The 111,616-nt window shown below is 41.6% G+C and overlaps 3 protein-coding genes across 6 annotated transcripts; 1 reads left to right on the plus strand and 2 right to left on the minus strand.

Moving 5' to 3' along the window:
- Window positions 1–205: 205 nt before the first annotated feature.
- Window positions 206–10,954, minus strand: ca4a (carbonic anhydrase IV a). Its single transcript, XM_049592127.1, has 8 exons — window positions 10,712–10,954; window positions 5,864–5,908; window positions 4,018–4,182; window positions 3,787–3,932; window positions 2,876–2,968; window positions 2,702–2,768; window positions 2,082–2,245; window positions 206–1,964 (listed from the first exon to the last, which is right to left on the minus strand). Exons 1-8 carry the CDS (start codon window positions 10,776–10,778, stop codon window positions 1,785–1,787), a joined length of 927 nt encoding a protein of 308 aa, XP_049448084.1. The 5' UTR covers window positions 10,779–10,954; the 3' UTR covers window positions 206–1,784.
- A 10,569-nt stretch (window positions 10,955–21,523) lies between these two features.
- On the minus strand, window positions 21,524–88,954 carry mtmr4 (myotubularin related protein 4). Of its 4 annotated transcripts, none has more exons than XM_049592139.1 (20): window positions 88,901–88,954; window positions 78,234–78,334; window positions 54,790–54,879; window positions 47,048–47,164; window positions 45,505–45,534; window positions 43,642–43,724; window positions 40,917–41,083; window positions 39,970–40,066; window positions 35,949–36,062; window positions 35,642–35,841; window positions 34,331–34,459; window positions 32,181–32,292; window positions 30,194–30,389; window positions 29,702–29,887; window positions 28,974–29,144; window positions 28,339–28,493; window positions 26,655–28,128; window positions 26,383–26,493; window positions 26,124–26,212; window positions 21,524–23,310 (listed from the first exon to the last, which is right to left on the minus strand). In XM_049592139.1, exons 2-20 carry the CDS (start codon window positions 78,234–78,236, stop codon window positions 23,133–23,135), a joined length of 3,702 nt encoding a protein of 1,233 aa, XP_049448096.1. In that variant the 5' UTR covers window positions 78,237–78,334; window positions 88,901–88,954; the 3' UTR covers window positions 21,524–23,132. The 4 variants fall into 4 exon arrangements, with proteins under 4 accessions (XP_049448096.1, XP_049448095.1, XP_049448093.1 ...); XM_049592138.1 differs by lacking the exon at window positions 88,901–88,954 and adding an exon at window positions 79,336–79,476; XM_049592136.1 differs by lacking the exons at window positions 78,234–78,334; window positions 88,901–88,954 and adding an exon at window positions 67,765–67,947.
- Window positions 88,955–94,956: 6,002 nt separating this feature from the next.
- Window positions 94,957–107,064, plus strand: hpda (4-hydroxyphenylpyruvate dioxygenase a). The gene is made up of 14 exons (XM_049592145.1): window positions 94,957–95,080; window positions 95,236–95,262; window positions 97,019–97,081; window positions 99,524–99,628; window positions 99,716–99,758; window positions 99,860–99,942; window positions 102,797–102,886; window positions 102,971–103,077; window positions 103,187–103,264; window positions 103,520–103,682; window positions 105,568–105,639; window positions 105,765–105,887; window positions 105,983–106,099; window positions 106,760–107,064. The coding sequence occupies exons 1-14, from the start codon at window positions 95,078–95,080 to the stop codon at window positions 106,871–106,873; spliced, it is 1,188 nt and encodes a 395-aa protein (XP_049448102.1). The 5' UTR covers window positions 94,957–95,077; the 3' UTR covers window positions 106,874–107,064.
- Window positions 107,065–111,616: the final 4,552 nt, after the last annotated feature.

Below are 111,616 nucleotides of genomic sequence, written 5' to 3' on the forward strand. Positions count from 1 at the left end.
AGACTCTCCCGAAAGAGCGAAGGGGAATCGCACGGGAAATTGAGAAGCTCATCTGAGCTCGTAGCAGACAAACGACAGAGCCAACAGAGTGTATTCTAATATCACTTTTCATAGTGCAGAGATGCCGGGAGCAGGGCCGACACTGAAGCTAAACACTGCGTTTAATCACTGGTTCAGATAGCTTGAATTGTGCCCAAGCAAGCAGAAGAGATCATTAAAAAGGCATGTAAGTCGTTTATTCTTTTGGAACACATTCTCCATATTATTTATGACACTTTCAAGCATTACAGCCAGACAATCTCATACATTTGAACATCATAAGTAAACTTGATTGATCATGAACTACTTGATGCTTCATATATGGGTTTGCATTCAGTACTATATATCTATATAAACTTTGCAATACATAAATAACAATAACTGTGCGTCTCATATCAATATACACATTCAGTACATAAATACATGTGTACAATGACACAGCATAGAAATATAACTTGATGCCTTTTATGAAACAATGGAAAATATACAGATTCCTTGCTCGCTCATTACAATAAATCTTGCTGGAAAATTGCACAAATCTCTCACTAGAATACATGACGAGTCCTCCTGAATAAATGAGTGAGGACTCAGTGGGGTGTAATTCACAGTCAATAACATTCAGTGCATCCGAGACCCTGTAATACAAGCCATGAACACAGTCACATGTTGTCAAGATGAGCTCACTGAACTTCACGGGTCAAAAATGGGAAATGGAGTGCCTGAGGTGTGGGTATGAATTTTGGCAAGCACGTTTTTTGTGTGTGTGTTTGTGTAGCTTCACTCCGGCAGCTCATTATACACATCTGGGACACAGAGACATGCGGATTCATGCGAGTGTTTGAGATGCATGAAAATAATGACGTCGGTTTGAGAAGTGACATTTCAGAAGTGTTGCTGTCTCCTCACACTGCAGAGAAATCAGGCTGTTGCTCACTTTGTTAGCATCCCTGCGTCTTCATCTCTGTCTCAGGTGTCAGCAGCCTCTGACTCTGGGAGGAGATAGACTGCAGCTCTGCTCTCAGAACAGCATGCACTTGTTGTGGATTCAAGGCGAGACCTTACCCCCTCCCCCCTTCCCCGGACCATCTGCTGACTGAGTGGCTGTGTGGGGTTCACCTGACGGCCGCGCTGTGTGCTCCTGGACTTTGACTGAAAAGCCAAACTGCTGACTCCTTTGACCGCTGGCTTTGAAATGGAGCATGTTTTTGTGACTCAGTTCTGCTATTATTAGCTCCACGCCGTTCACATGCCCCATTGAGAACAGCACATCATGTGCCAGTTCATGGGGCTGACTTTGGCACTCGACCATCGGCAACTCACACTGACATAAAGCATAGACTAAATTTACCTGACATTGAGCAAGGAGTACGAGGTCTAAAGTATGTGAGAGTTTGTGCTGGTGTTTATAGGATGATGCTGTGCTGTGAAAAATTAGGGCATGACTAAAGGATGTGAAGTCTGAATTCAGTTGTCACTTGGTAACCTGCTTCTTTATGGCACATTCATAATGCTGAAATAAGACCTACTGCTTTACTACGCATGCATGAATGTTGATCGAACCCTTACAGCACCTTTCGTAAGGCGTCCCTTGAACACCTTTGTCATTTGTGTTGTAAGAGAGGAATACCAGGGGAGTCATGCCTGCACTACGACGTTGTCCATCATCTTAGCGACCATGCGACTGAGGAGTGATACAGAACTTAATGTGTTCATGGATGTCGCAGTGCAGCACAGGACACGTCGCTCTAGTTGGGGTGGGAAAGTCCCAATGCTGTGGCGATGGCGGCCATTAGGAGGGCGGAGCTGGCCAGGATCACTGCACCTCCGGACCGGTACACCTGTCGGCCATTCAGGGGCTGGACCGGCCTGAAGGTCCCCACCATCGGCTGTCCGTCATGAAACTTGAGCTCAGAGAAGACCCGCAGCTGGAGTATCAGATGATAAACACAGTTGTTAGGTTACAGTTTATGGAAAGAGATGATCAAGATGACTGAATCTAAATTCACTTGCATTTTTCTACATTTTGTGGTTTTAATCCTAACCTGATCAATGCTCAGATGGATGGGATTCTCAAACACGGTCCACACCACAGCCTCAGTGCAGCCCGGAGTGGTCAGGGAGCCCTTGTAGCGGTAATAGGTGGTCAGATTCTGCTCTGGCGGGATCAGTTGTGCGAGAGAGATGGCAGGCAGAGAAGTATTGGCATCTGAAAACAGAGAATCCACAGAGGAAACATTAGCAACGCTGCTGTGCATCCAGGGCTATTAACACCTATTCAGCTGTTTTTATTTATTTATTTATTTATTTTGACTTACTATACTATGACTTTTTTTAAACCATTTTAATGACATACTATACTGTGACTTTTTTTTTACATACTACACTATGACTTTTTTTTAACATATTATACTATGACTTTTTAAAAACTTTATAATGACATACTATATGACTTGACTTTTTTAAACAACATTTTTATGGCATGTTATTTTTGTCATACTATACTGTGATTTTTTTTTTAAATAATATTTTCTAAAGCATACTATACTATGACTTTTTTTCATAAAATCTTAATTGTTTTTGATGACCTACTATACTATGAGTTTTTATGATATTACATATGTGCAGCCATGTCTAGTTGCTTATATTGCACTTCAGAACTTACCTGTAGTTTTGATGCTTCGCAGAGCGTTGATGATGGGATCGTACTTTCTGTTTGCACCACTGGACCTCTAAAAAATATACACGTTTAATCAGCATTGTGTCATTCAGACTTGAGGTTTATAATAGCAGTTTGATCTCAGTAGTAGATCATTAATTAATTAATTAAAATAGTTACATCGTAGAAGAACCCAAGGACTGCAACTCCCTCTGGATCCGATAGTGCTGTTTTCAGATCAGTGTAATGGTGCTTCATGTGAACGATGTGCAGCTGTAGAGAAAATATTACTGATGTTAAACCTTTTTTTGCAAAGTCATGTTTTACAGTATGTGTAGAACCTTATTGTAAATGGGACAAAATAAAATCAGTTTGCAGACATTGCAACATTTGTTGAGTACATTCCATGCTCTAACAAAAACCAATGATAGACTATCAGTTCAAGTTTATCAGCTCTTAATCAAAAACGTGTCTTAAAGGACTTAAATGACATGATCCTACTAACAAGTCTGTGTATCCAAAGCCTGCTATGTCATATTCATCTGTTCCATTGAGCTCCATTGTTTCAGAAATACAAGTCAGTGAGCCACATCATCGTTCCTTCAATGCCATGTGTCAACCCTTCATACCCCATCCTGCTGCTTTAAACAGTTTCCAACAAATCAACTATTTATTCCTGCTTGAGTAGCGTTTGAGCCTTTAGAAAAACAACAGCCATATATTTATGGCCTGTTTTAAAGATTAATGTCTTGAGTAGGAATGAATGGGCTGGAGGCTGGGAGCCACAGACAGGGTACAGAGGTAGGGAGGTACTGAAAGGTGGACTGATGCACAGTTAGTCTTGGTCTTTTAATGAGAAAAATTACACTATGCTTTAGCCTTAGACTATAAATGTACAGTAAGTTTACAGACATTTTTAAAAAGTTTAATTTATAGAGTAAATCTGCTTTTTTAAAAAAACATAATTCAAATTATTTTTCTGTTGTACTCCTGAGTTTCCAGCCTTAATGTGTGAGCGAACCTTTAACAGCTTCAGTTTATAACTTGACTTAAGACAGGCTATGTGTGTTTTGTTTGTCAGGTTAAGGTACCTCCATGGGATACTGCTCCCCGTCGATGGTGTGTTCAGAGCCAGGCCCTCCATTGTTGCCCCAGTGCAGGTGGAACTGCACAGCCTTGTAGGTGGATGGCAGGCCTCCTTCTGAGATGGTGCTCAGGTGAGGAATTCCAACCTGAACTGCAGTGTACACACATCAAGCATTTAGACGTCACATGACAGCTTCAAAGATGGGTATCTGATGTTTAATGGAAAATATGCTTACCTGAGTGGCCGTTGTTTTTGATGGTGCCTCTGAAGAGCTGCTGGTAGTTGTCGAACTGGAAAGGTTTCAGTCGCTCGTCTGGCAGAGTCTTTCTGGTGACAATGTTGATGGGTGACTGGTATCTTCCATCACAGTTTCCGTCGGCGTGGTTCCACTTCTCTGGTCCTAAAACAAGAAAAACACAAGTTACACAAGTCTGGTTTTGGAGTGGGTCATAACACAGAGAGAATTTTTCATTTGTGTTTTATTGCTTTGAAGTCTCACTTTAGACGATCACTTGATTTTAATAATCATCATTAATCATCATTCTGCGGGCATATTGGGTAACATTTTAGATTGTTTTTTTCGTCCCGTCTCTCTGACAGGACAGTTTGCGTGACTGGTGGACTGTAAATCCTTCACTACCCAATTCATGCATGGAGTACCTCAGGGATCAATCCTCGGTCCTTTACTACTCTCCAGCTACGTTACCTTTAGGTCAAATTTCAAAGTCATCGTATGGATTTTAAATCTAACTGCTGCTTTTGAAACAGATGACCACTTGACATTAATTGAACATCTTAAGCATTCTGTTGGCATATCTGGTAATATTTTACATTGTTTTTTTCTTCCTGTCTCTCCGACAGGACATCTTGCGTGACTATAGTGGACTGTAAATCCTCCACTACCCAATTCATGCATGGAGTACCTCAGGGATCAATCCTCGGTCCTTTACTACTCTCCATCTACATGTTGCCTTCAGGTTAAACATCTCAAAATCATCGTATCGAGGTTTCATTTTTATGCAGGTGGTTCTCAGTTTTACTATTTTTGTTTTACAAACAGTTTTACAACTGCAGTTTAATGAAAAACTTGTTATCTCAGAGCCTCCTTCAGTAAAGTGCTAATAAATCCGATTAGTATCATAGATTTAATATTCTTGTCTTCATCCCCGCATTGCAGAAATCCTAGTGTCACATTTGATTACAGGCTTAATTTTGATTGACAGGTGAACCATGTTGTCCAATCCTGCTTCAGCTGCCCCAGCAAGACTACAAACAAGACCAAATACAAGATTGCAAATTACACCAGTATTAGTATCTCTACATTGGTTGCCTGTACATTTTAGAATAGATTTAAAGACTTAAGTGATCACCTTCAATATAAAGGCATGCATGGGATTAGCACCGGTCTATATTTCTGACTTGCCAACCCCATACGAGCCTGAGATCCTTGGCTAGGTCTCTATTAGTAATTAAACTGAAAACCAGAGCCTGGCCTTTTGAAGTCAGGGCCCTACGAGTCTGGAACAGCTCTTTATCTCAACTCAATCACCGGAAAAAATGTTGGCAAAACTGCAAGCCACAGATTTGTTTCATTTGTACATTATTATGAAGTGTATACACTGAGAGTTAACGGTTCTTGATGTTTCAAAAATGCCAAAGGTAACGTGGAGTTAGGTTTAGACACAAACACCACTTGCTTATTATTTGGAAAAGATCATGTTTGGGCTTACAAACAACTGCTTTTTATGGTGCTATCCATGGGGAAACATAGCAACAGGTTGCTAAAAAACACCCGTGTTTGGTGACTAATAAGCTCCTGGAAACACAGCAATGACGCGCTGAAAACAATTGGTATTGTTTGTTGGTCTTCAACAGTGGTGTACAGTGTGGCGCTCGTCTCGCCTAGGTGACACACCGTCTAACATCCCCTCCACCTCCTGGTGTCAGCTCATGTAGAGATGTTGATATAGCATGTATGAAATGTATAAATGGAACATATTCATGGTTTGCTTTTGAAATGTGGTTTTGAAAAGTTATTTTCTATTTAACAATGTTACACTTTTGTATTTAAATAAGCTTACCATTGCACGGGTGATCACAGGAGAACTGGGACTGATAGCACCAATCTGAAACACAGGAAATGAAACCAGTTTTATCGAGAACAAGGTTTTCATTGACGAGACATCTCCATCTTGAAATTTTCTGTCAAAGCAAATGATGTAAAGAACATGAACACACACTGTATCAGTCAGCCTGCACCGTTAACCTCTGAGTAACACCACCAAGCCTCGGCCTATTGTGAGAGCAGAATGGGATGTTTCTTCTCAACGTATACACTGACAACTGTCCAGCTACATTTTATGTGTATTTATAAATGTGTCCTTTTTTAAAACAGTTTATTTTTTTCCTTTACTGCAATCAGTGAATTGTTCTCCTATTGGTTTAAGTCAGCTGTTATTCCCGGCTATACAAATCCCCCTAATACACAGGAATTGTCTTCCTATTCAGAAAAAAAGTCAGCATTTGTGCTTTATCTTTCCGTGCTATCAGAATACACACAGAGCTAATCTTTTGCATCAGCGAGGGCCCATTCTCACATGTTTGTCTGGGGGTTTATTAATAATTCACAATTGGTTTGCATGTTTCCACCCCGTACTCGGAGACAAATATCTGCAGCTATCTCACACATCAAATATTTATGAAAAACACACATGCCATTGAAAAAATACGGGGAGGGTCTCCCGCTCTGTTATTAGACTGGTGCGAGGGCTTCTCCTGGTGTTTGTGAAGGAAGTCAGTGTTTGGTTTCTTTGCCATGTTGGTAAGCTGTTTCCGCCTGCTCTGGCATGATAATGGGGACTGAAAATAAATGTAGCACGGGGGCAAACATTTGGGTGGGGGGTTCAGATTATATTCACTGGTGCCATCATTCACTGTACTGGCCACAGTAAATAGAGAGATGCTCATGTCTTTGATTCATTTTGAAATTAATATTCTTGTTGCAGGATTTGCATATGTGTGAGCGGAGCATGAATACTGCAGAGGAAGAAAATCTTCCAACTCAGAAAATTCCTAATTACTCTGTGACTACCGCTTGGGTGCTGAGGGTATTAAAAGATTATGATGAATTTCAAACCTTGACTCACATTTGCCTACTACATGGTCTAACAGCACGGGCGGTAGCTGTGAAAATGTCTCCTCAGAAATCTACATTAAAGGGTAACTTCAGTGTTTTTTGACTGGGATCCTACTTTCTCATGATTTTGTGTCTAAGTGACTAATGGGAAAAACCGTTTTTAAAACTGGTCCAATACTCAGCGAGTGCTGCAGCCAGCAGCCATGAAACAGGCTGTAGTGTAACCATTTGGGGCATTTGTGCACCATCAATTTACATCCACTAAAATTTGGTTTTTGTCACTGACAGGCTCAGATTGTTTTTCTAAGTGTCTGACAACATTATGGAAAGGATCCTTACAGAGACAGAGCTTCTTGTTAAGGAGTAAGATCTTTTTTGTTTAAGCATAAACAGCCCCAGAATCGCTTTCATCAAACTCACTAGAAATTCATCGTAAAACACACTTCATTCAAAGTCGACAGAAACAAATAAAGTTAAAAAAAAAAAATTGGTTCATCTTTCCACTTTTCAAACAATCACCAACTCTGGTTGGTTGAAATAAACCCTTAACTCACCCAGTTAGATGTGAAAATATGCTGCATCTTTACACACTGAAATTATCATTATTTTTTTTTTTAACCTTTTGAAACCTGGAGCAACGTCACTTTTCTTGTACTGTTTTCAGACGCCTTTTGTGAGTATTTAAACCTTTGCACCCTGAGCAAATTGGTGTGATTTCTTTCAAAAACAAAGGCAAAAAGGCAATGAGCAACTAAGAAATGTCCCACAAATTGTAAAAAACAAACAAACAAAAAACAACAACACAGATTTGGAAAAAAAAAACACCAGGGGAAAAAAACTATATTTATAAATATTATTCTAACATTTTAAAATTATGTTACAGAATTATTATAATTTTTTTAAGCAATTTTTCCAGGTGATTTCCTTGTTTGTTTTATTACAACATAACTTTATTTTTTCTTGTTTTTAATTTTCTCTTTTTCCTAATTTCTTTTTAATTTTCTGGGTCACTTCTTTTTTCGTTGCTCATTGCCTTCTTCCCACGTTTTAACAAGAAATCAAGCCAATTTGCTCAGGTTTTAAAGGGTTAGATGGAGTCTTGTGGGTTTGGAGAAAGCGATTTCTGTTTCGGGGGGCTGTTTCTGGTTAAACAAAGAGGATCTTATTCTTTAACAAAAAGCTCTATTTCTGTTGGGATCCTTCCCATAATGTTATCAGACATTAAAAACAATCTGAGCCTGTCAGTGGCAAAAAAACAAACACTCTTAGTGGACAGAAACTAATAGTACACAAATGCAGCGCTCTCATTTAATACTGGACTAGTTTCAAAAACAGCTGTTCCCATTAGTCACTAAGACACAAACTCATGGGAGTTAAGGGTCCAGCTGTAAAATACTGAAGTCACCCTTTAAGGCCCCAGCTAACATCATTTCTAACATTAGTTTTATCACAGCTGTGTGAGTCCTACAGAGTAAAATGTAGGCTACAGATTACATCTGATGACTGGGATAATAAAGCCTCTCCTTCATCAGTCATGATGCTTTTTATAAAACATGACAGCGGCTGACTGACAAAACTGCAGTTAAAGTTTATCCACCTCCACCAATTATACAAACACATAATAATCCGGTTATATAACAGGGTCACTGAGTATTTTTGCTTTTCCTTCTTTTTAAAATAGGTATAGTATTTTCACGTCTTCACTGTGACTGCGTGGGTGGTATCGATGGTTTTAATTAAGTACTGACTGAATACTTCATCATTGTCCGTGAGTACACATATCTATTTTTATGGCTCACAATCGCTCGTTTTTATCTCAGCCAATCAGGTTTCTGTCCGCACAATTCTTGACCAATCGGAGCTCGGCTTTGATCTCTGCGCGGCGCAGGGGCGAATGAACAATATGAGGTTCAATGGATCTGAGAGCGCTGCCAAACTAAGGAAACTGTCAAAAAGGACAAAATAAAACAAAGGGCAGAGAAAGGAAAACAAATATAGGCCACGTCTGCGAGCTCGTCGGCCACGGTGAAAAGCTGATGTGAATAATGTGAGTGCGTGCCGCGGAGACGGATCGTTTCATGCCATTGTGTTGGGTGGGCCAGACATAAACTGTGCGCTGCAGACGCTGCGCGGAGCACACAAACACGTCCCAAAATAAAGGGACAGATTGAAACTTTATATCCTGTCAACCTCGCACAACCTTTTGCAAACGAGATGTTCAGGAGTGGTCTTGTGTCATTGTTTTTTGTCTGATGCATTCATGTCCCGGTTTAACACCTCAAACACACAGCGCGTTCCTCTCATGCACACAACTTGTTTTGCACCTGCGGGTCTGTGGTGATGAAATGTACCCACAATAATTGAGACAAGGAGCTCTCTCGTGGTGCGTGTGACCGACATTAGCTCCTCCTCGCTGCCTGAATGAGCGCGCATCAAATCCCCCAAATGAGCCACACTGAGCGTGTCTAATAGTTTGGAGTATCTACATGGACAGGTGCTTTATCTCATGGCACAAAGAGATACTCTAAAACAGTAAGTCTGGCTCTATACGCGCTCAAATAACGGCAATTTCTGTTTTAGGGGGGGCTGTGTCTGGTTTAACAAAAAGGATTTTAATTTTTCACAAAAGACCTATCTCTGTGGGGATCCTTTCCATGATGGTGTCAGTCACTAACAACAATCTGAGCCGGTCAGTGGCAACAACAAGTTTAGTCGCACCGTTACCAAACAGTTGTTGGCTGCAGGAAACCATTTACTCTCTTCTCTGTTCACACTATGTGACTGCTTTTGTCTCTTTAAGGACTTAATTGGACTTCTGAGCCTCCTGAAACTAATTATACATCCTGATTTTAGCACATTTTCAAGAACAGATGCCCGCACAGTACAAGACGGATATGAATTCAGGAGGAAACGCAGCAGGGGCGCGTTGGTGATATTTCCCTCCAGATGTGTTTATTTGTTAACTGATGACTAATCGCACCGCTTGAAAAGCCTCCAAGTCACCAGCCAGTCATTTCTGATCATTCACTCCATTAGAGACCTTGTGCCAAACCGCCACTGACATTAACGCCTCACAATCCCCCCGCTGTGAATTTGGAGACATTGGCTGCTCGCAGCTCGACGCGTCTCTCTGCGGCAGCGAGGACGCAAACGTCTGTCATTGGCTCAGCGTGGATGTGAGCAGGTGCACGAGAGGCAGAGGGAGAGATAGAGACACAGAGATGTGTCCGGACACAGAGGGAGTCTCAGCTCGGTCAGATCTGCCTGCTCGTGTCTCACACAGGATCCTATCATGCCCTTGAACAGGGAACAGTGATGTCGGACGCGCGGAGGAGCTGCCCGGTGCCACATCAGTGTGATGGAAAGGGCAAGTGTGTGTGCGAGGGAGCTGTGGCTCTTTTTCCCCCCCTGCGGAGCATTTTTATCAATCTGTCTTTTTAGATTTTTGGGATTCCGCGGCATATTAAGTTTATAATTGAATAAAGTGACCGGCGTGGTTGGAAAAATGGTAAAAAGCAACTTCACCTTGCTGCACATCACTCCATATTTAATGTTCAGTGTTTCTATCAATTAAATTGCTTATATTAAGTCAGATATTTATAATCTAAGATGCTCTGGTGTAAAATAACCTCACATTTGATCAGATATATACAAAAATACACTTTAAAAGACTGAAATTCAGCAGAATAAAAAAAACCTACGATTCACTCAATTAACCAACCCCCCTGGCAGTATCTGTATACATATAAGCAGTACAGTGTCAAGATAAATCTAAATCATAATTTCCACTCACCTCCGGCTCCTGTGCAGATTGTCCAGGATGATGCCAGGAGAGCGAACAGGATGAGCTGCTGCTGCATGTTGGAGCTGAGTCGAGCGACAGAAGGCAACACAATGACTTGTTTTCCAATGTGATCGCATTCTTGCAGGGGGTCTTATACTTATCTATCACCATACCCCGACAGGAAAGAAAGAGTGGCCCCTCCCCCTTCGGGCATCGCCTCTAATAAAGAGGTAGTGATAAGAGGGGGGCCCCCGTCAATGGGCTCCCGGTGCGCAGGAGCCAGATCCAATGCAATCATTGCTGATAGAGACACTTCCGGCCGGTTTGATTGGGAATCAGAGGGAGTTAATCATCAATGTGGGGCGGCTCTCAGAGGAGTCACTGTGGAGAGAGAGAAGAATATTCTTGTTATTATTCAACTCTCATGTTCCTTTGCACTAAAGGTTAGAGAGCTCATTGGATTTCACACAGTCAGCACCACATATGCTCTGTATCAGCAGCTTACTGTATTGAAACTATATCATTCACACTATGAAAAATACTCCATTACAATTAAAATTCAAAATACTACTCAGTAAATATACAAGTATTAGCACCAAAATACCAAAAATAAAAGCACTCATGATGCAGAATGGCCCCTGTCTGTGATATATTGTTATTTTATTGCATCATTATTATTGATTTTGAAATTTTTGAGGTACATTACTCAAGTATTTACTTTGAGTATCTACATCTCACTTTTTACAGCACTACATTTATTTGAACGTTAGTTACTTCACAGGTTCTGATTATTTATTCAAAATATAATCAGTTAATAATGTTTTTTTAATGTGATATTACAGATTAAACTACCCAAAAGTATATAAAGTGATTAATATGAGCTCCAGCTTTACCAGCTGCAACACTAAGGAGATGACAGGATTAATATATCAGTAATTATAATCCAATACTTTTACTTTTGGTACTTTAAGTATATTTTAATACTAATACTTTGTACGTTTACTTCAGTAAGATTTTGAATGCAGGACGTCTACTTATAACAACATTTTTTACACTAAAGAGGTGGGACCAAGTCATTGCATTGCAAGTCCCAAGTCATAAACTTTGAGTATTGAGTCCTAAACAAGTCACAATGTGATCTTCAATAAATGCAACGGCATTTTAAGAGCAGAGTAATAATATATTAAATTTACAAAAATCCTTGCTTTTTAAAATCTGTTTATTTGTTAAAACAAGTTTGTTTGAAGTTGTTGCATCTTTGTCTGCAATTTTTGGCCCACATGTTTTACATATTGCAATTTTCATGTATTAAATTATATATTTGACCACTGCATAGTTTACTAAATGATCTTTGGTATAATTTTTTCAAACTGGCGCTCAGTAATGTAACTTTAGTTCCTCATGGTTCTCTCCTGACATTTGTTTGGATGCTGTCAGATTGGCTGAAACAAAGTGGATCAACTGGGGAATTCAGTGTTGAGGTACTGCGAATGAATTGTGTTAATGTGAGCTGATTTAGGCGATGAACTAATTTGTGGCACACTTTTTAAATAACACATTTTATAATCTTTGGTCATGGAGGAAGGTCTGAGAGAAGTGAAGAGTCAAAGTTGAGTTGCAAGTGTTTTTTGATTTTGACACAGATTTGTGACTCGAGTCCAGACCTCTGCTGAAGCATTAATACTTTTACTTTAGTAAAATATCTGAATATTTCCTCCACCTCTGTGCTTTATGTTTTCTGTAGCAGCTGATTCCACATCTGTATTGAAGCTTATATGATGTTTAAAGTAGCATACTATAAAAATATTCCATTACAGTTGAAAGTTTTGCATTTAAAATTTTACCCAGTAAATATACAAGTATTAGCACCAAAATGTGCACATCATAAATGAAAGTACTCATCATGTCAGTGTCATTATTGTGGATGTGTTAAAAAGCAGCAGTGGAATGTAACTAAGTAAATCTACTCAAGTACCATGCTTAAGTATGAATTGGAGCTACTTGTACTTTACTTGAGTATTTCCATTTTCTCTTTTCGATAGTCGAATAAGTAAATTTTAGTGCAAAAATGACTAAATGAATAAATAAAGGTTCCAGCATCTCAAATGTTAAGATTTTCTTCTTTTAATAATTTAAATATTTTTTTTAAATTTTTTTTAAGGTTTTCTTTTTCTTTAGATTTTTCTGCAGAGTTATTTTAAATATTAGATTTGTCTGATTATACATTTACCTAAAGAACATTGTCAATGCAGGACTTTAACTTGTAGCAGAGTATTTTTACCATGTGATGTATTTTTACTTAAGTCAAAGGATTTGAATACTTCCTCCACCACTGCTGATATGTATTGGTGAGTCAGGCTAATTATAACTAGTTTGTAATAATGCATCATACTTTATAAAATGGTCATATATTTTCATCCAAAAAGTAACGAAAGATGTCAGATAAATGTAGCTGAATAAACAGTACAGTATTTACCACTGAAATGTTGTGGAGTAGAACTGTTAAGTAGAAATACTCACGTACAAGCACCCCAAATTATACTTAAGTACAGTGCTTCAGTAAAAGTACTTTCTACCTTTTAAAAGATCAATGCTGGAATTTAAATTAAAGTTCAGTGGTTTTAAACATGTGATTGTAACGACTGTGAGGATTAAAGAGTTAAACTCTGAGTGATACACACACACACACACACACACTCACCTGAGATATGCACATCTAAAAGATGATATCAGGTGAACTCTTTAAAAAGGTTTATTTTCTGGCTCAGTTCACCCCATCAGGAAAACTTGTCCAGTCAGTGCAACGCTGTGCAAAAAAACCTCGACATCTCTCGTCAACTTTTCCACAGAAAAGTTAAAGCTGTCACCTTTATTTTCTTTCACTGAGTGGAAACCTAAAATACCCTCACAATGAATTATTGATCATGCTGAGTGAGGACAGTGAGGGACACCGGCACAAGTCCCCCCCCCCCCTCAACCACCCAAAAAAAATAACAGGAATTAGCTGGCGTTGCTTTTCTTCAAGACTTTTGCCAGCAATGGGAATGGACGGATGTGTGTGTGTGTGTGTGTGTGTTTTACTTTGATGCCCTTATTCTGCCCTTTATTAACTTCACTTTCAACACTTGTTCACAGTAAAGGAAACGACTGCTGATTCATACGAGGAAGAACTTTAGAGCCTTTACAGAGAAAAGTGAGAACTCAATCATCCACACTTCTATGAAATTACACAAAGACCTCTTGATGATGATTTGCTGAAAGTAGTGTTGGAATGTAACTAAATACATATACTCAAGTACTTTACTCAGGTACAAATCTGAGATACATGTACTTGTGTATTTCCATGTCATGCAGCTTCACACAACTCCACTACAAAGAACTAAATATAGTACATTTTACTGCACGTTATTTATCTGACAGCTTTTCAGATCACATTTTCAGTCCAGTAAAAACCATGTTTTTTCTAAGTAGTAATAGTTTACATAAGGACAACCTTAAACATCTACACCAGTTAATGCAACATACACATCAATGCAGCAGCAATATGAATCCAAAAATGTCAGATGGAACAGGAAAACACTGACGGGGAAGATTTCACTGCACAATACATACTTTTCAAACTTTAAGTATATCTTGTGCTTTTAAATACTTTTACTTCAGTAAGGTTTTGAATGCAGGACTCTTAGTAGTGGAGTATTTTCACAGTGTGGTATTAGTACTTATACTTCAATGAAGGACCTGAGGACTTCTTCCACCACTGTCTGAGAGTGCTGGGTTTTGTTGCAACACCACAACCTTGTGTTACTCCTGATAGAAAAGCTCCATCTGGTGGACAGTTGGAAGCAAAACATAGTCATTAATATGTTTTTACAGTGCTGGAGGGAGTTTTAAAACTATTTCTGTGCCACTTTTCACATAAAAAAAATCATTTAACTATTCATGGATTCTTTAACAAGGGAGACAAGGAAACTTTTTCTGTATTTCAAAGTAGAGCGTTTTTTAAATATCTTCTGATGTCTAGTGTAAAAACAGTAAACAGTGTAAAAATATCACTAGTAAAAAGTATAAGTAAAGATACTTATGATGCAGAATGTCCACTGTTATTGTAATATAACTGTGTCATAGTATTATTGTTACCAGTGTATTTCCAATGAATGAAAACAGCAGTTTAAAGTGGAAATCAGTTTGACTTTATTGATCCCTGAGAGGAAGTTGTGATTTATTACAGATGCTCTGATGTAAAAAATAGATAATTATAATTATTAAGAGTAAGAGTATGAAATAGAAGGATGAAAATATAAAGCAATTAAATTAGATAAGATAAAATAAAATAAGATACAACAAATTAAAATAAAATAAAAACAGATAAGATAAAATAAATTAAAAAGATAAGATAAAAAGATAGAAATGAAAATGTACATTAAACTTAGTATAAAATTAGTATATGCATTATGCTGTGTTTAACACTAGTACTTAAGATATAAAAATATTAAAGAACAAAGTATATATAGTCACTGTGCTGGGTCTTAAGTGTGAAATTTCACCACAGTATACATCAAAATAATAAACATGAATCATCATCATGCAGTACCTTTGAAGTGATACTGATAGCAACAGAGTACTTCATCTGATAGATGTGAAGTTGATGGAGTGGTGTGCAGTACTTTCCAATGTCTAAGTGGTACCTTCACACACTGAACTGCTCACATGTGGCATTAAATGGAAGAAAGCTTGATAATCAAGTGGTCGGGAAACTGAGGGCTTAATTTACAACACAAAGGAAGTGCGTCAACTGCTGTGCAACCTGGTCGCCATCAGTAGCTCCCCAGTAGCTGAAGAGTATCAATAGCCTTGTGTCCTTTCTACTTTCAAGCACGTTTTAAACATGCATATTGGAGGTGCTTTGAGTCGCTGGTTTGAAGCAAATAAATTTGGCTCTGCAAAGCATAGTTTTGGCAGAAGTTGGTGGTGTAGGCTACGCTTTACACATGGCTGTAACCTGCCAGTAAACAGAGAAGAAGAAGTAGGGGTTGCAAACTTGACACAAATTAAGTTGCCTTGGCCGTCGAACCATCTACGAGAGAACAACGGAGAGAGGATTCATTCATTCATTCATTTTCTGTCACTGCTTATCCTGTTAGGGGTTGTGGGGAGACTGGAGCCTATCCCAGCTGACATCGAGCGAGATTCTAATGCATAGATAGACATGGACAGAGGAAGCAGATGATCAGTCATGCAAGTTAAATGTTTGCTACATTGGGACTGGACAGCGAAGGTGTTTCCATATCCCATTAGCACATCAACTCTTTGTCACCAAAGGCAAAAAATCTCACCTCAAGTGAGCATAAAAGTTTTTTTCTTGCAATTGAGTTTTGCTGTTTCCATACAGCTTTTTGACTGTAGTACTTCAAACTTGTGGGTAAAAACATTTCTAGAAACATGTCTAATGTAAATTCTTTGCGGTTATGACCCCCAGTTGTGTAAATGGTGGACGGGGGAACAACTGAAGTAACTGGGGAAAACAAAACGCAGTGTACGCTGTGTTGTTGATAGGTACAGCTCTGACAAAAAGCAATACGGTTTTCTTTGCGCAAACAATAACACCACTTGGAAATGCTTAGGGGGGAATGTGAAAAAGTTCTTTGCTTCCACATTTATGTTGTATCTGGTTTACTCCAGGTACTCCAGCTTCCTCCCACAGTCCAAAGACACGCAGATTAATCACTGACTTTAAATTGCCTGTAGGTGTGAACGACTGTTTTTGATACTCTTTGGTAACTGGGGATGGTTACTGATGGCTACTCGGGAAAACAAAAGCTCTGTCCTCTAGAGCTGGGTATCAGTACTCAGTGCCTAAGGTATCAACTGAGATAACTCAGGTAAAATCGTCACCAGTCAGACAATACCTGCATTTGATCCTTTTGTGTCCAGATCTGGAAAAAACAGACTATTTGTATGGTTTTGCTCACAGCCAATCACCACAAACTTTCTTTGATTTAATGCCACAGCTGATTGTCCCACTACTGCAGCAGCGACAGCACATTTAGTCCTGAATGAGGTACAGTCGAGCTTATTGCAGCGTATTTGATGGAGTCAGCGTGCTGAAATGTTAGAAAGTACAACACGCCACTCCGTTCACATTATGGGTATTGAATGATGTACTCTCTTGGGATTGTATCACTTTAATGGAACTTGTATTATAATTTTATAAAACAATATCCAGTTGGACGACTTCCTGTTTACTTCCTGTTTTGGTTCACAATGGTTGACGCGCTTCCTTTGTGCTGTAAATGGAGCCTTCAATTTCCTGTTTCCACCATTTCTACTTTATTTCCTCTTTAATTACACTGCTTAAATAATTAAGGGAACACTTAATGGTCACTGTATAACACCAAGTCAGTTCAACTTCAGGGATATCAATCTGTCCAATTAGGAAGTACAAGTGATTGTGAATCAGTTTCAGCCGCTTTGGTGCAAATCAAAGCGACAACAGGTACAATGGAGAGGCAAAAACAAGACAACTCCCAAAAAGGGAATGGTTTCACATGTGGTGGCCACAGACAGTTGCTCTCTCCTTATCCTGCCTGACTGATTCTTCTCTAGTTTTGTCTTCTGCTAGTGTCTTTGTCTCTGCTAGTAGCTCGAGGTGGTACCTGCAGCCCACAGTCTCAAAAGCAGGGAGGAGATACCAAGAGACCAGCTGTTACATGAGGAGAGCTGGAAAGGGCCGTAGAAGGGCATCAACCCAGCAGCAGGACCAGTATCTGCTCCTTTGTGCACTTTGAGCACTGTCAGAGCCTTACAAAATGACCTCCAGCAGGCTACTGGTGTGCATGTTTCTGACCACACCATCAGAAACAGGCTCAATGAGGGTGGCATGAGGGCCCAACGTCTTCTTGTGGAACCTGTGCTCACAGCCCAGCACTGTGCAGCTCGATTGGCATTCGCCAGAGAACACCAGAACTGGCAGGGCCGCCACTGGTGCCCTGTTCTTTCACAGATGAGAGCAGGTTCACACTGAGCACATCTGACAAGAGTCTGGAGATGCCGTGGTGAACATTATGCTGCCTGTAACATCATTCAGCATGACCAGTTTGGTGGTGGATCAGTGATGGTCTGAGGAGGCATTTCCTTGAAGGGTCACACAGACCTCCATGTCAGAGCCAACAGTACCCTGACTGCTGTTAGGTACCGGGATGAAATCTTCAGAGCGATTGTCAGACCCTTACGCTGGTGCAGTGGACCCTGGGTTCCTACTGGTGCAGGACAGCGCCCGGCCTCACGTGGCCAAAGTGTGTCAGCAGTTCCTGGATAACGTAGGCATTGATACCACTGACTGGCCTTCTCGTTCCCTGACCTAAATCCAACTGAGCACCTATGGGACGTTATGTACTGGTGCATACGACACCACCAAGTACCACCACAGACTGTCCAGGAGCTCGCTGATGACCTGATCCAGGTCTGGGAGGAGATCCCCCAGGAGGGAGGTCATACAGGCAGGCGGGGGCCATACACACTACTGAGTCACATTATGAGTTGGATCAGCCTGTGATTTCAATTTTTTACTCTGATTTTCGGTGTGATTTTGAATCCAGCCCTCAGTGGGTTGATGATTTTGATTTCCACTGACCATTGTTACGTCATTTTATTCATACAACATACATCAGCAAAGATCTTCAACTTAAATAATGCGTTCATCAACATCTGATGTGTGATATAAGTGTTCCCTGAAGTGTTTTGAGCAGTGTATTTCCACTATTTCCATTTTAACTGATACAACAAACTGTATTCTACCAGAGTGAAAGAAACGTGAAACCGTATAAAAATGTCACAGTATAATAGCAATCTGATGTGGGTGTAAACACTCCCATTGCCCCCCATGACTCTAAAGGATAAGCGCTTACAGATAATGGATGGATAGACACGTTCTGTTTGATCATTTAATTTACTCCAAATCAGTGTTTTATATGCTCATTAAAATCTTATTTTAAAAACCTATAATGAATGGGAGAAGAAGAAGAGTGAACAGAATAAAATAGCATACAAAGGAAATACAACAGTAAAGGACAAGTGCTTCAGAATTTGATTCAGTAAAGTGTTTGGTGCTTTCCATGTCTAATTTTAGAAACCTCAGCAAACTGATGTACAGACATTCAGTTTTGGACAGCATTGATTAGGCTCCATATGAAGTGCTGAATTTCAATGTTAATTTGAGTGTGTTTACATGCTTATCAAATTAATAGACTCTTTGTAATTTTTCACACAGTTTCACCTTTTTGTCTCTCTGGTTATGAACAGGTTGTTCTACCAGTTTAGTTCAGATGATCCATGTCATCTCTGTTTGTTGTCTCCATCTGTTGTGAATCATTACCAGACATTTACAGTGTGTTCCAGCCTCTTCGCAATGTATTAGTTGATTTCATCACATGTGTGTCTACGATTGATTCATTCTGTAGCCCTTCTCCATACACAAGTGCTGGCCTGGCCTGACCTGACGCATCAGAGCAGTGCAGCAGGGATTTACAGCTACCTCATGGATATATAAAGAGAACTGGATACAGGGACAGAGCAGGGCTTTGTAGCTAATTTGACAAAGTGGCCAAACTTTTAGGTCTGTCATGTGACACCACTGGACCTACAGACATTTTCCCATAGACGTTCATTGTGAAAGAGATTTGTAAGCAAGCTCATCGATTTTTGAGACACATCAACTCCAAGTGCAAACGCTAAAATAGCTCTTCTTTAAATCATTCTGTCCAAAAAGGTGTAAAATTTAGGAGGTTAGGAGGTGGGGTTAAAGGATGTGGAAGATCCAGGTAATTTTATACCCGGAGGTCAAACTGCTTAGACTTCATGCGTCACCAAGCAACTTTCATAGGAATGGGTATGGCCCTGCCTCCAACGCTGTATCCAGTTCTCTCTATACATCAGTGGTTAACCGTTAATCAGTTAGTCATGAGAATATTTTTGACAGATAATGAGCATCGGTCTATAAATTAATTTTGCTACTCTTCAGGTTACTTCACTGCACACCACCTGGATCTGCTGGGACCTAGCTAGCGGCCCCACCCATACAGCGATGACCACCAGTGTTGCTGCAGAAACAACATGCCCACTCTGCGGTCTCCAAGGTGAGCAAGCGGCTTAGTTTTGAACCTTAACTCCCCTCTAGCATCGTGAACTAAGTTATGCTGCTACTGCTAGCACTGTTAGTGCCATTAGCAGTGTCAGCACAGCTATTGGTGCTACCATAGTTAACAATGCTACAGGGGTTTTGGGGCTCAACTCCATAGATGGTCCATCTCGGTGTGACTCGACGTGTTTAAACTGCTAATGGAAATGCAAATCAACATGATATGGTTTGACTCGACCCAGCCTAAAGTGCCAAATGGAAAAACGCGATGCGTTAGCCTCATGATCATCTGATCCAAAACCATATATCTAATAGACCCAAGCCCTTCGGCACAGTGCCAGACTTTGAAGCCAGTTTGACATAGTGGCAAAATGTGGAATTACAACTTCCAGGTCCATCACATGATGCCATTGGGCCTAAAAATACTTTTCCCTATTGACTTACATTGTGGAAGAGATGTCTGTAAATTGGTGGATACATTTTTTGAGCATCACAACACCCACGAAATGACTCGTTCCAATATCAGATTTTGATCCATTTGGTCAGACAATATTTCTCAAGTCTAGAAGAGCTGAACGATTAACTCATTTTCTTCTCCATTTAAGTTAGCAGAGCGCTAAACTGGAACTCTCTAGTGCACCTGCTCTAAAGGGCCCAACGATGCAGGATATCCAGGTAATTTCATACCGCAGCTATTGAGCAACTGTCATAAAATATTCAGACGGTCTCCTCATATTTTTTTAAACATATATATATTTACAGCGATCAGCCAAAACATTCAAACCACTGACAGGTGAAGTGAATAACTTTGATTATTTTGTTCCAATGCATTGTTCTGCTGGGAAACCTTTGGTTCTGGTATTCATGTGGATACCACCTGACATGTTCCACCCACTCAAACACTGTTGCAGTACCAAGTACCCCCCCTCATGGCAACAGTACTCCCCAGTGGTAGTGCCCCCCCTCCCAGCAGGACAATGCACCATGCCACACTACAAAAACTGTTCATAAATGGCCTGTGGGGCGTGAGAAAAAGCTCAAGGTGTTGACCTGGCTTCTAAATTTCCCAGGTCCCAATCTGTTCAAGGATTCATGTGATGTGCCAGTACCCCAGATGTACCCCTAATCCAAGGTGGGGCCTCCTTGGATCAGACTCATCTGACCTGTCGAGGCATGGACACAGGATCTCTGGGAGTGTCCTGCGGTGTCTGGCACCAGTGCGTTGGCGGCAGATCCATTTAGTCCAGTGGGTTGTGAGGTGGGTTAATGGCACGTGCCACAGATGCTCATTCAGATTGGGATCTGGGGAATTTGGAGGCCAGGTGGACACTTTGAGGTCTTTGTCACATTCCTTGGGTCATTCCTGAGCAATGTCTGCAGTGTGACATGGTGCATTGTCCTGCTGGGAGGCCACTGCCATTGGGGAGTACTGTTGCCATGAGGGGGGGTACTTGGTCTGCAATGATGCTTGAGTGGGTGGAGCATGTCAGGTGGTATCCACATGAATGCCAGAACCAAAGGTCTCCCAGCAGAACAATGCATTGGAACAAAATAATATTCACTTCACCTGTCAGTGGTTTTAATGTTTTGGCTGATTGGTGTAAATATATATGTATAAAAAATGAGTAGACCTTGTGAATATTTTTTTTCCAGAGCGACATGCAAATAAGGAACCTTGATAACAGATCCATGATATAATGTTTTATTTTAACCCATGGGATTTAACTTTTACAGTGCATTTCTTTACAACAATTATTCATTAAGTGACAGGTTTTAGCCACCACTACGGATCAGATAACTATGTATGTTACATGTCTGAGTTCCTCTCAAAGATTTTGACTTCATGAACACCGTGTGAAAAAATCCCAAATATTAGACCACGGATAACCACACAGGTTAACTAATTCAGTGACATCCGATCATCCGTTGAAACGGTTAGCCTCGTTATTGAACCGAGCCATCTGTTAATCTTCAGTTGTCTCAATGTTATTAAGCAGCTAACTATCTGTACCAGTTAAACATACAGAGAGGTGGCCAATTAGAAACCTGCTGCCATCCAGAAGAAAGAAAAAGGCTTTAAAAATAGACAAAAACAAAATATGGCACTATTGTCTCAAGGAACAACCAGTAGACACAAACATAGATATTTTTTTAAAGGGGGCTGTGGCCAAACTCCCCTGAACAGAACGAGAAACTCCAAGCACTTTGTTCAGTCTTTACTACCTGTTAACAATCCGAGGAGGACGCATCAGTCAGATGGACATTCATTCTCAAATATCTCAGCAGAAAAACCTTCCCTCTGCGACGTTACTAAATACCCACAGTACCTTCAAATGACATTGTCTCGCATCAGAAGTAGACATTACAGAAAACTGCTGTCTCCACACGTTACTGTGTTCTCTTCCTCTTAACACATCGAGCACACATTCCACAAAACAAACAGCATGGCATCGATCCGTCCACTCACACATCCCTCAGAACGCATAATGTTGCAACATGGCTATACTGGAGAAAAGCATTGATAAAGACAGAACCACATTGACTGTGCATATACATAATTTTTGAAAACACATTGCAGCAATGAACACATATATACGACCCACCGAATGCACGTGAACATAAACTCGATCCAGTTATCCATTACATATTACATTCAGGCTCCAAGAAAAAAGATGCAATGACAAAGTAAACAGCAGATTTCTCCCTTTTGCTCAAGTTTGGTCTCAAATTCCCTCAAATACACAACAGCTAGTAGTGCACAAAATAAGAATACAAAATTAGACTTTTAAATACTGTAGCAGCAATTCTTTTCTTTTAAAGTTGAAAGCCTCCAGTAGTACAGGCAAAGGCTTTGGAGTCCCCGACACATGGAAGGGTGAGCGATTGTCCTCTGAAGTGCGAGACAGTGTCTGTAAGGAGGGTGCAGGTGTTTGGTACTAAAGGTGGGTGGACAGGTTGGAGAAGTGACTCGGACAGGGCGCCGCTAGAGGACTGAGCCGCGTGGAGGCAGCCGGACGCTGCAGTGCTCCAGGCTGAAAATGTCTTTGAACAGAAGGGGGTTTGTTCTGCAGGAAAACCTCCCCTGCTGACACACCTCCATCTCAGACGTTCCTCTTCTCCGCCTCTCAGACAGTCTCACAGTGCATCTCCACTCCGAAACCGAGCCTCCCAAAGAGTAACAATTCCTCCTCATCTTCCCAAAACCGCAGCAGGTTGGGGTCACAACGGGGCGCTCGGCTCATCAGTCCAAAACGAGCAGGACAGAGCCGAGGCGGGCCATGCTACACGACGCTTCTCTCAGCTGGAGGCTGTGGCGATGGCCTTCTTGAGCTGCTGGCTGCGGATCTCGCGGGTGCGGGACTCCAGGAGCAGGTCGTGGCAGGCGTTGCAGACCAACACCGGGTCATACAGCTGCTGGTCTGGGATGGGCAGCTTCAGATGACAACAGTCTTTACAGAACACGTTGCCACAGTTCCTGAAGATGGAGACCACACAGAGAGTTAGGAGGGAGCACACAACAAAGGCTTCGCTCAGACTGCAGAGTGATCAGATTTGTTTCTCAAATCAGATCTTTGCAAGTGATCAGATCGTGTGTGTTCAGACAACACTGACCTATCTGTGTGGGTCACTGTGGTAATGCGTGTCGGCAACTACGTTCCTAAGCTGTTGATGAAGCTTTTCAGCTCGGAAGCATGAGAAATGGAGGTCCATCATTTCGTCCTCCAAACAAGTCGCGGTGCAGAACTCCTCCATCGCACCAACTGAACTCCTCCATAGAGCTCTGCTAGTAGCAGCATGGATTCTGTTCAGCATTTCCGTCACTTTGGATTTGACGCCATCATGTCGTGTTGGGAGTGTCGCAGAAGAGACTTTTGAAATACAATTTGAGCGTCCAGAGCGTCTGGACTGACGCGCATCTGAAGAAATCCGATTGCCATCACATTTTAAACCAAATCCAACTGTGGTTTGGATCCAATTTGCAAAAATCACATCTGATGTGGTTTTTGCAGTCCAGACTTTCTACAGGTATCAGAAACTTTAATTCTTTTAAATTTTTCTTTGAAGGTTAAGTATTCCTTTAACTTCCATGACTTTATAGGATGAACATGTTTAAATAGTGACATATGCAGAATGTATCTGATAGTCAGCTACTTCTACTGCAGCAAACATTTTGTCCATCCTCTGTATTTTCACTGTATTTTAGTGCTCTGTCCGTTATAAATTTCTCTCAGTTTGGGACGACTGTCTCAGCGGAGCATATAAATAATTCTCTGGCGAACTGAGAGCCTTTCATTCTGAAAGCATGGGCTGAAACTAAAGCTTGGTTTATTGCTTTGAAAATACAAAGCAAAGTCTGTGTTTGAATCGCAGGCTGCTGCTTTGGCAGAACTGTGCTGCAGCAACATAGTGCCAGGAGATATGTGTATATAAAAAACTCCAAAAAAGCTCTGCTGAACAAATGTTTATTATATCTGATGCTTTGAATGAGTGAATACACAAATCAGGAGGCTGTTAAACCTGATCCTAAAGCAGCTACTGTTAGAGACAAGGCCCAGAAGTTTGAAGGAATAGTTTGATGAAAGTTAAACTGACTCTCATGTCTGTACATTAAATATGAAGCTAGAGGCAGCAGCCATTAGTTTAGCTCAGCACAAAGACTGGAAGCATGGAGAAACAGCTGACTTCCAGCACCTCTGAAGCTTACTGCACCCCAGTTAACCCAGTATACATCTCCCTCGTAACAACATGATGTTTTTACAGTGCAACCAGCTCGCCAGGCCGGCCACGTCATCCTGTTTCCACTCTTTATAGCTTTCTAAAGTCAAGCTAACCTGCTGTTGGCTGTAGCTTCATATTTATGTACAGACATGAGAGTGATATCAGTGTTTTTATTTGACTCTCAAGAAAGCGAATAGCGAGAGATCTTCATAATGAATGAGAACAACTTTAGCTGATCGGTCAATGAAGAGAATTTTTTTAGACAATTCTGATGATTGACAGGATTCATTAGAAACTGTGCCGATTACAGATTCTTGAATGTTTCTTGCTTTTCTGTATTTAAGTCATTAAAAGAATGGGTTTCAGAAATTTCACTTCATACTGAGATAGTGGTAACTGGGGGCTGGGTAACTGGACCAATATAGCTATATCTATCAGCTATCTGCGATTGATTGAGTTGTTTTTCTGGGTGATTCTTATCATTTTATTTTGGTAATTTTGATGGTCTGCCTCAGGACAATGATTGAGAGCTGCTGCTGCTCAGACACAGTGGTAAAAATCAGTGTGTAGATGAGCAGGTTTTCACATCTAACTCTGGTTTGGTTGAAATAAACCCTTAATTCACAGAGTTGGTGATTATTGGAACACTAGAAACACGAACCAAGATATGAGTGGGTGAGTTTTATTTTGTTTCTGTTGAGTTTAAATGAAGTGTGTTTGATGATAAGTTACAGTTCACAGTACACACTAACAAGAATCAAGCTGATTTTGTGCCAGATTCCCCTCTTCTGACCATCGTCAGCACTGCTTTGTTTGATGTTGTCGATGTATGTTAAGTGTGATTTTTACATTCCCCATCTGCCCGGAAGTCTGTTCTGCCCGAAATGATTTCAAATCGCAAGTATTAAACATGTTCAGTATTAGATACGATCCAGTGTCCTATTGTGAAGGGCTCAGGCTTTAACATGTACAGTACATGTTCACGCCATCTCCACAACTTAATCCATGTTTTTAAATGTTTTCTTAGTAATTTTTCTGTAAAACGTAGTGCAAAAACTAAAGGCTACATCCTCCTGCTTGTCATCCGCCATGTATGTTTTCTCTAAAGTCATGTTTGATCACGAGAGATTTGCGAGATTTGAGAGTCAGGACTTTGGTTGTTCGTGAATGGAATCTGTTAGTGTGCGGTGTGACGTTAAGGCCAAATCGTTGCTCTCCACGAACTATAGGAACAAGACTGTTACATTTATCTTGACATGTTGTGATGTTTAGGGTCTGTTTTCAACATTGGCTAAGATTTGAAAAATCTTTTAGTGGGGGCCGTTCTCAAGCTAGCTCAGTAAAAGAGCGATACAACGACACAATCTAAATTTCATTAAGTGTTTATTGATAAATAGAAAAACTTTTTTTTGACGGTTATTGATAGTGAAAGTGTCTGTTCAATGGGCTTTTATATACAGTATATGTTTATACTTAACACCCATGATTTTTTCTCTTCTACCTTTACATGTGTGACTAAATGTGATATTTTTGTGTTCTTGTATTTATTTAGGTAAGAAGGACACCCACCTGCAGTGGTGACGTCTCTTGGCTATCCAGAACTCACAGTCACAGTTGAAACAATGGGAGGCCATGTGGTCGGGCACCCACCTCGTGACCTACACACACACACACACACACACACACACACACACACACACACACACAGACATCTCTATCAGAACAGTGTGCTGTTATCAGAGGTGCTCCTCGTCACACAGGTGAGGGGGAGGAAGGAAGGTGATGAAGCGGAGTTATTTTAGACAATGAAGCAGTGAAAGATGCTGACCTCTGTGTCCTTGGGCTCCACTCGGTCCCAGCTACCCTCAGACAGACGGTCCTCGCTGTGGGTTGACAGAGAGTCCTCCTCATTACTGTTGTCTGACTCCCGCAGACACGTCTGAAAACAGAGAGAAAAGGGCGAGATCAGAAAACAGATGGGACTGATAGAGGAGAGAACACTTCCTGGGGATTATCAAAAGTAAACATTTACGAACACTGCAGACAGAAATAAGCTTCTAGCACTGGGCATTAACGTCATCACTGGGAAAAGCTACTCACGATGTCATCCTCGTAGTCGATGTCTGGCTCCGAGGGAGGGGTGCCATACTGTTTACTCTCCAGCCTCATCTGCAGCTGTCGCACCTGCTGCCTCAGCACCTCCACCTCCTGCTTGTAGCCCGCCTCGATCTGACGCAGTCTCTGCTGCACGGCGTCCATGGGCACCGGCAGCCCGTCGTCATCCAGGTAAGCTGGGGCCTGGGGTGGGGGAGGGGAGCTGGAAGCAGAGGGTGAGGAGTATGACACTGGCAGGAGCTGATGGCCAGCCAGGGAGTAGCTGTTGAGGGTGGCGGCAGCAGCAGGCCCACACATACCAGCATAGCCTGAACTCCTGGCAGCAGACAGCCACCCAGCCTGCACAGGGCTGCTGGGACAACACAGAGCCTCTCTGCGGCAGCACTGGGACCCATTGGCGATGGCAAAGCCCTGGGAGCGGAGCAGCTTACTGGCAAGTCGACGACTCTGGTAAGTGTTGTGCTGCAAGGCCCGGCTGACGCCAGAGTGGCTGCCACTGCTGCAGGCGGACTGCACCAGACCCTGGACGCTCTCCCAGTGGGCGCCGAGCAGGGACAGGTCTGTGATCTGGCTCTGGGAGATCAGATGGCGAGCTGCTTCCTGGGTGCAGTCTGCAGGAGCTGCTGCAGCTGTGAACACACGCTCTCTTCCTTTCACTATGTCTGTACTCATGTCCTCTCTCTCCTTCTGGGGTTGGGGTGACTCAGGCTCATCATTCAAATGATTCTGGGTCAGATGCTGGCTCACAGTGGGAGGCAGGGCGGGGGGAAGCTCTCCCTCATCTGTGAGAGTCTCTGTGGAGTCCTCCATGGGAAGGAGTGGTGTGAGCTGCTTCAGAGCCAGCAGCTCTGCAGATGCTGGGAGGCCATTTGTTTGGCTGTCACTGTGGCCGTTCAGCAGCGAGGTGGGTGTGGCAGCTGCAGGCTGAGTGCCGTTGCAGGGGAGAGGTAAGCACGGCTCTGATTTATGAGTGGGTGACGTGGTGCTCTCAGCAGTCCTACAGGGGCTCTCAGCCTCCAGCGGAGGTGGAGGTGGAGGGAGTGGAGGGTTAGTGATCTGAGGCAGAGCCTGTTGAAGGACAGGAGTGGGGAAGGGAGTGTGAGTGAGTGTGATGTCCTTACTGAGAGGGACAGGGGGAAGGGGCAGAGAGGGCAGGGGCTGTGTGGTGAGACAGGGCTCCTCCTCTGTGTCTTCACAGCTCTCTGAAACTGGGACACCCTCTGGGGTCTTGGCAGGACTCTGGTGTAGAGGTTGCCCCTCACTGCTGTCCAGTCCAGTGTCGGGCATGACCTCATCAGAGACGTCTGCAGAGGTTTCCTCCGTGCTTGGCGAGGGCTCCAGGGCAGAGCGATCCTCCTGGCAGTGCTTATTGAGATTTGGGTCGCTGGATGTACGTGTCAAGGGCACCCCGTTCTCAAAAGCTGACAGCAGGTTGTCCATGGAGCGAGTCTTGGGAAGTCTGGAAATCAGAAATACATAAAAAGGTTTATTTTTTCCCCACAGGTGCTGAAATGGCAATGATGCAATTCTCTGTTTGGGACTCTAGAGGGCGGTGTTGCTCTCTAACATAAGGGAATTTTGAACCAATGTATATCTCTGTACATGGACAGCTACAAACATTAAGCACAGATGCTGAGTAGCTGATCAGATTTGCATCAAACAAACACACCTGTCCAGGGAACGGGAGGTGAGTTCGTCTCCGGTGACATTCGGGGGGAGGTAGAGCTCCATAGAGTCATCCACAGCGGTGCAGGGGGAGGAGGTGGGCAGGTACACAGCCGTCCACAGCTGTAATGCTCGTGTGTGGCAGACTGGCTGCAGCACCTGGCAGACAAACAAGACACGAGGATCCCAGACGATCAATATACAGTAATGGTGGTGCCTGTCGGTGCTGTTCTACCACTGCTGTGGAGGGTTTACTATGACCTTTTCCATACTTGTCTTAGAGGTCAAACACAGACTATCAGGGTTTAATCTTCAAGTTAGAGTCATGCTTTAAAGCTCTGATAGAAAAAATAGTTTGGGGATGAAAGTGAAAGTTAAGTCATATTAATCATTGATAAAGCAGCTTACTTAGAGTCTGGGAGGTTGAGTCTGAGAGAAATAAAACCAGCAATCTGCTGAGTCACTGTTCCTTTAAAGGGACAGTTCATCCCAAAATCAATAATACATATTATACATATACAAGTCAGTCTCCTCAATGACTAAAAGGCTCGGTGGCTAAAAGTAGGAGGCAACCCCCTGTTATTTCTGTATTTAACTTGTGGCGGTTAATAACAGTATAATAGTAACAGCATTATATACCATATCATGACTGGGGATGTAGAGAAAGTTCTGGAAGTTCTTGTTTCCGTTGCGAAGCAGGGACCACACAGAGCAGGTGCGCTTGTAGATGTTCCTCGTCTCCCTCTCGCGAGCGTTGTTGCACAGGAAGGTGCCATAAAGACACGAGTACGTATGCTGCACCAGCTTGACCTGGACACACGAGGGAGATGGAAGATGAAGTCAGGCAGTGATTCAGATTCTTTATGGTTTGATAGTGCTCTGCTAATTCGGTGTAACAGCTCAATGATGTGAAACACCACCTGACAACAAGATTAGTTGTGGTTGTAAAATGACAGTGTATATCAAGTTCAGTTATAAATGAAAGTTTTGAAAGAATATGGGGTGCAGTAGGATCATCTCGCTCGGAGCAAAATCTCAAAAAATGATGAGATGGATGAAACGCACGGCAGCATGTGCGAAGAAACATTTTTTCTGTCTTTCAACACTTACAGACAGTATCCCATCAAACAACCCAGGGGACTGATTTCATAATTAAAGGTTAATGTGAACGATAATTTTTGCATTTTGTTACGCAGAGCTTTGATATTATAACGAGGGAATAAAGTCAGTAAATTCGAGGGGGGGTAATTTCTAAATCTCGTAAGATCCCTTGGTAATATTAGTCCCAGGTGAATATAGTGACAAAAAACGTATATAATATTATTAAAAGAACAGAGAGAAGTAAAGAGTGCTGTACGACCACCCACCAGGAAGGCCTCGTTGAACTCAAACAGGCAGGGGAACTGTTTGAGCAGCTGGTGAACACAGTCCAGCCACTGCAGGAAGACGGGACACTGCTCGCTCACATCGTCAGCGTTCTCCTGGTGGCCGCAGCGGTCCCCAAACTTATGACCGTAGTCCAGCCACTCAGTCTCTACAAGCACCTGGAAACCCTGTGGACCACAAGGTAGTCAGTTATGGAAGTGCTAATATGACAGTGCAACAAAAACTGATTCAGCAGTACAGTCTGATAACATTGTCACCATTGACAGTAGAATAATTCAGCAGAGCAAGAGATATCTACTTTATTCCACTAGTTATTCTTCCTTGGCACCTATGTACCCACAATGCAACTCGACTGCTGACAATTCAGTTTCCTGTAAACAGACTTTAATGTGTGAAATTATTTCAGTTACAACAAGTGTATCTAAAATCCTACTGTATGCAACATTCTGTGGTCCAACTGTGCAGACTCTCACCTCTAGTGTCCTGTAGTAGGGGTCCAGCAGGACCTTGGAGAGGGCTACAATCTGGGGGGTGCGGTCCCACCCGTCCGAACAGTGCACCAGGACAGGACGGCCCTCCCTCTCCACCGCCGAACACACCAGAGTGGCTGCCTTCAGCATGACGGACAGGTGCTGCAGCCAACGGGTGCTCTCAAGTGCCGAAAGCCAGCTGGAGACACCAGAGGTGACTGATCAGATACGAATAAATCAACACAGAGCCTGTCCCAACTGATGATGTGGTCTGGAGCCTAGATTTGGGGTGCTTCTCAAAGTCAAGGATGCTTCCCTGGTATTTCCAAGTTGGGTACTACAAAGGCTTGGCAAGACTCCTGCCAAGCATTTGAAGGACACATAATGGAACAGTCTAAAGTGGGTTCGGGTGTGCGTCACTGACACTGTCCCGTCTTAACCTCCAGTTTTTGAAACAGCAAAAGAAATGTGCTTTACACATTCATGGTGATAACATATTTACAAGGACACTGAAGATACTTGCATTCAAATGCATTTTGCACCGTCATCTCTTCGCTCTTGTCCTGTGCCATTTTTTAAAGACAAGCACAGTCAAGAACTGGCGATGCATTAGAGCCCTCGCCTTACGAAAGTCAGAATAAACTTTAAGTTAGGCCTTGTATATCAAGTTCAAGTGAAGATACAGTGACAGGATTTCATGCCTTTTTTCCCAGGAGATTAGATTACAAAATAGTCTGTTCACAGGGCTCTCAAAAAAAGCTTTTTGGCGACTACAACTTATTCAGACATATGACCACATAACACCAATTCTAAAATACCTACACTGGCTACCAGCCACTCTGAGAATTTACTTCAAAGTCTTGCTGCTTGTCTACAAATCACTTTGTGGCTCTGGGCCCACATACATCTCTGATATGTTTGTGCAATATGAAACTCCCAAGAACCCTGAGGACCTCTGGGGCGGGCCTACTGCTTGTTAGAGTTAGAACAAAATATGATGAAGCAGCATTTTGTTATTGTGCAACGTAGACCTTAAACAACCTCCCTGAGACATTACACAAACCTGACTCTGACCACTTTAAGGTCAGACCTAAAAGCTTTCCTGTTTTTACACTGCATACTCTACCTTTTAATTTATTTCACTTGACTTGTTGTACCTCTTGTATCACTGGCTTGTACTTTGTAAATGAATCCTTTACGTTTGTTGTATCTTTATTACTCTGTAAAGCACGTTGAATTGCCCTAGTGTATGAAATGTGCTGTGCAAATAAAGTTGTCTTGACATTTCTTGCCTCAAATTTGATCATAAACAGATTTTGGTAAAAGTGACTGAAAGTTCACTTGCATCTTCTTTAGAAATCGCCGGACAGGACTGATGCATCGTGTGCATAGGATTGAAAATCCTTGAAAATTCTCTGAACAAATTATCCTAGACATTGACATAATCCTTCGGCGAGATTTCGATGACATAGCATGCAGCCATTTCAGGATCCCTCCTTGACTTTGCGAAGCACCCGTTGCAACATCAACAACCTCTGGTCACTCTGGGTTATCTTAGGTTGACAGGGTTGAGAGGAGGAAGCCTCTGACCTATATCTATGGAGGCCTCCCTGTGTCAGTACACACCTCCATCAGAGTAACAACAAGCATCAAAAATAACACGGTGTGACGTCATAGCTGGGTTAACCTATGCACTGTACATACAACTGCACATGTAATACATATACAGTCACAGATGTAAACACACTCGTAAAGCATACACAGCTGGTAAAAACACACAGAACAAACGGAAACACACGTCTCTGCTGTCGCTGTGTACAGACAAGACAGCTGGCCGGCCCAGCACGAACAGGAATGGACTGTGGCAGCGTTCCCATCTCTGTGCGGTGTTGCTTACTGTGGCCATTAAAACGGGGGGGAGGGAAAGGGAGAGGGCGGCACCGATGAAGGCAGAGCTGCACGGAGAGAAAGGTCAAACAGATCGACTTACTTTCCCGGATCGGGGATCTGACTGCAGACGGTCCTCAGGGCCTGAAAGCTGTTCCGGATGGCATGGATATTAGCCATTCCCATGAACATCACCTCACAGTTGGGGTAGTACTCTGAAAACAAACATAAACAACACTGATGAAGGTCATCAGACATAAACAACACCTAGCTCGTGTGATACAGTAGCATCATGTGTTCAGATGTTGGTGTTTGCTTTTATTATCTCAGACAAACAGAACATTCATGGTTTTGAGCAGTGAGACAGTCACTGGTGGCACGTATCATTTGCTTACTGAATATCATATGTCAAAGTGGACAGTGACATTAGATTTGACCTCTGCAGAGTGAGGCCCCTGAGACTGCACGCAGAGCAGCACCTTCTTAAATAGATGTGTGGAAAAGCAGAACTGACCCACTTAATACTAGAGATGCAACGACTGCAATTTACTTGGCTGTTTCCGATGGCTGTTGGCTGTTTTCTGGGTAACCCTAACCCTAACCCTTTCCTTCTCTCTAAGACAGCATACATTTATTTTTGTAACTTTTCTTCAATGGGAAATCCAATTGTATGTTCATAATAAAATATTGACTATTGAATAACTTTTACAGTTCCTCAAAAACTGCCCCAGGTGTCCATCAAATCAACAAATCATTCAGTGCTCATAATCTTGCAGCTTTGGACTATTAAAAGCAGAGATGGGAGGAGGAATTTGGAGAGCAGATATCGGAGGAGATGTGGCATAAAGCTATTCAAAATATTTATTCATCCTCTATTTGTCTGAGACACACTGTTTAAGATTGTACACCGACTCCACTGGTCCAGAGCAGTGCTACTGATCCAGTCTTCAGCCACTTTATGTCACATGTTCTGGTCATGTCCCAAACTATTTCATTTCTGGGATTTAGTATTTAAAATTTTTTCAACAATGTTTGGATGGCTGGTGGCCCCATCTATGTCCATGGCAATATTTGGAGTAACTCGCTCCAGTAACTTGGAGTGCTCACTTCTGGCCTGAAGGCTCATACTGTGTAATTGGACGGACTCTTCACCTCCAACATACGGACATTGGATTAAGGATGTTATGTATCATTTACAGTTGGAGAATATCTGTTGTTTTATTTAAGGATCCACGTGGCAACCATTTTTAACTTTTGTGACAAATATGGCAGCTGAAAAATTGTAATGAAACACACTATACTCCCCTTCTTATGTCACACAGGTTAACTGATTTGTCGTTGTTTCCCCCTTTTATTTTTCCTTTCTTTCTTCTGTATTGGATTTTACTTTGACTGGTCTGTTTGCTCCTGTGCTGATGGGTGGATGGGGTGGTCTTTTTGTCCTTACTGGCTCTGTGTTTATTAATACTCTGTATAACTTTATTTAAGTGCCAATAAAAATACCTTGTTTAAAAAAAAAAAAACTGCAGCAGGTTCTAGGACCTTATCTCACTCTTGTCTTTGTTCAGCCATAGTAACCATTAACTCACAACTCTAAGAGAGACCGGGAATAAAACAGTACGCCGTTTCACACACAAGGGAGTTAAAGAGCGAGTTTGGTGTGTGTAGCTTCGCCTACCCTCTTTGGTGGACCAGCCACTACTGGGTGATGGAAAACACATCGCTTACTGTGCAATGCTTGTTTTTTTTTCCCCTGGAACACCCAGTTCATAATACAGCAAATATAAGGGCTTTCATCACCATTGTGTTACCTTGTTCTAATACCTCGTTAATATATTTACATTTTATGCAAATATTATATTAGACTGTTCTGAATACTCTGTTTCTAGCTGTTTATTTCTAGTTTGGCTACAACCTGACAGATTTCTTCACACTGCTATATGTAGCTACATGCTAACATCAGGGAAACATGAAATCCTTCCAAATTTTTCATATGGAAGACCCACAAACACTGAACAATCAGAGCAGACTGGGCTTTTTCGGGAGGGGGGCTTGAAAAGACAGATGCTAAAATAGAGCGTCTCAGACAGAAGGTGAATACAGGTGTTCCAGCATAGACACTGTGAGGAAAATAAAGTGTTTATGTTACAGCCTGTCGATGTGTTCTGGTAGGCACTTAAAATACATGTATGAATCTGAAAATGAAAGCATTAGGTCCCCTTTAAGACTTCTCAAATGTTTGGTCGCACTAACCTTCACACTCACAGCCTCCGCCCTTGGCTCGGTTGGCCACTGCAGCGGTGTATGAGCGAGCATCCAGAATCAGCAGCTTCTGTGGCACAGTGTTGTCATCGCAGCCAGAGCCGCCCGTCAGAGAGGAGTCTAGAGAGACAGGCAAGAGGACAGAGAGATGATATTTTACTGTTGTGAGTGGACAGTGCTATGTGAATCAAAATGGCGCAGAGAGGAAGAGAGAGAAAGTGTGAAAGCAGAAGGAGGCAATCAGAGAAGCGCCACAGACATGATAAACAGAAACTGACTCGATTTGTAACTTACTGAAAATCAATATCTCCTCCTGATGACACTGCCACAGTGTTGCTACGAGTAACGATCACAAGTCAAGAGACCTGCTTTCAACCGAGGAGACAGACGAGTAATTACTCCGAGGCTGCAACTAAACTATTTCTCTCTGCACTCAGTCAGTTCATGTACGTTGCAAATTGACATATTAGGCCCCATTTAGATGATCTATAGCACATAGTCTAAAGTGTATTTAGGACAAGTCCAAGTTCACTTTGACACTAGACGAGCCGACATAAACCTCAAATTGTTTTAGTGCTAAAACAAGCATGAGAGCCTCTTTCTCAGAGTTGTTCTTAATGGGGTGTCACACAGCAGCTCTTTAGCTCTGCTCTGCTCTCTGCTACATTCACATTTTACATAATGTCAAATAGCAATACGCCAACAATTCGACTGACAACACCTCACTTTAAGACCTACACATCCTTGGGTGCACAGATTGGCATAAGGACATTTGCTGCTTTCACAATGTGGTGCTGGCCGCGAAAATGACAAATGCCTCAGTCTGAAACTAACAATTACCACCCAGCATCGTGTGTAAGATAGGGCTCATCAGAGTTGTTTTTCTCTGTAAGTTGCACTGACAGGTGTCCCACTTAAAGATTTATATAACTAAGCCTGATTAAAATGCATATTAGATACTGCATGCACTTGATTTTAATTTTTGGAGCATGTAACCAGTCAGAAAGAGGCGCATAAATGTAATTTATTGCTAGGGTGTTAATTAATTTTAAATTGTTGACAGTGTATTTGCTGATGAAGCTCAATGTATGCAGGCATAATTGAAAATAGTGTATCACTTGGCACTTATGTTAAACATCATTATTTGTTGGTCGTCCACTTTGGAAGTAAGGAAAATTAATGAGATATATAAATAATGGAAATTCATTTCACATTATCAGCCTGAATTCAAATGTATTCTCGAGAGCTACATTGCTCCAACAGTCTACGCAAAATGTAAATCAATAAAAAGGAATGCTTTACCAAAATCACTGTCGGAGGAGTCGGGAGCTTCCCCGCGTTGTCGGCAGGCTGGTGTTCCACAGGTACCCTTGGCTCCCGAGTCCATCTGACAAGCCTTAGCGATGGACGTCACCAAGTACTCATCGTCCGTGTTTCTCCAGCCCCACCAGCTAATCTCCGGCTGGCTGCAACGGGAGATCACCGCCCCGTTCTTCTGGTGCCTGGAATTCAAGGTCACAGAGTCAGTAATCCCAAGTGCAGATCTTATCAGAAAGGAAATGCTGTTGTGCATGTTGGTGAAACGTGTGATAGTGTGTATGTGATCCACCTGTAGACCACCACGGGGATCCTCTTCCAGGACCTGAAGGAAGCCACACTCTCCAGCTCCTTGTCTGTGATCCAGATTGGAACCAGAAGCTTCTGCGGGTAGCTGGAGCAAAGCCTGTGGACAGGAAGGACAAAACACATTACTTTTATAGAGGAAGGTTAAATGCAGTTTTTATTGCTGGAAACATTATATGGCCATTAAGGTTTATTCCAGGGAAATGGAAATCCTTGGAATACACATTCAATTTACTTCCCATTTCTCGAGAAATACAATTAACAGTAAGACGGGAAAAACTAGTGACATTCTGGCCGTAAACTAAATAGATTGATACATACAAAATGCATATCACTACAGAAATACAGAAGATCTTTACATCTTCCCATGTAGATGCAAATCTTGGAGCTGGCAGGGATGCAAAACTCAACAGCACATGGTAACTTCCTTTTGGCCCACCAAATTGAGGGCTCTGCCAAAGTTTTAGTCTTTTGAAAGTCTTTTCTAAGTCTTCTAGTGTATGGTAGGCACCTGGCTAATACAACCCGATGTCTGCCTCCAGCTTTGTGCGGAAAGTCTTCAGATGATTGAACAGTGACGAACAGAAAATAGAATCCATCTCAACTTAATAGAATGACTTTGAATACACCAAATAACTTGGTTTAACAAATTGCATATGTACTGACAATAAAACACTGTCAATTACTTCCATGTTCTCAGCAGCCAGCTAACTGATAAAATAAATGGTGTTCTTTTGCCTTAACAATTATTAATACCACCAAATAATACAAAAATGAAGTCAGGTTAGGAACCCATACATTTAAACATGTTTCTCTGTGTTGCATTTAGTGTTGCTAGAAGTATGGCCGATGCGTTCTTACTGTAGCTGAAGATATGCCTTAAAGGGCCAGTGTGTAAAATGGGTTGAAAACAGTGACATCAGTGGTCAAATTCTAGATTGCAGGGCTCACTCGCTCACCCCTCCTCTCGGGTAAATGACGGTGGCCTCGTAGGGACAAAAAGCCTTGCGCACAAGTTTTTCAGGAGTAGGTCTATCTAGCGACGAGGTGAATGTTTAATTAGAAATCTAAGCCATGTTACGATATTGTAATGAATCCCTCACGAGCAGGAGACCAGAGGAGCGTTTGGGAAAAAGGCCCGTTTATTTGAGCACTCCAGAAACTAACACTCCGCTCCACTCCACTCCGTCCCAAACTCTGACTCTTCTAGCGTAATAGACACACTTCATAACTTTACACACATACTCGTTTACCATACTGAGTGGGGACCCCACTCCCCTCTCTGTTCCACCAATCTCCAGCCCGCACACTGACTGACAGCGTAGCCTGTAAACAGAGCTCAGCTGTTTATTTAGCCTAGCAGTATCTCCGGACTATAGTTGCTGCAATGGACGACTTTGAACGCGATTTTGAAGAGTTTCTTGTAGCAGACACAGATCCAGAGCCATACCTGTTTGAGCCGGAGCATACAGATGAAGAACTCCATGTGTTTGATGCTGAGCGGGTGAGAAGAGAGGCTGAATGCACAGAATGGGATTGGGTGCTACTGCTGCCATTGTTGGGGAGATATATCATCAGGAGGAAAAGTGCTGCAGAGAGTGCATCACAAGGAGTGAAGTTACGTCTTCTTTTCCTCGCAGATGACAGTTCGGGTTCATTCTCTCCTGTTGCGTGGTAAGTGTGGTCCATTTGCAAACTTTATGACTAAAAAAACTTTTCACTACTCTCTATCGACGAACTACTAACACTCTCTGCTGTTTCCTCCTCCTTCTTCCTTCCTTCTGCTGTCTTCGTTGGTTCATTTATACACGCGAAACGCGTTCTCTGGCTGGCTGGATTCTCTGCTTGGTCTGCCGTACAGCGCAAGATGGCGATCTCTCTAAAGCAAGGCCCTTGCTATATATATATATATATATATATATATATATAAAAGCATAATTATAAGGCTACGAAAACCAAACGAATTTTATTTTATAGCGATTATACACTTGTATAAACATATTAATGGGTAGAATATTCAGATTCAGATTCAGATTGACAATAACCCTTGCCAAATATTACACACTGGCCCTTTAAAAAGAAAGAGCCAATTTCCCAGGATTTCTGGGATAGCGCGTTCCTGCTCTGGGGACAGAAAATGTCTAATTTTGAGGGGGGAAAAAAAAACCATTTACATTTCATTAAGGCTTTGAGTGACAGGATGTATGCGGATAGTGTCTTCAGCTTCTCAGTCAGAGCCACTACTTGCTAATCCACTGTGCCAGCCTCTCAGCCTACCTCTCTAGCTCCAAATAAAGGCAGCGACAACCAAAAGGCTGAACCTGAGGCTTCAAAATTCACAAACCAGTGGATGACGTCATGGTAGCTACATCCATTATGTTTACAGTCTATATGTGTTCCCAGCCAGTGCACTCGGACTGACTTAACACAGAGTCTATCAGTGAAAAAAAAAAATACAAGACCCAAACAAAATAATACTCTGAGCTGCAGCAACATTTTTAGACAACACAAATGTTCTGGTTTTCAGGGTCACACTACTTCATCAAGAACGCTCAGCTCTGAGACAGAACAAATCACACAGTGCTACAGCCTGACTCCATCTGCTCTCCTCCTCCCTCATGATACTTCCCTCAATGTCTGTTCACCTGCTGACTGTCTGAGGAGTGAAGGGGAGACGGAGACAGTGTGTGCGTGTGCGTATGTGTGTGTGTGTGTGTGTGTGTGTGCGAAATACTGTGCTGAGTCATGGGCCTCAGCAGGCTGCAGCGCGTTTAATTAGCCAGTTGTCCTGTGTGTCTTTCTCCCTCAGCAGGATGTGCTCTCTTGGGCCCTCCGAGCAGACTGACCTTTTTTTTTTTTGGAGTATTTATTTGTCCAGACAGCAAAGGAGACAAAAGAGTCGGACACACAGGTACACATACACACACATGGTATACCGCATTATTTCTGCTTGAGTGAGTGCTACAGTGTTGTTTATTTGTCCATGTGTTAAAGGTTAACTTCAGTATTTTACAACCCAGACCCTATTTTCCCATGTTTTCGTGTCCAAGGGACTAATTGGTTTTTGAAATTGGTCCAATATTGAGTAAATCACTGGCCAAACAGCCCACAATGCAAACACTCGGGGCAAGTTGCAACGTCAATGTACGTCCACTAAAAGTGCTTGTTTTTGCCACTGGCAGGCTTAGATCGTTATTTTAAGTGTCTGACAACATTATGGAAAGGAGCCCTACAGAAATAGACCTTTTTGTTAATGAATAAGATAAGATAAGATTTGTTTAACCAGAGACAGCCCCAAAAATGCCAGTTCCTTTTTGCATTGTACCCATGGATGTACGAACAGCTTTTAGCGGATTACTTGGAATAAAACTTAAACGTAATAATTCTCAGGTAGGTGATGGCAGGTTTTATTCCTATGATTTCTAAATGGAGTTACTGGTGTTTTTTTGTGATGGACATCCGAGACTATGATTCCCCTTGAAGTGTAAGTCACACTGAATCTAAAACTGATTACATAAAGACTATATGTGTAATATCTGTGTATTCAGTGTACTCTTGCAGTTTAATCCAGCCTGACAACTATCCTCCCCAAATGCAACCGTCATTTAAGACAAATTCAAAACTCCCATTTCCTGGCAGAGTTCTTTTTTAAGATTATTTTCTTGGCCTTTTTAAATGAGAGGACAGCCAGGGGCATAAAGGGGGAGAGAGAGGGGATGACATGCAGGAAAGGGCTGTGGGCTGGAGTCAAACCTGTGGCCGCTGCAGCAAGGATATTGCCTCTGTATATGGGGTGCCTGCGGCACCCACTGATCGACACTGTGGTTAGGGCGTCCCTACTCCGGCCTGATTCAAGCCCTACTGTCTGTCGCAGCTCTCACAAAACTTTTTCTAACTTTGTCACTCACTATTCACTCTCTTATCGACTATCATGACTAGTACAGTAGTACAGCTATCTGCAGAGACAGAGGTGTCATGCTATTTATGGTAATTTATCTCCAACATACTTGAAGTTGCAGTTTATGTCCGACACTCTCCAGACGTTCTGTGTGTCAAAGCTCATCCTCTTCACCTCCATCTCCATTCTCTGACGCACGTGATCACCTGCACACACACAGAGCACACAGGGAGGAAATTATTTTAGAAGTATTAGCATTTTAACAAAATATGAAAGCTGTTGTGTAAAGGGGACCTTTATGCTTATTTTCAGGATCATACTTGCATTTTGGAAATCTATTAATAATATCATTACATGCTTTAATGTTCAAAAAACTTTATTTTCCTCATACTGTGTGCTGGAACACCTGTATTCACCCTCTGTATCGCTAAGCCCCCTAGTCTGCTCTGATTGGTCAGTGTTTCCAGGTCTTCCTTATTTTGTATCCACAAACTTTCTGTTGCTGCCATTACACAGAACAGCCAGTTCAACATCTGCCTGGTTAGCACAAGTTACCACAGCAGCCGTAGCTGACATCCGACACCGCTGCTGTTAAACGCTCCCAACAAACTCACACCAACATCACAAAGGCTCGACTGCTGTTAAATCCCTTACATTAGCCTTGGGATGCTAAAAGTTAGCACTGTCACTGTGTGTGTGCGGGGCAGGCGGACTCTAAACGTCCCTGGGGCAGATCTCACACTCCTGCAACAGTTGTCTCATGATAAACAAAAAGAGAGCAGGCCGAGGAGGTGCTTAGCAAAGCAACATGCTATGTGCAGGTCCAGAATAAAATAACTTGAACAATGTCCAAACTTAATGATTAACAGTTATTGATCGATTACTGAGTGTCGGCTATTGGTCACAAAAAATTAGCATCCCTAAAACAGAGTATCCAGAACGGTGTGAAGTATGAAGTTTAATTTTGTCAGTGTTTACTTCAGTATTTGAAACTTAAGTTGAGAGTAATATGACATCCGAAATTGTAACAGTACTGATTTTTGTATGTGCGCGGACCTGGGCGACAGAGATGAACATGCTGGTCTTCATCATCAGCGCTGCCTCCCAGACACCAGGCATGATAGGCCAGGGCGAACAGGTCCTCCAGTCGGGACGGGTGAGCGATGGCCCGGTTCAGACGCTTAACCCACTCCTGGCATTGCTTGAACGTTGCAAAGTGGCATCTGTGGAGAACCCAACACGAAGATTAGAAAGATGAGTGAGATCCAACAACAAAACATCACGTTACAGCTTCATGCACTGGGGACTGGAAGGAAGACACAACAAGGAAAACTCATTCTTCAGATGCTCTGTGATTCTCCACCCTTGAAGCAGGAGTAATAATGTAGCTGCTTAATGATGAGGAACCGAGACGCCGCTGGCACATCTGCTGCTGAGAATCTGAAGGCTCCGCTGGTTCTGAACTTTACAGATGTCCATGCACACATGAGGGTATCAGTCTGCTGTGAAATTAAAGCAGGCCTCCGTCTTTTTTTTACTTGAAACTGTTTCTAAGCAAGTGTCCGCATGCTAAGTGCTAATTCACCAGCTGTTTGATCTTATTAACAATGAAGCAATCACAAATTAAATGAAATCACCAGATACAACAGTTCTGAATGTGACAGAGCAGCACACTCTGATCACTTTAAAATGCAATACAACAATAAATGTGCTTATGATTTAATTAGCTTTTCAGAACAATTTACAAAACAGCAACTGATTCCTAATCTAGAATCTTTCACTTTGAGATCTTCTGCAAAAATGACTGCTACTAAAAAACAACTTAACATGTTTGACACTAAAAAAAACATCATTATGTAGATTCTGTTGCATTTGTTGTTCTATGTCCATATGCTGCAAGTTTGTGGACCAATATCCAAAACTGGCTGAGGCCACTCAACATTTATTTCAAAGGGTGGCTCTATTATTCATTATTTATTTTTTTGAGGTTTTCATATCCTTTTCATATCCTCTAAAAACATTTTCAGCGTTACCCGACATACGTGTCAGCATGATGTCATTGCTACACATAAACCCACATACTGCTGTGGACGCCATGTTTGTTCAGTACTGAAAATCACACATGATTGAGTTGGCGGTAGATCAACAACTCCTATGTACTATGAGGTAAAATTACTCTTTCTGTCAAAGGAGTCTGGTGGCTTTGAAGAGAGCAATATACCTATTTCAGTTCCCTGTCGGAAAGGGCTGTCTGAAGACAAGGTAAAGTGGTAAAATAATCTAAATATGGACACTCAAAGTGATATTGATTTGTTTTTTTAAGGGGGGCTTTTCTTAGCCGGCTGAAATAGATTTTTTGGAGCACCCATCCACAGCCACCAGACCGAAACAGTTGTTTTATCTTGCAGACCATAACAAGTTGCTGTTCAAATGCTGCTTTGACTGGTTAGGTTGTTTGTGTTATTGTGGCAATCACAGCAGTACATTGCTTAGCTTCTGTGGCGGTACTCTGGACTGCTTCTCTGAATTGGGGGGCGTGCCGATCACCATCTACTGCAGGTAATACACTGATTATGAATCTCAAGGTGTCTTCACTTGGTTTAATAAAGGTGTAATAATGATAAAACAGCGCTGTCTTCTACCTCCAAGCTCAAATCTTTCAAGCTAACACTTTCCTCACTCTCCATGCTTACACCATCAGCGAATGGTGTTTGGGGCAGGGGTGAGGTAGGGGGGCATCAGTGCTGTACCCAGCATCACTACTTTTGGCAAACGGCTGAGAAGGAGTTAACACAGCAGAACGCATGTGAGAGCCACTTAGGCACAAAGTAATATTTGATAAAGTGTTTCTGTTGTCCAGTATATGCAATATGTTCTGCCTATATTTAAGTTCATGCAACAGTTAAACAACAGTATATGGACAGGTTATGTGTATTTTAAGATTTATAAGTTAAAGGTTTGCAATTTTTGTGTTCTGATGCTAAATGCAGTAAAGTATACTGTTTTGTTGCTTTACGACAGTTAATTGGGCTTTAGGGCAACTTGCCGCACGTGTGCAGTGAGGACAACCATGTGTGCAGCTAGGATGTAAAGGAATCTGCATAAACGTGGATTGAAATAAGTTTTTGACCGTGTATAACGTGCATAACGTGTGTAGTAGCGTGTGCAGTAAGCAGGTGACAATGTGTACAGTTTGGGACTGCTTTATACTGGTATTGGACCAGGTTTTTTGTGCATCTTCAAATAAAGCGACATCAACGTTTTCCCTGCCTCCTGTGGACTACTTGTGAGTAACACTGGGTTTCTCAAGAAGAATGGATTACTTAATTGAACACGGGTCAGAACTAAAACAACTTACTGCAGATTAAGTGGCCTCCAGTAGCAACTTGGACCTTAGTAAAAACAGGCCACTACAGCGCACATGGACCAGCCCTTAAACTGTGAGGACACAAGATATGATCTCCATAATCAGTGATGTCAGTAATTCAGTAGGAGAAGAAAGGATGGAGAAGCTAGAATGGCACTAGAATTAAATGAATATCATTTTATTACTGCTGTAAGAGTTGTAACCTTTTACACCTGGGAATACTGATTAGCAGTTGAGTGTGGTCGTGTGTGTAGAGTGTATAAATTGTCTCCTCACAGCCAGCCAAACTATTATATTATTCAACACGTACCAGATCACTGCACTGTATTTACTCTTGTTAATAACTGCATCAATCTGCCTGTAGGGTTAATATGACGGGTTTAGTGTGTGAGTGAGCTGCTCTGATTACTGTACCTGACAACTTTGGAGTCTTTGCAGATGATGTGCAGCTGGAACATATCTCTGCTCTCCACACTCTCTATGAGCCTCAGAGGCACCTGTAGGGGGAGACAGAGCGCATGTGTGATCAGCCTGATGGCCCGCTGTCAAAGCAGGCGGCACATCTGCAAAGAGGTTACCACCCTCTGGTCTAGTACATACTGATCCCAGACTAGATACACACATTACAGCTTTTAACCCACTGCAGAGGAGAAGAAGGCCTGTGCGGTATTTTAACTTTGTCTGTTAACATCTGTTATGATACCAAACAGCAGCTACGTGGCTCTTTCCACAGAATTGTCCCCTCTGCTTTCTAAGCTTTCAAGTTATCCTGTTGACTAAGGTGTTAACGATGCTGCTGCTAAGATTTACAAAATCACCCACGCAACTTCACCTCTGGTCAAACATTTGTGCAACAGCACTTTGTGCACCCTGTATGAATAAGAAAATATGATTTCATTTCACTACCTCTTCTCTACTGATGGTAACAGCACATGTGGTTTAATACTACAGGTCACAAAGTTCGGTTGTCATTTTAATAACAAAGTCAGGCAATGATTGGCATTTTTCCATCATTCTGAGAACAACTGTGATCTGATTTTACGCTGCATGCAGCATGAGTCTGCAGACAGCAGTGAAAGAAGTTCGTTACCTCACTAAGTTGAAGGTGTGCAGCCTGCCGCCTGCAGCTGCTAGAGCGCACCATGGCTGCTCCGTCTTATTGCAGCAGTAGTTTGGCTTTTATAAGCAGTAACTTAAAGGCAAAGTTCACTATTTTCCAAACTGGACCCTATTTTAGCAGGTTTTTGAGATTTGCTCAGTATTGAGCGAGAGGGCTGCAGACAGCATCAGCAAAACAGACTGCAATGAAACCACTCAGTGCATGTCCACACCTTCGATTGACATCCACTAAAAGTGCTTGTTTTTGCCACTGATAGGCTCAGACTGTTTTTCTAAGTGTCCGGCAATTAATTGAAAGGATCCCTACAGAGATAGACCTTTTTGTGTAATTACAATAAGCCCCGAAAGAGACATCAAAACCAAACCAAACCAAACCAGGGTTGGTGATAACTGGAGCAGTAAAAAGATGAACCAAGATGATTGTTTAAGTTTTATTTTGTTTCTGTGGACTGTAAAGTTTTACAATAATAAAATTACTGTTTATTTAAATAGAGTCTGGTGGGTTTGATGATAGTGATCATCGGACTGTTCCTTGTTAAACAAAAAGGATCTTACTATTGAACAAAAAGATTTATCTCTGTAGGGATCATTTCCATACAGTGGAAATGATCCCTACAGAGATCATTTCCATACAGTGGTCAGGCACTCAGAATAACAATCTGAGTCCATCAGTGGCAAAAATCACAATCACTTTTAGTGGACATACATTGACAACGCAAACATTGACCCATTTTCCATCATTGTCATGGGACAATGATGGAAAATGGGAAAATTGGGTTCAGGCTGTAAAATAGCAAACTTAACCTTTAATACAGCATCATTTTTGCAAATGTCGCCCTAGACATCTAGTTTATCATACTGCAAATATATAACTATTCCGACACTTTAATCAGTGGGCCATAGGCTTAATCACCATTAACAGTGACTAAACAGACATGTATTTAAATTATAATCTTTGAGATTATTACTTTAAGTCTGGAGGTCAGCCAACACCGCACCACAATTATTTTGCCCCAGATAATCCCATTAAATCAAGCGTTACCACTAAGTTGAATGTTTGTCTTCAGTGCACTGTAATCGTTTAACATGAAGAGGAGATGGATGACTTAAGCTGTCTAGACTGTGGCAGAGGGTGGTGTTTTATCATATGGTACTCACAGATATCTCATTGTCCACACCTGGGTAGGTCTAAAACACAGTGACACCATGGAGCGCACACACAGAGAGAGACAGGGAGAGAGGGAGGGAGGGAAGACACAAGACAGGAGGAAATGGAAAAACTATTAAACCAAAATAATTCAAGAGACAAAAGGAAATGAAGAGTTAAAAAAGGAAAGAAAACATCAAAGAGGTTGAAAGATGAAAGATAACTGAGTGGATCACAGAGTGTGCTACTTGCAGGATCACATGACCATGCCAAATGGAAATCATGGAGAGAAAGACAAACATGGACAGGAGCAAAGGGCAAGAAAACAGCTTAGAAGTAGGGGGATGAGTTGTGAAGGGGGGTGTGGGGGGGAGGTTGCTTGTTGGCATTCATACAGAGTTCATCTGTGCTGCTAAGGTCAAGGCAGGACTCTGGCAAGCGGTTCAATAGCGATTCTCATCTCACCTGGTGAACTCTGCTTTCATCTGACTGTCCTCTGCCAAAGTAAGTCAAGGTGAAGCAGCACCCTAAACATCCTCTGCACTCACCTCGTCCTGCTTTTTCAAATCACAGTCATCTTCCAGAATTCTTCTGGAAAAGATGACTGGGATTTGGAAAGGAGGAGGAAATTCGCTGCCAGTGAACGCAAACAATTGGCCCGTTTGTGTTTGAGCAAGGTTTGACGTCAACAGGAGCGAGCTGGTGGACATCAGTGCCAGTGGGGGCCGGGCCTCCGGAGCCTAGATGTCACATTAAACCTCCGCTGCCTGGAGATCAGAGGGACCGCCACTCCTGTGGTAACAACCCTGGTACACACAACTTCACGCCAGCTACGCTGGGATATGACGAGCATTGCTTTACGGGTACCCCATGTTTAACACTTGTAGGTTTATTTGCCTGATTAGCACAATTACGTGCTAATAAAATTTATATGGGAAAAGGGGGAAAAGCCTATGTGCGTCCAAACTACACATTATAGTCTCCTCTCTCCTGCTATTTGCTTCTGGGATGACATTGTTGCAGCAGTATAGATCACAAAGATACTTTGGACTCAAGCGGTTCTGCATAGGCATGTCATGATACCAGTAATGACACCAAAACCAGTGAAATTCCATGATTCTCGCTACCGAGTTTAATAACACAGTAAAAAACAAAAGCAAAAGTTTCTATTTCCTTAAACCAATCACAATCGTCTTGGGCGGCGTTAAGCCCAGGGTCTAGCAATGGTGCTCTTGCAAAATAATGTTGGGAAGAAACTTGTTTTGGTGGAAAATTTGCACGCATGGAGTCAAGATTTGGCATTAAAATGGCTAAGTCCCTACAAAAGAAAACGGCACACTAAACACTAAAAGACGTCTAAGCATGTGGGTTGGTAGCTCGAAGGTTGATGTTGTTTCATGCACAGCACTAAAACAAAGATAGATAGCGGAACGGGAGGAGAATTCCATCTAAAATAGATGGCAGACTCATACACATAGTCTACATCCTGTGAGTCAGACTTGGGACTATTTTTGTGGTTCTTCTGTGTGTTTATTGTGTGTGACATGAACTCACGTTGATGACAGAGTCTTTGAACTTGATGTGGAGTCTGTAGTTAGAAATGGCAATGATGGCTTCATCTGCGCAGCCAAGATATTCCACCCCTTCCCCCTGAAGAACTGCGAATGGCACCTGTAGAGACACAAAACAACCAGATTGTTGAAGTTTAAGCAGCAAAGACATGACACCACCACATGTTTACAGTCAGACTTTATTATATCTACTGGGAGTATAATCACAGCATCCAAATTTCAGTTTTTAAAGCTGTACTTTTAGTGCTCTCAAAGCCTAGGAGTCTACAGTCATGCTAGCTGCTCAGTGAGGACGGATTTAGCTAACACTAATGCTAACAAATTGATGTTTAGCAGGTATAATACAAGTTAAAGGAATACCACCCAAAATATCATTTGTATATCATATACTCAACCTGTGTTATGTTGAATTCATGAAGAAAACACTGTGCTTTATACACGGTGGTTCCATGGTAAACGAAGAATCCAAAAATGGAGAAAATTCTAGATGAATTGAAGTCATAGGGCACCATGTTTACCAACAGTAAAACTATACCAAAGCATCTTTTTACAAACTCTCACACAGTATAATCCAAGTCTCATTTATCCAGTCCTACGCCTAGTAATTCCCAAACAGACAGCCCTTTCCGACAGGGAACTAAATTGAAAATGGAAGATGGAACATCTATCCTCTCTTCAAAACCAGACTCCATTAACAAAAACATCAATTTTACCTTGCTGAACATGGGAACTGCTGGTGTACCACTTCCTCGATCAGTTAGTTTGTGTGTGTTATTGTGCGAGTTTGGTGAATCCAAACTAACCCGTTAAACCCCAAAGTCACACAATAATATAAACTACCTGATCAAGGCAGTGGTAGATAAGCAGCTCCCATGTTCAGAGCTACAAAGATTTTTGATTTATCAAAAATTGAGTCTACAGTGCATCAAAATGTTTTACTGTAAACGGTACTGTAAACATATACATGCAAATTCTTGCTAAATAAATCTTCAATGTTCATGAAAAAATGACACAATTCTAGAGTCATGGTAGATGATGTGTGGCAAATTTCAGAATTTTTATCTCAAAAACTGAATTTTTGACAGCATTTTGAATTTTGCTCTAATGTGAACAATTGGAGTCAATGTAAAAATGGCAATGGCAATTTTAAACATCAGTTTTTCACTAATGGAGCAAATCAATCATTGTTACAAACAAATTACCAACATCTCCATGCGGTCTAGATGCAATATGTGTATTTTCAGATTTTTGTTTCGATAACTGAATTTTTTTACAGTGGTTTGAAATCTGTTTTTCCATGCATGGACGGCTGCTAAACCTGCACGTCTGGCTTAGTCAATTTGTGAAGCTACACATGAATTGTCACTGACTAATTAGCTCAGTGAGATTGATTCTTAGTCTCAGAGGTTGTGAGTTCAAGCCTCAGCAGATACAAAAGGCAGATTGTGTTGCTAAATTCCTAAATGTCTTCCAATTCTTCTGCTTGTTGCTCAGAATTGCCTAAAAATGCCCGGACCCGACCCATTGCTGCGCAGCAGCTATAATTATTATAATTTTTGAGTTGCACATTTCTTATTTATTGTTTTTTAGTTTTGCTATTTTGTTTTAATGTTACTACGTGAAGCACTCTGGACTCCACGCTTGTATGAAAGGTATAATATAAATAAATAATGTCGAAGTTGAAAGTTAAAGTTTTGTAGAATAACCTTTAGATTCCTAAAAGGGAAGTATTGAATTTATCATTCTGGTATTGTTACTGAATCTCATATTGGCACCAGTATTGACATTTTGCAAACAATCACTAAGCACAACCACCAGCCAGAGTTCGTGCTGCTCACTAGAAGCTGACTGTGGACAGAGTGACATTACAGATATGACAAAAAGGGGGACACAGTGTGCATGTGTAGCTGTCCAATTAGCACATAGTAGTTTCACAGAAGGACCTTTGTGAGCACAGAGGGCTTGTCGGTGAACCTGAATGAGCAGGCAGACAAAAGGGCAAGACTGGGAGGGAGACTGTCTGTACCAGCCCTGATGGTACAGTGACGGACCCCAAACTGTCCATTAACATTCTTACTTCTACCCATTTTATCACAGTCAGGCCAAGCCTGGGCTCTGGCAGCATCGAGACCCAAACATTAAGATAACTGGTTCCCAACAGAGGTAAATAGAAAACATTCTTCATTTCACTGTGACGCAGGGCATTAGGTTTAATAGCTGACCATATGGAAGAAACACACAGCTACAGATGCCAACTAAGGATGTCTCAGTTCATATAGAGATGGAGACTGTAATAATGTTTAAATTTTTACTGTGAAAATTCACAACTAAAGGCTTCTCTAACAAAATCTTCACAACCAGACATGTTCGAACAGGAATCTGATCAGAAATCGGGGAGAAATTAACAACACTGGTGAACAAGATTACATGTTTCCCTGACGTTAGCATGTAGCTACATGTAGCAGTGTATGTAATATAAACATGTAGGGATGTCAACAATTAGTTGTTACTCTGTAAGGTATTTTAATCTATAGGTTAATTTTGTTACTCTTCAGTTAACTACACTACGTACTACCTAGGTCGGGTGGCGAGCTAGCTTGCAGTATGGCTCGCTGTCCCGACTCAGAGTGGTGGGACAGTGGCGCTGTGAAAATATGGCGGCTGCACTCCAGGCTTCCCTCAGGTCATCCTGGTGATTAAGCGGCATAATTATGAGCCACAAAACCCCTTAAGCATTGTTAACTATGTTATCACTTTTAGCTCTGTTAGCTCCATTAACAGTGTCAGTATGGCTAGTGGTGCTAACTTAGTTGACAATGCTAAATGGGTACAAAATGAAGCAGCTTCCTCACCAGAGCTACCTGGGGGGGAGACCAGAGGGTGGCCACCATTTTTCCACAACAAAGCCATCTTGCTACCATGGGTCAGGACATTACAGCAGTAACTGTCATAACAGTGACACTGTATGCTAGCTCCTATCTGACCAAGGTGGTGCGCAGTGCAGAGCTGCAGCTAGGTAACCAGTGGAGACCGGAGAGTGGGCACCATGTTTCTGCGTGCTTATGTGGCTATTCAGCTGTCTCGCAGCAAAACCAAAACAGAAAATAAAATAAAAGGCAAAACATTTGCACACAAAACATTAAAATTTCACCACCTCTAAATTGATAGCACTTTTAAATGCAGTGCTAAAGCTCACTGACTCAATGGAGTGCTGGATTAAAAGGAAAGCACCACCTGGATTTCACGTCATTTTTTACTGGTTAATGGGTGTCGGGCCGTGAAAAGCAAAATTTACCACAACTGACATCTCTAGTTAAGTGCCTGGAGCAGGAGACCATGTGAAGAAAACCGTCACAAGCTGACGTCAGCTTGCCTCAAAGGTAGAAAAAAACCTTGGAAACAGAGTTTTCATTTACCTCATGATTTGAAAATTTGGCCCAGTTAATATGAGCATCCGACATTGTAACAGAAAATGTGGAAAGGCATCACAGGTTCCCTTTGAATCATTTTCAATCACATTCCATCTGGCTGATGTAAAACAGTTACTGCTGGGATGGATCATTCTCTCCCATCTGACAAATTAAGGATTGTGTTACGTCCATTCATGACTCATTTCCATAAACCTCTTCACACAAGTTTCTTAGTCATTGCTTCTGTGTGACGATCGGCTGCATGTACCGATGTCGGTTCTGACTGCTTCAACATAATCATGGTCACTGGGGACCACAAATTGTGACCCAGGTCTCGTTGTTTAGTTGTTGGTAGTGAGGATAACAGTGTTGCTTGGAGACAACATTACCTCATCCTGCATTAGCATGCATTGCTGAGTCACGCAGGGGAGGACCCACTGGTGCATGTAAAAAGAGGACATGTAGCAGGGCAGATGGAGGATTATGGTAAGATGTCAGAAAATCGGGCTTACTTGAAATAACATTAGCCAGCACGGTTAAAAGCACAGCCTTAGTTAGTGCTGGATGTGAAGGACAGACCCATAAACACAAGTCAACATCAACTCAGTCTGCTTATGTTTCAACACTCATGACAAAAAAGAAACAATATGTATGATAAATCTAAAATAAAACAACTGGTTTTGTCCTTTTAAAAGACTGACTGTCAATTGGCAAAGGATCAGCGCTGTCTCTGCATCAGATTGTTGATTACTGTTGGTCCACGGAGCTTACATCCAAAAAACAAACAACAACAAAAACAATCAAACCTCTGACATTAATCACTGCACCTGCTGTTGCTTATCTCTAACTGAAAATATGTGCATGAGCCAGGACAGAAAGCATGATGAGGGAAAGAGCACAGCTTAACCTGGGAAATGGAGCACGTAGTACTCTGCACGCAGACACCAAATGAGCCAAATATAGGCAGCACGTCCCCCGACACTCTGCACTGGGACTTCTAAAAAATGGAATATCTAAAATCCGACATTAAAATTTTTCATGCATTTAGAAATGCTTAACTCTGTAGCACAACTGACTTTAAAGTGACAGGCGCAAAAACGCAGCTGGCAGCCAAACAAAGCTGAACTCTCTAAAGTTGTTTACTGTGACAGAAAAATGCTACAGATACAGTTTTACTATACACAAAGGAGAGAAAAGAGAATCTAAAGCAGTTTTGCATTCCTCATGAGTCAGGGGATGCAGCAAATTTGCATTAAATATTGCCTCAACAGCAGCAGAAAGGGCTGAAATGAGAACGTGCAGCTACAGGGCTGCTCCGCTGTGGAAGAGACCGAACATGCCCTGCTGAGAGTGCCATAGTTAACATGCTGTACGGGCCGGGAGCTGCATTAAACAAGCTGTGCTCCAAAAGTAGGTGCATGAGTCACCAGCAGCCAGCAAGTGCAGCAGAAGATACTGTGTCACGTTTCCTCTACGAGCCTTCAGCTGCAGAAATATTGAGGAGAGAGAGGGAAAGGGAGAGAGCTGAAAGACCCGTGAATAACACTCTCTGACTTGTGAGTCGTGACTTCCGGTTTAAGCAGCCTGCCTGTGAGAACATGCACGTGTGCATACACAACTGCAAGCATGCAACACGGCTTGCACACACACAGGAGGAAAGGCAGCAGGGTATTAAATATGGTGGGGTAGGGAATGCCTATAATTTGCCTGCGGGAGGGCTGTGGTTAGAGACATCAGCTGTCAGAGAAACTCTCATGGGATCGCCTGCATAGAGAAGAAAAAAACATCAAAGCTATCACAATGAGGAACTGCATGTGTGAACGCAGGGGGAGGGGAGGCAAAGTGTAAGAGTGTAGAAACAGAAAACGGGAACAGTATTTATTATGGAAACATCTATTATTTCTGGCTCCTTGCAGGCTTCTCTCAATGCTTAGCAGGAATTAAAAAATGATAATGATGTTAATAATCAAAAAACAACACCTTTGAAAAGGTTGATACTCCCTCCCTGCAGTCCACTTGCAACCCAAGTGGGAACAATCCTCAGTTAAAACCATAAAAACAAAAACCACAAGTAGTAACCAGAGGCTTGGCAAACCTCTCCACCTTAACTTTGCCCAGCTCTCCAGACACATGATGCTCGGCTCCATTGAGCACCAGACAGCCAGAGAGCACAAACTCAACACCATGGAAGGCACAGCGCAAGTTATCCATCACAATTTTGCTACTGGCACCCTCACCGTGGAATAGACTTACAAATCCCTCTCACTTCAGTGACCTGAATGTTTTTTAGCTGCCCGTCTCTGTCCTCTGCAGTGACTTTACTCTTCTGGGGAGCAGTAGAGGACACAGCAGTATAATAGAGACAGACCAGTTGAAGACAAATCTTAAGGGGGATTTATACTTGTGCGGAAGGCCCTATGCTGTAGCCTATGCACATGGCCTATGCTGTTGTGAGCATTTATACTTGTGCAGTTACACCTCCAAAACACTAGTCAGTGGTGGGAGTTCTGTGAAGTGCTGTAAAGTTTAATTGATTGAAAACACACCCAAAACACACATTAAACATGTCTAAATAGAGACAATTTCAAACACAAATAAACAAATCACCTTCACTGTTACTCACTGCACTCACAGACAAAGCACTTGTCTTTATCTAGACACATTTTCCCCACCAATACGACATGCTAATATTTTAAGCACAAACCTATGGCATTTTTCCTTGTATAAATTAGCCTAGCAGCTAGCAGACTTCTCCCTACTCATATGAAGCCAGGGACAACAGCAACATTTAACAAAGTTAACGTTAAACATTTCGGCTCTATTACAACTCACAAGAGTCAAAGACAAAACAACTGTCTTATACTAAACACATTTTCCAAACAAATATAACATGCTAACGTTATTAGCACAACCTTATGGCATTTTACATTGTATAAATTAGCCTAGCGACTAGCGGAGGTTTCCTCTGCTCATATGAAGCCAGGATAAATCACACACAAGATCTAAAATGCTATTTTGTGGAGGCTTTATTTTCTTCACAATTTATTGTTTCTTATCTGTGAAATTAAAGTAAATAAAAGCTTCATTTCCACTTAGGGAAATGGTTTCAGCTTACAAAAATAGACAGGAGGTCTGCGTTGCCATGTGTATCTAAATGTCTGGGGAGGCGCACCTCAGGCTATGGCGTAGGGCACCTCAGGCTATGGCGTAGGGTGGGGCGTCGATTCGACACAGACGTATAAATTCCACCTTAGTTGAACGTAAATGTTTCATTCAACATGAGGGTTATTTTTGAGGTGCCTAACATGAAATAATGACATTTATTTTCATAAAACAAAAACTGGAAAAAAAACAAACAAAAAAACTAAACAATAACAATGGCATTAACGCGGCAATAACGATCATTTACCATCTCTGTTACATGGCAGTCAATCTCTCCCTCTGATAAGAGGGTAAGGAGCTTCTGAATCTCATTGTTTTCCCAATTTGTGGACATTTCCAGCCACTGTTCTTCTTTGAGTTAGCCACTAACGGGTAACAGCTACTTTTTAAATCTCCTGCAGCGGGCTGCATGCATAACATGTCATCAAAACGTCATACCCGTCCTGCCAGCTGTCGTGTTAATACAGACTCCATATCAGTGCTGTTACTACCTCCCATGACTACTTTAAGGCAAGATCACTCTGTCCTCCCATTACGCAATCATACCTTGTATAAAGCATGGCGAGGCGGCATTACAGAATTATATTACCACCTTGAACAGGCAGTCTTTCCTTATGTTCTTGTTAAAGCCTTGTATAAATATATTCCTAATCTCGACACAGAGGAGTAATTCAAAATGTCTTTTCTAAATAAATACTGGGGAAAATTTGTGTTTTTTATTAGTATGACTCCTTATCTATAGAGAGCATAAGCAGCAGCTGCATTCATATGCAAATACTTTATCCTCCAAGTTGCCTAATTAACTTTTTCCCGTGTTGATAAAGGACAGCAGAGTAATGACAAAAAGAACTGCTCTTCTAGACCAGAGTCATCCGTCTCTCCTCCAGTGTCTGGCCTCAAGCCTGCTGAGTTGTGACTCCTGCAGTAATATCTTGGCAATCACACTCTCACACAGTGGCGACCCAAGCTTCATCAGGGTGTTTCGGAGGCACACTCTGGTGACACACCAGGAGCCGGGGCTGAAGATGAGATCATAATCTAAAAAGTGCCGCACTTGAGCAGCTCCTGGTGGTCTACACCACAGACAGCTGTCAGCTGGTTGTCAGAGCAGACGGGACTGTGTTCTGGAGCGGTAGACAACTGTTCAGCTCACCTGAAGGCTTTCATCCTCCTTCACCAGCTCCTTCTGGGGGAACAGGTCCTTGGCCTTGATATACTCCAGACTGGGAGGCCCCTCTTCACCCTGTGAGACACATACACAATGCAGGGGTGGTCAGACAAATACTTCTGTCATCATTCAGGTCAACACAGCAGGGTTGGACACCACATAGAGATACATATCTTAAAAAAGGAACACAGAACCCCCCCGGCTCAATACAGTTTAATAATAGCACTGTCAAACTACAAGAAAGAACACTGGAAGACCTACTGCAAAAAACTCTCTAACGTTAAGCCCAAATTTAAAGTGAAACTTAGGTTTTTTTCAACCTGGAGCCTATTTTCCCATGTGTCTCTATGTTTATATGACTAACGGAGGCATCTATTTTTGAAATTGTCCACTACTGAGCGAGAGCACTGCAGGCGCAAAACAGGCTGCACTGGAACCACTCGAAGCATGTTCGCACCATCAATGTGCGTCCACTAAAAGTGCTTATTTTTGTCACTGACAGGCTCAGATTGCTATTTTAAGTGACTGATAAAATTATGTAAACGATCCCAACAGAGAAATAATATAAGAAGTGCTGTTCTGGAGTCTTGTGAAGGTCGATCAGGCAAAAGGTGAATAGTTTTCTTTTTCTCTAGGGATCCTTTCCTTAACTTTGTCAGACACATAATAACAACCCGAGCCTGTCAGTGGCAAAGACAAGCACTCCTAGTGAACACTTGCCCCGAAGGATGAGGTTCAATCAATGCATTTGTCAGATGAAATCATATCAATACATTTCAGTGAAATGTAATTTGTCAGTTCCTTCAATTTGTACATTTAAAACAGTGTAATAATAATAAATGCATGTTTATGGGGGGTGTGGGGGCTTTGGGCGGTATCCTCATTTAGGATCCTTATGGCCTGAGGGTATCAGTGCTGGCCTGGTGTAACTGGAACCTTCCTCATAACCTCAGTAGGGAGAAGAGGCAGTTATCCAGGTGGTTTGGATCTTTAATGATTCTCCTGGCCTCATTTTCGCAACACCTCATGTAAACATCATTTAGGTAGGGTAGTGCAGCCCGTTTCACAGCTGCTGGCTGCAGCGCTCTTGCCAAATTTGAAAAACTGTTGTCTAAATTCGTCACTTAGAAACAAAAAAATGTGAAAATAGGGTCCAGGTTGAAAAAAACTGAAGATACCCCTTAATATTCTCAGTGTTCTTGTATTCAACATTTGTCAGGGCGGATAGCCTTTGATGTTAGATCCATGCCAGGTGAAATTTCACAATGCAAACCAGCTCACAGTCATGAGTCACGTAGGAGATTAAATATTGACTATGGGAGCTACAAAACTCCTTCTGAATGGGGGCACATGACTTTGTTTAAGGTCAGTGAGGAAAGCTATTTTAAAATGCTTACCACTTGATTCTAAAAACATCTTCCTGATTGATTGATTGATTTATAATAATGCTGAAGGATGAATGCACCTTTTATACATTTATATTGTGTTTGCTCTGGCACTGTGCAGGCAGTTAATGCATGTGCAAATGACAGACGGGACTGGATCTTGTGACAGTCGTGTGCAAACAAACATAGTTGAACTTTGTGAGGTATTTCACACACTTGACTAGTTTTTCATGAGTCATACACTTATTACAGAGTTTATACAGTGTTTTGCTCAGGGAACTTTTGATACCAAGTAATCAAATGTGTCTATGACTGTGTAAAAGACCATGTAAACTAATTCAGTGTTGCATCACTGAGGCTGCTGCTTATAAAAGGACACATCCAGGTGTAGTCTTATCAAGTGCACACCTGTTATGGTCGGCTAAAATTAGACTGCAACACCTCAAGAAGCAGAAGAGATGGGAACAAGAGGGGAACAATGAGAGCAGTCAACCCTGTCTTTGCAGCTCAGAGTGCCAGTGCCTCGTTCAGACTGTCAGGTCATACTTCAATCATTTGAGAGAAAGGGGTAAAAAATAACCAAAATTATGAAACTGAAAAAAATATGAAAATCCCCTGTAAAGGTTATGCCCTCTAAAATTCTCACTTAATGACTAAATATACACATGAAGTGCATTTAAATGTATGTTAGGGTGGAAATCTCCAGGCACCTTATGATTCAGTTCCCATTTCGAGGGCTAAAGATAAAAAAGTGCATCTCAATGCATCAAAATGTTTGATTTCAATACATGATTTACATAAACAAATGAATTTACGTCCATTATCTTTTATTAATACAATAGAAGAAACAAAAAGAAGATATGTGTACACTAGAACGTTACATTTGCCAACATGTTTCCAACATGGTCACTTGTTCAATTGCAAACATGCAGGTCAAAAATTGTAGATGAAGACGCAACAACTTCAAACTTAGTTCGACATCAGAAGTCGCACAAAGTACAGTAAGTCGAAGCTAATATTAACATATAGCAAGCTAGTGTGGGTGTTATGTATGAGGTATTTGTGGTACTGGTTAATAGTGCTATGCTATGAAAGTGCAATGTCAGCACTGCAGTTTTTAAGAATAAGTTATTCTTTATTCTTTATTCGGATCCCCAATTAAACAAATAAGTAAAAAATTTAAAAAGCAATCATGACTTTTTAAAATGTAATATACTATTACTCTGTTGTGGCATATCATTTGGACTGGTTTTGTGTTTATGACACAGAACTCAAAGTTTAAGACTTGGGACTTGTGTGCAAGGACTTCAGACTCCCCACCTCTGCTAGTATCTTGATTTTGAGCCTTATCCTGGATCATATTTGTGATGTGATGTTTACATGTATACAGGACTCTAACATTATCCAGGTTTATGCTGTCTGCTATGACGTGCATCCAGCTGCTCTGTCATTTCTGCAGCGACTCAGTTACCTCAGTGTTTGTGGGTGATCCCAGTCTGGTTTCTGGCTGCCTGAACACTGCTGCCTTTACTACTCTGCTGGACTTGGCTTCTCCTTCTGAGTACAACCTTATGTTGATGCTATTCCTTAATGAAAACAGCAATGGAGTCCTGGAGGGGGGACCAGAGGGAGGCAGAATGTACCGTAGTAGTACTGGCTCAGGTTGGTCTCTTGCTGTATAATATCACAGGAAAAATGCCATACATTACAGCAGGAAAGCACTCGATGTCTCCCCATCCAGACCTCCTGCCATGTTTACAATCATTTCATCTGTAATCCAAAGGTTCAAGTCGGTGATTAAACCACATGATAAGCATACCACCCATCAGGCCTTCTGGTAACAGATGGGGTTAAAGCTCCTACAGTGACAACCCCTCCTCTACAAGTCACCAACTTGTCACCATCTGATTTCAGAATGCAAAGAGACATTGAGAATGAGCCTCTGTGATATGACAGCTATGTTGACAGAGGACAAACAGTCTATAGGCTGCCTACAGACTGAGTCTATAGACAATCTATAGGCTCGGCATTAAGGAAATATCTTACTGCTGACGTGACATACACACCTTTGAATGTGCTTTTCAAAAAAGTGTCAGGAACTAGCCTTCTGATAAAAACGTGTTGAAAATGTACCAATTTCAAATCATACAATACTGACAAACAAATGGGTTCAGATCCCTTAGAAATCTTCTTATTGCAATCAAGTCAAATAATTCAATCTGTTTAAACCCAACTGAAGAAGTCAAGAAAGAATGTAAGCTGAGCTGAAATGATTAATCGATATGGGAAAATATGACTAACTATAATCAATTACTTGTTTCAGCCAGTTCAAGCACAAAATTGATTTTTAATTTGTGAGGATCTGATGCTTTTTAAAAATTTAATATCTTTGGATTTTGGAACGTTGGTCCAATAAAACAAGGAATTTGAAGATGCCACCTTGTTATTAAAGACATTTCAGTCAGGACCATTTTAGTCAAAGAAAACTTTATTTCCATTTGCAGTATGGCTCTGTTTTGGGGCCTCTCTGCTTTTCCTTGGGCCTACGCAGAAAGCTTCTTCCAAGCGCCTACATGGAAAGCCTAAGGTGGAGAGAGCACACCTCTGCGCCCTTCCACGCACTTATGTGGAAAGCCTTAAGGCAGAGAGAGCAAACCTCTCTGCCCTTCCATGCGCCTACATGCAAAGCCTAAGGCAGGAAGAGCAGCAGCAAAGACCCCCTGGGAACAGAACAGAGCAGCATCAATGATAAACAGAAATGACACTGATAAGTCAGACACAGCATAAAAAAGAGGAGCTGGGTGGAGGCAGGTTTGCAAAATGGCTTGCAGAGGAAGCAGCAACAGAAGGCAGGCCAGAGCAGTGGTACCCTGTACAGTATGAGATTTGGCAGTTGGTTGTATAGAAAGGAATCATGTGATCTATCAGCTGACTCCCTTCTGTCAATCAGCTGCTCCATCAGTTGATTGGGCTGTTTGAGATCAGCTGATGTAGCTGGGATGTGAGCTGGGCTTGACATCGTGTCATGCCTGAACTAAAGCTATGCTCAATTTTTAAGTTCTCTGCCATTTTAAAGGCAAAACCAATAATCAACATAATCAATCAGAAATTTTAAACAAAAATAATGTGTAGTTCCAGCCCTAAATCTCATGCTGCATTTTTACTGAATGGTTCGCCTCGACTTGACTCAACTCGCTTTTGGTACCAGGTCCTTTTTTTCTAATTCGTTTACACTGTAGATAGTACCCATTCTGTGTAGGCGGGATTCTCAGCTGATCAGACATTACCACGACATCATCTTCAATGCCACACTTGCTGAATCCTTTTGTCGGCAACCAAGAAAAGAGAAACGTCTGCAACGTCTGTTAATTGTACCATTAATTGTATTTGTATTGTTATTGTTTTGCTAGCTGCCATTTTTTTTAAAAAAGTCTGGGTCAAGTGAATAAAACTGTCGTTACTATTGATGGTAGCCTGGCTATTTAAAAAGGCAGGTTTGTATGGGATATATCATGTCAAACAAGTGACAGTTCTCTCTGACTAATCAGTGGTCTGCAGTGTTTTAGCTCCACCTTCCTGTATTGGCTCAGCTTGCTTTTAACCTTAACAAAGGTGGTACCAAAAAAAGTACCAGGTACTCTCCACAACTTTTGCTAATGGAAAATCAAAAAGGAGTGAGTCGAGTTTAGTAGAGCCGTGCCGTTCCATGCAGTGGAAATGTGCCGTAAATCCAGCTTGGACACAAAGTGCAGGTCTCAGGTGGAGAATGCTTTGCTGCAGGTGAGTCTGTATTGAAGGCTTACTATTGGCATGGGGAGTCTCTGTGAAGGAGAGATTAAAGGGATAGCTTCTAATTGTACACCATAAATTGTAATAAATGGCGGCACTGATGGCCGCCATAGAGGTGGCTGTCAAGGCTGTGCCAACTGAGAAAAAGATGCTCCAGTTTTAAGTGCTGTCTGAGTATGACACAGTATTACTGTGGGCTCCATTTCCTGCAAATGATGTCTTTATGTTCATGGTAATGCTGTGATTCCATCACCATGTGAGAGACACTCAAGGTAAAGAGGAGGTGGACATTTCTTTCCAGCTTAATGCTTCATTAACACAATATTACCAAAATGAGAAGAAAACTTCCCATCATCCCTACTTGGGAGTACTCACAGAAGAGCAGGCAGCTCTGCCTCGATTTGTTGAAACGAAAAGCATTTTTTTCCTAAAAACTTCAAATTTTTAAAATTCTTTGCAATGGGAGAACCACGCATTTACAAGCTGCTACAAACACCAGCAATGTGATGAGGGCCTGAGCGTCTATTCAGCGCTGAGTGCTGAATAGTTGGCATTTTCTTCTGGTCACTGACAGCTGAAAAATGTTTAACTTTGGGTAAAACACTGTGTTCATCACTGTTACTTTTTACCCTGCTGTCCAATCACAGTGGGACAAATAGCTTACCACAAGGTCCAACTATCACATCTTACATGTACAAGAGCTGAACAACAACAGCAATGGAGGAGAAATATGTTAATATACTGTAGGCTTTGTATTAATATATGTTTCCCCACCCACAAAACCTCATGAACTCACATAGACTGTTTGGTCTATAGTTTAAAAATGAGTGTATAGGTGAGTACATGGGATTTATTGTTTTGTTTTTGTTCCTTACTGTGGTATCAAACTGGTTATCTAGAATCATGGAATGTCACTGGTTTTGGTATCGACTACGAAATTTCCAGTATTGTGAAAACTGCATTCTAAACTCAAACTGTGGTGTCTCTCTGAGAAAAACATACTCCAGTCAACACTCAGAGCCTCACTTTCGGACTGATAAACTTGTCAGAACTCATCCAAATCCCTTTGCTATGCAACCCCACTAATCTCTTGACCTTTGAACTGAGTCAGCCTTCGGCATCAGACTGATGAGGCAGCTGTGCGTCATCAATTTTACTTATTTTCACCTGAGAATAGCTGAACCATGGCAGTGGCCATCAGTCAGAGGTATCCTTCGAGGGTCATGTCATTACAGGTTGGTCTCACACACTGTTGCTGGGCAGTCTGAACCACCAGCTTGCCATCCAGGCACAGACTGCTCTGCTTTTTTTTAAACATCCAGTGTGTATACTGGCATCAATGGAATGTAATATGATAAGTATGTTATCTTTAGTGTATTATCACTTGAAAATAAGAAGTGCTGCATTTTTGTTACCTTAGAATGAGCTCTTTATATCTAGACTGGGAGCCAGTCTTCGTCTATGGAGATTGCCATGTTTCACTGTCATGTTTCTACAGTAACCCGGAATGAACAAACCAAAAACTGGCTCCAAATAGGGCCATTCAGGTTTTTGCGTAGTTAGCAGACCCTCCTCAAAGAGAGCATCAGAAAACACTGATTTCTTTTCTTTTTTGAGAAACTGCTTTCTTCAGTGTCTTTACCACTTTAAATCACTGCTTCCGTTTGTTTTGCAAAGGCAAGGGGACCGTTGCAGATAATTTGGCTCCCCGTAAAAACTCCTAAATGTCTGGATTAGAAATAAGGTGTGCACTCGTTAGCAGGTGCTGGGCTAGCGGCCTGTCGCTGACATGCCAAACAGCATTGGAGAGATGCTGATTTATAACGTGAAACTGCTTTATTCAGTGTTTTTAATTGGTTTTAATCACTGTGTCTGTTTGTTTTGGAGAGGAAGAAACCTCTGCTGATAATTTGTCTCCCGGTAAAAACCTCCTGAACAGTGAACTCTGAAGGAATTCTAACCGGGAGAAGTTTCGTCTGGTTGCAATCTGCAATCCTCACCCCTAAATCTTATACACTGTTCCTTTAAGGAAATAAAATTTACAGTGGCATGCTGGACAGCCAACACAAATTACTGGGGAAGCTATTCCCACAGAACTTTTACCGCATTAGGAAATTCAATGAAAATTAGTTAAGAGGAACATGCATTCAATCTTTACACACACCCTACGTCAATAATCCATCCACTCCCTTGGATCCAATATGTCTTGTGCTGCACTACCTGGTAGATACTTGGCACCATTTACTTAATTCTCTCATGGAGCAGCCCTGACATCGCACTCCTCTGAGAGGCCTGCGAGAACACAGTGTACTTTAAAAGGCAAAAAAATCTGCTGACGTAAAGTTTAGATGTGGTATTGCTCCATAAATCCATGGCTATATAAACAGACCGGCTTATACTGATGCATTGGCACTAAACACACCTTATAAACATTAGAATCAAGGAACTACACTTCAGATTGTTTGCCTGACTATTATGGCAGTTAAAAGAACAGAAAGTGTCAAGGTGAGTAAAATATAGACTGAGCTGCATTAGAGCACAGACACCAGTGTAGCAGTGTTTGGAGGAATACTTGAAGCAACCCTGCAGATAACCTTGGAATCTCAGCTTCATAAGTCCCTTCATGTGGCAGACAGAGCTTCAAACTCTGTCATTACATTTACATACAAACACAAACAGTGAGGCACGTCTATTTTCTCATTTTTGGTCCATCGCATTGTGACCACGACCAGACAATCAGCTTAGGGAAGATTAAAAGCAAAAGAGAGAGATGCTCTCACTTCCATCCGACTCGCAAAGATGGAGAACAGCTTGTCCTGTGCCCAACACGTTTTTGCTTCGTCACTGCTGTGAGCCTGCGCACCCTCCCCCACCTTTGTCCACCCAGCAATCAAAAAGCTGGAGCTGACAGGCATGCGCGCATACACACATACGCCTCCATGCATTTCTCAAATATTAATGTCAGAGTGTACAACACATGTAATGTCTCAATGACATGTATTGCCATAACAGTGACAGTATCAGCAAGCAGCTGGCTAGACAGCCCTGATGTAGCAGGTTAACAGTGTGTACGTGGAGGTAAGAGCGTGCAGGCCTAGTTTCTTAAGCACTAAAATAAGGTTTTAATCGTCTGGGGAGAGTATGACTAAAAAACTTCCTTCCAGAGATTTCTGCAAGTGAATGAATGAAAAAGTAGAATAGGTAGAGAAAAATACACAGGCACACTCTTCATGAATAAGTGTCTGGTTGCCATGGATACAACAACCTCTTTTTAGAGTCCCCTTCTCTCTAAAGCTTTTGGAAACAATTTGCTGTCTTCACTCACCAGATTATTTATTTAATCTGACCAGAGCTTTGTCCTAGAGATGTGCAGATTAGAGATCCACTACATGATGCAGAGGTGACCTCCCGGAGATGTGCAAAACATGTGTCTGCTTTGAAGTGTCCAGTTACTTGCTGTTTTGGACGTATCAAATGAGGCAAAACACAGTTTGGCACAGTGTCTGAAATGTGAAGAATGTCACGTAGTAAGAAAAGGACGAGGGAGGGTGAAAACAGAGACAGTAATGATGGGGCAGAATGAAAAGCAGCAAATATGTAATGAAAAACAATCAAGTTGTGTTAGGCAGTGCAGTCTCAGTAATGGGTCAAGGTCAAAGATGGCAGAGTGTGACAAATCTTTTCAAATGCACTTCCTTTCTCCCTGTCCTCTCTCTCTCAGACTATGTTAATATTTCATAGACCACCATGTTCTAAATGATCACTCCCATTTTAGTCTTGGGCTGTACTCGAGGAGCTGAGGAATCTAGGCGAGGGGCGCATTTTTGACAAGTATTCAAAAATTCATCAAAACCTACAGTCTGTAGCATACAGAAACGTGAACAGATATCTCTTTATAGGCATGTTTAAGATATTGATTCCTCTTAAAGGAATGCTTCACCTGCCAAATGGTCATTTGTATATGAATTATTCACCCAGTGTTACTTTGAATTCATGAAGAAAAACTTTCTTCGCATGCCACCACAGTGAACGCAGAATCCAAAAACAGCCAACAGCCAAACTATATCAAAACAATTGTTTACAAACTGTTGGTGCAGGATAATTTAAGTCTCATTTATCCAAGTGTATGCTCTGAACCTCCCAAACAGGCAACTCTTTCTGACAGGGAAATTAACTGAAAGTGGAACTTAATATATGCTCTCTTCAAAGCCAGACTCCACTGACAAAAATAGTAATTTCACCTCACAGAACATGGGAGTTGCTGGTCTACCACTGCCTCGATTAGTTGGGTTGTTTGTGTTGTTGTGTGACTTTGGTGAATCCAAACAAACCCTTTAAAACACCAAAGTCACACAATAACACAAACTAACTAATCAAGGCAAAGTTAAATTGCTGTTTTAATCAGTGGACTTTGGCTTTGAAGAGAGCATGGATAAGCTTCACTTTCAGTTCAGTTTCCCATCATAAGGACTGTCTGTTTGGGAAGTACTGAGCATACAACTGGATAAATGAGACTTTGATTATACTGCAGGAGTTGTTTCACACAGAAAACAGCTTAAACTGGAGTATGATTCAAAGGCAACATATCTTCAAACAAGAAAATCTTGATCTGTGTGCAGGTACGTACAGACAAAGATTTTGGAGCACAAAAAATGCCAGCTATCCTTTTGTTTAAATGCCAAAATACAACCTGCTCTTTCTAACAGTGTTGCATTTTGTACTCTATCAGGACACTGTGGTCATGAGATCTCCCTCAGTGTCAAAACATACTAACTGTGTCACTTCCTGTGAAGTTTTCAGGGTGTTACTGCCTTGATGTCAGGCAGACCCCCATCACATGTACCGAAGAGAGTGTAAGAAGTTATATAGCCTAAAGCATATCCCAAAAGCTTTTGGCTGTACTTACACTCTTTATTCATTTAGCTAGTGGGTGTAATAGAATCTGAGTCATGGAAAAATCTTAACCAATTCAATTAGGCTTTTTATAGTTCCATTTGGTGCAGACAACATATCACAGAGGGAGATAAACATGATATATTGGAGATAAAAGGAACAGTAACTGAAGACGTTTTTTCCAATCACAACAATAGCCACAATGATGGGAACGTAGCACAACACTGCAGCCTTCTACCACAGAAGAAGACTGACAGCGTTGTGATCCACAGAAGTAACAGAGGATACTAAATTATAGAGACACTGACGCAGAAGAGGAACTGCCGACTCAGCTGCACCACAGACATATTAAAAGCGAGATCATAAATAGTGTAAAGCCTGACCATGTATGGTCTCTAAGGACCAGAAGAGGAACTCGCAGCTGTGTTCTTACTGATCTACTTGATAAGTTCTTTCTCTGGAAGAAACAGTGATGGAAATTAAAGTAGGGGTAGGGTTTTCCCAATATCAACGTCAATTGTGGTTGAAAATGCTGTGATGTTAGCATTACACTGTGCACTGCTAAAATGCTTTATTGTTGGTCTGTTGGTTGGTTGGTCCACCTTTTCGGTCCAGACTAAAATATCTCCACAACTACTGAATAGATAACCATGATTATTCTAGACTTTAGTTGCCAGATGATGAATCGTAAAGACTTTGGTGATCACTTGACTTTTCCTCCAGCGTCACACATTGAATTAGATTAATAATACTGAGTGAAATGTCTCAAGAACTAGTGGATAGATTGCTGTAATATTTGGTATTACCATTTATGTTCTTCTCAGGATGAACTGTAATGACTTTGGTGATGCCTTAACTTTACATCTAGCTCATTCATCAGGCTAAAATCTTGTCAAATACTTTGGTTTAAGACCAAATACCTGCTAAACTAATAACATTCCCATCAGCCTCAGCTTTCTGTTTAGTGCTAATTAGAAAATATTAGCAGGGTTTCCCTCATATTAATTTATTTCTGGCAGCCCACCACAATTGAAACATCTGCCGCCATGTTTTGATTTCCCATTTTTGAAGGCAGACTGTTCATTAGGTGCACTGTTGGAATATACATACCCTCCAGTTATTCATTGTACCAACCCTCGCAGTGCAGAGCATAGTCTGGGCAAAGGCGGAGCAGCAGAACGTCAGGCACAGTGAAACTGAAACTAAACGGTTCATTGTTTATGTTTAACTCACAAATAGCTTCTCCTCTTATCACTCAATCAGATCTGATCAGCTCTGATCGGATTCAAAACTCCACACACTGCTGCTGAGGTAAAAAAGAACTCAATAAGAGTTTCGACTGTGCTACGCTCATGGACCCTACAAATTTGTTTTGAGAGGGGATACAGACTAATACGCAAGGACACACCGTGCAAGAAAAAAAAAACACTGGTTAGCATGCTAACATGCTAAACTAGATGGTGAACATGGTGAACATTATATCTGCTAAACATCAGCATGTTAGCATTGCCATTGTAGGCATGTTAGCATGCTGATGCTTGATTCATCACAAAGCACCGCTGTGCTCGGGTATAGACTCTTAAGGCCTTTACACACCGGGGGCGTGATGAGTAAACCACATGAAAGTTCAAAATACTCACCTGCTGATATTACACATCCAAACTATTCCTATTAGCGATATGAATTTGTAACAGTTGCAACACTTGTTCAATAAAAGTTTTTGATGCAAATAGATTTGTCAGCTGTGATGCTAACTAATATTGCCAGGATGGTATTGACCCACAGCAGCACCTGTCTGGGGTTAGCTTTTGCATTGTCTACATTGCTGTTAGCTATTTTATTAAGTTTCCTCTTCGTGAACTGCTCTGAATGAATTTAAGTTTCCTCTGGTAAAGACTTACAAAATGTATATGTCTAGGGCTTTTATTGTGAAAGGTAAGAATGGAAAGAGTGGATTATTTCAAGACTGAAAGGTGAAACAAGTTTGCGTTTTCGGTGCAGACTACAGAGCCTCTATGTTGGTATTAATCCTCAAAAGCAACGTAATTAGTTAATGCTTTTATTTATGGTGCTAAACCTCAGAAAAATCAACCTTGTTCCAAAGAAAAATTATGCCTCTTTTTCGCAGCATAATATTTACATTTTGCATCAATAATATGGGATGGCTGGCAGGTGAATGTCAAAGTATTTAGTATTTACTTGAGAGGCTTGGCCAAAGTTAATAAATAGCCTATTAATCAGGCAATTAAAAGCTCAAACAGTGGACTGTGGACATCACTCATAGGTCGGAAGCTAACTTGTGCATCATCAGCTAATTTAGGCTCAGGGACAGGAGGCAAAGGCCACTCTGTTGTTCCTAAACCGCCAACCTTTTGACCTCTCTGTCTCAAGATGCAAACTTAGAGAAACACCTGTTCTACATCAGTCATCGGCCCCTGTACATCCCAGTACCACAAAATCCTCAATGCAGGTTCTCCACTGCAGTGAACATACTTCACCGCTCTAAGGCAGCATTGAGGAGCGCACAGTGTGCTCCTCACAGCAGAACATGCATCTTACACATCTTACTCCTCTCCTCGCTGCCAATCAACACACTGGCAGCTCAAGGCCTTCAATACAACAGAGCTGAGTGATGAGAGTAATAAAGTAGCTTTTCATTGTCACACGCACGAGAAGACCCAGAGGTAATTCAATTATTTGTATGTGGAGTGTGGAGAGAGTGTGGGCTTCTCACTAATAACTGCAGCGCTCACGTGTGTCGACCAACACGCCCACCCCCCCATCCCCCACAGATTGTCCGGCAGGCACACACATGCAGGCGAGTTAGCTAAGGCAGGGTTTTAATACACACCCATCACAAACAAAACACCCAAATAAAAGCCTGTGGACTTACAAAGCAGTTGAGCATGGAGCAGGACACCCTTCCTGCGAGGCTCATGTCGAGGAGAGGCAGGGCTGTGCCTGGATGACACGCAGCCTACAGAGCAGCAGCACGACCAGAGCACGAGGAGCCGGCATAACCATTCTTCTCCCAGCCGGAGCCCGTCCACCCCTCGTCCGCTCCAAACCCCTCTGCCTGCCGCCCCTCTCCCCCCCCCCACACCTTTTCCCCCTTCTCAAGAGGTGCTGTGGTCTGACACGCCAGTCCCGACTCTCATTTAGGAACCCACCCCACCCCCCCACCACTCCCAGAGTGGGGAGAGAGAGCACGCTGGTGTTTGAACACAGCCCTTGTTGCACTGCTGAGAGAGGGAGGATAGTCCATAAACACAAAGAAGAGCGGCGGTCCACACGATCAGCTGAGTCACAACTGAGGAGAACACAAAAGTGATAAAATCACTGCAGATGTGCAATCTCAAATGTAGCAAACAGATGGGGGGGGAACTGCTAGAAGAGAGAGCAGGAGAGAAAGGAAGACAGAGGGAACTGCCTGATGCTAAGCTCCACCCTCTGCATGCGCATCTACCTCTCTCTCTCACATTCACGTGCCCACATTTCTCCCCTTGTCTCCCTCTCATCTTTTACTCCTCCCCCACTCCCTCCTTGTTCACCCTTCACCGATATCTCCTCATTAATTCGCTTCTCCCTCAGCAACAAGGCGGTAAAGCTCAGAGGATGCCGCCGGCAACCAGAAGATGCTCCGACTGCCATGCATGCACCATATGATCAGCCGCAGTATTCTGTACGCTGGCAGCTGTGTGCACACAAAACACTACCTGAAGCAAACTCATACACACAGACGGAGCACGAAGAGACACCCCATCCAGTGGTAGGACACTATCCCATCACAAAACCGTTGCATTGGCTGCGACTGATGTAGTGCAGGAGGCAAGGACAGAGGAGGGAGGGTGTGTGTATGCGGAGATCTCCAGTGACACAGCATTCTACAGACACAAATTCTCCCTCACCTGTCTCTCAGTGTCTTTTTGGCACTGTCCTACACAAGTGCGGTGCATCTTTGCAGTAACGTAGCTGCAGCACATTACTGTACTAATAAGAGAAGGTCAGTGGATGAACATAGTGTACACATACAGTCTCCAGCATACTACAGGGGGGACATGCAGCCCTTCCCCCTCTTACCCGAGCCTCCTCCCTGGCAGAGTCGTGACAGCCACTTGCCTTCAACTGTATGACCCCACATTATGTAACATGTATAGCGTAGTATAGCCTGGATGCACAAAGCAGCACTATTGAAATGGGATTTATATTACTGAGAAGGTGCTGTAATGTCATTCTGACATGGTGGAGCCTCATTTCAACAGGATGAATTTCCATAGGCGGTGTGGTTATTGTAATGATTTATTGTGGTAATGTATAATCCATGTAAAGAAACTATTCAACCCAAGTATATGTTTCCACTTCACCCCAGAATCAGGTTTTAGGGGTCTTACAATTCAATTCTCACTCGAAAAGACACAGAATCTGTTGCCGTTCATACGTCTCCATTAGCCCTTTTCCATGCACACGTGCTGGCTTGGTTTGACTTTGTGCGTCAGCCAAGCGCTGCAGGGATCTCCATCTCTATACAACAGGGGTACCCGCTTGAAGGTGTGTCTTGAACCGATGACGCGCTTGTGACCCAACGAAACGTTCCTGTGTTTTCCTGTCTGCCCCATCGGTGTAACCCCATGTCTAGACTGCCAGCATATTTTCACTCGCCCGAACAGATAGCCTAGGCTCTCGTTTTTTAGAGGTGATTTGAGATGAGCTTTCCTGCTCTCTCTTATTGTTAGTGTTTACCAAAGTCCTTCTGCTGTTCTCTGCTACTTACCAAGACAGAAAAGTCATTGCTGTCATGTTATAGCCTGTTTCTATGTATCCTTTAATGCAACATTTAAACTTTATGCCCTCAATGTCAAATATTTTATTGTGTTATTGAAAATGATATAAAAAAAAACAGTTTTTAAAGTATTCTAGTTTGAAATTCCAGTATCGTGACAACCCTTTGGCCTGACCCTAGAGATGGTCCATCTCAGGCAAAAAAAGCATGTTTAAACGGATAGTGGAAACACAAACCAAGCAGCATAGTTTGACTTGGCGCAGCTAAAAGTGCCAAAGAAAAAGTCTTGCAAGTAACCACTCAAAGCACTTTACAACACAAACCAGCATTCACCCTTTCACACACACACATTCAGTCACTGGTGGCAGAGGCTACCGTGCAAGGTGCCACCTGCTCATCAGAAGTGATAACCAGACACAGATGGCATAGCCATCAGGAGCATTCGGGGTTCAGTATCTTGCCCAAGGACACCTCGACATCTAAACTGCAGGGGATCGAACTACAACTGCTCTACCTCCTGAGCCACAGTCACCCAGTGAAGACAGAAATTAAAGTCCATTGGTGAGTATTGTACATGGAAGCTGACTCTATCTGTAAGTGCTTCAATTTCTGATTAGAATATTATTTGGCTGTTTGGTTTTCTCATTTGAGACGTACTCATTTTTCCCCAAGATAGACTGCAAAACATTCTTTGCTCATCTTCAATTCTGCGTCAGTTTTAGAAATCATGGGTCCAGCTGCAAGCAGAACATGTATATAACTGTCCAGTGGGAAAATTAGCTTATTCTATAACATCTATCAACATGTTGGACTCAGAATAATTACGTTATATTAGGTTATTATATTCTATTTAGCACATCCAAATTAAATTTAAAAACAATGCCCATTGTATGACAGCTTGGTGAGACGCCTGCCAAGCTGCAGACCACTGTTCAAGACAGAACCACATTTTTAATTTCTTTTTAAGTGAGTGATCGCTGTTTCCATGGCTTTTTATGCACCAAACATGGGTGTTTCTTTGGGAACCAGTGACTGTGCTTCAAGCGGCTTTTTAGGCATGAAAAGCAGTTGTTTTTTCAGAGACATCAATGGCATTTCTAGCAGGGATTGTGTCTCCCAAACTGCGTATTTTAGAGCAAAAAGTCAACCACAGCACTAAATTTTCAACGAATCTGCTACATAATAACAAGCAAATGTGATATATCCTTGGTTTGGAGAAATGTACAATGCCAACCCTTTTCTGGTGATTCGGTTGCATCATTTTTTACTGCCTAGTCAAATCATCTTTAATCATACTTTAGTATGGCAATATATTAGAAGGGAGAGCCTCATTGCTGCAGGAGGCATGACGCATTGCACTCGTGTGCAGTATGACTTCAATCTCATCAGGTAAATGGACTCTGAACTATTAAACGCACTTCCACAAATCAAGCAGAACCTTGCCAAGAATCACTTTCATGTCATGTGGAAAACCTGTGACCCGTTACATTTATTATGCTCAAGCGGAATGGAGAAGTGAAATAAAGTATTATGCATTACACTTAAGCTCGAATGCACCAGCTTTACGAGAAAGAAAAATGCACTCTGTAGAAGCCATGCCAGCTCCTCTGTCTTGTGATGTGTGACAGAGAAATCGCTCAGCAACTAACTTAGTGTGATGTGTTTATTTCTTTGGCAAAATCCCAGTGATTGAGACTTCATATCCTGGACAAGTGCAGCCTCATCAGGCTTGGAAGTGAGAGAGGCTCTCTCTTGATGAGATTACCGAGACTATAAAACAAGATTCTTGAAGTCTTTATTCAGACTGTTAGTATAAACTCAGCAGGCATGTCATTCAAAATTCAACTATACTAAGATGAAAGAGTGTTGTTGTTTTCTTTTTAACACTAAATCTTTGAAAGTGTACAGCTTTCAAATAATTTCCCAGTGTATCCACATTCATCCAGGAAAAAAAAGCTGGATAGATGGACATTTGAAGATTGCAGCTTTAGTCATGACAAGTGGGCCCACAGTCCGAACACTGGGCTTCAAATGCCCCCCTCTCTCTGTCCGCCCAGCTCCACCCAAGCTGCCCACAAAAGTGAGCGCCAGATTTGGCCTCTTGTGTCTCAGGTTTTATTTTAGGAAAGGAGGGCAGCGAGTCACAAACACAGAGTGTCAGCCCACATGTTGACACACTGCTATTGAAGTAGGATATGAATAATACATGAGGCATTAGGCGTCTATATGGAGCTATTCAAACTCCAGAAAATATTTGCACATTTGTGTTTTAGGTGTCTTTAAATGCAGTTATTTTATTGGACTTTAACAAAGCCATACAAGCAATAACCTGTAACTATTCAGCAAACTGCAGTCTACAACACATGTTTTCAAACCAATTCCAGTCTTTTTGTGGGTAAAATGATTGCAGTTTTCTGTGTTGTGTCCTCTATGTAAGAAGTGTTTTGTTGCAGTTAGCTGTGACAACTCTGGCCTTTTATCCTAAAGCAGGATTAAGCTTAGAGGGATAGTTCAGATTTTTCAAATTGGAGTTGAATGAGTAGATGGCGGTCGGCACGCCACCAGTTTGGAGAAGCATGCAGAAGCGTCGACACAGGGCCTAAGCAATGTACTGCTGTGGACGTGGGCAGCAATGAAACATATTTTATCTACCTTAACAAAAAAAAAAATCAATATCAGATTAAGTGTAAGTGTGCTTTATTGAGAGTGTTTTCACTGCTTTACCTTGCCATCAGACACCCTGTTCCAATGGGGAATCTGTGAAAAGCTTAGTTCCCCATCTATGCTCTCATCAAAGCCAGACTCCATTGAGAAGAACAGTAATTATGGCTCGCTGAACAGAGGAGCTGCTGGTCTACTCCTGCCTCAATCATTTAGCTAGTGTAATTGTGTGACTTTGGTGAATCTGAACTAACTCTTTTCACTGCCAAAGTCACACAAAAACACCCAAGAAATAACTGACTGAGGGTGCAGTAGACCAGAAGCTCCTGTGTAAAACAATGTTAAAATCACTGTTTTTCTCAATGGAGTCTGGCTTTAAAGAGAGCTACATCACAGTTTTATTTCCCCATTGGAAATCAATGTCTGACAGCAAGGTGAAGCAGTGAAAATATTCCAAATTAAGCATATGCTGAAAGTGATATTGATTATTTTTTTAGGTGACTAAAATCAGTTTTGCTGCTCCCCCCTCCACAGCTGTACATTACCTAGTTTCTATGACGCACTCCAGCCTGCTGCTTCAAACTGCGGTTGTGTCGACTGACATCTACTGCAGGTAATTCATTGACTATAGATAAGTACTTCATACAACTCCACTTCAAAAAATCCAAACTATCCCTTCAATATGATGCATTACAAGCAAACATAGGGTGTCCAATATGCAGACCACAAGTGTCACCCCCCAAAACTGTGTATCAGAACACTCCTAACATACAGTTCCGGGTAACAGGCTGTATTAAAAAAACACATTCAGCACTGAACAAAACATTAAAGTTACTACGATTTGAACTGAATGAAAAAAAAGAAAAGGAAACCAAACACTGACGGCCAGACGTCAGGAACCAGAGCAGGGTCAAACGGTGCTAGAAGCCAAAGTCCCTCAAGGAGCACGGCAGTCAAATCATTAACAACAACAACCTGGAATGAACCCTCTGACTCCAACTACAACCCTCGCTGCAAGCTACTGGTGTCCAGTCAGTGCGTTTAAAAACAAGCACACACACAGGTGATGTAATCCTTATGTAAGCAGGTAACATCATATGGGGCAGTGACACAGGAACACCCATCTTTGCATGGTGTTCCCCACAACCCCACCAAGGTAGCATTACAATGCATCCTGGGTACTGAGGACAGGGTAAAACAACCCCATTGTCCTCGTTTCCATGCTTGCATTATCCGGTGAACAATACGGCAGCGTGAGTGGACAACAGTATGAACTCAATACTTCCCGTTTTGTTTCAGTGAAAAAGCCGGAGGCTGGGAAGCAATTAAACGCGGCTTCACAAGAAGGATTAAAGGGATCATATTACCTGTGGAACAAACTGCTGGAACAAATGTCTCACATCCCACCTGAGAAAACAACCCTTAGATTAACAACAACTGAGGACAGACGGAAATATCATTAGCTGTGGCCACACAGCAACTTACAAATGACCTACTATTATAGTTTTACACCATACTCCTAAAAATAACAACCGCTTATTCATGTTGCACAAATATTACGAATGTCTGTGTATCAGCTCATCATAGAGTAACTTAAATGAACACTTCACCCCCAAATCACCATTTGTATATCAATTACTCACCCTGTGTTAAGACTCCACATTGAACGAAGAATCCAAAAATGGAGAAAAGTAATGCAGAATTTAAGTCATGTCAAAGGGGACCTGGTTTAACATCAGCAAACTATATCAAAACATCTGTTGACAAACTCACACACAACTTGTGCAGCATAATCCAAGTCTCATTTATCCAGTCACATGCTCAGCACTTCCCAAAAAGGCAGCCCTTTCTGACAGGGAGATGAGAAACTGAAAATAAAACTTACCTATGCTCTCTTCAAAGCCAGACTCCACTGACAAAAATGGAAATTTTACCTTGCTGGATACGGGAGCTGCTGGTCTACCACTCCCTCGATCAGCTAGTTTATTTGAGTTATTGTGTTTCTTTGGAGTTTTAAAGGGTTAGTTTGGATTCATCAAAGTCAAACAAAAACAAACACTGACTAACTGATCGAGGCAGCAGTAGACCAGCACCTCCCATGTTCAGTGAGCTAAAATTACTGTTTTTGTCAATGGAGTCTGGCTTTGAAAAGAGCATAGAAATTTCAGCTTCAATTCTGTTTCCCATCTGATAGCACTGTCTGTTTGGGAGATATACAACTGAATAAATGAGACTTAGATTATACTGCACGAGTTGTGGGAGTTTGTAAACTGATGTTTTGGTATAGTTTTGCTGTTATAAAACATGGTTCCCTATGACTTCAGTACAGGAAGAACTTTTTCAGTTTTTGGACGCTTCATTCATCGTGGAGACGTGGGAAAAACAAAGTTTGCGTCACAAAATCAACGTAAAGTGGGATGAATAACTAACATACAAATGATCCTTTCGGGGGTGAAATATTCTTCTAAGTTCAAATATGGGTTTTGCTGATCTCCAGTGATTGAACTGTTGCTGTTGCAGTGATGTAGAAGAGTACTCTAAGGTGTCTTAAAAGGTGGGTCTAGGACAGCACCTTAGATATATGTTGGTCTCGAGATTCTCTGTGAGCTCCAATCTCATGTCAGTTTCTTCCGTTAGTTACCTCTTCAGTACTTAGGCAGTTGTGCTGTCATCATCACGCAGCAACAAGTGCCATCTCTTCACAGTGATTACCATGGGCAGCATGACATCGACAAGTCTCAGCTCCTGAATGGAGTTTGAGGTTTGGTAAGACTCATTGGTTTGGTCAACTATTAGGAGTAGCCCCAGGTCAATGAAAAGATGCCTTTCAGAATTGTATGAAACTGAACTTTAACACAGGACTAGCCCAGGACTAACAGGGGTCTGCATCCTCATTTTACGCGCCTCGGTGGGCACATTATTTGTTCATCAGCTCCGCCATCAATTAAGCCCAGAGCTCGACTGTGTGTCCCATAAAAAGGCTGAGAGCTGGGCAGCTGGCCACGGTGGCATTCTGTGGACCCAGTTGACCAGAACCTCGGGACACACATCCTCCTGTTACACTTCCTATTTCTGTCCCATAAAAGCTGCGCCCATTAGTTTCAAGAGGACTTTGTCACTCATGTGGTCACTGCTTACCCTCTCTTAAAGCACTGTCTATCCCGGCTGAGGGACAATTACTCTGCATTCACTGAGAAACAGCAAAGTGACAGGTCCTAATGTGCAATTATAAAGTATAACGGTGCTATTAATTCTAAAGAAGTATATTATAACATACATTATTTACCATATTCTATGCTAAAATTTCTGATGAATAGACATATAATATCCACAGTACAATGATTAGACCTATATGATGATGCAATTATTTTAAAGGGACAGTTCAAATTAAAATTTAAGCTCTGAGAAATGGAACGCTTCAGTCAAATAAACTGGAAACACTGGTTAAGTCATCGCAGCACATACACTTCATAATTAGCTAAAAATAAAGTGCACAGCTTGCATTGCTCTTCTAAAATGTAAGTAGAGTTGTGACCTATAAATAGTCTTGCATCGTGTACGTCCTATTTGCTACGCTAGCTTTAGTGTAATTACAACCCTACGGACCCCGACTTCAGCATGATTAGACAAACAACTGCTTGTCTCATGTAGAGAAAAACCTGAGACTCAGCATTCCAAAAGAAACACTCTGAATCAGACACAAGTGCATGAAACAACTTGAAGCAGCACAATTACTCCTCCATCTACCTGCAGCAATTACTTTCATGATAATGTTATATAATACAAAAAACATTTAGTCTTAGTTTTGCTTCAGAGCTGAACAGACAGCAGCATCCACTAGAGGGCGAGATCCAAATTTAGTACTTACTCTAACAGAGGAATACCTTGGTCATCTTGAGGTGGACACCTTCGCCACTCAACCACAGCCCAAACATTTTATTTCACATTTTGGTGATTAAGCCAAGGTTCACATTCAGTACAAATGTCACTGAATATGCATGTTGCGGTTCAGTGCGGTGCTTTAGGACATGCACATTCAATACTTTGAAATGTCACATATGAGCTTCTCCGTGCGATCTTAAGGTCAAAAGGTTGTGGATGTGCTCCAAAACAGAGAACTAAACATGAGACACGTGGCAGGCAGTTACATCAAAGACTGGTAACATCTGCAACACTTTAACAGGGGCACGTTCCTGAATGAAACAAACAATGCAATAAAGTCGTAACCCTGCTGAGGAAACTGCTACTGCGGAGAAGAGGGATGCTGCCTGAGGACAGTCTACTTTCATTCACTCAAATTGCTGTTCCAAAAATCCTTGTTGAGTGCTGACTATGGCTGAATTGTTATTATTTATTTGCATACTTGTTGATTCATCTGTGCAGGGACCATGAAGAACCAGCAGGAGTCAGAGTAAGGTCCCGATCAGAGAGAGCGCCTTCAAGCAGCCTGGGTTGGCTTTTTAAAAATTATTTATTTTTTGGCTTTTTGACCTGTATTTGACAGGACAGGTAGTATGAAAGGGGGGTAGAGAGGAGGACATGCAGCAAAGGGCTGCACTCGTACTCGACCCTGGACCTCTGCTAAGGACTCAGCCTATATGGGGTGCAGGCTCTACCAGGTGAGCTACCAGGGCATCCCGTGCAATTGTTCTCAAAAAAAGCATCTTGCTCGCTGCTTTTGTCTTGCTAAGCACCTCACTTTTTTTGCCAGAGCGCTTTGAACATCTAGAGCTGAAAAAAAACTTCCACTCAGAGTGAAATGAAGTGCCCAGTGTTATTGCCCTTTTCCCTCCATTGTCCAATCAGATGAAATGAGAAGCGGGCCTTCTTTAGTGGCAATGACAACACATGGTAGCATAACTAACGTTAGCCCCCTTTCCTCGAGGACCTAGGCAAGCTGCAAGACACACTAAACAAATTACAGCCTTTTTGGCTTTTAGCCTTCATTTTGACAGGATTGGGTTGGATTCAAAACCCGCTGCCATTACGGCAAAGATGTAGCCTTAGTGCACGGGGTGCCCACTCTATCAGGTAAGCTACAGGGCGGCCCAGCCTCAACTACTTTCTAACATTTTATCATCTGTAGTTAAGCCCGACAGTTGACAGCAGATTGTCAAACTCGTCCAAAAATACGCCTTCAACCGACCATCATCCAGGCAAAGCTCCTGGACAGCTCCTGGACCAGCTGGTGGTACTCCCTGTGATTTCTCCTCTGACTGAGAGTCTCATGTACACACACAGATCTCCATTCTCCAAGTTCCCTCCACCTGTCTATTTTTAAACAGATTTTAAGGTACAGATCTGTGAGTTTAGTTCACAGCAAAATAGCAGTTAAGATAAAGATGGGTGCACAAAATGCGCTCTGTCTGATTGGGGTCTAAGGCAGCGACGATAATATGATCCCTCACAGGCTCCCCACTCCAGGAGTCTTACCCGATGTCTCTGTGATGCTACATTTGTCCTTTTTTTAAAGCAATGCTAATCAATATTTGTCTATTATATCATGATCTCATAAACACTTTTTTTATTGCACATACATTTTATAAACAAGAGCAGACTACCGTACTTCATTACTGAAGTCGAAGTTTCTGATTTCTGATGGGCCAATATTATAAAGTATCATATATGGTAACTGCTGTGTGACAACAAAAAATTGCGCAATCATTTGTACAGCCCTAAGGCACATCTGGCAAGTTTATAAAGTGGCAAAAGTTTGAGCTGCGCATTTTGTCATTAAACATGTTGCGCCACATTGTGCTCTGTTCAGGCCTGAAGGTGTTAGGTGCCATTTCCTGTGTCAGGGAGAAAAAGTCTTGCTATTTTACCCTCAGAAAGCATGTTGGGAGTTCAGAGCAGCACTCGTTTAAGAGTAGTCAGGACTCTACAGCAGATATAAACAGTACACAGTGTGATTGGCTCACCATGCTGCCAGCCAGTGCTGTAGACAGTCGGTCTGGGCACTCCTCTTCAGATCCCTCCCTCTCCTACTGTCTACTGGGCTCTGCCGTGCCAGCGATGGTTCCTGCCAACATAAAACACACTACCTTCAGACACTGGGTGTGTGTGGGCGGTTGCGGAGTGTGTGTGATTGCGTAAACGGCTGAATTCCAAAAACCAAAGCTTCCTTGGTTTAAAGTACAGCAAGCAGAATGAAAGCTAAAACATCTTATTTTTGAAAAGCCTGGATTTACTTTACATTTTTATCATTCACCACAAAATACCACAAAATCCACCACAAAATCCCCACAATGCAACACCTCTCGCAAGACTGTGTTGCACAAAGAGCAATGGTTAACTTGGGACAAGGAGTACTCTCTATAAATCAGCTCCAATGAACGTAAACACACTGCTGCAGACAGGCGTGCAGGCACACGTGAGAAGTCTGGAAACCTTGGAGCAGATTGACCCGACCTGACCTGTGGGAGAGACTCTGATTTACAGGAAATGCAAACTCAACATTCCTCATCAGATTGTGAGCAGCCAAACAGATAACTGGAGGTGTGGATGGCAAATTAGGACAAACTCCACAACTCTACCACACACACCTAACACACAGAAAGGTGCTCCAGAAGTGGCACACTGAGGTGGACCTCTGAAACTGAAATCAACTCTAACACTGGATATCTGAACCATGGCTGCACACAATAAAGCAAGACAATGAAGTGAAACATTGTGCAAACACTTAAATGACTGTCATGAAAAGTAACACTCTGATATTGCACTGCCTGCTCTTCCTGTGTATATACAAGCAGAGTCAGGAAGCTCGGTTTAATAAGAGAGTAACACACACAGGCAGCAAGACAAAACAGGCACATAGTGTTCACTTCCTTCTGTTTAGACTTAAACACAGTGGACACAAGGACACAACTTTAAACTGGATCAAAGTTCTTGCTGTTCAGTGCTCACTTCCCTACACTTCTTTTTTTTTTCCAGACACACCCCCTTTTGCACACAGCCCCACAAAAAGAAAAAATTACTACTCTCAACTCACAAAACACTGTTCCCAAAGTTGACTTCTCTTACCTGTACAAAGTGCTGAATCTGTTCACTGCAAACTTTCCCTTGAAACTACTTTGAAAGGTTGAGTTAAAGCTCAATACCCAACAGAGTAGCAGTAGTCTTCGTCTCCCAAACACACACTGGTTGTAATCCAGTGCATGACATACCTCCCTCCCTCCCTCCCTCCCTCGCTCTGTCTCTATTGCTTACTCTCTTTCCCTCCCACTCTCTTAGTGCCAGGCTTCTCAAAGTGAAAGAAGCCGTACTACAGAGGACGGACTGTCTACATTTCACTCACCTCCACTTGTGACTCATTGTATCAAAAGTGATGGCTTTCATCACTAATTGGACGTGAATGCTGAAACCACCACACGTAGGCAATCCGTCATAATTGCTTTCAATAAAGCACAATACCACACTCTGAGCAACATGAGTCACCTACTGACTCAACAAAAAGTATAGTGTCAGATAATTCAACTACAGAAAAAGAACTGACAAAGTAAATGTAACGAGGTGCAAGTTAACAAACACACTAATTAAGCAGAGAAACGATCAAGTAAAGGACGTCGAGAGATCAAACTAATAAAGCTGCGTTAACTGATGATTTGGCCACTTGGTGGCAGAAGAACTTCAGCGCAACCTGCTATATCATTGTCTTATATTGTGATGGCTAACATGTTCACTTGCAATTGACTGTGGTTGTGTTTCTTGCCATCTGATGAATGTAGGTCCAATATTGACTTTACTCGTTTGCCGGATTTGGACTCAACCAACCCCTGAGAAACCGATCTGGGGCCATACTCACAAAGCTTCCTACTACTAAGAGTTGCTCCTAGTGACAAAATTCTACGAACATTCTTAAAATTGAGACGCTGTCTTAGAATTTCACCTCAAAGTTAAAGGCGCTGTATGTAAGAATGTGGCCAAAACGGTTACTGCACTCAAATTCAAAATACTGCCGCGAGTCATGTCCACCCCCCTCCCCTACAGATTCGAGGTTGCTGGACAGCAGCACGCTGGAGACTGATTTGTTTGCCCACGGGATCTTCGGTTTTCCAGCGGACCGTTCAAGCAAGTCCGGCTTCTCTGCTGCTAATGCTGCTGCCGGGATACAGCTGAGGAGGAGCCGGCTACCAGTGTTATGTACCGGGACACTGCTAATGCTGCTTGCCGTGCTGCTGTAGCTCAGTCGTAACTGTAACTGATGGTGAGACTCTACTGACTGTGTGACTGGTAGACGGCGGTGGGTGGCGCAACAGGCCAAAACACAAATTCAAAACATAAACATGATTTGCGGACTGTTAAAATGTTTTTTAAATGCGAATATTCTGGCTGTACTATTGTTGTCAGTGAGATCAGTATGTTATATGAACATTATTCCTTAGTCTCTGTGACATATTGGGATGATTTTACGACTATTTGCTTTAGATTTCTTACATATAGCTCCTTTAAGACTAGGTCCCTGTAAAGAAAAAGTTATTCACCAAGCAGCTTTGGTAGCTCTAACTGCCTCTCTGTGCACCGCGCTCACGTGTGCGCACTTGGGCACGAGACCAGCAAAAGCACGTGAACACACACGAACGTGGTGCCCATGTCTCATGGTGTCGCGCAAGCGCGCACACATGAACGTGGTGCACAGAGAGGCAGTTAGAGCTACAGGCTACAATGAGGCTACGTTCACAGTCAGCAGTTCATTTTATTTCCACTGGGTGTCCACATCTTGCAGGCTCACAAAAGGCTGTGACAACCAATCACACCTGTTAAATAAGTACATCATACCTAGCCTCGCGTCACCAGGCTCACGTAAAGTGAAGAGCCTGGTTCCATTCACTCTGAATTTTGTCTGGATTCTGGTTCCGGTCTAGAGAGTGGATCCAGAATTCACCAAATTCACCAAAGTAAAAGTGTTCACCAAAGTAAAACTTTAAATTCTGGCGCACCATCGATTTACAATAAAAGAAAAAGGTTAACTTAATGGCTTAGAGCTTTTCTTGTAAATTATATTCTTTAAATTAAAAAGTTTCACCGCATTTTTATTAGCTTGGTGCTTTTATTTTGACGGAAAGGCGCATCCATCGAATTCTGGATCCTGTCTCTCTCGCCCTGGTTCCAGTTCCTTACCAAAACGGCCACTAAACGGTCCCAGACTACATCATACCTAGCAACAGGGTCAACCACACCTCCTCACTAAGGTAAAAGTTTCTGTCCCTTCCTTACTCAGAGTTGCACTGAGAACATTCCTAAATCACTCCTAGGCTAGGACTCCTTACTAAAAATGTTTAGGCTAAGTTAGGCGCTCTGTGAATATGGCCCCTGGATCTTAAGCTAGATGTTCACATGCTAGTTGCTCACTTTGTATGCAGGTTGGTTCTGGGCAGGTAGTGTAAAACAGGTGCCTGATGCTATCTGAACCAGGGCTGTAGCAATCAAGTCTGGTTTGGTCTGGCGTCCAGTCTCAAGACCCCTTTTTGGGGTGTCTTGCATTTGTTTTGGTCTCATACTTTGTTGGACTGTGAATTGTCTTGGTGTCAGGTTGCTCTGTTTGCAGTCTCTCAACCAACACTGCTGTGTTTTACACAAGCACAGCATGCTAGCTTGGCTAACAGCAAATACAAATGCATATTGGAGCGACAGGCTGAAGCACTGTACTGCAGCATCTATGTACAGTACAGGCCAAAAGTTTGGACACACCTTCTCATTCAATGCGTTTTCTTTATTGTCATGACTATTTACATTGTAGATTCTCACTGAAGGCATCAAAACTATGAATGAACACATGTGGAGTTATGTACTTAACAAAAAAAGGTGAAATAACCAAAAACATGTTTTATATTCTAGTTTCTTCAAAATAGCCACCCTTTGCTCTGATTACTGCTTTGCACACTCTTGGCATTCTCTCAATGAGCTTCAAGAGGTAGTCACCTGAAATGGTTTCCACTTCACAGGTGTGCCTTATCAGGGTTAATTAGTGGAATTTCTTGCTTTATCAATGGGGTTGGGACCATCAGTTGTGTTGTGCAGAAGTCAGGTTAATACACAGCCGACAGCCCTATTGGACAACTGTTAAAATTCATATTATGGCAAGAACCAATCAGCTAACTAAAGAAAAACGAGTGGCCATCATTACTTTAAGAAATGAAGGTCAGTCAGTCCGGAAAATTGCAAAACCTTTAAATGTGTCGCCAAGTGGAGTCGCAAAACCATCAAGCGCTACAACGAAACTGGCACACATGAGGACCGACCCAGGAAAGGAAGACCAAGAGTCACCTCTGCTTCTGAGGATAAGTTCATCCGAGTCACCAGCCTCAGAAATCGCAAGTTAACAGCAGCTCAGATCAGAGACCAGATGAATGCCACACAGAGTTCTAGCAGCAGACCCATCTCTAGAACAACTGTTAAGAGGAGACTGCGCGAATCAGGCCTTCATGGTCAAATAGCTGCTAGGAAACCACTGCTAAGGAGAGGCAACAAGCAGAAGAGATTTGTTTGGGCCAAGAAACACAAGGAATGGACATTAGACCAGTGGAAATCTGTGCTTTGGTCTGATGAGTCCAAATTTGACATCTTTGGTTCCAACCGCCGTGTCTTTGTGAGACGCAGAAAAGGTGAACGGATGGATTCCACATGCCTGGTTCCCACTGTGAAGCATGGAGGAGGAGGTGTGATGGTGTGGGGGTGTTTTGCTGGTGACACTGTTGGGGATTTATTCAAAATTGAAGGCACACTGAACCAGCATGGCTACCACAGCATCCTGCAGCGACATGCCATCCCATCCAGTTTGCGTTTAGTTGGACGATCATTTATTTTTCAACAGGACAATGACCCCAAACACACCTCCAGGCTGTGTAAGGGCTATTTGACCAAGAAGGAGAGTGATGGAGTGCTGCGGCAGATGACCTGGCCTCCACAGTCACCGGACCTGAACCCAATCGAGATGGTTTGGGGTGAGCTGGACCGCAGAGTGAAGGCAAGTGCTAAACACCTCTGGGAACTCCTTCAAGACTGTTGGAAAACCATTTCAGGTGACTACCTCTTGAAGCTCATCGAGAGAATGCCAAGAGTGTGCAAAGCAGTAATCAGAGCAAAGGGTGGCTATTTTGAAGAAACTAGAATATAAAACATGTTTTCGGTTATTTCACCTTTTTTTGTTAAGTACATAACTCCACATGTATTCATTCATAGTTTTGATGCCTTCAGTGAGAATCTACAATGTAAATAGTCATGAAAATAAAGAAAACGCATTGAATGAGAAGGTGTGTCCAAACTTTTGGCCTGTACTGTATAAGTCTAGGGTTTAACTGTTTCGCTTAGTTTTAGGGATGCACCGAATATTCAGTAACCAACTATATTCGGCCAAATATTGCAAAAAAAACCCCCACACATTCGGTATTTGGTGGAATAAGTGAAAAGCAAGGCCGAATAATAGCGGCGTGTTTTGATAACGCAATCAAACAGCGTGCCGTGACGCGCGGAATAAAATGTCGTCAGTGTGGCGATGTTTTACTCCGTCCGTCACCGCACTCGCATTTGCAACTAAAAATAGTTTTGTGCGAGCAAAATAAATCATTCAGCATGCTGTGTGAGTACAGATTTCAACCAGCAGCAGAAACAAAAGGTGAATCCCACCAGTTGTGGGTTGAACGGGGGTCACAGACACAGACAGGAATGTATTCCTGTCAAATACGGCGGCCATAGTACTTCGCGGCACAAGATAAGGCTTACCGGCGACTGAGAAGTCCGGCTCCAATAATGTCCTCTTCTTGGCGTCACGACTGCCCAAAAGTACCTGGACAGCCGAGCCGTGGCGGCACACAGGTATATGACATGTCAGAGGAGAAACGAGCCGTTCACATTTCTCACTCTGTGACAGGTAACGGACCACAAACCTCTTTACTTCTTTACTTATGGAGGGACTGCTCTTTACTTGTCAGGGGAGGAGGGTGGCTGGTTGATTTTTATTTTACTTATTTATTTTATTTTGATTCCCCCCTATGTTAATCATTTATTGATGCTGTTTTTGAAGTATGAATAAGTCAATAAGTAATTTATTCCATTGAAATATCATTGATGTATTATAGAAAAGTGATTTATCTTTTTATAAATGACAAAAGGCACATCTGCCTCATTTTCGCTGTGGTATCCTGATACTACTCAGAACCATGATATTTTCACTGGTATCGTACCGTGGGTCCCAATTTAGGTACCGTGACAACACTAATCTGGAGGGGGTTCATCTGCAAAAACTAATGAAAAACTAAACAACGGTATTTGGTATTTGGTACTCGGTATTCGGCCAAGCGTTTAATTTTATTCGGCTTCGGCCACAAATTTTCATTTTGGTGCATCCCTACTTAGTTTGCCATGTATTATGAAATTTGTCTAATTCTTGTTAACTCAACTACCTTTGGACTTGGTCTTGAGTTGCACTCCAGATCTGGGGGGTGTGCCACAAAATCATATTAGTGGGTTAGTGAGGTAAACTGAGTCTAAAACCAGAGTTTTCAATCCTACAAAGTTGGCTCTCTTTTAACCTTGCTAGATCGCCATGGCAAATCATGCTGCAGATCTAACCTGGTCGGGGCCTCACCGCTCCTTCGAGTAATGTCACGATAGTGAACATTTAGCATATGAGCGATACAATGTGAAATGTACCTTATTTTACTTGTTAAGCAGTAACGTTACATGCAACCTAACAAAGCCATGCGATTACAGTGGTGCATACTATGTATCACGTTGCTTTTTTTTTCTTTTCTTTTTAAACACCAGAACCTACAGTACACCAATGCAGCAGAAAATCTGAGTAAGAATACTGATTTATTTTCTTTGCAAGATTGTCGTTGCTTTCAGTGAACTACTGAATGTGTTTGTAGTGTTCTCTGGATCATCTGCCCACACTGGCTCTAAAATAAGCTTTGAATAAAACCACAGGAAGCATACATCACTAGTTCACTAGTATTAATTAGGATGACATTTACTTGCATATGACGTGGTAAAAAAACACCATAACATTACCTTACAATGGATTACGCTTTTATATTTGGTCCTGATTTGGTGAAGTTTTATACTGCTGGTATATTTCAACTAATAGAACACCAATTAGAAAACCTATTAGCCTATTGGTACTTATCACAGTTACAGCTGCCACAGTTTTTTGATCTTCAGGTGGTGTTGCTCTTCCGTCCTCTTGTATGCTCTCCCCATGTGCTACAACAGCTACTACAGCATTTTGTTTTGATACGTTGGCATAATGTTTTATTTTCCCGGTTTTAACAATAGCCAGATTGGAAGAACTTCCTGTGATTGGTCCATTTTACACTAGAAACAACCTGACCCATGGCTCAGTTTGACTTGGACTGAGACCACCCCTTTTTGTCTGACCAAAGTTTGGCTGTTTGGTCCAAGGGAGGTTTCACATCTGTAATTTTGGTTTGGATTAAACTGAAAAGTCCGAAAGTCCAGACCAAACAAGTTACGCATGACAAGGCCCTTAAAGCTGAGCAGCTCTAGAGAGGTATCAATGCGCAGCGCTGCATGTTAGCCATGCAATTAGTGCTTTTGAATAATATTCATCTGTATTTTTACAGTATGTGCAAACTTTTATTTCTCAAATAACTCCCCTGGAACTGTTAATCACTGTGGTTATCAAGGTGTGTGAGCAAAATTGCTATTTTCTCCATCACGGCACATTTGGTGGATGAACTCATGGAAGAGGGTACATTGTCTAATATATAATCCAAAATTCTTTCATCTTGTTTAGTCTCTCTCCCCAGAAACAAAACAGTAATGACACACACACACACACACACACACACACACACACACACACACACACACACACACACAGACAGTCTGTCAGTCTGTTTTGCCAAAGTTTTAGGGACTTTTTATCAGCTGAAAAAAAACAGGTTGTAATTCAAAACACTAATCACATTATGCTATGACTTCTCCCTTATCAATCTAACACCAGTTATAGGAATTTCCTGTGAAAATAAATAACACACTGGAGGCCGCAGCCTGGGCGGTGTCACTATGACTTTTTTTTTTTTTTTTTTTTTTTTTAAACACAATTAAATGTCTTGTCAAGGAAACAACGCTCAGATTCCAAACCCATAGTAGACAGGAGGGTGTGTACCTCTATATAAAAGGTGAAGTGTTACTATTAATTCCAGGTGCCACACCATCCTCAGCATTAGGCATACTTATGCATGTCAAATCCTGCCTTCAGATACGCTGCCAGTGCTGCTGCTGTGCACTGTACATATCACTCATTCATTAAACTAACAATACATACCTGACCATTTTAATTACAGCTGCTCAGAGTGCCTTCAATTCATATCAGCTATAGAACTGAGTATTGCGTGAAATGTTTTTATGCTATTACTAATACCTGGGTTTCTGTAGCATTATGATAACTGTTTTGATAAATCACTTTGAGGCGTATAAAATTGTTACTGTGCAAAAACATTTCTCCTTTTTACATTTAACAAAACCACCACAATCATCTCAAAAGTTACGCTTTTCTTAAGACAAACTTCAGAATACTTTGTCTAAATAAATACAGTTTAAATTTGACTTTTTTTTAATACAATAAAGAAATAAGTAAAAAGAATGGGAATCTGTGGAAGCATCCAGTGTCAGCTTGGGTTACTCTGAATATTCAACACTATGGACACAGCTATGGGCTTTGACATAAAGATAAAGTTTAGGCATCTGAGGAAAGGGGTGATGGAAGCTTGTTCGGGTGTAGGTGATGATTGTCTGTGGAGCCTTTGGTATTTTTCAACGGGGACTGTATTTTCAAATATTGCTGTATCTGAGTGATTAATGGGAACACAATTTTTTCAAATTGGTTCAGTGCTGAGTGAGAGCACTGCAGCTGGCAGCTACTAAACAGGCTGCAATGTAACATTAATGGGCAATTGTGTACCGTCAATGTACGTCCACTAAAAGTGGTTGTTTTTACCACTGACAGGCTCAGATTATTATTCTGACAACATTATGGAAAAGATCCCTACTGAGATAGACCTCTATGTTAAAGAGTAAGATCCTTTTGTTTAATCAGAAGCCCTGAAATCACTATCGTCAAACCCACCAGACTCCACCTTGATAATCAGTAATTTTATCATCATAAAACACACTAATTTCAAAGTCAACAGAAACAAAATTAAACTCACAAAAAACATCTTGGTTCATCTTTCCACCGTTTCAGCAATCACTAACTCTCTCAGTCTGGTGAGTATGGCAATAGTGGTTTCGGGGTTAATCAAAAAGTTTTTACTCTTTAACGAAAAAGGTCTATTACAGTAGGGATCCTGTCCATAATGTTGCCGGACATTTATTATAACAACTTGAGCCTGTCAGTGACAAAAACAAATACATTTAGCTGATCATCCCTCCAGCGTGTTCTGGGTCTGCCCCGGGGCCTCCTACCAGTGGGACATGCCTGGAACGTCTCTATCAGGAGGTGCCAAAGGGGCATTCTGATCAGACGCTTGAACCGCCTCAACTGACCCCTTTCGACGCGAAAGAGCATCGGAGTAGAGCTGCTTGGGGCCTTGGCAACACCTTGGGCTTCCCAAAGAGTGGCTGGAAAGCGTTGCTGGGGAAAGGGAGGTCTTGGGTGCTTTGATTAGCCTGCTATCCCCACGACCTGTCCCCGGATAAGCGGATGAAAATGGATGGATTGATGGATCAATGGATACACTGATCGTGCCCAAGTGGTTACACTGCAACCAGCTGCACCAATCTCGCTCAATACTGGACCAATTTCAAGTAGCTCCAATTAGTTAGGTAGGCGTACACATGGGAAAATAAGGTCCAGGCTGAAAAATACTGCCCGCTGCATGACTCCTTTAAGCTTTTCATCCTGTTTGGCTGTTCATGTTTTGCTTACTCTTGTTCTTATTGTATATGTTGTGTTTTTTTTAATGGTCAACTGAACACCAGGCTGAGAGACAACCGTTGTAACCTAGCCTTTTAGCTAACTCTGGTACACTGACACTGATGTCGATCAACGTGCATTGTCCCTGAGGTTAGGATGACATTTCCAGCACCAGTTTCTCTTCCTCATAAGTATAAAATACATTCCTAGTTCAGTGGGGGAATTCTCTGGTTCTTTCCACTTACTTAAAAACCAGTCCATCAAACTGGAATTTCCCAGCCTTGCCGGTGAGACTGTTAGCCTCACTAGAGCAGTGAATAACAGGTGCTGTTTGCCTCGTGAACACAACAGGTGTGAACATATGATAACAGGGATGAAGTTACCACACATGTAAGGTGAAAGTGAAAGCAGACGACAGCCTCACTACATGCTGGCACTGAACCCGGAGGCGACTAGTTGACAAACCGAAAGTGTGTGTGTGAGTGTACGTGTGTGTGTGCGGTGTTTGCAAACGTTAGCATCATGCTAGCTGCCGGATAGCAACATTACTACAGGCTCGCCTGTCAAAGTCCCTCATTTGCCAAAAGAAAACGACACAGCGGCTCAAGGTTCACACGTAAAACACAAGTCTGACAGCGTGAGAACATGTCACACACGATACATTATTCAGAAGTTACTTCGTTTTAAAATATAAATCGAGTTACTCACTCAGAAAGAATCAGCTGACACAACGGTGACTCAGTAGACTACTCGACTTCCGCATTCTTGCGTGATGACAACAGCGCCGGCCAATAGTGAGGAAGAAAACTGAACATTCTCGACCAATAGCGTTACGGAACTCGTACCGGCCAATTAGGATCGACAACAGTCAAACAAGTGAATAGCACACACCCACAGCAGAGCCAATCAGATGCCACGTAGCTCCTAAAGCGCACCAATAGAAAATCACAGCGCGGCACACTGGATACACACATACACAGTGCAGTACGTGCGTTCAGTCGCTGCCCGGCAGCGCTTGTGACATATTCTGAACAATAAATAAATACACAGTAGAGTCCAAAAGTCTGAGACCACACTGAAAATTTGTGATATTTTCACATAAACCTAAAAACAAGCGGAACATTTGAGGATCCGGAAACTTTTAAGAGGTTCTGACATGTAAAATGAAGAAGCAATGTTTAAGGTCCTGCATCAAATTTGTGGCACTGAGAGCTCAACTGCTTTGTACAAAAGGTCAGATTTCCCTTACCTGTATCCAGTGGCATAGTGGTAGTTCATGAGGTGGGTGTGCTACTAGGTGGATGGGTAGGTTACCAAGTATACTCTCCTATATCATCCTGAGACTTGAACTTTTGTTTGGTATCAATTTTTAATTTCTCCCTTTGGAATCGGTAGGATCTGATAAGTCTAAAAAACGAAATATTGTCAATGACAATAAAGTCCCAGTATCCTCAAATCAAACAGCCCCAGTGTCCTCAGACAAGATGATAAAGTCCCAGTGTCTTCAAATGAGTACTTACTAATCAAACTACAAACACTATTAATCATAAATAAACAAGTTTCAGCCATAAAATGTGATCAGGTTTTGGCTACAGGCTGAGTCGGTAGAGATGGCTGCCATCTTGTTTTTACCTGGATTAGTGTATTGTGCTCTTACTACCACTAGATGGCACAAAAAGGTGTCCACGAACGAGGACAACAGGAGTGAAATATAAGGTCAAGTAAACCCAAAATGTGATGTTCTTATTTGAGGAGGACACAAGGTCTCAGGAGGATATATTCCAATTACGTTTTGGTTGATTGGAGGGTATACTGTAAAAGGCCAGAAGAGGTGGGTATACCCAGTGGTGTAGTGGAGGGTAGACGCTGGTATACCCACTCCTTTTTCTGGCTGTCTACAGTATACCCACCTATCAGCCCAAAAGTCATTGGATTATGTAGGAGAGTATATCCACTTCCTCCTGGGTAACCTACCCATCTGCCTCATAGTACATCCACCTCATCAACTACAACTACACCCCTGGGTGTAACCGGTATACCTGCGTATACTCTCCACTATACCATTGGTTATATCCCTTCCATTGAAGCATGTGTTCAGATGAGCTCATCTGAGGTTCATTCAAGTAACTTAACTCACAGTCAGAGTTCACCTGGTCTAAATACAGCTGTGCCTCAAGTTTCCAGTAAATCATAAGTAGCATTATGATAGTAAGAATCGTGGCATCAGAACTAAGCGAAAGTGGCAGAAGTCAAATTGTTAGTGTCAGCAAAGAAGGGTTCTCTCAGTGTCAAATTATCACTAGACTAAATGTTTCTTACGGGGGCAGTAAATGGAAACGCTTTGCAAGAGCTACTTGACTGGCTGTGGCTCAGGAGGCAGAGAGGGTAATGGTGTGATTCTCAGGCTGCAAGTTGCCTAACCTCAGCCTCACTGAACATTTATGGGGGCACTTGAAGACTGAGGAACATTCTGTGACATCGCAAGAGGCCCTTTGAAACATTGTCAGATCTTGCTGGGATAACATGGGTCATGGGGTTGTGCCCAACTTTGTGGAGTCCATGCCAGCTCAAGAGCATGCTGTCATAAAAGCATAAGGGTAACAAATACAAGGTATTCTGAAATTAATATTCACTTTTCAAAGACTTGTCCTTTTGCTCAAATTGACAGCCTGATATCATCATTTATTATGAGAAACAACTGCAAAATCGAAGCATCTTGGTCAGTGGTCTCAGACTTTTGAACCTTACTGGACATAAAAAATGTTGGTGGTCACGGGGGTGCTGGAGTCTATCCCAGCTGACATTAGGCGAGAGGCAGGGTACACCCTGGACAGGTCACCAGACTATCACAGGGCTGACACATAGAGACACACAACCATTCACACTCACATTCACACCTACGGACAATTTAGAGTCACCAGTTAACCTGCATGTCTTTGGACTGTGGGAGGAAGCTGGAGTACCTGGAGAAAACCCACACTGACACAGGGAGAACATGCAAACTCCGCACAGAAGGACTCTCCACCAGGAACCCTCTTGCTGTGAGGTGACAGTGCTAACCACTACACCACAGTGCCACCCACATGCATATTAATATGTATTAATATATATTAATATGCACATAAGGTGTGAATGCACCAGACTGAAACAAGTGTGAAAGCAGTGGTAATACTCCCTTGTATAGATAGGTGGTGGGCATTTCTGACTATTTTCTGACATTTGACACACAATTAACCAATGAATACAAGAAAATGATTTATGGATGAATCTTAAATGAAAACAAAAGTAACTTGCAGAGATAGTCTGATCACTTCTGGTTCAGAATTTTCATTTGAAGCACTTAACTTAAAAGTGACAGAACTTCTGCAAACTTATCCCAGCCAACATTTGTATGTGGGGCCCATGTGGATACTAAATGGGCTGGAAAATGGGCCCTATATGGGATTGTCCATGAGCTCCATATTGACCCCATGCTAATTGCTCACACTGGTGGATTTACCTAAGTGGACTCCATATGGGTTATGTGAGGGCTACCTATGTAGCAACTGTGTATGGGCCTTAAATGGGCACCTTATCTGGGGATCACTTAGGTAAACTCACCTTGTGGGCGATTGGCATGGGGCCATTATGGAACCCATTAACAATCCCATATAAGGCCTATATTTCAGCCCATTTACTACCCACATGGGCCCCACATACCACTGCTGGCTGGGATGGAACAAGTAACCACATGAGCCTTATCTTATGGCGCTCACTGACTTAGACATTGGTATGTGGGTATACATACATCTGTTTACAGCACTGTAACTGGGGACAGACACTATTTTTGTTCATCTACCTTGTCTATAACTGCCTGGACCTGACCTGACCTCACACGCTCTCCGATACCAGTCAGTAGGCACACAACGCCTCACTTCTGTGTTTGTTACAATCTGCTGACGTTTTTCCCTTCACACGTTGACTGACTGACATTATCTGATGATTAAAAACACATACAACACTGCATTTCAGTCATCACATACATTACAAAACTGAGGATGTAAACACAATAACACCCACAGTGTCACACTAAACACACCAAGGGATAAAACAATACATCAACAAGTGCAGACAATAGAGTCAACAGAGCAGGTGGCAGGTTGTTCTTGTTTTGTTGGTCATAAAAAGTTAAAAATTAAAATTGAATATCCTACATGGTGCTTTGTCACCATTTTTTTAAGGTCACTGGAAATGTGCTCTGTGAAGCTACCACGTGTAAAGTTGCTATAATTGTCTCTTAGTAGTCAAATCAAGTACCAAAAGAGGACTGGTTTAACATGCAACATACAGCAAACAACCACCAGCTTCAGATGTGGAAAGAATTTTGTTGGAAGAACATACTCTAATTTTTCATCACTCCTAAGACAAAAAGTAATTCTATATCCGTACAACAGGCATGCAGACAAAGTACCCCCCCTCATGGCAACAGTACTCCCCAATGGCAGTGGCCCCCCAGCAGAAAAATGCACCATGCCACACTACAAAAACTGTTTACAAATGGCCTGTGGAGTGTGACAAAAAGCTCAGGTACAACCCAGGTCCCAGTCTGCTCAAGGATTCTTGTGATGTGCCAGTACCCCAGATGTTCCCCTAATCCAAGGTGGGGCCTCCTTGGATGGGACTTGGCTCTGACCCGTCGAGGCATGGACACAGGATCTCTGGGAGTGTTTCCCGGCAGAACAATGCGTTGGAACAAAGTAATCAAAGTTTTTCACGTCACCTGTCAGTGGTTTTAATATTTTGGTTGAGTTCAAGGCCCACTGCAGAGACACCATCTAAATCTCTTGATGGTCATGTAAAACATGTGTTTCAGGTGACTGCTAGGATGCATACTGTGATGCCCTCAGTGACACTCCAGTTCTGTTTTGTTTTTGTTTGTTTATTCGGTGGAAATGTACTCTAATAAAGCAATAACATTCAAGTTAAAAAAAAATGTTTTTTGATCTCTTAATTACAGGCTGTTTTTTGTCATTACTTCAATGTGAGAGCCCTAATAACACAAGGAATTACTAAAAATCAGTTTATATGTTGGAAAGTTCTGGATTTACTTAGTGATCTCACAGCACATGAACCCTTGTCTGATTGTTTCATTAAGGCAGCATGACTCCCTCTGGTGGTGGAAATCAGTAAAGCAGAGGAGGGTTTCAGAGGAACTGTTGTGGACAGGATTATCTATCAATACCACAACCAACCTAGGCTGTACCTGTGGAGTCAACACTGGGGGGACCAAATGTGTTTGGGGTCCACTGCCCCCCAGTTTGAAAAATAATTTCCCATTACATAAGTTATCACAAGGAAGTACACAGTATACAGTATATTATAGGAATAAGCAATAAAAGCTTGTTCTGTCACACATAAACTACACATGCAGCTCAGCATAAATGACTGACATTTCATGTGAGCTGTTTGATAAATATAAATATAACATAATAAAGAAATTACTAGCTATTATTATTGTAACCTATTCTTGTCCTACTTCCAACATACTTATGTGTGTACATTAAGCAAAAAATTGAAAATGGCTATGCTCTCCATTCTCAGAACATGTTCTTACTGCTCCTTATATGTGGAATCTTCTGCAGAAGAACTTAAAGTTGCACTTTGGTTCCTCTCGGACATTTCAAAGCACCATTGCAGGATTTGTCTACACAATCTTCTATATGCCAATGTGTAGTTGCCGTTTTTTTGCATTTTTATGGTTCATTTCTAGCGTATATTAACATACTTTTTGGCTTTTCCTTGTAGTAACCTTTTGTGTTTTATATTGTTTGTTTTAGAGCTGTACATTTTTATTCAGTACTTTTGTCCTATGTTGTCTGTCTGTAACTTATGTTGCTGCCTGCCTTTTAATCTCAAGAGGTTTTTCTGGTTGAATAAAAGTTAAATAAATAAACAAAAAATTAATGTTGGTTGAAAATGCCTGTGAACCATTGGTGGTCACTGGGTGAATGTATGGCTAATTAACTGCAAGGAACTTCATTGTGACAGCTCAGCTCAGTCTCTCAGAAATGCTTGTAATGGACACAAAGTCTTGAAAGCCTTGAAGCCTCGGGTTCGGCATTCAGGGTTCGCAATCTTGGTTTCTTGGAGCCAGACAGTATTTGGGTGAGAGGCTGGATCTGACTTAGAAGCTGAGGACCCTATTGGCACACAACCTGTCACTCAAAGCGGCCTGCCGTTATTTAAACGTAACTTTAAGCCTTAATAAAATGTAAACAGGTGAGTTATAAAAAATGTTAACCCCCTGTACCATTGTCATGACCAGCTGTAGAGACCAAAACTGTTTTCTGTAGCCGGGATTGACTCGCTTCTGGAGCCAGCCTCAAGTGGCCGTTCCAAGAACTGCAGCTTTTGGCACTTTGGTGTTGGCTTCAGTTTTCAGCCCAGGACGTTGTCGTTTGATCAGCACTCACAAAACGACCTGTTTTTACCACAAATTCTTGTTTACACTTCATGCATAATTTTTGGCAAATTTATTTGTATTTATTATAAATATATGGAGGGCATTTTAAACATACTTGAATACTATGGGGGATGTATATAATATAAATACTGCCTTGACCTTGAGGCTGTATGTTTTATATCGTTATGTGCTCCCAGTTCAGGTATTCACATCTGTAAATATGTCTGTGTCTCTGTGATGACTGATTAGACTCAGGAGGATGGCCAGACTTCTGCTGTTGAACCTTTTAGGTAAAGTGCAGCAGGAAGTGAGGAGGTGGACCGGTGGGTGTAGGTCCTAAAGGACCAATCACAGCTTGTCATCCGGCCAGTACTTATCTGCACCCTGACACCCTGATTTTGATCTTCCTTTCCTCTGAACTGTGAAACATCGACAATCACAGCATGGTAAGGGAGTCCATTATGATGAGCAGGTGCAGGTATATTTTCACAGCTGAGTCACTGAGGAGATAATTTTTATCTTCAGAGAACAACTGACTGTAGGTCAGTCTGAGCACTTGTGGATGAAGTTATAATGATCTCTATCTTTTCTTTCTTTTTAGACGAGCTACACAGATAAAGGAGAGAAGGTAAGATTAAAACTGCCTCTGAAGAGTCTGAGATGTTTGATGTGCTGTATTTGTCTGCAGAAGACCTGAATCAGAACCAAGCGGCTGAATGTTGGTGGAAAAAATGAATAATACTTTGGCTAATATGAAATATTTTTACAAGTGTTTAGTTGAAACTAATCGTGTAGTTATGGTTTTATGTTTCTCACCTGTAGGAGTCTTTAAACTGTTGGATACTTTAATTTTTTACTATGAACTAATGTAATTAGGGTCCGGGCAGCTAAGCTGCCAGGACACTATTGTAATCCTAGTTCTTCTTCTTCTTCTTCTTAAATCATACTTCCCATGGGTGAAAACTCACCAAACTTTGCGCAAAGGTCCAGTCTCATGCCAGATATCCTCAGCTGTAAACTCAAGACAATAGTCCTGATGGTGGCGCTGCAGCAAGCGTCTAAAGTTGGAAACTTTGAAAATTCATAACAAATCAACCATACGTGCTACAACTTCACAACTTTCATCAAACCGTAGCCTCAATACTGAAGAAACTTTTGTACATTTAAACCTATTAAAAATTATGAAGTTCATCACTCTGTTTTTTTCAAAAACTGTAACTTCTTAAACCTATCTCCTCCCACAATTTTTGCTCAATTGACACCAAACTTGCTACAGAGCATCTTCAGACTGTACTACAAAAACTATGTTTCTCCAATTTTTGTTTTATCAAAAATTGAGCCTACAGTGCATCAAAATGTTTTACTGTAAACGGTACTGTAAACATATACATGCAAATTCTTGCTAAATAAATCTTCAGTGTTCATGAAAAAATGACACAATTCTAGAGTCATGGTAGATGATGTGTGGCAGCATTTTGAATTTTGCTCTAATGTGAACAATTGGAGTCAATGTAAAAATGGCAATGGCAATTTTAAACATCAGTTTTTCACTAATGGAGCAAATCAATCATTGTTACAAACAAATTACCAACATCTCCATGCGGTCTAGATGCAATATGTGTATTTTCAGATTTTTGTCTTAATAACTGAATTTTTTACGGTGGTTTCAAATCTGCCTTTCCGTGCACGGATGGCTGCTTTCCTACACAACAGTGAATGGCTTACTCAATTTGTGAAGCCACTGTTGCGTTGCTACTTGCCAATTAGCTCAGAGTGGTAGATGACAGTCTTAGATTCCAGAGGTTGTGGATTCACGTTTCACCTGGTGCAGAATCCACATTGTAATGTAAACATCTTCTTGTGCTCCACATTATTGCTTAAAATTGCTTGAGTGTGACTATTCACTGTGCAGCATCTACAAGTCTTTTTTCTGCTAGAAAATCTGCCTTCTCGTGTTTGAAAATAAACCAAACTTTGCACAAAGATCCAGTGTCAATACTTCAGTGTGAAACCATCTGAGGCTTCTCACTTTGCACATAGCTCAACTAGTTAAACATCAGTTTTTCACTTATGAAGCAAATCAATCATTGTTAAAATAAATTCCATGCATGGACGGCTGCTAAACCTGCACGTCTGGCTTAGTCAATTTGTGAAGGTACACATGAATTGTCACTGACTAATTAGCTCAGTGAGACAGAAATTGATTCTTAGTCTCAGAGGTTGTGAGTTCAAGCCTCAGCTGATGCAAAAGGTAGATTGTGTTGCTAAATTCCTAAATGTCTTCCAATTCTTCTGCTTGTTGCTCAGAATTGCCTAAAAATGCCCAGACCCGACCCATTGCTGCTGTGCAGCTATAATTCTTTTCTTGTACTTCTGTCTTTTAGCATGCGAAGGGACGGTTCATCAATTTCCATCATCTCACCTTCTGGGTTGGCAATGCCAAACAGGTCAGTATCTGAATGCTAACAAAACAAGTCACTTTTTCTTTCATCTGTCATTTTAATGATTTAAGCACCAGTCGAATCACTTCTAATTTTTCTCTACATACTCTTCGAGACGAATTGGTTTTGAACATTTGTTGTCTTCATCGTTGTTCATCATTCTGGGCAAAAATAAGTATCTGTGTTTCAGTTTGTAAAGAAACATCTGCTGGTTTAGGTTTAAATGTTGCCATTACATCGGGACTATACGTTTGTTCTTCACATAGACTTAAAATGAGTTGCAACTTTCCCTAGGCCATACCATTCATTCAGAAACTCACAAAATTCACAGGTAGGACAGTTACAGGTAAATGTCAGAGAAACAGGTAAACATAGGCTACATAGGTCGATACCAGGGAACAATTAGGAAATAAAATTTCAAATCACGCCTAATTCTTCTCTAATAATTTATGTTTGGACCAAGATTTTTCCAGACAAATTAGGTTTGAACATTTATTGTCTTCAGTGTGCTTCATAATACCTATTTCTGGGCAAATACAAGTATCTGTGTTTCAGATTTTCGAGAAACATCTGCAGGTTTAGGTTTAAATGTCGCCATTACATCATAACTATACATTTGTTCTTCCCATAGAGTTAAAATAACTGTGAGTTGCTTTATCTGTGGCCTCCAAAACTTCCAGCCTCTATCCATTTTGTTCAGTTCAGTTTAGTCAACTTTACTGGTTCCCAAAAAGGCAACTTATTCTTTCAAAAACTCACAAAACTCACAGGTGAGGCAGTTTTATGTCTGAGGCTACACTGGTTGATATCAGGGAACAATGAGTTAATAAAGTGAACCATTTATTATACTTCATATAAATAAGTAAGTTTAAAAAGTGGGGAAAAAATGACTGTTGATGCACATATACATATAAATATAATATAATATGTATAAGTGGACCTAATCTTGTCCAAAACAATTCAAAAACTAGACATTAATTTCTGAATAACAGATACAGTCGATTAATTTGTAAGTTGAAGGACAGAAAATTAATTAGTTTTGATAATCTACTGAATATTTCAGTCATTTATCAAAGTGAAAATGAAGGGAGGATAAAAATGGGGGGATTTTCTTGTCATATATGAAAATAGATTTCATATCTTTGGGGTTTGGACAAAAAAGCTATGTGAATACTTTGGCTCTAGTAAAATATAAGTAGCTTTTTTTCAATTATCACACATATTGTAGACAAAACGATTTATTGATTAGTAGAGACAATGCTCAGCAGATTCATTGATAATTTCTAAACCATAAGTGTTGGAGAATGCAGATCATTTACTTTAGTAAAAGTGCTAATGCCACTGTCTACACATCTTATCTATATTTGTATATTTTGCCAGATATCTAATACTCCATTGTTTTATTTTATTTAACCCATATTTAACCAGGTAAGCCCCGCTGAAATCAACAATCTCTTTTACAAGGGAGGCCTTTGTAACAAAAAGTTACAGCCAAACACACAATGAAAAACACAGACGATACAAAGTAACATGTAAGAGTATTAGAACATCAATGCACAATGACAAGACCCAACCGACTCATTCATCCATGTACTTATGAGAGCTTTAAAGTCAGGTAGAGAGACCTGCTCATGCAGTTTCAAATCTTTTTCAAGGTTATTGTGAGTAGGAGGAACAGAGCACATAAAGGCTTTCTTTCCCAGCTCAGTCTGTGCACTAGGAACAGACAGCAAAACTAAATCTTGAGATTTCAAAACCTTACTTAAGTAAAAGTGTGTAATCGACAAATGTACTTAAAGTGCTTAAAGTAAAAGACAGTAAAAGGTTGTGCTCATTTGAACTCCTTTATACATTGTGGGGTAGTTTAATGTACAGCGATGCATCATATTCTATAAGATCCATATAAGTTTGTAGTGTGGCTGTCCTGTGAGAACAATGTGTCTCTAAAAGGTTTTCATAGTGTCTGAAATACAGCCCTGTTTTCAGCTTTGTGGTGATGCATTTCCCAGCTGATCTAAGAGGGTTTTTAAAGAATTTATTTAGCTTTAGATGCAGGAGAATTTTCTCAACACATAGGAAAACGTCAGCCTTCAGTGTATCACAAACATTCACCATCAACTAAAGCTGTCAGATGAATGTAGTGCAGTGGAAAGTACAATATATCCTCTGAGATGTGGTGGAGGAAAGTTGCATAAGTACAAATACCTCAAAACTGTACTTAAGTAAATGTACTCTGTAGAAATCACCATAAATCTGACTTGCATAAAAACCAAACCTGTTACAGAGACTTACTCAGTTCATTCGATCACTGGGGGTTCAGACTACACACAGCCAGGATTGAGAAATCCACCATTTTTTGGCAGACATGAACTCTTTCAACTGTCAGTCACTCTGTCAAAGTCCATCATGAATTGCCTCCGCACTAACAACAGTGTGATCACTCTACAGGCAGCCGCGTACTACTGTGATAAGATGGGCTTCGAGCCTTTGGCCTATAAGGGTTTGGAGACCGGCAGCCGAGAGGTGGTGTCTCATGTCATCAGACAGGATAAGGTATGCACTCAGACATCCTGTGCTGATTGAACACTCACTACAGTACATCCATGATCAATGAACCCACCTCTCCCCTCTACCTCACAGATAATATTCGCCTTTGAATCTGCACTAAATCCTGGAAATGAAGGCGAGTGTTCACATCACTCTCTGAGACAGTATGAAAGATTGAATGCTGTGAACATGACATAAAGTATGTCCGTACTTCAACGTGGTTTTATCTTCCCTCAGAAATGGGAGAGCACATGATAAAGCATGGAGACGGAGTCAAAGACATCGCCTTTCATGTGGAGGACTGTGACTTCATAATCAAGGTAACAATGCACACTGATGTGCTGCTGATGGATTTAGTCACAGTTTGGATTGGATTGGCCACGCCCTGCGCCAGGAACATGGACTGAAATTTAATAGCAAGAGGCAGAAATGAAAGAGTTTCATATTAACTGAGCAGTGATCAGTTACAGACAGTTACTCTTATTCATGTAATGTTAGTAAATCTGTAAGTAGACTTGCACATAAAAAAAAAACCTTGGTACTTAGAACTTACACCGGATTCATGAACGTTGCGGAAAACTCAGATTTGATTGTAGATGTGTTACATTTCTAATCTTTTGACATGTTTAACTTACGTGTTCCAAAGGCATCTGAGTATTTTGAACATAACAGAGCAAAAATATGACGCCAAAATACACGGAAATTTCCTTGTGCCAGCAGTTAACACACAAATTCGTTCTTCTCACATTTTATGAATGAGACCCTGTACTATTTTTTTTGTTTTGGAAAGTGTACCATTATACAAAGCTATATATTTATATACAGTGGTGGATGATGGAAGAAATGCCACAGTATAGAAATAATCTGTTACAAGTAAAAGTCCTGCAATCAAAATGTAACTTAAAGGGATACTTTGCTGATTTTCAGTGTGGGTAGTCTGTGTAAATGAACCATGTTAAACTTCCCTCCATCTTACCAGTGTCTGGATGCTCATTTGCCAGTGAAAATCTGTCGCACTACAGACTGTAACTCCTCATTTTTGTATGCCCATCACTACGACCACAAAGAACATATAAGCGGATCGAGAGAGAACCGTCTGAGAACCAAACTAAGACAAAATGGCAAAACTAGGCAGCGCTGATCAAATATGAATCAAAATTCTGTCACTGCGTTGTCTATTTCTTGCTTAAAATGTTTTCAGAAACATATTTCAGTGCACTGTTTGGCTGTAATACAAGAGTTTGTGAACAGGAAGTGGCCGCCATATTGTTTTCTGTACTGTGGAAATGTAGGCTACATATACTGAGATTAAAAGGTAAAACAAAGCAGTTGAAATTATATTATATAGCGATGTCTCCACAGGTATTTAACCAAGAAAAATAAGCCCTTATGAAGAAAAATAATGATGACATGACTTATGACAATTTCCATCACATAACTAATTCAGTTCAGCTGAACACACACTCGTCCAACAGAGATTTAAGCCTAAATATTGAGATTATGATTAACTGGAGACAAAACTTTCTTCTCTACTACACATAGATCATAAACTCATTAATATAAAAACAACTCTGTTAAGAAACATGAACGTTATAGTGCTTTTATCCAGACAAAACACAGCTCCCTCGCATTGTTTACTTGCAGTCTAGGTCTCTCCAATATGGCAGCCATGGTGATATACTATATCTGCATTGGGCTGACACAGTCAATTTGGCGTAAACGTATATATACCTATTATAATGTCACCCACCAATGTTTATTGGTCCAGTGTGACACAGTGCATTCTGGTAATTGTAGGTTCTCTACTTCTTGAGCAAAAAGCAAATGCCATAGTCCCTTTTCTCTGTTTTCTCTGGTCATGTCGCACCACTTTCAAAAGTATTTACATCTTTCCACTGCATAGACAGCCCAGTTTTATTAAAGAAAAAGAAGACCACCTTTCCAGCAGAGAAACATTTTGTTAGGTAAAAGTGTGAGATTCAGCATCAAAATATATTTAAAATACAAGAAGTAACAATACTCATTATGCAGGATAGCCCATTCAAGAATACTCTATATTATTGGAGTATGGGCTTTTTTTGATAGTACAGTTGTAGCTTGAAGGCGGGATGGCATGCAGCAGAGGGCTGCAGGTCGGAATCAAGTCTGTGACTGCTGCAGGAGGGATGTAGCCTTTGTACTTGGGGCGCCTGCTCTACCAGGTGAGCTACTCAGCGCCCCTGGACTATGATTATCAATGTATTAATGTCACTTTGATGTTGCAGCTGGTAAGAATTTTACTTCATGTACTGCTAAGTTGCTTGTGACCATCTTATCAATACCTACAGTAATGCATCACAATGTTTTTGTTCATTATATTTTGCATTATTAATCTGAAGTAACATAAGTTTTCAAGTAAATGTAGTAGAGTGAAATGTACAATATTCTGTGGTGCAGTAGATGAGCCAAGTCAAGTCAAAAGTCAAGTCAAAAATTACTGAATACAAATTATTATTATCTTTATTCTTAAAAAGGGGATATAATAATAATAATACTAATTCATAAAACAAATAAAAATACATTTAAAAACGGAACTAAAAGCTTGCAAAGAGACTTCCAGAGAGTACCATAATGACTAAAAGCACCATGAGCTGATTGAGACTTGATTTTAGGTACAATGAGTAGACCTGAGTAACATTAAAGTTAAGTACAAGTACCTCAGAATTGTATTTAGGTCTAGTACTGGAGTAAATGTACTGTCATTATTTTCCACCACTGATGATACAGAGAATGTACAAAATGTAAAGAAATCAGCCCAACCTGATTTGTATTATCACCCTGCACCTACTCCGATTGGGTCAAACGTGTGTGGCTAACTCAGTGTGTGTTGAAATAGGGACAAACATGCCGGGAGTGTGTGACAGTGCAGCTTTGATGTTTTGTGGCTCATTTGAACTCTCTACTTCAGTCAAGGTCAGACTGCAGGTCTAGATGAACCGTTACAAAGATACAGAATAATCACCACTGACTCTCACAGAGATCAACAGTGGCATTAAAAAGCACTGTATCACAGCATGTTTGAGAGGATGTTCTGTCATTAGCCACTGGAGGGCTTCCCGGAGCCGTCTTCAGACAAATAAACTGATGTTAGACTCCTGTGTTTCCAAACTGATCCCAACACCTCTCCACTGACAGACAGCTAAAGAGCGAGGAGCTGTCATCGTCAAGGAGCCCTGGGTGGAGCAGGACAGCCACGGGAAGGTCAAGTATGCTGTGATTCAAACGGTACGTAAAGAGTGATACACATTTGAAAACCTCATGTGGATACACACATGAAAGTGGAATAATAAGGTTGTGTTTTGTCCTCAGTATGGAGATACAACACACACACTCATCGAGTACCTCAGTCCCTACAAAGGCCTTTTCCTGCCGGGCTACAAACAGCCTTTGTTTAAGGATCCTCTGTTAGCCAAACTGTGAGTCTGTGTCCTTTCCTCATGCTACAGAATTTAACAAAATGTATGCAACATTTTTTTTCTTGCATCACATTCATGGAAAAGTACCCATGCAATATTTTCTTTACAGTCCACCAGGAGGTTTGAGCTTCATCGATCACATTGTGGGAAACCAGCCAGATGACCAAATGCTGCCAGTTACAGACTGGTAAGAATCCTGTTTGAGCGCACGTACACACCAACACTGAGGGTACAGCAGACACACGGGGCAAAAGGACAAGTAAATACTCTGCAAACCTCTGTCTCAGTGTGAAATGTTAGTGCAGATAATCAAAAGCTGGCTCCAGTCCAGTGCGACATTACTGATTTTGTTTCAGTGAAAAAGGAATATTCAAACAATTCCAAATAAGGCATGGCTTGTCCATCTCGTCACATTTCTTCTGTTTGTGTTCTCCAATTCCAGGTATCAGAAGTGTTTGCTGTTCCATCGGTTCTGGTCGATAGACGACAAGCAGATCCACACACAGTACAGTTCACTGAGGTCCATAGTGGTGACCAACTATGAAGAGACCATCAAGATGCCGATCAATGAGCCTGCAGCGGGGAAGAAGATTTCACAAATCCAGGTGTGATTTTATCAACTGCTTTGATAGGCTACTACAGCACTCTCTGTCTCTTTTTTTGTGGGACTTTATGTTCATCATAGTGGGACATTCAAAAAGATGAGAGGAACAGCACTCCAAGTTTATCAAATTTTATTTTGCCACACAGACGTTTCAGGTCTGGCCCTTCTTCAGTGTGTTCTGGCAAACAATACAACAGCACGGCACAGGTGCGCTTAATTATAAATCAACCCGACTGACACAGCTTGTAAATCACAGCAGTGGGAGTCAATTGGTGACTAAGTCACGTGACCATGCAAAAGAAAAGAATTAACAACAAAGAAATTAACCACAAAAATAAACCTAATGAGGATTACACATGATTCATAAAAAACATGCAAATGAGATTTCCTCATTTAAACCCATAGGGATAAGTGGGTCCCCAGCAGCTTGAGGAACAGATGTGCAAGTTGTAAAGTAAGTAAATAAGTAAAATGGCCAAACGTGGAAGTACAAGATCCGGGTCTGTCACGTGATTCTATGGGGCCAAAAAAACATTTTTTCCCATACACTTACATGGTGACAGAGTCCCCTGTAAATCAATGGTTAAAGAGTGCCTCAATTTCACTAGTGGGATTTGATCTATGAGGTCTGATAACATTTGGAAAATCTAGAAGAAGTGCACAATTGAATCATTTCATAAAATGGACAGGTAAAATCAAGCAAACTGATTGGTTGTTAGCCCTCATATAATAACCACATAATGGCAATGGCGATTGATTCCTTCACACGACTTACCCTTCGCTAAGTCCTGCCCCCCGGATGCTGCTTGGCCAATCATAACGTAGCATCGGGCCGGCTCAGACCAGGGTCTGACTGACTCTAAAGCAGTCGTTTCAGATTTCCTTCATTTTCAGGCTGCTTTTGTGGATTTGGAGCTAAATGTTGTGCCTGGAGCACGTCGTGAATTAATGATATTCGTTACCTGGAGAGGTTGGAAAAAGATATATGTTTCTTCCCTGTTCCAAAACCAAAATCAGACCCTGCAAAGTGTAGGGTTAGCTAGCTAGCTACTGAAGATATAGCCTACTGAATGTATCCACATGCTGCTTTTGCTTTTTAGTGATTATAAATGTGAAACAAAGGCCAACCCTGCTGTACAGGAACCAGTGAAGGGAAGCAGGGAAACTTTGCTGATATTGAACCAGCTGTGTGTCATCGCAGTGTGCGCAGATGAACGTTGTTTGACCTCCCCTGGAGATCCCTGCCCGTCTGGGGGTGGAGGTGCTGGCAACACACCTTGCCGTTCATCGGCACATACTGCAATGCCACACAGCTGGTTCAATATCAGCAAAGTTTCCCTTTATATTCATTGTCTTCTTTAGCCTATAGTTGGGCTTTAGCTTCTAACTATCTTTGTCTTTTTAACCTGTTGTTGCTGCTGAGTCAGTTTGACATCCTGGATATATCCTTCAAACGCAGACTTTAGACCCCTCTGTCTGCTTCTCTCTGGAATCACTGTTTCATTTTCCCAAAAATATGATAATATTTCTTCAGGGAGTGCAGTTAGTTACAGTGTGGACTCTGATGGCTTAGCGGACCATCACAAAGGGGCGTGGCTTAGGGTATCAATTCCGTATCACTCCACATATACTCATAATAACAGAAACTGGTTAACAAACTAACTTGGTAGCTGACAAACTCCTACAATATGGATACATTTAAGGTCGACTCCGACCTCTGTGGCGGCCTGAGCTAACTATGGAGGAGTGAATTGAGGAGTGCATTTTTCTGGAGGAAAATCTGCTGAACCTAAAATAGGATATGCAAAGATATGTAAATTTGAGGTCAGTCCCACTTAACAGCCTGGCCTCAGTGCATTTCATCTCCTGAATCTCCCTCTTCACAGGAATATGTGGACTACAACGGGGGACCAGGTGTTCAGCATATCGCCCTCAACACGTCAAACATCATCCAATCCGTGAGTCTCCTGCATTTGATTAGAACCCATTAAAATTTCATGATAATCCACAGACTCCAGCCTCCTCAAATCTGCAAGTAAAGGCAAGTTCGAGATCCTGCTTTTTTTTTTTGGTCTTAAATCAGGTTGTGAACCTGCGTGCCCGGGGGATGGAGTTCCTCGCAGCACCTGACATGTACTATGAAAACCTGCGGAGGAATCTCAAAACCGCCAAGATCAAGGTGAAGGAGGACCTCGACCGTTTACAGGTGAGGAAACGTATCATTTCAGCAAGCCTGAAATTATTTACAGCCTCTTTACTTCTGTTATAAAATATAAACTATCTGGGTGTTTTTATCTTCAGGAGCTGAAAATCTTAGTGGATTTTGATGACAAGGGCTACCTCCTTCAGATCTTCACCAAACCAGTGCAGGACAGACCGACCCTTTTCTTGGAGATCATTCAGCGGCATAACCACTCTGTAAGTGCCACAGACCTGCCGATATATCTGAGGGTCATGTTTTAGCCTTTATGTCTTTATGAGACAGGATCTACAGGCCTGTGGTCCTGTTTCTTACCCTCACTTTCTTTAAGACGCCGAGATGGAGCCAGCTGAACACCTGTTTGCAGCTCCCACCCAGTGCGAGCAGTATAACAGCAGCCCACTTGTAAAAGCTCAGTAAATCTATCACAGATACAGATTAAAAGGCTCACTGCTTCACAGCGAGGGGGATCTTTGGATTGGGTTGCACCCTGTGGCACTTCATTTCGAACACCTAGCACCCATTCTGCTTGTCAGGACAGGCACGTCTTGTCACTTTCCAGCGTTTCACTACAGATGTGGATACAATGCATGAAAGTGAGAAATCTGAACCGCAGCAAAGAGTCTCTCAGAGGAACCACCAACACTTGATCTTTTGATTATCTATGAAAATATTTACATGATTAATCTGTGAGCCCCCGGTGAGCATAGCTCCCTGTCAGAGCGGAGAACCCTGCGAGGATATTTATCTGCCCGTGATCCAACATCAAAGTGCTTAACACCCTGAACGGTGTCTGAAAGAAGCCATAACAAATGACACAGAAGATGGCAGATCTTTTGGGGTAATTAGCCATCTGTGTGTGCTTGTTCTCTCTCCAGGGCTTTGGGGCAGGAAACTTCAAGTCTCTCTTTGAGGCCATTGAGAAGGACCAAGATGCCAGGGGCAACCTCACAGCGCTGACACCCGAAGGGGAGGCCAAAGCCTTCTACTGATCCTCCCACTGCTGCTGCCAAACCACACTTAGACTGTTATATATGGCTGTACATCTCAGAGGCAATCAACAACACAGTATATCAAACACATGTACAGAGTGTTGAATATCTTCATGTGACACCAGATATGCTTTAAGTTGTCAGTAGATTGCATGCGCTATGACTAAATAAAGAACTCATGTTCATGTGGATTGGCGTGTGTTTGGGTGCACATTTTAATAGAATAGCTTGGGAAATATGATTATTTGAGTTCTTGCTGAGAGTTAGGTGAGAAAATCAATACAGGCCTGTACACATGAAGGGATCATTCCTTTGTACCCTGGGTCCTAGTGTAGGTTTGTGTTGAGATTGGAGCATGTGTATCTTTTTATATAAACTAACATTGTAAGAGATTGGTAAAGGCATTCTCTCAGTTCAAATAGCAAAAAAATAAAGTGAGATTGATGTTTCAATTGCAGTTTGAAGGGTAAAGGTCCATTCAGTCACTATGGAGAGATCAGTGTCCATGGTCAAGAAAACTGTTTTGCCCACAAGTTTAAGGGCAGAGATTTTAAACACAGTTTTTATATCAATATTAGCATATATAAGAGGGTTTTTAACTGCGGGAAAACCCCCTAAAAATAATAGACATAGATGAGCTTGCCTTTCTGTTTATTTTTCCAGAGTTTTTTTTAACTGACGAGTCAGGCTTCATACAAATGCACCAGAAGACAGGTTAGTAAACGGCAGAATGTAGCATGGAGGCCAGTGAAAATGTTATGGTGGTTACTTCTTTTTTATATATATATATCTTACTTATTCAGTCTCTTTCTCAAACTTGGTGACAACTAATTTTAAACGATGTGCTAGCGCTGCTTGGACGGAGATGGTCAGTTGTTGTTTTTTAAACTCTGTTATTTTACCAAAATATAGAAAACATACAAACATTACATATATGCACAAAATATACTAATAATATTGATAACTGTAACCTTTCCCACTAAACTCAAAAGCCAGATGTTGGTGGGTGTAATTAGGTTTTTTGACCAGTGGAAAAGGGGCTAAAGAATATAACAATATATACCTTTGAAAGGTCTCCTTAGTGAGTCATATCAAAAGCATATTGAGCTGGGAAGCATAACTACGCTCCCAAATGAAGCAGCACACCAGCATAGCAGACAGTTAGCTTAGCTTAGCATAAATAATGGAAGCAGAATGGAACAGCTAGCTTGGCTCTGCCCAAAGGTAACAAATTTGTATATTACCATTTACTACAACAACCCCTGACAACTGACTGCACCAGTCTAAGAAATAATTTGAGACATAATATGTTAAGTTGTGAGTTTCAGATGTGCTAGTAGACGGATTGTGTTCCCTGTGGCCTGAGCTAAGCTAGCTGTTTCCCCATGTTTATGCTACACTAAGCTAACGATGTGCTGGCTGTGGCTTCATATTTATAATATAAGAGTGGTATCAATCATCTGATCTAACTTTAGGCAATAAAGTGAATCAATGTATTTCCAAAACTGTCCAACTATTCTTTCAGCGTGACATAATTTTAGCTAGCTAACCTTCTACACATAAACAAAACTTTCATAACTTGATCGAATGTTTTACATTTTTGTGGTCGGACCAAGTTTCGTCTTCATGTAGTCTAACACAGTGGGACTTTAACAGATTAACATCATGAAACACGGCACAAACGACATGAGTGAAAGTTTATGCTCACCTTTCTTTACTCCTTTGAGTTCCCTCCAAAAATGATGTCACTTCCTGAAAATGTTCTCAATGGAATTGTAGTCTTTTTATGGGCAGGTGAGAAAGTACCAAATAACAGGGTGGAAAATGATTTAAGGGACACACAGTAGATTCTGAAAATAGTAAAATAACTATATATTTCGAGTATAAATATACAAAACCCAAAACCAGTGAAGTTGGCACGTTATGTAAATCGTAGATAAAAACAGAATACAATGATTTGCAAATCCTTTTCAACTCATATTCAATTGAATACACTGCAAAGACAAGTTACTTAATGTTCGAACAGGTAAACTTTGTAATTTTTTGCAAATATTAGCTCATTTGGAATTTGATGCCTGCAACATGTTTCAAAAAAGCTGGCACAAGTGGCAAAAAAGACTGAGAAAGTTGAGGAATGCTCATCAAACACTTATTTGGAACATCCCACAGGTGAACGGGCTAATTGGGAACAGGTGGGTGCCATGATTGGGTATAAAAGCAGCTTCCCTGAAATGCTCAGTCATTCACAAACAAGGATGGGGCGAGGGTCACCACTTAGTGAACAAATGCGTGAGCTGATTGTCGAACAGTTTAAGAACAACATTCCTCAACGAGCTATTGCAAGAAATTTAGGATTTCATCATCACGGTCCGTAATATCGCGTCAAAAGGTTCAGAGAATCTGGAGAAATCACTGCACGTAGCGACAAGGCCGAAAACCAACATTGAATGCCCGTGACCTTGATCCTCAGGCGGTACTGCATCAAAACCGACATCAGTGGGCTCAGGAACACTTCAGAAAACCACTGTCAGTAACTACAGTTCGTCGCTACATCTGCAAGTGCAAGTTAAAACTCTACAATGCTATCAACAGCACCCAGATGGACTGATGCAAAGTGGAAAAGTGTTCTGTGGTCTGACGAATCCACATTTCAAATTGTTTTGGAAACTGTGGACGCCGTGGTCCTCCAGACCAAAGAGGAAAAGAACCATCCGGACTGTTATAGCGCAAGGTTCAAAAGCCAGCATCTGTGATGGTATGGGGTGTATTAGTGCCCCAAGGCATGGGCAACTTACACATATGTGAAGGCACCATTAATGTTGAAAGGTACATACAGGTTTTGGAGCAACATATGTTGCCATCCAAGCAACGTCTTTTCATGGTCAGCAAGACAATGCCAAGACACATTCTGCACGTGTTACAACAGCATGGCTCCATAGTAAAAGAGTGCGGGTACTAGACTGGCCTGCCTGTAGTCCAGACCTGTCTCCCATTGAAAATGTGTGGCACATTATGAAGCGTAAAATACGACAACGGAGACCCCGGACTGTTGAACAACTTAAGTTGTACATCAAGCAAGAATGGGAAAAAGTTCCACCTGAAAAGCTTCAAAAATTGGTCTCCTCAGTTCCCAAACGTTTACTGAGTGTCGTTAAAAGGAAAGGCGATGTAACACAGTGGTAAAAAGGCCCCGTGCCAACTTTTTTGCAATGTGTTGCTGCCTTTAAATTCTAAGTTAATGATTATTTGCAAAAAAAAAATAAAGTTTCTCAGTTTGAACATTAAACATCTTGTCTTTGCAGTGTATTCAATTGAATATGAGTTGAAAAGGATTTGCAAATCATTGTATTCTGTTTTTATCTACGATTTACATAACGTGCCAACTTCACTGGTTTTGGGTTTTGTAATAGCCTATATAACCGGATACAGTTTAACATGGCCTATAAAGTAATTATAGAACATTTTGACTATTTTATAATTTTATGGCTTATAGTTTTCATAGAATTTGATTACTTTGCACTGTGGACATGGTAAAATTGAGTACATCCATCAAAAAAGTGTCTTATTGTGCATCATTCTGTGTTCATGTGATAAAGAAGACCTTTATTTATAATTAAAGCTTTTTTCCCCTAATATTTAACACGTTTTAAAGAATATATGAGGCTGTAATTCATGGAGATAGAAATTTTGCCGCATAAAAGTCATGGCCGTGTCACGAAAGCTGCAATTCACTCACAAACGAGAGAAATCATAAACATCATAAACACACAGCATCTTTTTCCTTCGTTCAATAGGACTTCCTTAAAGAGTTATATTGTGATTTATGCTCTAAGTACTCTAAAGGTATCTAATTCTAACCCTTAGGGACAGACTATAGACCAATTTTTATCTTTTTTGGGGGGGCAGGCAATCATTAGGGGCAGATAGCAGGTCAAACTTATGTGCCACATAGAAATGTACATCATCTAAAAGCTGGGAACCTAAAGATTAATATGAGATGCAGCTCAGCATTGTTTTGTTTTGGCGCCCAACAACCGTTGAAAATTTAGAGTGGCTTAGAACATTATAATGGAAGTATACGATGGCTGCTCCCATGCTCAATTATGTCTCAATGGGTTGATACTATTTGTGACACAAATTTGGTTCAGAATTTAAGCATTTTTGACCACTTGAAAATGGATAAAAATGAGCAAAAATCCCTTAAAATTCCACATTAAAACACCAGGACCTTGAGGAACATCATTAAAAAATCCAAGGTGTGATAAGGTATCAAAAACAATTGGATGCAGTGTACTTCTGTTCTAGAAACTGCTAAAAAAAAAACCTTATTGTCAATATACTTACGAAAGCCACCCACAGTCTCTAGTTTGTGGCTGTTAAGTTTCATGGGGCTGTAATTACCCCAGACGTCATTAATAGGTAATTGATACAGTGATGTATGTTTCAGTTGCGTTGTTTAACTTCGTTCTCGACAAGCTAGCATGACACGATTGGTACCAATGGATCCCTTAGGTTGTCGTGCTAGCTTAAGACACGAGCGCACCTTAAAGACAACAATGTTGGCCGAGATTGCCAGCAGTCCCGTGGGTCTCCTAAACTATGAGGTGTAACTTTGGGTGAAATATTCCTTAAAGGAACAGTATGCAAGATTTAGGGGGATTTAGTTGCATCTAGAGGTGAGGACTGCATGATTGCATGATGATTGAAACCAGCTGAAACGTCTCCCAGTTAGAGAAAACACAA

The sequence above is a fragment of the Epinephelus fuscoguttatus genome, linkage group LG12, assembly GCF_011397635.1.
Source record: "Epinephelus fuscoguttatus linkage group LG12, E.fuscoguttatus.final_Chr_v1".
Classification (NCBI taxonomy): domain Eukaryota; kingdom Metazoa; phylum Chordata; class Actinopteri; order Perciformes; family Serranidae; genus Epinephelus; species Epinephelus fuscoguttatus.

Excerpts from the sequence above, each read along its gene's own strand:
- ca4a (XM_049592127.1), bottom strand. The coding sequence starts at position 10,778 with ATGCAGCAGCAGCTCATCCTGTTCGCTCTCCTGGCATCATCCTGGACA. Across the intron at positions 3,933-4,017 it reads CAAAAACAACGGCCACTCAG|TTCAGGTTGGAATTCCTCAC; the intron begins GTAAGCATATTT and ends TGTACACTGCAG. Across the intron at positions 1,965-2,081 it reads TCCATCTGAGCATTGATCAG|CTGCGGGTCTTCTCTGAGCT; the intron begins GTTAGGATTAAA and ends CTGATACTCCAG.
- mtmr4 (XM_049592136.1), bottom strand. The coding sequence starts at position 67,809 with ATGAGCCTCGCAGGAAGGGTGTCCTGCTCCATGCTCAACTGCTTT. Across the intron at positions 34,460-35,641 it reads CTCCTCCGACAGTGATTTTG|ACTCCTCTCTGACGGGCGGC; the intron begins GTAAAGCATTCC and ends CTGTCTCTCTAG. Across the intron at positions 26,494-26,654 it reads TCGACTACGAGGATGACATC|ACGTGTCTGCGGGAGTCAGA; the intron begins GTGAGTAGCTTT and ends CTCTGTTTTCAG.
- hpda (XM_049592145.1), top strand. Across the intron at positions 99,759-99,859 it reads ACTAAATCCTGGAAATGAAG|AAATGGGAGAGCACATGATA; the intron begins GCGAGTGTTCAC and ends ATCTTCCCTCAG. Across the intron at positions 105,888-105,982 it reads AGGACCTCGACCGTTTACAG|GAGCTGAAAATCTTAGTGGA; the intron begins GTGAGGAAACGT and ends TTTTATCTTCAG.